A 144,179-nucleotide genomic window follows, 5' to 3' on the forward strand; every position below is an offset into this window, starting at 1 on the left:
GTAACTCACATTTAGAGCGTTATTTCTTTAATTTCTTAGAAATCTAAGTAAGTTAAACTGTACAAGTTAAAGGACAATGTTCCTTTTCCTTTTTGTTTATAATGAGCAAGGCACCTCCTTGAAGTCATCCTAGATGTTGGAGTTCATAAGAACTCTGGAACTGGAGGGCAATCTGTAGACTGATGGTGAGAACAGCTCTGATGAAGGGCACAGTAAACAATAAAGGTTTTGAGCAATGAAACTTGCCTTAAATATACAAATGAAAAAGGTACTGCTGTGAGGATTGGAGATTTTCAGCTATCTCTCATTCATGCACTAATTGCGCTTTTGGACACAACAAAATATATACCAATAATTTTGTATCTCCAAGGGCGTAATTGGTGCCTGAATAAACGATCACACAAAAGCTGCTCCTGCTTTCACGTCACTACTTCACAATATCTGTATTTTACTAATTTTGAGCCAGAAATGCTCCCGACTGTTGAGGCTAGATATGCTTCCTTGAAGCAGCTGAGAAGATGCCAAGGAAAGAAACATTTGAAGCAGCAATCGGATCTAAAATTACTTCTCTAAATTTTTACATTCGTCCAGGGATCAAATTTTTTTCTCTGAATTTCTCAAATGACCAACGTCTCATAAAGCATATGAGTCATGATTTCGACTTTCACCTCGGTATAATTGTAGGAAGGCTTTTAATCTGAAATGGAAAACTTCAAACAATGAAATATCCTCATTAGAAAGAACAATCTCCAGTTTTAATGGGATTTAATGCGAGAATTGCTCGATGCCTGAGAGCTTAATTGCAGTGGTATTAAGGAATTTATATCTAAAAGTTGAAATTGGAATAAGTGTGCTCTGGGGGAAACTTATCAAGAGGAGTTTAAATAACTTTGACTTGACAGTTATTGCTTCCGGTTTAGTACAATTCCTACCTTGAAACTAATGAATTGATATATCGGTTGAGCTGAAAATCCTCTTTTCTCTGGAATTGGAGCAGAATACAATTTTAATGGTGGTTTCTCATTAATAAGAATGAGCTTTATTGATTCCATGAAACTAAGCAACATGTATAAGATAAGTCGAAGAGAAAAAATATTGAGAACGATAGCCTCAATATTATATAAATAATAGTAAAATATAGTACTGAAATGAGCAAAAATATACAAAGTTACAACATTTCAGATAGAATAATGAAAGAAAACTGATAATTTGCTCAATATTTCATTCACACAAACTGAACTGAAAATTCAAACATAATATCCTCTTATGATCTCACCTTACCATAATTAACTGAATTGCCACATAAGGAAACTAAACTGATGAATACTCAAAATTGGCTCAATAGATAACAAATTTTCAACTCTACTGATATTGTACCTACCTATTTTTCTACAGACTCCTTTGACTTAGTGATGCCATACCAAAGAACCATCAGATTGCACTCCCAGGTAAGAGTAAAAACAATTAAATTTTATTTAATTTATTTAGAAAATCATTATGGTAACTTAAATAACAATATTTACAAAATTCTTCGATAATTATACATTACATAGGTATCAGTTCTATAATTTTCAATATGTCGATGGCATTCTCATGTCCTGAAATTTTCAGATGTCATTGATTTCCGTAAGAATGAGTATTTTGTTCGAAGAAATATATGTACAGCTTAAACTTTCTTCATCTTTGTACATTAACTCTAGTCTTCAGAAAATCACTCTCATATTTTTAACCTACGTAAGGGAATGGTGGGTATGGTGCTGGGAAGAATCCAGGAAAAGCTGCTGTTGGCTGTACTGGAACTGAAGAAGTGACATAAGTTGTTAGTACTGTTGGTACTAAAGTGGAAGAGAGGACTGTAGTGTAGGCGGTCTTCGCACCAAAAGTGATTTTGAGTACTTTACTCCTTGTTTCTAAAACACTAGTAGTTTGTACTACCGGAGAAGAAATAACAGAGAACTGTGGCTGTACTTGTGCTACCTGAGGAAACAGTGGAGCCTGCGGGAATTGAAGAGGTTGAGGTAATCCAGGACTCAACGTGCTTGTAGCAAACTCATAATCTGTTCTTGTAACCGTACCAACAATTTTCGACAGAGTAGTCGAAAATGTATGCTGACCATTCGTTATAGGAATAACGTGGGATTCATATAAAGTCTCAACTCTAAGAACTGGTTTTGATGTTGTTATCACTTGAGGTTGTTGCAAAGCTGCAGCAGGGTTGAGCAAACGTAAAAAGGCTAACTGTTGCAGTTGTTCGGGTCCTAGATTCTGTGCAGGATTCAAATCTGGGAGTAGCTGATTCTTTGCATTAGTCGAGTGAGCCTTCTTCAAACGCAAATGACCATCTGGTATTCTGTTTTTATCGACGTCAGATAAATCAAACTTGCTTCCAATATCTGATAAATCGATGTCTGGTGGAAAGACACGCTTGGGGACTCCGTCATCTTGATCGTTTTGGTCGCCGAACTCTAACTCTAAATGCAATTCGGAACCAGCCTCATCTAGATGGCTATTGAACTCCTTAAGGGTCTTACTGGGGACAAAATCGTAAGCTTCCATTGGAGGTTTCGTTTTTGTTGCTGTAACTAGTCGAGTTATCAAGTAAGTCTGAACCAAAGAGAGAGTAGCGGTATCGTTAGGACTCCGAATAATGGGCAATATATGTGTTTTCAACATCGTCTCCGTCGTGCTGAACGTCTCTGTTACCGTCTCCAAGGGCGGGGTCTCCATGTCCGATCCGAGATAAATCGGAGGTAGCGTCGCTATGCTCGAATCCAGGAAATTGTTGTCTTTGTCGTAATTGCTCGATGTTGCTAGAATATTTTCTGTCAGAGGCGCTGATGGTGTAGGCGATACTGTGGGTTCGTCAGTATTGATCAGGCTTTTTTCGAACGTTGATGTCACTGTGATAAATCTCGTGTTCTTCACGCTGCCAACCTATAAATTTATAAAGCGGTTAGAAAGTCATGGGAGACAACAATGATTTAGTGGGGGGTTTGTGGAATCCGAATCAATGGATGTTTTATGCGATTGTGGGAAAAGCTCTTTCTCGGGGAAAATTGTCGTTGAAGAAAAATAATGTGGAGTTTGCTTCTTATCTGCTGCATTATTCAGAAGGTTTGCTAGGCCACTGATAATGAAAGAGAAGATGGAATTTTTGCGATAGATGAATACGCAAGTGGATGAATGTTTTCGGTTATAAGAATAATATCTGCCTACCAACGATTAGGTAGATATTATTCTTGATTATAGTTAAGGATATATGTTCTCGAGAAAATGAAATCTAGTAAACAATGAATCTTTTATGAAACGGTATGGGTTATTCGAATGGATGCGTGATATAATTCTTTCAGATCATCAAAATACCAAAAATACAAAGAAGAATTGAATAATTTTAGAGGGAGTAAAAGACAACAATGGCTTTGGAATATTTTCTATTTATGGATAGAATCTAAGATATTTATTACAAAAATACCTCTATTTCATTTCCTGAGAATATACGTACAGTGCATCCCATTTTGGGCGAGACAGCCAGGTTTCTCGCTTGTTATTTAAGATAGAGCCTTGCGGTTTTCACGTTCCTGTCGTACTTTTTCGTGAAACTCAAGTTGGTCTAATCAGATTGTGCATAACTGTTTCCGTTCAAAAGATACAGGGTGATTTTGGAAATTGATACTTTTCGGACCCCTCCTTTATCTCCGAAATTATTAGAAATAATGCTGAGCTGAAAACTACGTCTGAATCAGAATTCTGCTTAGAATTCAGTGGCGTACTCAATATTTTTTTTCGGGGTATGGTTTTGAAGATTCAACACAAACCTATATTTTTTTTAATGGAACACCCTATATATCATTACTTCGTTGAATTCGTTATTTTTTTCCCTTCAAAATGATATATGATACTATGTAGGTAGGATGTTCAGAAATGTCAAAAAAAACACTAAAACGTCAAATAATGATGATTTTTTGTAAATGGGCTATGAATTTTCTATGTTTCAATAAGAGGATTTTTACTTTCGATTTTTAAAAGTAGTAGGTCATTGATGACACAAACATCCTTGTTGTTATTATGGCTACTATGCATTTGGGAGCATTGTTTTATCAAGTGGTCATTGGAGGGAAAAAACCAATCTGATCTAGCTGTCATCGCTATAAATTATTGATATCATTATTGATTCTTCTTTTCTATGGGAAATCCATTGCCCATTAACAAAAAATCATCATTATTTGATGTTTTAGTGTTTTTTTACCATTTCTGAACATCCTACCTACATAGTATCATATATCATTTTGAAGGGAAAAAAACGAATTCAACGAAGTAATGATATATTGGGTGTTCCATTAAAAAAATTTAGGTTTGTGTTGAATCTTCAAAACCATACCCCGAAAAAAATATTGAGTACGCCACTGGATTCTACGCAGAATTCTGATTCAGACGTAGTTTTCAGCTCAGCATTATTTCCTATAATTTCGGAGATAAAGAAGGGGTCCGAAAAATATCAATTTCCAAAATCACCCTGTATCTTTTGAACGGAAACAGTTATACAGAATCTGATTAGACCAACTTAAGTTTCAGGAAAAAGTAGGACAGGAACGTGAAAACCGCAAGGCTCTATCTTAAATAACAAGCGAGAAACCTGGCTGTCTCACCCAAAATGGGATGCACTGTACAGTGTATTTCAACTTCGCTTCTCCGATAAGATAAGTTCATTCATTTTATACCAATTATTGAAATTATTAAAGTAGTATACTTCTTCTCCCTAAATAATGAATTATTACCACAAAAAAAATCGAACATAAAATTGACAAAACAAGTGTTTTTTCGAGCGCATCATAATTATGTAACTTTTCTGTTATTATGAACAGTAATAAGGTATGATATATTTTATTGAAATTCGTGAAAATTTAATATTTGCCATAATTGAGTATTTAATATTTGATATTCACATTTCTAAATATTGGCAACGCTGATCAGAGCGAGAATACCTGTGCTGATGTATGTACTATATGGCTCAATCCCAATAGAAATATCAACGTATTGGTGCTGTAAAGCACACATATACGAATATCAGTAATGTCGGAGTTGCCACTTTTCCTCATCAACTTTTTCTATCAAGGACACAAATGCCTCATAATTTTATGACAAATTTCTCAAACTCGTATCTTGGCAACACCCCGAAGCCGAAGACTGAGGGCTGTTATACCAAGGAACGAGCTTTCGATTGTCATAAAATCATCTCGTCTATTACCAATGTCCTAGGGATATTACTACTGATAATTCAGTTTGCGACATCGATGGCATCGTAATGGCTTCTTAATTGAAGTAAGATTGTTCATAATTTAGTTGGGAACAAGCTCAAAGGCTCACAATGATAAATCTCCCGAAACGAGGAAGACTTGTTGCAAATCATTTGAAAAAATTAAATCACACCTTTAATAACAACTTTGAAATTCTCCATCTAGAAAATGAAAGCATAAGATTAACACTCGTAGAATTCCTAGAAATAAACAGATATAATATCCAAAATATTCTGTTGAACGAACAAACAAGATGTAAACTCATCCCTTTTATTGAATTTCTTCCGATAGTTTTGAAATCCCAGGCGGCAAATTGTCCAATATAACGTTGAAGTTTATGATATCCTATCGTTTATTTTTCTGTCAATGTCAAATTTTTATTCCTATACCAGTTTCCTAAAAACTCTGTACTCTTACTTATCAGTCGGAAATATATCCTGATGAGCTCACAGTATGGCGAAACAATTGTTGGTAACAATTAAATAATCCAGTGTAAATTATTTTGTTTTCCGCCAAGTAAGGACCGAATCTATTTTATATTCTGGCCAGGGCCGGCGTTAGGGGTGAAACAGTGAGGCGACTGTTTCAGGCGCCTCTTTTAGATGGGTGGCAATTTAGCAAAGTTTGTGGCCGCCCTTTCTTATTTCTGAAGAAATATAGTATTGATTCTAAAAAACAACATGAGGTTGGTCGGCTTTGCTGCGTTTATCGACATTCCCTGCAATAAAAATCTCCAAACCGTCTTCACTAAGCCGCCTGTTCGATAAATAACACATGGCAACCCTAACAATATGAGCAGCATTGCCTACTACCCCCATTGAATGAGGGTTGGAATATATTTCACAAAGACGAAAAACAACACTCCGAATTACATGGAAGTTGTTTACACATTCGACATATGGGAAATTCCTACGATTCTGAATTCGAAACTAGTTACTGTTAAATGCCAAATGCTGAATGCTTTTTTTTTAATTCCATTTAGTTTTCGAAGCTTTGCATGCCTTACCGCCCTTTGTATCTTGTGGTCTGATAGGTAATCTTTCATCGATCGTCTGTGATCGTTTGTGAATGTGAGAATAAGGCCCAGTTTCACCAAATGCTTTAATCTTGACTTAGCTCTTAAGTGAGGCCTTAGATCACGATTAATGTAATGTAGCGTTTCACCACACTCCAAAGCGCCATTTAACCGACCAATCGCGATTTAGCACTAATCGGCCATTTTTGGAGGATTACAACCTTTAAAGTTGAGATTAATAATTATTTATCAGTATGGAACTCTTGTCTATATAATTATTTTTCCGGAAATTTCTTATTTTTGGGTCAATTTTATCAAAATATATGACTATATGTATAGGCTCAATATTTCCCATTTAAAATACACGTAAACTTTGTTTTTGTGTTTTATGAAATTTATTGCAAAGAATAATTTATTGATATGTTTGATCGAAATATTATTTAAGAAGCAGTTAAACTTGTTAATAAAATAAATAAGTTAATAAAATTACTTATATAGTTTTTTTTCCAGAATGTGTGGTTTTGTGAAATGGGATAATTTCTTTTTAACTTCTGCAAGTTTCCGACATTTCGAAGCACATCACTCGACATTTACGGCAAAAATTAACTTTGTTTTTTGTTTACAAGATGACAAATGTTTTGAAATGTTATGAGTTATGAATGAATGACACCTGACACCTAGCGTCAATGGTGGTCATCACTGCTAATACGAATACAGAACACTATATAACTCTTTGTTCACAACGTTGCCAAATGGTCTGACTATTTAATCGCGATTTGGTTAATCGCGATCATTTTCGGACGGGTTGATGCATGGTGAAACAGAAAACACTGTTAAGCCTGCTTTAGTAACAAGCGGAGTTTAATCAATCTGGGATCAAGTGCTGTTTGGTGAAACTGGGCCTAAGATATATTACTTATGCATTGTTCATCGGCGTCAAAGAAATCCAGGAATTTATTGTAGGTAAAAATTTCCGCAAAAAAAAACCCAGTGTAAACGACTTTAGAGAGAAACGATTAGCAAAATCGCTAGAGAATTAAAAAATGGCGAATTATCATCGAGTGAGTAGAGGCAGGGTTTTGTTTGGGGGGGAGGGGGGTGTTTATTGATACTTTTTCTGGAGGGGCGCCAAGAAATTCTTTGTTTCAGGCTCCAAAATTGCTCGCGCCGATCCTGATTCTGTTGATTGGTACTTTGTGCCAAAACTTCCGAGAGATACGTTAACATACCGCTCTCGAAAACATTTCCGCGACGCTTACTAGCACATCTAGTGAAATCTGGCAACCTTATACGTGTGCTAGACCCTAAAATTTTCATTCCTAACAAAAAACCCTAGAGCACCCACATATTAAAGCTTTAATCGTTACCTGAAAAGTGTATGGTGACTTGATGGTGGCAATTTCGTAGTAGATATCTTTGAAGTCCGGCGGCGTGGAAATCTCCACTTTGATGGTCTCCAGGGGAAAGGAAGGCGCGTCGAGTTTGTTTTCAATAGAACTGTCGTCATCAATTATTGAGGCGACTGACTCCGATCCCTCCAAACCATCAACCTCCTCCTGTTGCCTCGATTGTGGCGTCGAGACCTCATTCGACAAGGGCGAAGAAGCGTCGCCAGCAGGATGGGACTGCGACGTTTCGTTTTTGTCATCGTCCTCCTCAGTCGTGTGATTGTTCTGCTTCCTAATTGTCACCCTGGGCTTCGGCGTGGTCTTGTACTGCCACCTTCCGGGAGAACGGTTCAGCTTGAATTTGAATAATTTGCTAGATGCGCCGCCGACTTCGACCGACGATGTTTGCACTTTCGGCTTATACGCCCTCCTGCTGAATCCACCCCCGTTGCTGTTATTAATTGCCGATTCCGAAGGGTTGGATCGATTCTGTTTGTTGCGTCTGCCGCCGTTGGATTGGTATTTTCTTGTCGTCGGGGCGCTAGACTCGTCTTCACTGTGTACAGACGATGGTGTTGTAGTGGTTGATTTTCTATTAGCCCGACCAGATTTGTTGGTTCTGTGTGTTGTGTGTTTTCTGTATTTATTTACAAGTGTTAGTGCACTGTGTAATAAGCTTATGTAAGATATGATATGGGGGTGGAATTATCGTGCTTTATCTCTCTCAGATTGTGCCGAAATTTGCAGTTCGTTCGTGATTGATTGTGATAATTTTATTGATTGATGATTGTATGAAGGACTTGATTTACGAAATGGATCAACGATAATGATGCTTGTGTGTGACTCAAGTGCTCAGTGATACATATGATTTTTGTACTTTTATATTGAATAAAAATATTCCCAAATCCCTGGTTAATTGAATAATCCACTGATCTAAATCTTTCAGTGAACAGAAAAGTTCGAGCGCTTTTTACCAGCAAATCACAAGAATTCATTATAAATCAAAATCATACTGATCAACGTTGAAATTCAGCATTGGAACTTTCATCAGACTTGTTTTTAGGGCCAGCTTGACTGATTTTTTTGTGTTAAATTTGAGAACAGCAAAATATGCATCTCAATTAAAAATTTCACCTAAAAACCTATAAAACCTTATTAGAACTGAAAGGCAATTTATGCAATGTGGAGAAATGTCAAGAAGCAGTAAAATCACAAAATCTGGGTGCTTTAAATTGACGCGTCGATCGAGTCTGGCAAGCGTTGCATTGCGTCGACTGTAGTATTTGTATGCCATAGAGTAATAATCATAGATAGAGGGAGTATGCGCAATTTTTACATGACCCCTGCATGGTTAGATTACGCTGTCGGATTGTGATATATTTTCAAATCCACAAGTTTACTATATCATTATATTATATTATATTTAATGAAATATATTTATTTGAGTGATTCCCGATTAAATATGCAAATTCGAATGTTTGGAATCCGATATTTTTCCTAATGGACTAGTTTAGTGATGTTGATAATACTATATTTGATACGATAGAATTAAAATATAGAGCAAAACTGATAAATCAGTGAAAAACTTTTGAAAATCTATCAATAAATGACTGAGAAATAGATTATTTAAATTTACGTATTTTAGCGCGGAACGTCTTTGGTCTGTGACGTCACGGCTTTTGCCTGTGATCGCTACACCATAAATTACGTTTAAATACTTAGCCGCGTCAAGGTTCTCGCGCCGTTTGTAGTTCTACAGTGTAGTTTTAACTCGAGTTTTGTTTTTATGTCACCATAATGGAAGAAGGCTTCGTGAAAGGACAAAATGACAATTTGCCTAAAATAGATATATTCGCAGTGATGGAGTTTTTTCTTCAAATCCATCTTATGTGAGTGCAGAAATAAAAGGAGTTAAACTTTTCAAGTAAGTATCTACTTTTGAGTTTGCTTCATCATGGTTCAACTTATAACGATGATGTATTTAAAAAAACGTTTCATAAACAGTTTGTAGTTGAGTACTGGTTGTTGAAGTCTATCAATGGCAAAACATATTTATGTGAGGAGTAAAAAGTAAAAAGAGAAAAAAGTAATTTATATGTATGTATATAGTAAGTTATTTCAGCCATCGTGTAACGAACAAAACACGACACGAACGGCACAAGTGATTGTACACCAATGAATAAGCACTCTGCCAATACCAGTCGTCTAGAGTGTGACGTCACGACACTTACACGTACTGTGAAATTATTCTTCCAAGCGCAACTTCAAAGTCCCATAACTTTTTCATTTCTAGAGATATTTCAATGATTCTTCCACATTTTTGTTTCATTTTACTTAAATTTTCAGAATTAATCCTTAACAAAAAAAACGAAAACTAGTCCATTGTCGAATTTATAATAAGCAGCATATACATTATTTTCTGTATCTACCTGCTGAAATGCAAAGTTTGGTAACTTTTGCTCTCCTAGTGTCATCGGTTGTTTCACGTCGTTTTGCGCGCTTGGAGTTTGTTTTCTGAATATCTAATATATTTTGAGTTGATAGTTGATTCCCATAGTGAATCAATGTTCATTGATTCACTATGAGGCATAAGTAGTGCGTACTTTGTGGAAAAACTCGCGAATTGAGTGAAATATCGTATAAGTGATATGTTTTCATTTCCGCGCGCTTGGTGTCAAATTTGATAGTTAATATTGCTGAAAATGTCATATGCTCCCTCTATCTATGTTTATTACTCTCAGGTTTATGCCTTCAGTGTATAATATGACATCGGTTCTCTCTATAGCATAAAATGTTAGCCGGCTATAATTTTGAGGTAATCAACTCCGCCATATAATTTTTGTTCATAACCCTTCAAACAATTTCATGATAATGATATCAACTATTCATAATATGCGTTTTACCGAGATTGAATCTTTCAATCGCTCGAACTTTTTTGTTCATCGTATATCTACCCATTGTTTCAATTCGAAAAGTGTTATTTTTTTATAATGTTTGCTATGTAATTAAACATTTCCATGATGTATTTCTGAAGTCTTGAAGGAATCTGAAGTATTTTTCTGCTAAAAAATATATCTGCTTCATATTCGCTTCATTATATTTCAGTGAACAAATTTGCTAAAGAATTCCCCAGAAAAATCGGAGATGTGTGTGATTCAGAAATCAACACAACAACCAATAGTTGTCATTGATTATTCGATGAGGTGTATTACCTTTAGTTGTTCTTATTATATCGAAGAACAAATATTTATATTAAGTATATTTCAAAGTCCCCTATATCGAATGTTCCTACTAGATAAGGGAAAAAATTAAGAATTGGATCATGAAATTCCATACATTATTCATTACATATGATTGGGATGTCATCAATTAATAGTAAAATATTAAATATACAATTACAAATCTCTGAAACGATACAAGCTAAATTTTGGTACAACTGAGAGAATCTCGAGAGAATAATTCCTATTCTTAACTCATGATATCGAATAGACAATTATTTCGATATGATGTTGCTCAATATTGAACAAGTGGAAACACTGAATTATTTGCAAATATTTACATGAATCCCGGCAAATTTCATTCCATACCTACTTCACATTCAATGTCTACATTCAAACAGTAATTTCGGATATACAGGGTGTCTGGTGAGGAATGGGACAACGTTTAGGTGGTGATGAGGGATGTCTCAAGGAGTGAGAAAATGCCATTTGAAATCATCTGAGGTATATGGTTCCTGATATACAGGGGATTTTAGAAAAAATGAGGAAATTTCAAATGACCATAATTTAGGAAATATGAGAGCTAATCCGATGATTTTTCGTATGAACAATGATAGAGTGAGTACGAATATGTTTGAATGAAAAATTCGAAATAAAATCAGATCCGGACTCAGAAATTTTAGTTTTTCTGAAATTAGGTAAAAACAACACCCTGTATGCGGTTTTCAATTTTTTTGACTTCAGATTCTGAGAGAGCAGGAAAAATACTTTCGAACTCAACTGTCATCCCGAATGGCACAAATTTTTCCTCCTTTCTATGACCCTTCGAATGTCAATCTTCCGATTTTCGCTCCTTACATATTATTTTCTCGACATTTCAGAAACATGAGATCTTAGATAGTTACTCATAAGTAAAAAAAAAGATCATAAACGAATCAAAACTTTCATAAAAACTATCAAAAATGCGAAAAACAGTTAACATTTGGAAAATTAATGACTAATTCTTCAAATATTGTTCGAAATGAAAACCGCCAACTTCTACACATTTATCTGCTCTTTTCATTAAGTTCAAAACTGCTTTCTTTATCACATTCGGGTTGTTTCGTATCTCGTCACATGCGTCTATTATTCGCTGAATTAATTGTTCCCTTGTATTCATTTCTCGCCCGTACACCATAGTTTTAAGGTGTCCCCAAAGGAAATAATATAATGGTGTCATGTCGGGGGACCGAGGTGGCCATGCTCTTGGACCACCACGACCTATCCATCTATTTGGATATACCTCGTTCAAATGATTTCTCACTAAAATTGAGAAATGGGTGCTCCATCATGCTGGAAGATAAGTCCTCTCTGATTAATATTCCCTAATAAATTAGGAAGAACATTCATGAGGAAATCTCTATAAATTTCTCCGGTGAGTCTTTCTTCGAAAAAATGAGGACCTATGAAATTATTATCATAAACTGCGCACCACACATTAACACTGAAACGTCTCTGTGATTGTCTTTGTACGACAGCGAAAGGATTCTGTTGATGCCAAAGATGATTATTTCGAGCATTGTTTATTCCATCGCGAGTAAATTGAGCTTCATCTGTGAATAATATTCTTTGGACATTTCTTCTACGACTTCTTATCCACCTGGAAAATTGAAGCCGTGCGATCTCATCGCCAGGTTCCAACTGCTGGACAACTTGAGGGTGATATGGGTGATATTTTTCACTCTTCAGAGTATTCCAAACGTACCATTTCGATACTTCATGAATTGAAGCCAATCGTCTGATACTTACCCCGGATCGTTTTGCACAGTTTTTAAAATATTTTCACGGATATTCTCTTCTATTGTATGTGGTCTTTCAGAAACTGTTTTGCTGGGAAAAGTACCATATTGTTTCGTATGCGCAACAAGGCGGGCAAAAATTTTGTGATTTGGAACCCGACGATTGGGAAAACGTCTACGATACTCCCTTTCAGCTGCTCTTCTGTTCATATCACATTTACCATACACCAAAAGCATGTCAACATACTCTTCATTAAAAAATGTGTGCGGCATGATTTTCAACAAATTGAAGTAAGATTGTATCAACAATTAAATCACTAGTTTGACAGATAACTAAATGCTCTATCTTTTCTCATCATAAATGATAGCACACAATAGAATTGACATAACTGGCAACTAAATTCAAGACTAATGATAGAAATATGTACATGACGAATGAAACTTTGGATATTACAGGAAAAAATAATCCAAACTCATCTGAAAGATCGACTAAGAGAAAAGAAATTGACGGTTTTCATTTTGAACAATATTTGAAGAATTAATCATTAATCTTGTTCCTACTGAATCATCAATTAGTACTTCAGAAATAGTTCGTAAATTTTCCAAATGTTAACTGTTTTCCGCTTTTTGGATAATTTTTATGAAATTTTTGATTCTTTTATGACCCTTCTTTTCTTATGAGTAACTATCTGAGATCTCATTATTCTGAAATGTCGAGAAAATAATAATATGTAAGGAGCGAAAATCGGAAGATTGACATTCGAAGGATCATAGAAAGCAGGAAAAATTTGTGCCATTCGGGATGACAGTTGAGTTCGAAAGTATTTTTCCTGCTCTCTCAGATTCTGAAGTCAAAAAAATTGAAAACCGCATACAGGGTGTTGTTTTTACCTAATTTCAGAAAAACTGAAATTTCTGAGTCCGGATCTGATTTTATTTCGAATTTTTCGTTCAAACAGATTCGTACTGACTCTATCATTGTTCATACGAAAAATCATCGGATTAGCTCTCACATTTCCTGAATTATGGTCATTTGAAATTTCCACATTTTTTCTAAAACCCCCTGTATATCAGGAACCATGTACCTCAGATGATTTCAAATGGCATTTTCTCACTCCTTGAGACATCCCTCATCACCGTCTAAACGTTGTCCCATTCCTCACCAGACACCCTGTATGTAGGTATTCAATGAGATATACAATATTGCTTCTCGATATATTGCTCGTATTTCTATTGCTGTCAGGAATTGATATGGAGATTGTATCAATTTCAGATAGGTATATGTATCGTGATGTATTCCGAATATGTTCACAAAATGTCTCAGGGAAGTAATAGAAAGAACCAAAGTACACGTGAAAGCCTCACTGAACATGAGTAGGCAAAATAATGATTGACAGAAATGAAATTTCAGTATTCTTCTACCTCCCTCTTCGTTATAGACAAACATTCTTGTCATTGTTGAAGCTCAACCAATTCACCATATTCTTTCTCATTTTATATTCAGATTCGGAATAAAAATCAGGAATATCAGTTCATCGAACAACTGGAACATCAAGGTCTCCCTCATTTTATGATGATAGTAACTATCAAGTAGTTTATAAGGTGATTGTTACTGCGATAGTTACAATCACGATAGCACTACCGTGATAGTAATAACACCGTAAAAATGAGACTTAATTCTAGGACAGAAGTACAGAACATTAATAAGGTAAAATGCGATAGAATGATTAGTTGAAAAAGCATAATTTTCTTATTCACTTCACTGATAAAAATTATTTGCCTATTCTGGCCCATCCTTCTATATCCATAAAGAAAATAAGTGTGAACAATAACATATGTCATCATTGGGTTAATTATTATCTATTAATGAGCTTTTTATTTTGTTCCAAACATTTTCATCTCGCTCTCTAAGATAATTTACATATCAAAAACAGTTGATAAATGTTCTGAAAGTTAGAGACGGCTAAAAGTTCTTGTGTCCAATATTCTTCAATCTGTTATTTTGCGTACTCATGTTTTTGGCCTTCTTTGGTTCACTGTGATCAAAAAAGATTATACTAAGAAAACAAAACTGGAAAATAGTTGATGGAATGATGGATTTACAAACATATGAGACGTTGTTTTGTACTGAATTGAATTATCCCTCATTAATTGAAGCAATTTATTCATTAATTGCTATCTTTTTACAAGACATACACTCCATTTCAATCCCTTTATTTAAATGAAGGATAATGCATGAATTGTATACAATAATTCAACAAATTTTTTATATTAGATGGATTAACATGAAATGAAATGGAAAATTCTCAGCAACCAAAGGAAAAAAAAATGAACTCACTTAGAACTCCTCGAGTTAGATTTGCTCGATGACTTCCTCTTACCACCGGATGGTCTCTCTTTATTATCATCCTTATTAATATTTACCTCCTCATTTCTATTCTTAAACCTTTTCTGACCGCTGCTTTTTTTATTAGATTTATGCCCCCCATTTTGTCTAGTATCTACAGAGGTCTCTTCGTTAATCGAAGCTGATGGTGTAGGTTCCAAATGACGGTGTTTTCCTCCTTTCTGTGAAGATGGCGCTGCAGTCTTCAATATTCTCAATGTTTGAGAGGGTGATATCTTTCCTTTCGGTGATGAGTTCACCACATGTGAACTACTTTGAAGAACCTGAGCATATTTACCAGAAATGAATGTACCTATAACGCTTGTTTCGTGTACTATTGTAGTACCATCTTTCACCAGTGTACCTCCAAGTTTAGTAACCAAACCTGTAGGATGTATTGAATTATTCTTCTTCGTAGTAGCCTTATGCTTGTGATCGTTGGTTGGTCTCGGTTTCAGGATAAATTTAGAGCTTGCCGGCTTGAAGTTTATGACTTTATAAGTTTCTTCGACGACTTCAGAAGGCTGTCTGGATAGGAATTCGTACTCAGGCTCTCCAATATTGTTACTGTATATAAGGGAAGAGTCTCCAACATCTGGAATAGATTCGGGATCTTTGTTTGCAATTATATCGATCTTCGAAGAAGCCACTGGACCACTTAAAACTTCCACTTTAGATATTATGCTGGGAGACGGCTTCACCGTGGCAGCTTCAACCACCTCCACTCTGCTGGAAATTGTCAACTGGGTTTGGACGGCGTTGTCGGATGATGCCCTAATTACATTTACTGCGGAGAATGGTGGAGGTTTCGTTATTTTATTGTCCGAGAGTTGGGAAGAGTCGGTGATTACATTAACGACTGTCACTATCTTCTCAAGGGGTTTTGTGGGTTTGTTTTCGATGGCTTTCACAATTTTAGAAGGCTTGATGTCGATCGGAGATGTCGTAATGAGATTTGGCGGCTTACTCTCGATGACTTCCTTCTTAGGAGCTGTCGGAGTTGTTGGAGGATCTGGAAATTAGAATTTTTATATATTGAGAGAGAAGAGTTGGTTCTCTAGGAAAAACTGAGGTTTTCGATAAGAAGGGGAGATTTGATGAGGACATTTCACGGGGTATATTGTTATTTATATTTTTTATTCTTTTTGTCAGAAGTTTGATTAAATCACAAGGCAAGAAAAGAAAACAGGAAAAATTGAATTCCCATCCGAAAATCGTTATATCTCCTAAATTATTTGTCACAGACCCCTCAAATGTAGACGTTTTTTGAACATCGAGTTCTGATCTAAAACATAGTGACGTTTCAAAGGCGTAGCTTACGTCAAGGACAAGGTGCAGCCTCGGGATTTGAATCCATTTTTTTTTCGAAAATTTCAGATTTGTACGTACCTATAATCGCCAAACTGCAAGCATTCTCGTGATCTACATAGTCGAATCAATAAATGAAATGGTACTATAGTCCTATGAAGGAACTTTGAATTTTTTTCAATTTTCTAAGGGTTAGGTATGGAAAATTTTACGAAAATTTTTCGACAAAAAATTTTTCAGGTGATTTCGAAATTCAGCTAATCAGGGATTGTCAATTCTGGCACTGCTCACCGATTTCGCGTAGACCTGACTGTTTTGAGGAATTTTGAACTCAAAATTAGGGAAAAAACCAAAAAAATTGAATTTCCATCCAAAAATCATTAAATCTCCTGAATTATTCGCAACAGACCACTCAAATACAAACGTTTTTTGTACATCGAGTTAATAATAATAATAATTTATTCGCACATGATAAAGTAATATATACAGAAAATACATGTACAAATAATTTGCCATCAAAAAATTTCATGGCTTGTCAAGGGCTTATTAGTCATACTTCTAGATAAAAGTTCAATATGCAAATACAACACATAAATACTCATATAAAAATACTCGAAGACTGAGAACAATTATTATGTATATGGGACATAAACAATATTAAGTAAAACAAAGGTACTTAAAGAAAAAAAACAACATATATCATCCGTCCAAAAACTCGCTCAACCTATAGATAGTTTTTTCTAGGAGGTGACATTTCACTCTCCTACTGAAAGCAGCCGAACTTAGTTTCTTAAATTCTTCAGGCAGTCTGTTGTACAATTTCAGACAAGTGTGATTGGGGCCTTGTTGGGTTTTCTTAATTCTCGATGATGGAATGGAATAGTGATTTTTGTCTCTTGTGTTGTATCCATGAAAGGAAGCGTTCTTAGGGAATTTGTTCTGGTTTTGATGAACGTAATTGACACATGCTAATATGAAAGCTCCTGTTATTGTCAAAATCCTTTCATTTTTGAAAACCTCTCTACAGCTGTCTATACTCCTCATTCCGAAAATGGCCCTCACTGCTTTCTTTTGCTGAAGAAGAACTCGACCAACATCAACACTCTGTCCCCACAGGATGACACCATAAACAGCCAAGCTATGGAAAGACGAATAATATGCTAGCTTTGCAATATTTGAATTAGAAATTATTCTCATTCGTCTGATAATGAAAATGGAAGTTGACAACCTTCTACACAAACTCGATATGTGATTCTTCCAGTTCAAACCCGAATCGAACTCCACTCCCAAATACCTAATCGACGAGTTTTCCTCCCTTTTATTGGTAAAAATGATTTTTTGTGTTTTGGATGTATTCACTTGTAGACCATTAGCCAAAAACCAATTAGTAGCACTAGCCTCACTCATTTCAGTCTTCTCTTGCAAGTTGGATCTAGAGGAAGATTTGTTCAGGAAGGAAGTGTCGTCCGCATATGTGCATACCTTATTCGATGGAGTGTTATGAAAATTATCGTTTATGAAGAGGATGAACAATATGGGACCCAAAATAGATCCCTGTGGTACACCTCTCTCTATCGTTTGACAGCCAGAAATTTCCTCTCTCCATTTTACAGCTTGTTGTCTATTGAACAAATACGATCTAAATATTGCCAGTGCACTTCCTCTTATACCATAATATTGTAATTTCTCCAAGAGCAGCCCATGATCAACACTATCGAACGCCTTGCTTAAGTCAATACATGTCATCTCCACTTCTTCACAGTTGTTGTGTGCCTCCAAGATACACTCAAGGACATCTATCATAGCCGTTATAGTAGACTTAGATTTCCGGAAACCATGTTGACCGCAGTGTAGTAAAGATTTCTTTTCCAAGAATTCCACTAAGCGGTTTTTAAGTATCGTCTCGAAAATCTTTGAGAAACTAGGTAAAATGGATATTGGTCTATAGTTAGAACAGTTCTCTGTATCTCCTTTTTTATATATAGGTGTTATTATTGCTGTTTTGAGATTTGCGGGAAATATGCCTTGATCTATGCAATCATTGAACATCTTACACAAATGTCCACTTATGTAAGGGATAACCCGTTTCAGTAAAGATGTTGTCATACCATAGAAATCTGTCGAGGTTTTATTTTTTAGGTTGTTCGTGATTGTTATTATTTCACCTTCAATTACAGGAAATATAAAAAGAGAATCTGAATTGTTTGGCTTACTGTGTTGAAGCAGTCCAATTGAAGTGTCCAGGTCCGGGTCTGCACCCTTGCCCGCCAGCGAGAAGAATCCATTCAGGTCTCCTGCTGTAATACTATTACTTCTTTCATTCCCTGTGTTGGACTTTTTTTTTCCATTTGTTTCCCTATTGATCAATCTCCACATCTCTTGTTTTTTATTGTCTGTATTGTTGATCTTGATCTCATTTCTTGTTTTTATCGAGTCAGTTATTTCTTTTTTCAATGATATTTTTAAGGCTTCGTAGATTTTCTTACTTGTTTGGTCTTTTTTGGCTTGCATGATGGTTTTTGCTGCCTCTAGTTTGTTTTTTAGGTCCTTTATTTTTCCTGTTACGGTGTAGTTTTTGCGTTCCTTGATTTTGGTTTTTACTTTAGGAAAAAAAGCATTGAATATTTCGTAAAATCTGTTGTGGAAAATATTGTATTGCTTTTCAGCGTCTTGTGCATACAGATCTTTCCAATTTTCCCCCTTTATTTTTTCAATGAAATGGATTATGTTATTTTCCCTCATGTCTCTCGTTATTCTGAAGTTATTTCCTTTTGGTCTGGAGTAGGTAGAAGGGAGCTTCAACACCTGAGCGTGATGGTCAGAAAGATGCGGATCGAGTGTCACCAAATTGCAGCTGTCTTTATTAACATTACCAAAAATGTTGTCAATACAGGTCGAGCTCGTTTTGCTTATTCTAGATGGTGCATGAAAGAGATAATTCATATTGTAGGCTTGGAAAACCTCCTCTAATTCCTCTCTTTCTTTTGAGTTTCGGCGGAAATTTACATTATAGTCTCCAGCGAATAAAACACGCTCATTGTCATATTTTTCCAAACATACATCAAGTGCCAGACCAACAACAGATAAAAATGAGGAAAAGTTCCCGCTTGGGGGACGATACAACGTTACTACAATTAAATTTTCTTTTGGAATTCTGATAGCAGTGATCTCAATTTCTCTTTCAATTGACATGTTATTGATTTCATGTACTTCCCTGAATTGAATGTCTTTTTTTATGACTGTGGCAACGCCACCATGTCGTGATGATTTTCGCGAGTATGAACTTGCCACCACATAATCACCCAAATTAATTCTCTCGAGAATGTCGTCATTCAACCAGTGTTCTGTGACACATCCCACGTCAATCTGATATTCGGTCAAATAATCTACGAATTGGTCAATCTTATTCCCAAGTGATTGTATATTCACATTCGATACTGTGAAACAAGTACGGCATTCAGATTTGGTAGGGAACATTTTTTCTCCGAAAAAACTGGAAACGACGAACGGTTACACCACTTGGCCAATTTTCGCTTTTATAAAGATCATCCATGAGGTCGAGATCTCCCCCTATCTTAAAGGACATACTATTCGTCCCTTCTTTACTTTTAAGCGTCTCCACAATGAAGGAACGGCTTGGAAAGATTTGATTAAGATGTTTTCTAATTTTGTCTTCCGTTGTATTCAATTCCACCTTACCTACATGAACCCATATTTTTGGCTTGATCCCTGCAAATGTTTGTTGATCTTCGTTATAAACTTTAGTGCCTTTTACTATTTTAACTTCTGTATTATTTTTTGTTTTTCTTACATAGTTGTTCGTTTGCTGCATCGCCAATTTATTTTTCTTGTTTGAAATAACAGCTGATTTGTCATTGTTTACATTGTTTATCGCGACTTCTGTATCATATGATAGGTCATCCTTCTCACCTGTTGTATTACTCATCGTCATCTTATCTGAGACAACATGTTCTTTATCTTTTCTAGAATTTTCTTGTCTATTTTCATTATTGGACTCCATTGATACACGACTGACTGGTTCATATCTATCTCTTTCTAACACATTGATTTTGAATAATAAAAGTTTATTCTTATCTTCCATTTCGGAGATAAGCCTTTTGAGAAGTTGATTTTCACTAGAAAGTCTATCATTTTCTCGGGTCAGTTCTGCTATAATCCTCTCACCTGATTCGTTTAGCATAGTTGCATCAATCACTGTTTCCGTAGAGCTGTTAAGATCGTCCATCTCTTTGTTTTCTAGGTTAGAATTCTCGCGAACTTCACAGCACCTAATATGCGTTTCATCAATTTTTACTATATCACTATAATATTTCAAGCAACCCGGATGCATAAGGGTTCCACAATTCACACATTGCAACCCTGAATTGGGCATATTCTTACACTTTTTGCATTTTTTTATCGGGAGTGTATTCGGTTGCGTCTTCGTGTCAGCCATGTTTAATATTAATGATCTGATCTAAAACATAGTGAGGTTTCAAGGGCGAAGCTTACGTCGAGGAGAGGTTGCAGCCTTGGGATTTGTATCCATTATTTTTTCGAAAATTGTAGATTTTCACCTATAATTTTTAAAATAAAGTACTTATCGCCAAACTGCTTTTAAGGGTTAGGTACGGAAAATTTTACAAAAATTTCTCGACGAAAAATATTCAAGGTGAGATCGAAATTCGGCTAATCAGGGATCGTCAATTCTGACACCGCTCACCGATATTGCGTAGAACTTATAGTTTTAAGGAAATGTGAACTCGATATTTGGGAAAAAAATCGAAAAAATTGAATTTCCATCCAAAAATCTTCATATCTCCTGAATTATTCGCCACAGACCCCTGAAATAAGGACATAGTGAGGTTTCAAGGGAGTAGCTCACGTCTAGGAGAAGTTCCAGCCTCGGGAATTGTATTCATGTTTTTTTTCGAAAATTTCAGATTTTTACCTATAACTTCTGAAATAACCTACTAATCGTCAAACTACAAGCATTTTCGTGATCTGCATAGTCAACTCGATCAATAAAAAGGAACAATAGTCCCATGATGAACCATGAAAATGTATGCAGAATATCGAAAAAATGTGGGCAGCACTAACGTGAAGTCTAGAGATTTTGAATTATATTCGGAAGTTTTTCATTGATGCAGAAATTTGATTTCTTTTTTCATTCATTTTTCATTTTCATTTCATTTCTGCATCAATGAAAAACTTCCGAATATAATTTTCTTCGATTTCATTCGATTTGCGAGTAAACTAAAAATAACATTTTTTCATGGATTTTCGACAGCCTATATCTTTTTAACCGAGCCTAATCGGAAAAAATGATAAAGGAATAAAGTGTTTCTTTTGACCCCAGAAATCTTCGGTTGAAATATATGTTCAACTCAAAAACTCACCCTGTATATGTTTCTAATAACGTTATATACCCGAAATTCTTAAAGATGCTAGAAAGTCTGTAATTCCCGGAATACCTCATCCAGATCGAATCTGTTATGACTGTTAGTGCTTTCCTCACTTTTTCACAATATTGCTGCGTTCTTATCTAGGTCTCCAATTTCGACTTTCCATCCCAAAACAAACAATAATAAACCTCTCCGTATACACATTATATCGGGAAATTTTCCCGTGGAATTGGCATTAAAAATTCAGTGGCGCATCATTATTCCGCCCCATAAAGTGACAGGCACGTGCGTTTGTTTATCTACACTCTATCGTCTGTACGGCTGCGAAGAAAGATCGGAGATAAAATCAATTCATTCTCCAACTTTCGCTGTCAAACACTTTTTATATAAATCCGTAGGCGCCCTCGAAATTTTAATATTATTCCTAAGTTGGGGGAACTCGAATATTGTCACGAGAGCTATGAGGACGAGATTGAAGCCGAAATATTTTGCGCTTTATAGTGGGTCTATACGAATCTTCCTTCCAAAAATTCCTGCTGGAGTTTGCTTCGATGGAAATTGAATTTTTTTTTGTATTATCACAGGTTATGTTATCGAACAATAACAATTCTTGTAGATACTTAGGATAGATAATACACTGCGCAAAAGAATTAACGCACATTATGGAAATCTCAAATTTATTCTACAACTGAAGGTGTTCTCAATGATAATTATTTTTATCAGAATTATGCATGCATATGTTATCCACTTTCAACGTTTTTCTTCAATACAGATGTTTTTTCCCAGCAGGAATAAAAAAAGATGAGATTATCAGATTTTGAATGTATTGGCTCCATTCTGAAATCAGTTGTTCTCGATCAATTCTAGTGATCAATAGTTTTTCTTTCGTTTGATTTTCTACACTCGATCGCTATGCAACGCGAAACACGGAATTTGACCCAAGAGGAATGTGCCCAAGCGGTAGTTTTGCGAGAATAAGGGTGGACATGCACAAGAATTCCAGAAAGGTTTGGAGTTTCCCATACAAGTGTGTCCAGAATGTTGCAGCGATTCAGGGAGACAGGTATGAATGTCCGAAGACCAGGACAGGGTAGACCACGGGTAACAACTGCCATTCAAGAACGTTACTTGAGAGTTTCTTCGTTGAGACAACGGTTTGCAACCGCTCGCCTCCTTCAAAATTAGCTTGAGCAAACTCATGGGGTGCAAATTAGCACTCAGACAATAAGAAATCGCCTCAGAGAATATGATTTAAGGCCTCGTGTCGCGGCAAGAGGCCAAGCTCTTACCCCAGCCCATCGAAGGGCGCGTTTGGATTTTGCGAGAGAGCATATCCATTGGGAAGAGGTTGATTGGGAAAGAGTGCATATCTTTCATGTGGACGTCTGTATACAAGAGTACGACGATCACAATGGTAGAGGCAGAATCTAGACTCATCTGTGAATGGAACTCTTTCCCAATCAGCCTCTTCCCAATGGATATGCTCTCTCGCAAAATCCAAACGCGCCATTCGATGGGCTGGGGTAAGAGCTGGGCCTCTTGTCGTGACACGAGGCCTTAAATCATATTCTCTGAGGCGATTTCGTATTGTCTGAGTGCTAATTCGCACCCCATGAGTTTGCTCAAGCTGATTTTGAAGGAGGCGAGCAGTTGCAAACCGTTGTCTCAAGGAAGAAACTCTCGAGTAACGTTCTTGAATGGCAGTTGTTACCCGTGGTCTACCCTGTCCTGGTCTTCGGACATTCATAACTGTCTCCCTGAATCGCTGCAACATTCTGGACACACTTGTATGGGAAACTCCAAACCTTTCTGCAATTCTTGTGTATGTCCACACTTCTTCACGCAAAACTACCGCTTGGGCACATTCCTCTTGGGTCAAATTGCGTGTTTCGCGTTGCATAGCGATCGAGTGTAGAAAATCAAACGAAAGAAAAACTATTGATCACTAGAAGTGATCGAGAACAACTGATTTCAGAATGGAGCCAATACATTCAAAATCTGATAATCTCATCTTTTTTTATTCCTGCTGGAAAAAACATCTGTATTGAAGAAAAACGTTGAAAGTGGATAACATATGCATGCATAATTCTGATAAAAATAATTATCATTGAGAACACTTTCAGTTGTAGAATAAATTTGAGATTTCCATAATGTGCGTTAATTCTTTTGCGCAATGTAATTCTAACTGTTCAATTTCAACCCAAAAGGGCGTATCGTCATCAGTAAAGGAATATCGGATTTGAGAGATTCAGATATTCAGTAAACAATAGATTCTGTGTTTTTAGGTCCTTGAGTAATCATGTTGTAGTTCAAAGGCCCTAACCCTGTAATTTGCATACTGGGGTTTGAGACAATGATCTTTCTCGCTTGAATATTTTCAGACCTCTACAACTTCCGGTTATACCGGAAACAAGCTACTTATTTCTCATTCAAAATGGCACATCCAGAATATTATTGCATCGTTGAATATTGCTTCGATAGATATCCTTTTCAATGATAATTTCAGCAATATGCCATAACTTGGGTATAAACTCAACAATTGATGATTTCATGAGGTTCTCAGGAGGAAACTTGATATGAAATTGAATTTCTACACGAAAACCGTAATATCACCCCAAACAACAACATTTTTTATAGATCGAGATGTGATGTAAAACATTGAGGTTTCAAGTCCGTATCTTGCCTCAAGGAGAATTGATAGCCTCGGCAATATTATTAAAATTTTCTTTGAAAATTTCGTCTTGCAGCCTATAAATCCTGAAATAATGAACTAATCGGTACTCTACAGCCTTTTTCGAGGTCTACGTCATCGTATCAATCATGAGATTGGTATAGTATATCCAAAGTCACTTGGAGGAAGCCAGAATATTTCGCTATTACAAGGGTTGTCCAAGTTTCCAGAAATTACATTGAGGCCAGTGAATTTATTGCTTAAGAATACTTTCAAATGAATCCCGGTATTTAGCGGATTGCGGTATCCACTTCAAAGGGACATCTGGCCAAGCGTTATTCTGAACTAGTTCATGTGACTTTGGATATATTATATAAACTTTCCATGTAGGAACTTTTGATTTTTCGTATTTTTTTAAATCTGCACAAAAACCCTTTTAGTTTTCATTTCTCTGGCCTGTGTTATTTGTAAGTTTTATTTCATGGTTGAGATTTTTATTTCCAGCATCGACAATCTATTTTGGTCTCTTGAAATAATTCATGCATAATAAACTTACCAATTTTTTTCACTGCTGAACTCTGAGGGGAGAAGATCATCACTGTATTCCCTATTGTCGTCGTGAAATCCAGAAATCCATAAACTGTTTGAGTGACTAAATTATTGGGCACTTGGGTAGGTTCTGCGTATCCGTAGCTCACTAGAATAAGATGTAGTTATTAAGATTGTAGCTGTTTTTAACTCATAAGAATCCAGAATTTTTGAGGTATTTCTAATGAATTCAAATTCAATTTTCAAAATCTTCCATTGTATTTGGAAGAATGAATGATCTATCGTTCTTTATGTCAATTAATATAAATTATTAGATGATTTAATGCTATGAGAGAATTCGTCGTATCAATCTATTCTTCCTTTGCAATTATACAAACACAGTAAGAGTTACCAGTGACACACTTTTCACCGAGCTTCTAACACTCAATATCATACCTATATGACTCGTAGTCACATTCATCTCAAACAGAGATCATTCATGATCAACTTCAAAGAAATAGATATCTTGGAGCGCTCATTTCCTGAACGAGTGACGTTTTTGGAATTTGGGAATTTCAAGCCCAATATATCAGCAAAAAAAAATTGTAGTGTCTCGAAAAAAAATTATGACGTTACTCTGTAAAAATTAATACCGTCATAAGTGAAATTTTGCTGCCCAAGGTGGTTAACTATAAGGTGCGCCACAAAGTTGTCAAGCTTTTCTGCTTCAATGTAGATAAATCTATGATTAAGGGTCATCGAATGCTCTCAAATACCTATGGTGAGGCCGCTATTAGGGGAAGACCGTTCCAATATTGGTTTCAACGCTTCAAAAACGGTGGTTTTGACGAAGATACAGAATTGAAGGCATCACTAGATCAAGACTAGTGCCAAACACACCATGAATTGGCTGAATCATTGAGAGTTACTCAACAAGCCACGGGAATGATTCAGAAACAAGGAAATTGGGTGCCGTACGAGTTGAAGCCGAGAGCCTTGCACGCAGATGTTCAAAAGCAAACTGCTGCTTGCAAGGCAAAGACGGAAGGGATTTCTGCATCGCATTGTGACTAGAGACGAAAAATGAGTTCATAAGGATAATTCAAAGTGTAGTAAATCATGGAGATATCCCGGCAATGCTTTCACGTCGACGGCAAAACCGAATATTCACGGTTCTAAGGTCATGCTCAGTATTTGGTGGGACCAGCTCGGCGTAGTGTTTATGGGTTGTTGAAACCGACTGAAATAATCACCAGCGATCATTATCCAACGCAATTAATGCGTTTGAGCCGAGCAGTGAAAGATAAACGGTCCCAAAACAACGAGAGACATGATGAAGTGGTTTTACAGCATGCTCGATCCCATGTTGCGAAAGTGGTCAAGACATACTTGGAAACGTGTAAATGGGAACTCCTACCCCACGCTCCGTATTCTCCAGACGACGCTCCCTCGGACTATCACTTGTTTCGATCAATAGCAAGCAGCCTGGCTGACCAGCACTTCCGATCTTCTGAAGAAGTAATAAATTGGATCGATTCAAAAGATGACCAGTTTTTTCATCGCGGGATTCGTACGCTGCCCGAAAGAAGGGAGAAAGTAGTGGCCAGCGATGGACGATACTTTGAATCATAAATGTATAACCAGTTTTTTACAATAGATCCTGGAATTTCGGAAATAAACGGCGGAAGCAAAGTTGTACGCCTAAGTAGAATTTTCAATGTTTTTTCATTTCCAATTGTCCACATATGATCCTATTGGTTATATCCAAATGATTAAACATAATGAACAACGTATCTGAATTCTGAAACAAGAGATCGACATTGAATGATAGCCATTTCCATGCCGATGGATATTCGCACATAGTTTCAATTGCAAATTTACAACAGTGGGTGCGGACATTTGTAGAACAGCTATTAAACCATTACTCCTGACCTACCGGGTTTCATCTCATTTATTACAAGGCTCAGCATGTGCGCTCTCACGTGAAATTATAACCGTACATTATTTCACATCAATGGGCAAAAACGGAATTCCACCGCACAAGGCCGCACACATGTGAATGTTTATATTATCTGTCGAATAAACATCTTTGAACTTCAATGACACGTAACTGCAACTGAACAATGTCATCGGTGTAATATTGTGGAGGCAATTTCTATCCGTTTAGAGATGACCTTTATTCAATTTTATATTGTTTTTTATGAGCATGACTATTCAAGATGTGAATGAGAAGTTTTGACACGGATTTGTTTCTTAATTAGGAACAAGTTCTATTGTTATGAGGTAATTATCAGTATTTCTCATTTGAGATGAGTTCTATTATTTTCTGAGCTTGGACGAGATGGTTAATTAAAATAGAGTTGTTAAATATGGGTCAATTGGTTATTCCTTTCATTGTAATACTAGAATTTCCTTTGTTACGGTTCGTTGGTAGAAATTCTATTCTGGAATGTATATTTTCCCCAATATTTGCATTTGGATATACGATAAGTTCATCAACATTGTTTTTCTACATTCATGCAAAAAGCAAAACTTTATTGAACTATATTTAGTGGAAAAGAAGTTCTTTATTGCACTAGTGCAATAAAGTTTTTATTGCACTCATCTGTCATTCTACTTCAACAAACTCAGTGTTGCAAAACAAATATTTCAGCCTGAAGGAAATAACGATGTACAGTTACCAAGTACTAGTACGTTTACAGCAGTAACAAATCAAGAAGTGGATTTAAAAAGTACTTCACTACGAAATATTCATATTGAAAATTGCACCAATTGTTCATTCACTTTCAACATTGAGGGTAAAAATAAAGTTTGAGTTAAATTGTTCGTAACGTATTAGTTCCTGTTTCAATGCAAATTGATATTAATAATGAAGTATTCAAGTTGCGCTTTTCATTTTCCTACACCTAGTGCCGCACCTCAATAAATCATTTTTTGCTTTTTGCATGAACGTAGAAAAAATGTTGTATGCAACTCGTGCAATAAACATTCACTTTTTGCACTTGTTGCATAAATAACTATTATCTAAAAGGAGAAAATCCAATCCTCAGAGTAATAAACATAGATAAAGGGGGCACTTTCAGTAAGCAAATTTTGTCCCCAACAAGAAATGAAAACATATCAGTGTTACGATATTTCACTCAATTCGCGAGTTTCCCCACAAAGAACGCACTTCTAATGTTCCATAGTGAATCAACGTTTCATATCAACTCAAAATACATTGAGATGAATACCTAAATATGTGAGAAATTCAGAAAACAAACTTCAAACGCGCCATACGACGTGAAACTACGGATGACACTAGGAGAGCAATAGTTGCCAAACCTTGGATTTCATCAGGTTAATACAGAAAATATTAAATATTCTGCATGCTCTAAATTCGACAATTAGGAATAATATCGGATTTCAAATATTCAAATTTGCAATATAATATACATTCATAACGGTTTAGTAAGATTGTGGATTTGAAAATATATCACAATCCGAAAACGTAATCTAACCATGTTGGGGACATGTGAATATTGTGTATACTCCCTCTATCTAAGTTTATTACTCTATGATCCAAACCAATCAGATTTGTCCTTAATTTTATAAAAACCGCTTTTTCAGCCTTCGACAAGATATTTTGTATAATAATATTATCATGTTTCTTCGGAAAGTTATATCATGCATATATGTATTCTTCAATGTGAAATTCATCTATTTTTTTCTAATTCAAAAAAATTAATGAAAAAAAACATTTCGCTACGATGAACTCTTCAAAATGGAAAATAATCAAAACCTCATATAAATTGATATAATAACACCTCTCTGAATAATGTGATTTCACACTAAAATTGTATATCAATAATATCATCAATTATACTTAGTTGAGATATCCCAAACATGCTGTTGCAGTGAAATAAACATAAGTTCCAAATTCATATTGATTTATAATGATTCACGTAACCCAGAATCTACACAAATATCCCTCATGAAATAGCATGTGAAATTTCTGTGACCCCAGTCGTAACATGTCTCTATGCTTTTACACAAGGAATTTCGACGTTCAGATGATAAATTGAATTTTACAATCGAAGTTTTATCGGTCTCGAAGATAGTATATACTCTGAGGGGGTAAAGTTTCACGAATGGATACTTCAAAGTTAGTTGAATGGACAAACTTTGAACTATCATTTCACATGAACTTTTCCCACTAATATTGGGAGTGCGCTCTAGATCGAACAATTATAGGCAGAACCGAATTGAGAAATGGGTTTTAGCACTTCACTCGATATGTCGGGTGCCTCACTAGTAAAAGCAATATTTTTTTCCTGAAAATTGGACATCGTCGTCTCAAGAATTATATACAGTGTGGTTCAACGAAAACTTAACACCTCGACGTTCCGGCTTTAGAATGAAAATGTGGAAAATCGCTCAGACCCATCAATTTCTGATTCTAGGGAGAACAACTTTTCCGCTCTTCGCATTCCCGTTACTGCAACCCCCGTTGCAGTAACTAACCCCCTGACGGGGGTTAGTATGAGGTATTTTTTTTCGAGGTATATAACTTTAAGTTGGCATTACTGTTCAAGATGGCGACCGATTTAACAGCTGTCAAGTGATTTATTCTCAGTTTGGTTTGGCAATTCATCATGAATAGACTCACGCCTGAACAACGCTTGCAAATAGTGCAATTTCATTTCGAAAATAATGGTTCTGTGCGGAATACGTATCCCGACTTTCATAAGCGAATTTTGTTTAGCGATGAAGCGCACTTCTGGTTGAATGGCTACGTCAACAAACAAAACTGCTGCATTTGGAGTGAAGCTAATCCTCAAGTGTATGTCGAAACACCGTTACATCCAGAAAAACTGACTCTTTGGTGCGCTTTATGGGCTGGTGGAATCATTGGTCCGTACTTCTTCAAAAACGATGATGGCCAGAACGTTACAGTCAATAGTGATCGGTATAGAGCCATGATTACTAACTTTTTCATTCCTGAATTGAACAACCATGATGTCCAGGAGCTGTGGTTCCAACAAGACGGCGCAAAATGTCACACAGCTCGTGCCACAATCGATTTATTGAAAGACACGTTTGGTGACCGCCTAATTTCACGTTTTGGACCTGTTAATTGGCCTCCAAGATCTTGTGATTTAACACCGCTAGACTACTTTCTGTGGGGCTATGTAAAGTCATTGGTCTATGCGAATAAGCCACAAACCCTTGACCATTTGGAAGACAACATTCGCCGTGTTATTGCCGATATACGGCCACAAATGTTGGAAAAAGTCATCGAAAATTGGACGTCCAGATTGGACTACATCCGAGCCAGCCGTGGCGGTCATATGCCAAAAATCATATTCAAAATGTAAAGCCACAAGATTATCTTGCGGATTAATAAAATTCATGTCAATCGAATAATCCATCGTTGTTTTATTGAAATTTAAAGTTCTATAGCTCTAAAAAAAACACCCTTTACTTTTAAAAGGGCAAATACAAAGAAATAGTTGTCATTCGAAAAAATTAAAGGAATAACTATGAATTTGTGTGAAAACAAGGATTTGATTGGTTTCTAATCAAACTAATATAACAATTGTAGTCAAGGCAAGATGTAACAAAAAGTAACTTATTAAGATTGATTCTAAAATATTTAAGCAATAAAGATTTTGGATGCAAACTATTGTAGGGGTTGATTTAACTATCCTTGTTTGGCATAGCGTCGAATCTTATAAATATCATTATCATTTGATGCAAAATAATACCATTTCTAAGTAGACATCTGAATGATCAATATCATGCACACCAATTTCTGCTTCGAACTATTTTCCCTTAAGTTCCCAATGAATTGCATCCCCAAACATTAGGAGTATACTCCCTGCGGGGAATACTGTAGCTTAACAATGTGCTTAATTTGAAATTCCCTACTCGGATATATTTCAAGCAGAGGCAGAGAATAATTGTCAATACGCAACTACATAGGTCTCACCACGTCGAAGTCATTTCAAGCAACATAATTTTGTCCAACTTGGACAAACACGCCATATGTCTCAAGAGCGCCCTTGCCAAGTTTCCAGTTTATGTGTCGTGGATCACTGATCCTAATGGATTGAAGGTCCAGAGAGCACATCTTACGATTCAACTCTTGTGGGTATGTCCTTGCTGGAGAGGAGTAACAATTTGCGATATGCGGATATGCTAAAGTTCCTAATCCTGAGGTCCTTGTTATGGGGGACCCTAGTCCAGTAATCCCTTTTTAAATTGCTTATTAGATGGAACTTCAACGATCTGTTAGAGTAATTGGTCGTAAAAGGACCTCCTCGGATGTATTATAATTTTATTCCCTATTGCCGAAAGATAGGACGACCTTAAAATGAGGGTTTTGTTCAGTAGGTATAAAAGGGACCAGTTCGAAGGTTGTTATGACCTTTTTATTATATCAGCGTTGAGCGTGAGTTCCCATATACGAATGATTATGTGAGAATGCGTAAAATGAGGGTGCGTTCAAGTGTTTGTTGATTCGACAGAATTGGAAATTTCCGCTCTTTTTGCCCTTGGTTAAGTCAGTTTTCTTCAGAGTTTTTAGATCTGACATAGATTTTGCAACGATTTTGCACGCTTCATTCCATGTTACGCTACTGGAATTTTTGAAGACGCGGTAACTTGTCAATTAATCGTATCATATCGTGTACTATCGGTCGGAACGCAGATGCGCGTTTCTGGAGAGAATCTTCTGAAAGATTTTCAATGATTATTGAGACTTCAGCAAGAATACGTACCTAAGATTTAGATTTCAGTCATTGATAATTTAATTTGAGACTCGGAATCTTATTTATCGGCGAGAATTGTGTCGGGATTCTCGGTAAGTGTTGAATGTGTTGAATATTTGTATTCAACAAGTAATCATCTCACCAGAATGAATCAATTTAATTTGAAACAGTAGTTTTTTTTTTAGAGTCATCCATCTTGTCGAAACGTATTTCAGGTTTGGTAGAATTCTTTTTGTGTCAAATAATGTCAGCAAAACTCCTTCTCAGGTTTATTTGATAATAAATGTAATGATTTCTTTGTAATTTCTTGGTTAGAAATCCGAGAAGGAGTTGTAAATTCACATATTCTGATATCATTTTTGTTCATTTTCTCAAAGCACCTCCCGTGGGATTAGAACGAAGAAAACCTCCCGTGGGATTGGAACAACATGAACCTCTTGGGATTGAAAGATATCAAGAACTAAATACTACCTTGAGATACAGAATTTGGGATAGTACGTATGTAAGACCACTTAAGTCCCTGAATCTGAAAGAATTCCTGCGAAATACCTGGCATTATCACACCAACTTCGTTGAATGAGGACTGGAGTACTATAGCTTCCTGATAAGAACTGGTGTTCAGAAGGCTGAAGATGAATCACAGAAGAGGTTCCATCCTAGTAGCAGAGTAACTCATTTAAAATCGTTTTAAGTTAAGTTTCTATTTTATTATTTGTTTGGAGTGAAAAGGATCGATCATTGTATATTTTAATTTTATTAAATTTGTAAAAACCTCGGTAGGAGTTTTGTTGCCAAATAAGCCAAACCGCCCCTAGAAATTAGTCCTTAGAGTCTCATGGGCAATTGTAAGGTTACAATTTTCTAGCCTTTATGTCCTTCCATTTTTACCAAATAATCTAAAGTGTAAACTGCAGAACACTTATCAAAATTAATCATTGAAGCTCCAGATCAGAAGTTGTTGATTGCAAACATACTTTTCAATTCTTGGTGCTTTCAGATGAGACTTCGTCTAAACATCAATGATGATGTAGAAGACCATTACAGGTTTCTGTTTTTTTTGTCGTGAAGAAAAAAATCACACCGTAACAGAGAAAGGTTGTTACTTCAGAGAGTGTTATTTTTATCGCCAAAACATTCTCCAAAGACCTGAAAATCTAAAGAGTCGAAGATTGTTTGTTGCATTCCGCAATGGAAAATGCGTTGATCAACATATAGGATATAGGGCACAGCTACGATACCATAAGTGGCATACCGAAAATAATTGCAGAAGATTTGAACCTAGGAAACCCTCCAAATTATACTGGACATGGCTTACGCCGATAGTCAGGAACCATATATGCATCATGAAGTTATTCTCGATTAAACATGTCAGCTTACGAGCCAAATTCTCGTCATTCTGCTTCGATATGAAGACATACGCGGCTCAGGTTCATCGAATGCTCAAATAACTATGATGAGGCCGTCATTAGTGAAACAACGGGCCGAGAATTGTTTCAACGCTTCAAGAACGGTGATTTTGACGTCGAAGACCAGCATAGCGGTGGAAGAGAGAAAGTTTTCGAAGATGCAGATATGGAGGCATTACTTGATCAAGACTCGTGACAAACGCAACAAGAATTTGTAGGATAATTGGGAGTGACGAAACAAGCCATTTCAAAACGCTTGAAACTCATTGGAATGATATCGAAACAAGGAAATTGGGCGCCGTACGAGTAGAAGCCGAGAGATGTTGAACGACGTTTGTTTGCTTGTGAAAACCTACTTGCAAGGCAAAGACGGATGGGATTTCTGCATCGCATGGTGACTGGAGAAGAATAATGGATTCATTACCATAATCCCAAGCGCAGAAAATCATGGGTTATCCGGGCCATGCTTCCACGTCGATAGCCAAACCGAATATTCTCGGTTCCAAGGTCATGCTCAGTATTTGGTGGGACCAGCTCGAAGTAGTGTATTATGAGTTGTTAAAACCAACTGAAACAACCATAGACGATTGTTATCGAACGCAATTAATGCGTTTGAACTGAGCATCGACAGACGAGTGGCCGCAATATAACGAGAGACATGATTAAGTGATTTTACAGCATGACAATGCTCGACCCCATGTTGCGAAAGTGGCCAGGACATACTTGGAAATGTTGAAAAGGGTAGTCCTACCCCAACCTCCGTATTCTCCACACGTTGCTCTCTCGGACTATCACTTGTTTTCATAAATGGCAAACGGCTTGGCTGACCAGCACTTTTGGTCTTATGAAGAAGTTGAAAATTGGATCGATTCGTGGATGGCTTTAAAAGATGACCAGTTTTTTCAACGGAGGATTCATTCGCTGCCTGAAAGGTGGGAGAAAGTAGTGGCCAGCGATGGACAATACTTTGAATTATAAAAGTTTAACCAGTTTTTCACAATAAAGCCTCGAATTTCGAAAAAAAACGGCGGAACCAAGTTTGTATGCCTATGTATTCCAATATCAAAGTATTTACATATGGTTGAGATACAATTTAAAATATCTATTACATAGGGAGAATGTATTTTTCATCATATCTGACCGAAATAATCAACCTTCAGATCCATTATTTAATTCAGAAAGATTCTCTCAGTCGTTTAGTGCACCGAGAGTGAATTAGAAAAAACTCGTGGGTTTTATTCACTTGGTATATAATCTCCCATTATCGCTTACATCAAGTTCGTACATTCAGCATATTATAATCTGATGGATCTCCATCTGTCCAAAAAAGACTGGCGAACGAACCACGAGAGGAAGTAAAACCGCTCCATTTTCAATCCTTCAATTCAGTTTTGTGCAGAAAACCGGCATGTATCATCTACTCTCAGAGAACTCTAATTACGCTTTAGAGCGGCAGCTGGAAAGACTGCCTGAAAGCCGAATCCTGAAAGAAATTTGCAGAATTTAAGTCTGAAGTGGCCATTATGCTTGGAACTGGGAGCACCATATTCCCCATATACATTATGTACTCAGCCCTTAGCATGCAAAATCCTTGTCAAGTGAGGGCCCATATTGTTCCCATGCGAATAGGAACTGTCTACTAGGCATATGCCGTTTGTCTTGCCTTTGTAATGGGACTTCGCATAACATAATAATTTCGACAAATTACTCAGTGTAATGTTCTGTAATGTCGAAATTCATTCTGATAGTATCGCTTGATAAAAATTTCAAAACGGTCAGATTGAAATGGAGAAAATTGTTATTTCCAAGCATCAATTTGAATTCGATTTAGGCTAATTCGACACTGTCACGCTAAGATTTCGAGATACCGTTGCCGAAATAAAAATTAATGATTGCTTTTTTATAGGCGAACTTATTAAAAATCAATGAAATTTCAATCAGCACCCACTTTAAGTACTTGTAAATCAATATATCATAAGCACGATTCAAACGGTAGAGGTCCCTCTAAATAACTGTATTATGAGAATGTTTCTTTATTTTTCTTTTGAAACTTTCTGCCTGAAAATTGTTACATGATAATTAAGTTGGGGTATGTGATATCATAAATGATATTAGCTAACGTGAAATGAATATATTCATGTTCATTGTTCAGATATAATTTTTTTTATGAAAAAATAAATATATTTAGTATATGAATAGTTGCGAAAAAATTTAGGGGTCATTTCTTGTCAGAAAATAGGGTGTGTCTTCCATATAATATTCACATACACCCTGTAAACCTACATTTGAGCCTCATTATATACTCATTCTGTAAATCTGATGTTAGGTAGGCTTTTAGATTTTTTTTGAAAACTACAATATTCACAATCATTAAAGAAGGTGGTTGAGAAACTGCTTGAGAAAGGTGAGTCCAAATCCTCTGCGTTCACAGATAAAAAATTGCGGATGATGATGATCATTTCTAAAAAAACCCCGAAAGAATCATAAAAGCAATGCATGGTTTATCATTTTGATGTGTTGTTAAGTTTTCGAGAAATGGACTTTTTCAAATATTTTTCATATAAGTTTTTGCTTCAAAAATGAATGAATCACTTTCTAAAGCCAGGAGGATCTATACAGTATAGAAATTAATGTTTGAAACCAATCTCACGCTAAAATCTCTTGTGATTTCCGAGAAGAGAATTTTTCCATTAGATTTTTAGATTCTTTCCATTTTAAAAGGTAATCTGTAGAAATTCCAAAGGGTATCAAAATTTATTTTTTCGGCAACCGTCCGGGAAGTGCTCACTTCCCGGACGCTTTTTCTCTGAGAAAGTAGCATTTCCCGGCCTAGTCCGGAAAGTACGATCTTCCCGGACTAGGCCGGAAAAGAATCACGTCGTTTGTATATTAGTTATGTTAGGTATATTTTTAATAAATGCAGTTGATCATTACCATAGCAACCAAGACAACGGCTGACAGTTCATATGAAATTAGTTGTTAACAATTTGTATGTTTTTTGATGGCAATTGTCATTGTGAATATGAAAATCTTGGGAGGTATATTTTTAATAAATGCAGTTGATCATTACCATAGCAACCGAGACAACGGCTGACAGTTCATATGAAATTAGTTGATAGATAGATAGATAGATAGATAGATAGACGGTTGTCAACAATATGTATGTCTTTTTATCGCAATCGTAATTAAATATGGAAAGCAGCAGCGATAGTGTTATTCTACACGGTTACCGAAAAAATATTGTACGCAACACGCCCGAAAATGGTTTTTTTGGACTCACAGACTTCCAGGACGAGCGTAAGCGATTCGTCCAAAAAAACCCTATTTTCCGGACTTGTTACGTAAATTACTATTTTCTCGATTTATTAGTTAGTTTTGGAGAAAATAATCTATAAGCTGATATGGAGTCAAGAGCTTTTGAGCGCTCGTTCATTGAAACTTCTATTGGGTCCTTATAGAAAACTGAATTTTATCTATTCATGGATTTATTATGAAGATATTTGCCTCCTATTTTTTTAATTCTGAATGAACTTTTTATGGTTCTGATGGCGAAATTATTATTCTACACACAGATATATTGTTTTCTTTTCGTTATTCTTCTTGAGTTTCATATGATTCTGATGACGCAAATAACACCTTTGATATCTGAGACATCGAGTGGTTCATGTAAATCATGAGAAATTCCAGCTTTGGCAACTCCTATCATCATCCAATACGAAATGAACGCTTTCATATCATTTTTAGCATTCTTGAGATGAAGTTGAATACTACTTACTATCCATAGAATACACGTACTAATTGTATGTCCTATTGACATTCCTGTCGGACCATAGGTAGGCTTGTCATCATACAACATATAATTTGCTTCAACATGGAAGGAACGAACGTATTGATCTCAACATCAACAAGTTTAATAATGAGGAGAAGAATGAAAATTGATATTTATAGAAGTGTATTATAGTTCAAAGAAGATGACGTAAGGTGACTCATTATTCAGTATCAACCCACGGTTGAGAAATAATAATGTGTAATTCCGTCAATGTCAAAGCAGATCTTTGAAGGTATACAAGCAAAAAGGTGTAGCTTCGCTAACATTGCGAAAAGTAACACTTCGTTGATAGGGATCATTATAACTGTATGTGTAGTGTTATAATTCCAAGGCTACTCCTGTTTATGTGCATCTAAATGTGGAAGATATATTATTCTAGGTGTAATATAAATGCAATTACAAGGTGATGATAGAGCGAGGTTTATATATGGAATTATGCATAAATTGAGACAACGCAGCAATAAAGGAAGTTCATGAGAATTTTCGGCTTCATAATTTTAGATGGTGCTTTTGGTGGAATAAGATAAGGTAAAATATACGTTTGGTACCGGAGTCTGAGAATATATTTTATGTGGGTTGAAAGGAATAATTTTTTCAACTTGATTTCATGATAAATAGATACGTATCCTACGCCATAGTGACAATGTACACATTTAAATAAATTTTTGTGGATAAAAACTTTATGTCTTGGTTCACACAGAAATTGAACAAATCAAATCATTATGATTTTTTTGCCTTGTATCAAAAATTATACTAGCTGATAAAAAAACTACAACACACAAAAGGAGCTGTTTAAATTTGAAAATTTTTAGCAAGGAGTAAATAATGAAAAAAATCGTGAAGGTTTTTTCATGTAAACTATTTCTGTTAATTAAATGATGTAGTTTTTGCTAATTTTTAAAATTTTACATCAAACCAGCTGTTCGAGGAGATCCAAAGTCGATGTTTAGTTGTTGTTAAAATGCCCAGAGAATGTGTAAACGGAATTTATCGCCAGCTATGTGAATTTGAAAGAGGTCGAATTATTGGTCTACGGGAGGTGAGGTTGTCATTGCGAGAAATCGCTAACCTAACGAACAGAAATCCAACTACTGTTATGAGATGTTGTCAAGCATGGTTTGATAATGCTCAAAATCGAAGAAGAGTAGGCACCGAACGTCGAAGAGGCACAAATAAAGATCAAGATCGACGTCTAAGACTTATGGCCATTAGAGACCTATTTGCGATAACTCAATCCTTGGCTGATGAGTGGTTAGGAGAACAAGGCTGTCCTATAACTGTCCGAACGGTTTTACTGCCGGATGAGGTTTATTGGACTGCAGCATTATTGACCCCATTTTGTGTTACCTCTGACGGTTGAGCATCGCCAGCAACGATTACAGAGATGCAGAGAACGTTAACATTGGAATGTGAAATGTCATCAGATCGTTTTTTCTGATGAATCTCGATTCTCCTTGGGTGCACATGATGGCCGAAGAATGGTTAGACGACGTCGGGGAGAAAGACGTGAACCTCAGTTTGATATTGAGTGTCATGTACACCGGACAGTAGGCGTTATGGTGTGGGGTGCAATTTCTGCATTTTTTCTGCTTCAATGAATTGATTCATTATTAATATCATAGTTAATTACATCCTCGAATACACCTTTCGTCGTCTAATATGTTGAGCCTACAAAATACCTAAGTTTAACGACGTTACCTAAATGACATTTATTCGAGAGAATCGATGCCAACTGAGATGTTAGTTTGTACTATTATGAAATAGGCTATTATGTCAATTGCAGTCAAATAACTTTGTATGTAGCTTCTAACCAGACAAAGATAGTGGAATTCGAAGTAGTCTCTATCTATCTATGTTTATAACTCTATGAAACAAATCCTTCAATAGGCCTAAAAGTTAGGTTAGTTAAGGTTAGGTTTTATCATGGAGTTTTTCCATATCAAAAACTGCGGATATTTATTCGGAATGAATTATTCAGATGTAATTAACCTAAAATATATGTTATTAGTGCTACTACTGCTTCGTATTCCACTGGAATACATGACAGATGCGCTACACCACAGCCAACAATATAATTTCGTGTGACTAGCAATGAAACAACACGTCTAAAAACCAACTGAATGGCTCATATTCGTGTTGCAAATTCGCGTTGATTGTACCCGCAAGGCTTATGAATAGTCCAAATTCACGCACAAATCTGTGAAAAGGATTGAAACTGCATAGATCTGATGAATACCACATTAATCAGACTTCAATTCAATGCTGGGTCCCGTGTAGCGAATACAGATGTGACGGATGTGCATCAGGTGGAAATTTTGGACTTTCAAATACTGCCACAAGAACGGCATGAAACTCCCTATCAAAGAAGATAATTAACTAGCTATCAGCTTAGTGCCGGGGTTAAATTTTGATTGAGTTCGGAAAGTGGAGTCTAGATAATTTAATACTTCGTCTAGATGCTGACGGTAGAAAGCACATGGTGAACTTTAATACATTGAGGTATCAGCGTTTTATGATTACATGACCGGAAAACAGAAAATAATTCAGATGATTGAATTATATTTCACTCACCGCAAACGGGGTTTGATTTATTCGAATTATATTTGATGAACTGAACAATTTTTATAACAATAATAGGTACAATAATGCTTTAATGAGTTCATTACAGGATTCAGTTATATTTTTTATTTTGTGGTTGTCTACACTGACCTCCGATTCTATCAAATTTTCAGACATTTCAATTGTCAATATAATATAATTGGGGTAAGTACGATTCAAGTTCAAATTCCGTAATCTGTCAATTTTCGTAACAGTCACACCAACTGCCAAGATACAATACAAAAGTCACTAGGATGTACAATCTGAATTTTTCATTGAATTTCGACAATATTTCACAAAACTTGACTGAAATAGAGAAAATATCGTCTGATACTTGTTACAGAAGGCAATTCCAACACTCTTGCGTTCGAAAACTCGCTCCTTCGTCGTTTTCGAATTTCACAGTCGTGTTGGAATAGAAGCGCATTCTGCAACTTGTTTTAGAATACACTATTAATTAATTTAATTGACGGATGTGCATCAGGTGGACATTTTGGACTTTCAAATACTGCCACACGAACGGCATGAAACTCCCTATCAAAGAAGATAATTAACTAGCTATCAGCTTAGTGCTGGGGTTAAATTTTGATTGAGTTCGGAAAGTGGAGTCTAGATAATTTAATACTTCACCTAGATGCTGACGGTAGAAAGCACATGGTGAGCTTTAATACATTAAGTTATCAGCGTTTTATGATCACATGACCGGAAAATAGAAAATAATTCGGATGATTGAATTATTTTTCACTCACCGCAAAGAAGGTTTGATTCATTTGAATTATATTAGATGAACTGAACAATTGTGATAACAATAATAGGTACAATAATGCTTTAATGAGTTCATTACAGGATTCAGTTATATTTTTCATTTTGTGGTTGTCTACCCTGACCTCCGATTCTATCAAATTTTCAGACATTTCAATTGTCAATATAATATAATTTGAATATAGTGAAATGATTTGCAACATTATTAGAAATTTTGTTTATTTCTTGTGTTATTAAATCGATTTCGTCAGACATAATTCACGAATTTGATGCGAATTTTTGAATTATTTCAAAATTCGAAACGTAATTAAGATTCAAATTAAAATTCCGTAATCTGTCAATTTTCGTAACAGTCACACCAACTGCCAAGATACAATACAAAAGTCACTAGGATGTACAATCTGAATTTTTCATTGAATTTCGACAATATTTCACAAAACTTGACTGAAATAGAGAAAATATCGTCTGCTACTTGTTACAGAAGGCAATTCCAACACTCCTGCGTTCGAAAACTCGCTCCTTCGTCGTTTTCGAATTTCACAGTCGTGTTGGAATAGAAGCGCATTCTGCAACTTGTTTTAGAATACACTATTAATTAATTTAATTGACGGATGTGCATCAGGTGGACATTTTGGACTTTCAAATACTGCCACACGAACGGCATGAAACTCCCTATCAAAGAAGATAATTAACTAGCTATCAGCTTAGTGCCGGGGTTAAATTTTGATTGAGTTCGGAAAGTGGAGTCTAGATAATTTAATACTTCGTCTAGATGCTGACGGTAGAAAGCACATGGTGAACTTTAATACATTGAGGTATCAGCGTTTTATGATTACATGACCGGAAAACAGAAAATAATTCAGATGATTGAATTATTTTTCACTCACCGCAAAGAAGGTTTGATTTATTTGAATTATATTTGATGAACTGAACAATTTTGATAACAATAATAGGTACAATAATGCTTTAATGAGTTCATTACAGGATTCAGTTATATTTTTCATTTTGTGGTTGTCTACATTGACCTCCAATTATATAAAATTTTCAGACATTTCAATTGTCAATATAATATAATTTGAATATAGTGAAATGATTTGCAACCTTATTAGAAATTTTTTTTATTTCTTGTGTTATTAAATCGATTTCGTCAGACATAATTCACGAATTTAATGCGAATTTTTGAATTATTTCAAAATTCGAAACGTAAGTAAGATTCAAATTAAAATTCCGTAATCTGTCAATTTTCGTAACAGTCACACCAGCTGCCAAGATACAATACAAAAGTCACTAAGATGTATAATCTGAATTTTTCATTGAATTTCGACAATATTTCACAAAACTTGACTGAAATAGAGAAAATATCGTCCGATACTCGTTGCAGAAGGCAATTCCAACACTCTTGCGTTCGAAAACTCGCTCCTTCGTCGTTTTCGAATTTCACAGCCGTGTTGGAATAGAAGCGCATTCTGCAACTTGTTTTAGAATATACTATTAATTAATTTAATGGTGAGGAATATCAGTCACAAGGAACAGTTGTATACAATTTATTCAATGGCAACGTTTCTGAGCATTTAGCTCCTTCATCAGGCTAAAAACAAAAACCAATTTATAAACAACGGCATGGATCATACAATTGGTGTAGCAATAAAGATAAAAAATACATAAAATGATGTCGCTATACAATAATAAATATGAAATATAAACTAGATGACAAATAACAATGAATATAAATATAAAGCAAAACAACATGAAACAATTAACGCCAGGTCGGCCAAGGAAACAATGAGTTTACAATAAAAAGCGATCTCACCCTATGAATAACGGTTATAAATCATTCGAATACATCGAAATCATCAAATAAATGTCCATAAAATAAAATGGCATTATCAGGATATCATAAAAAACCACATCAAATAAGACGTATAAGTATAAACTAATGTATCAGGCGAGACAGACTGCATTAAAATGTGTGAGACATACTAACACCCGATTCAAAAGGAAACACGAACTACCGCGCAATAAAACTATCTACATTTACCTAATTAATCAAGTTAAAATACACCGAACTCAAATTACCAATATCAGTGCGTGTATTCACAGAATCTTTTATTCTCTTGATAAAAACCATTTCTTTGAATGTTCGTTTAAACCAATTCTTTTCTTTATTTAAAATTTTTACATTATTAAAATCAAAGGAGTGGTCATTAATTTTTGCATGCTGTGATAATGCTGTTGCTTCACTACGATTTTTGCAATCTCTCTCATGTTGTTTCAACCTCGACCCTATATACTGTTTTGTTTGGCCTATGTAACTGCCAGCACAATCTGAACAATCTATTTTGTACACTAAATTAGAATGTCTCATCAAAGGATTGCCATCCTTTAGTCGACTGAACAATTTGCCCACAGTTTTATTATAATAAAAAACTACTTTGTTTGAGAGATTGCTCATTATTCTTGCCAATTGCTGAGAGCATCCCGGTATATAGACTAATTTACAATAATGTGTCGTTTGATCAACATCACTGGATGATCGAGAATCACCTGCACTAATAGACGAATAAAAAATTTTATATATTAAATTAATTGGATAACCATTCTTGACCAGCAGAGCAGCCTGATCACGGAAATTTTTTTCATGGAATGACTCATGAGAGAGGTTTAGAATTTTATATTTTACATTCTTTATTATAGCGATTTTTTGTGTGAGTGAATGCAAAGAATTAAAATGTAACAATCGCTCAGAAGAAACTGGCTTCGAGTACAAATCAGTTATTATCTTATTATCACGACGGATCAATAACAAATCCAAAAATGGAATTTTTTTATCATTTTCTAATTCATATGTGAAATTCAAGTCATTATGATAATTGTTGAAGGCATTCATAACGAAATCAATACTGTCTTTAGGTATGGACATAATAATATCATCAACATATACCCATACAAACGGTATATATATATTGAGTTTCGAAATAACAGACTTGATCAAATTATTCATTATAATTTCCGCCAAGATGGGGGAGGCAGGATTGCCCATCGCTGAACCTCTAATCTGCTTATAAAACCTCTCCTTATATTGACAATAACTACTATCAAATATGAAACTAACAATTTTTTTGACAACATTTTGAGGAATTTGGATTACATCTGCATAGTCACTCCAGTTATCTGATAATATCTTCTCAACTAATTCCTGAGGTATATTTGTAAATAGGGACTCAACATCAACACTTATAAGAACATAATCATCAGGAATACTAATATGTGAAAGTCGATCAATAAGATCCCTAGAATTCCTGATGGAATAAACGAAAGTATGTTTAACATTTGACAATAAATTGCATAAATATTTTGACACATTATATACAGGTGAACCACAACATGACACAACAGGTCTAAGTGGATTATTAATTTTGTGTATTTTAACCAATCCATATATTTTGGGGGATACAGCGTTATAACATTTCATTATTTTAGATTCACTATCTGCAATATAACCATCTACCCTCAAGTTTTCGATCAAAGAATTAGCGGCAGTTTGAATTCTTATAGTTGGATCAGATTTAAGGACACTATAAGTGGTGGAATCAGACAATAAATCACGCATCTTAACATCATAGTCAGTATCATTCATAACAACAGTCTTTTTACCTTTATCAGAATTAAGAACAATTAGAGATGGATTAACACTAAGAAAACGTTTAGTCTTTTGAAACAATTTCAATAAATATTTATTAAGAGGATCTGGGGTGACCATAGACTTGAATTTATTATAAAAATTAAGAACGACATTACATAACGTAGCTCTCAATCCGTTCTTCCCCTCAGTATCCAATGTCTCCTGAACTCTTACATAATTCTCTATATCAGATAAAAGATCCAACCATGGAAAATCTTTCAGTTCATATGGTAAAGAAAACTTAGACCCCAAAGATAAAATTTTTGATACAAACCACGGTAGTTCAACATTTGTGAGGTTAACTAGCCAATTAGGCTGTGTCACCACATCGGGGCGATCAGCAAGTGAAAACAAAGAATGATACTTACGAACATTGGCCGACCTAACAGAATTCAATGTTCGCTGAAAAAATTTCTCCTGTCGCATCGCAAAATCACTAATTAATCTATCAGGCACACGATTCCTCAATGAACTTCTATGGTAAACAATACTCTTACGCAACCTGGTGATCCTCCAATTGACAATTTTAATTTCAAGATTTAGAATATCTCTTTTGAGTTTATTTACCATTGTACATATTTTTCTATTATACGGATGTTTTTCTTGGAATAAAGAGTAAACACATTTGACTTCATTAACAATGTGCTTTGGGTATATACCATCATGTCTGCACCTCAACAGGAATATCCTATTGTTGATCGAGTTTGCCAGCTTCTTGTTATCTTTAGCCCATTCTTTGAAATGTACAACCAAGTTGATACCAAATACCGTCATGATGTAGTTGAAAAATCCCATGTCAACCAATTAAGAGACCAATATAATTATTTCAGATAAAATTATCGTTCCGAAGATTTAATTCGATGGTGAGGAATATCAGTCACAAGGAACAGTTGTATACAATTTATTCAATGGCAACGTTTCTGAGCATTTAGCTCCTTCATCAGGCTAAAAACAAAAACCAATTTATAAACAACGGCATGGATCATACAATTGGTGTAGCAATAAAGATAAAAAATACATAAAATGATGTCGCTATACAATAATAAATATGAAATATAAACTAGATGACAAATAACAATGAATATAAATATAAAGCAAAACAACATGAAACAATTAAATGAATTGAATTAAATTATAATGAATAATTTGATCAAGTCTGTTATTTCGAAACTCAATATATATATACCGTTTGTATGGGTATATGTTGATGATATTATTATGTCCATACCTAAAGACAGTATTGATTTCGTTATGAATGCCTTCAACAATTATCATAATGACTTGAATTTCACATATGAATTAGAAAATGATAAAAAAATTCCATTTTTGGATTTGTTATTGATCCGTCGTGATAATAAGATAATAACTGATTTGTACTCGAAGCCAGTTTCTTCTGAGCGATTGTTACATTTTAATTCTTTGCATTCACTCACACAAAAAATCGCTATAATAAAGAATGTAAAATATAAAATTCTAAACCTCTCTCATGAGTCATTCCATGAAAAAAATTTCCGTGATCAGGCTGCTCTGCTGGTCAAGAATGGTTATCCAATTAATTTAATATATAAAATTTTTTATTCGTCTATTAGTGCAGGTGATTCTCGATCATCCAGTGATGTTGATCAAACGACACATTATTGTAAATTAGTCTATATACCGGGATGCTCTCAGCAATTGGCAAGAATAATGAGCAATCTCTCAAACAAAGTAGTTTTTTATTATAATAAAACTGTGGGCAAATTGTTCAGTCGACTAAAGGATGGCAATCCTTTGATGAGACATTCTAATTTAGTGTACAAAATAGATTGTTCAGATTGTGCTGGCAGTTACATAGGCCAAACAAAACAGTATATAGGGTCGAGGTTGAAACAACATGAGAGAGATTGCAAAAATCGTAGTGAAGCAACAGCATTATCACAGCATGCAAAAATTAATGACCACTCCTTTGATTTTAATAATGTAAAAATTTTAAATAAAGAAAAGAATTGGTTTAAACGAACATTCAAAGAAATGGTTTTTATCAAGAGAATAAAAGATTCTGTGAATACACGCACTGATATTGGTAGTTTGAGTTCGGTGTATTTTAACTTGATTAATAAGGTAAATGTAGATAGTTTTATTGCGCGGTAGTTCGTGTTTCCTTTTGAATCGGGTGTTAGTATGTCTCACACATTTTAATGCAGTCTGTCTCGCCTGATACATTAGTTTATACTTATACGTCTTATTTGATGTGGTTTTTTATGATATCCTGATAATGCCATTTTATTTTATGGACATTTATTTGATGATTTCGATGTATTCGAATGATTTATAACCGTTATTCATAGGGTGAGATCGCTTTTTATTGTAAACTCATTGTTTCCTTGGCCGACCTGGCGTTAATTGTTTCATGTTGTTTTGCTTTATATTTATATTCATTGTTATTTGTCATCTAGTTTATATTTCATATTTATTATTGTATAGCGACATCATTTTATGTATTTTTTATCTTTATTGCTACACCAATTGTATGATCCATGCCGTTGTTTATAAATTGGTTTTTGTTTTTAGCCTGATGAAGGAGCTAAATGCTCAGAAACGTTGCCATTGAATAAATTGTATACAACTGTTCCTTGTGACTGATATTCCTCACCATCGAATTAAATCTTCGGAACGATAATTTTATCTGAAATTAATTAATTTAATTGACGGATGTGCTTCAGGTGGAAATTTTGGACTTTCAAATCCTGCCACACGAACAGCATGAAACTCCCTATCAAAGAAGATAATTAACTAGCCATCAGCTTAGTGCCGGGGTTAAATTTTGATTGAGTTCGGAAAGTGGAGTCTAGATAATTTAATACTTCACCTAGATGCTGACGGTAGAAAGCACATGGTGAACTTTAATACATTAAGGTATCAGCGTTTTATGATTACATGACCGGAAAATAGAAAATAATTCGGATGATTGAATTATTTTTCACTCACCGCAACCGAGGTTTGATTTATTCGAATTATATTCGATGAACTGAACAATTTTGATAACAATAATAGGTGGAATTAAAACATTTGTTGACATTATTATATGGGTTTCCACTGAAATTTATTCATACGGATAATGATTTTATTGAATACAAAAACGACAATTATTGGACTGATTAAATCAATTGAAAAATTTGAGGGTAGGATTGCCATTATTTCTAGCTGACACATTTATCCTGAATCTCCTCTGAAATTGTTTGAGTTTTCCATATGTAATACCAACGATAAAATTTTGACACAAATTGCAATGCGAAATTGGCATGAACAAACTTCAATATTGAAATCGAGGAAATTTTTCATGCTCAAATTTCAATTCGAATTGTGTGTGACATGACTATGTCCGGAGAAAATTAATCAAAAACTGATATAATAATGTATGAGAAATCCAAGGAAACAACAAATCTAGAAAAATTCCAAATTTAAATTAATTGAACTGAAACATACTTATAGCTTCAATTAATTTTTGAACTACAGCAGTTCCCTGAGATTTCGAACAAGTTTCAAAGGATATTCTGCAATCTGCATCTAGTTGTAGATATGAATTCAAAGAGTGTGTACTCGAATACTCCCGATTTCTGATCAAATCTTGAATACTAACTGCCTTTTAGGACAATGCGGAAATGATATATGCTCGATGAAAAATGGGAATGGGTCTTTATCTCGACCTTCTATATGAAGTTATGTTATGTTATGTTATTCATAAGCCAAGCTTTCGAAAATCTTCGGAGTTTTCACAAACATAACAAAATTTCATTATGAGTACATTAAACCTTTTAAATTTGTATATATTATTGAAATTTGGGTTTTTTCGATCATTTTTTCATACATTTTCTTCAAAGATGAAGAATAATGTAAGTAAACAGAATAGGTTTTTGTTCTGTTAAATATTTGTTTTGAGGATCAAGATAATGTTTGAAAATTCATCTATAGGTTGAATGTCAGGGATGTCTTGTTTTATTTGTTTATTGATCCGTTGTGGAAGAGTATTTTAATTAGGTATCACTATATCTAATTCAATTCACTAATTGATAGAGATGTTACCTACTCATGTTCAAATTTCCTATTTTGAGGATTTTGTGGATCCTTTATGAGCATCATCTTTGAAAATTGTTTTTTTCATAGTTGTCGTTGTTGTCTAGCGTTATGTCAACATTTCAGAAAACTACGAAAAAAAAAGAAATTATAAATTATATATAAATATCAATTAAACTTGAGTAACGCCTTACCTATTTACTATAAGTGAGTAAAGGACTCCATCACGACTAATCAATGAAAGATAAATATAATTGAACATCCTTGTGTGATTTCCGAACTCAAAATATATAACTCTATATCGTGTTCATTAAATGAAATCATTCAATTACCAATCGATATGGCACTGAATTTCTGTAGCGCATTCACCATTTTGCAACGATATCGACATTCAATATGAATATGCATATTTTAACTGCCGAATTCGAGGTCCAAGAGATAATTTGATTCAAGTAACTATATTTGGGTCATCTATCATCGAACACAAAAAAATCCATCATTTAACATCCTCACCCAGTGTGCTGTGCAACATTCGTGGGAATAATTTTTTTCCATTATGTATGAGAATGACGTGGAGTGGCCAATAGCTACTCCAAAACCCATTAAACATGAAGCCTAGGGTGTTCCATTAGATTATAACGAATAAAAATACGCACATTCCCGTCGGCTCTGTACGGCTGCAACATTAACTGTCCCATATGTATATATTCAATGGCAGCCATTAAGATTCGCTGGTACTTATGAGAGCATTTAATTGTCATTACATCGAATTATGTGCTGGCTCATTTACACACCATTAAAATCCGGATCTGGTGCAACAGACTACGCCCACTACGTGTTCATGTGTTTTCACGCATCCCATGGCATGGTATTTGCAGATGATTTATACATGACTCCTAATGGCAATAAATCGTGTTCAAACTCCTGTTAAATTCTTGTTCGGTACTTGTAGTTCACATTGTTAATTCAATGTTTTAATTAGAGGGAGTAAATTCATCAATCTTACATGAAGGATGTTTCGTAGAATTTGCATTCAATGATACAAACCACAATGTTACTGAATAATGAATAATTCGAATATCAATGGAAATCGAACTAGAATTATTTGATGCGCGAAACTACAAAATTGGTGACTTTATCCAAATATTCTGTGAATTCGGTATCGTCAATGATACAAACATCCTTGTTGAGCGAAGAATAAAAAGAATTGCAGAACATCTGAAGAAAGCAGGGCTGTAGCTAGGCGGTCACCTAGGGTGGCAAAATTCAAGGGCTGCATTTCAAACTTGATCAACAAAAATCACATGTGTAAAAATTTAAAGTAGATTTAATTCGGTCAGCAACAAAAAGAAGAAATAACGACACATTTGATTAACATCAAAAACCATCAATGGTGCCGCATTAAGCATTATACTCATAAATATCCAGATGTCGCGTAATCCCTTCATAGTGCTGTTTACGACTTGTTGACGCTAAAAAAAACACAAACATTCATCAGGCTTGTCGGTGTTTGCATTGCTATACGTTGCCGAATTTTATTGCCACTTGGGGCGGCTTCTGGATAATTTTTCTTTTCAACTCTCCTATCAGAAAGTCAATGCACTAGTTTAGTGATGTTGATAATACTATATTTGACACGATAGAATTAAAATATAGAGCAAAACTGATAAATGAGTGAAAAAATGTTGAAAATCCATCAATAAATGACTGAGAAATAGATTATTTAAATTTACGTATTTTAGCGCGGAACGTCTTTGGTCTGTGACGTCACGGCTCTTGTCTGTGATCGCTACACCATAAATTACGTTTAAATACTTAGTCACGCCAAGGCTCTCGCGCCGTTTGTATTTGTACAATGTAGTTTTAACTCGAGTTTTGTTTTTATGTCACCATAATGGAAGAAGGCTTCGTGAAAGGACAAAGTGACAATTTGCCTAAAATAGATATATTCGCAGTGATGGAGTTTTTTTCTTCAAATCCATCTTATGTCAGTGCAGAAATAAAAGGAGTTAAACTTTTCAAGTAAGTATCTACTTTTGAGTTTGCTACATCATGGTTCAACCTATAACGATGATTTATTTAAAAAACGTTTCATAAACAGTTTGTAGTTGAGTACTGGTTGTTGAAGTCTATCAATGGCAAAACATATTTATGTGAGGAGTAAAAAGTAAAAAGAGAAAAAAGTAATTTATATGTATGTATGTGTAACGAACAAAACACGACACAAACGGCACAAGTGATTGTACACCAATGAATTCGTAAGCACTCTTCGAATATCAGTCGTCTAGTGTGTGACGTCACGACACTTACACGTACTATGAAATTATTCTTACAAGCGCAACTTCAGAGTCCCATAACTTTTTCATTTCTAGAGATATTTCAATGATTCTTCCACATTTTTGTTTCATTTTACTTGAATTTTTAGAACTAATCCTTAACAAAAAAACTAGTCCATTCTTTTATCTACATGTTGTAAAACGAAATTGGTAACTTCATCCCAATATTCTGTGAATTCAGTACCAATTGTCAATGATACAAATATCTTTATTGAACGAAGAACCAGAAAGATAGGACAGCTAAAAACATTATCTTTTTTATACTGAATGTTCAGTTTCTGTTGATTATTAGGTCCATAATCAAATACAAATTGAAGCTAATTCTACATTTTCATTGAAATTCAATTCCTTAAATAATTTCAGTTTAATCAATGAAAAATTCGATGTTCTTCATTGGTTTTACATGTTTTGAAATCCATATCGGAAAATTCCATATATTTCAGTCACATATTTCAATTAGCCTAGTATTGAAACTGATGATTCGGTCATTCAATTGATACTTGGGATGAAAGAGAACTAAATATTATTCAGAGTTCTCTCTGATTCAATATTTTTCTGTTGATGGTGTGTAACATTGTAATATCATGTTAGCGTGAATAATCATTCTGGATATGGATTTATTTCGAAATGAGTTCGAATCGGAAATAAACCATCCTCTAGCGAATTGTCCTACAAATATTGGTGTACAAAATGTTTCCATTTCCACTGTTGCAATTCAAGCCGCAGTGTTCAATTCAGTGAAGTAGAAATGAAAATAGTTGCATCCCACACTCCTGCAGCATTAGGATAATACTGTTATTCTTCATCCAGAGTTTTCGAGAGCAAATAAATATTCATTCGATTTTCAATCAAACTCCAACAAGTCATGTTTCACAATTCATCTGTCAGATCAATAAATAGAATGACTAGAAAAACACTAAAGAGGAGACAGCAACTTTTGAATTTTTTTTTATTGAAATTGAGAAGCTGAATGGAATATAATATATTATTGTGCTTCTCCCATAATTATTATCATTCGGTTGAAGATATTTTCAATTGAATATTTCTCAAATTTTTATTTAGTGATTATTCCTGTGTGAATATTTGTGAGTGATTTTGACCGATATATACTGGTAATTTGCAAACATTTCATTTAATGATTATAAATAAGGTCCTGCATAGCCTATTTTATTGACCGGCGCATCCATCATTTTGTTAACATTATGGATACCCTCAATTAATTTCAATTTTTCTTAGCTGTGAATCGAAGCATTTCAACTCCTTTCGCTTTTCAATTATATCTGATTGAATCGATCCTGAATATTATTTTTAGCCCATTTTCAAAACCAACAAGATTCATTTTGACCAGACATCATACATTCTATTGTTCTCTACACAATCGTAACTGAGAACTATTGATTCAAACCTCTTCTGTCACAAGTTATCTTGTTTACGGAATAAAACGATCTTTTCCTTTCTACGATTCGCACTGTTCAAAATTTTCCAATGTTAAGAGTATCTTCAAGATACATTATTATATAACTCAAGATGTCATTATTTCGTTTGGCAGCCATATAAACCCGCGATTTGGGAGAACTACGAATACAAACATCCTGAAGGCTTGAGAACGATGCAGGGGGGAATAATGGATAAGGCAGTTTTCACCCTATCAGACGATTTGAACGACCATCATTCAAGTAATGAGGTGTCCTGAAGTGGCCTAAGGTCCCATTTACTCCAGAAAAAATCACGTTCATTCCCTTAGAAGTGTTGATATTCGCCAACAGAATACATCTGGATGGAAATTGTGAATAATAATGAAAAAATAGATAACAGAAACAGCCTGAGTGTACAGGTCCTCTAAGACTAAGTATTGAACTTTCTGTTCGATAGCTTTGTGATGCTTCATTGCTTATCGTTTCAGTTTGCAATTTACTTCAAATTCCCGCTTAGACTTTTGCTTTCAGTCTTAATTATTTTCCAATAATTATTTAATTACAGAAAATCAATTGGTATCCATTAATTTTCTTTGATAATACATTGATTCATTCTAAACTTTGGAAATTTTCTGCTTCTTCCAAGGTTTATCCTCTGATCCCATCTTACAATTATTGCTTTTGAATCAATCGAAAGTAGAGAGAATAATATTATTGGCCACTTTTGGGATGTAAAATAATTTTTGATTCACCTCAGAATCACCTTTGCAATTTTTAAAGTTTATGGTTCAGAATAAAATATATTTGCTTGAATGTTGGTTCTGCTAGCTTGAAACTAGCATCTTCAAATTTTTTAGGAAAAACACCGATAGCATGCTACGCCTTTGCTTTTCCGCCTCCACAGTTCTCTCTTCCCTCCAAGTATACCTACGCATCTCTTCCTCTGGCAGGTGACTTTGCGTGCCCGAGAGGTGGCGTTGCTAGCTTCTCATCACTCCCTAGCGAGGCATCAGTGGATTCATAAAGAATCTCCGAATTTGTGCAGAGTCACCTCTCCACGATGGTGTGTCATGGGCAGAGATCTCTGGATAGCCCATTTGATGAGTCCATCAGAGATCTCGGGAGGAAATATGGAAATCCTTAGAGAGAGGGCGCTCACACGTTATTTAGTTGGAGAAAGTCTCACCAAACGCCAATATTTTACCCAATTGCATAAAAACAGGTTGTACAAATTTCGAAAACTAATTTGTGATCATTTTTGATTTATCTATTTCAAAGGTTTATTATTGAAACTAATAACCATGACAAACTCTGAAAAAATAGGTCTCGTTCGCGATTATTAAATATACCCCACTTCAAAGGTGCAATCTAAATTTCAATTACCATCACGTTTTCAGGTATGAGCGAAATTCGAGTCAAATGAAAAGTACCTGGTTTGTCCCCATTCATTAACCTCCCCATGTCATTGTCGATCTAACGTCACCTGGGAGGGTTTGAATTAATTAATTTCGTTTCTTGGCAATACGCTCGAACTTGTACGTCTTAATAGAGTACCTACTGAAGTTTCAAATGGGCTATGAACTTTCTAATTAATAAAACTTTTCATCCAGATGATTCAGTTCGGCTCTGAATCTAAGTGAACATATTACTTACCTATCCTATTCTTTTTCGTTTGGAGCCCGAGTTAGCTTATTTAGAAGTTTATAAACTTCAGTAATATTCCGAAATGGATGCTCCATTATTGTTCTCGTCTAGATATGATCAGAAACTTTGGTTGAAGTAATTTGAAACAACTTTCTTGTGCAGTTTTCGAGAATTGATGGGACATTTCATTCAAATTTAGGTCTTTGTACACGTCTGACGTTTTGTTCGTTGTTAGTAACGCCTCAGATAATCCAGAACATTTTGAGGTAGAATATTCGAATATATCTTAAACTGAAGGGACGCCATAAAGTATGTTTTCACAGGATTTTTTTGACAAGTGTTGAAGTCATCAAATTGAATCATTTTTGGTTTCGTCGATTCCGTTCCGGTAATTTCGATGTCAGAGAGGCCTATTGTCGAAATATCGATAAAATCATGGACATTGTTGAGTCCGAACATCATGTAAGCACTGATGCCCAAGAGCTAAAGATTGCACAAAAACTATTTGGAGCCATTTGGATAAGACTGGTCTCAAGAAGAAGCTCGAATTGTGGGTACCACATGAGTTAAGCCTAAAAACCTCATGGACCAAATTTCCATCTTCGAACCGCTGCTGAATCGCAACAAAATCGACCCATTGTTGAAGCGTTTTTGACTGGCGATGAAAACTCGATCACTTACGACAACGTCAAGCAAAAACGGTCATCGTCGAAACACGGTGAGCCGTTGAAAACGGTGGCCAAGCTAGGATTGACGGTGTGTTTGGTGGGATTGGCAGGGAATTATCTACGATGAGATACTCCCCTATGGTACAACTGTTTACTCAGAACTTTACCGTCATTGTCAACAATTAGACCGTCTGAAAGGAGAAATCGCCCAGAAGCGTCCTGCTTTGGCCAATAGAAGAGGAATTGTGATATTTTAAAAATTCAAATACTCAACTTCATCGTGTCTTTCGTTACGGAAATGTGGTTAAATTTATTTGACATTCAGAGTGAATTTTCTTATGGTTCTAATAATGCTGTCAACACGGAATTTGGTATCAAGCTTGAACTTGAACTGAACTTTTTTATCTACAAGCTGAATCTATATTCGGTAGTATTTTTTTCTGATATTCCTGAATTTTCTCTCATTATGTTGACACAACTTGAATCAACATAAAATTTCAGATGGAACTTGAATTGAATTCTTCATGGTAGTCAAAATGACAAAACAAATTGATATTTCGGTATCCGAGTAAAATTTCGATTGAAAAGATCTGTGCAGTAATTGGACATATTATGTTTACTGCAATTTCAATATCATCTCATTGATGAAAATCATCATTACTATCATAATTTATGGAAATTGCGGAAAAGTAAAATATATGAACATATACATATATACTCCCTAATCGTTAATGGGATGATCATAAAATCGAAATTATCAGATATATTGAATAAAATATAATGATGAATCTTTTTCATAAAAAACCTAATTTATGGCTATTAAAATCGATCGAAATCATTATCTCATTAGGCATCAATTTGTTTTCCTATTGGATTCACATAAAATTAATATAGTCGCCATGAGTTTATTACCCTCTGTAATGGGCATGAGCTTAATATGATTGATATTTGGTTTGTTATTTTGATTTTATCGCTTAGTTACCAATGTTGTTATTCACTTCATTATTGCCTTGGGCATAATCTAAATTCTTTAAGGCCATTGGGCTTGAGGCAAACAGAGAAATAATATTGATATTCAGTAAATGAGTTTAATTGAAAAAAATTATAGAAATTTATGAACTTCAATAGTATTTTCATTCGAAATAATATCAAACTGGCAATAATTGAACCACCGATTTTTATGTGGTTTTCATTTCTTTGAACAATAATCGACATTGTAGACCTAAACCTAAACTTTTTTTGGTTTGTCTACTGGACTATAATTTTGATCGACTGTATCTCAATTGATATTAGGTTTACGAAAAAGTTTGCGAATACAAAATTATAGAGAATTTAACCCTGTACAACTTCAAGAAGGAACGTTTTGGTGGACAACTACTTAGCTTAGAGATAATGGGCGAAAAAACTAAAAAAACTCCGTGAATGTTGAGGTTCTTCGCCCCTCCTCGAGTTAGCACAGGGTCCTCGTGTTGGATAAATTGACAGAATCATCCCACAGTACCCTAGAACAAAGCATAGAAGTTTCAATTCCAGTTCGGAATTTTTTCAAGCAGACCCAATTTTTTTTTTGCTTTGTCTACTGGATTACGTGACCTTTTATAATAAATTTTATACTGCTTGTTTTTTTGGAATTTTATTGCGTCTCATTAAAAATTAATACAGGGTGTTTCATCATAAACTGGACAAACATATATATTCGTGTAGAGGACATCGGGAGAATCAATTTTTGCCTTATACAATATATCCCGTTTTCGACGCTTAAGCGAGATACAGGGTGTTAAACGTCAATTTTGAGCAAGATTCTTATGGGTGTGGTCAGTATTGTATAACACTCAAAGAAACGGTTTTTGGTCAAATCTCAGTATTTTTGGGTCCTCTATTCAGAAAAGTTGATGAAATCCGAAAAAAGAATTACAAAATGGCGGAAAACCTGCAACGTTCCTAATTTTTTTTTCCAGTGGTCAAATTGAATTTTAGTTCCTGAATGAACACAATTTTCTAAGAATTTCTGTGCAAAAATTTTTTCAAAAATCGAACACAAATTTTTTTTTACATGTCTACAGCGATAAAAAAATTTCACCCGAAATGAATGAAATTTTGTACAATTGTACTCCTTCAATTATCAATCACGAATATCAAAACAGAATTGTAAAATATCAAACGGTTTCGTTACTACAGCCATTCAAATGTTTCGTTCAAACCTCCAAAAAAAATTTAGAATGGCTTCTTAGAGTCAAAATTATTAAATTATTGCTATTTCCAAAAATTCCGGATGCTAAAATGTATTTATACAAAAAAATTCGGTGAAACTTAGTTGGGAGTCGAACCCTCGATTCCAACGTAAGTATTAATGAAGAAATTAAGACAGTTCTAAGGATATTAATATTCGTTGCTAAGAAACGGAAGTTCGTAGCTCATAGAATTCTACTGGTTATTTGAATTTCACTGAATATAATTTCGCAAGTATCGTGACAAGAATTTGTTTGGAAACGAAAATGAAATATTCTCTTTTGGAAAAAAATGATATTGTGCAGGCTTATTATGAAGGGAATTGCTCAGGCAGAAAAGCAAGGGAAATTTACTCCCACAGATTTCCAAGCAGAAATTTGCCAAACTTCAAAACTTTTTATGAAACAGTACGCAAATTACTTGAAGAAGGAAGTTTGCACCGGAAAAAGAAGGAAACAATAAGAACAAACGATGATCGCATCCTTAATTTAGTAGGAGATAACCCAATGATTTCAACAAGAACTCTTTCGAACCACCCTTCAGTGAATAAAAGTAAAACTACTGTTTGGAGAGTACACCAAAGGAACAGCTTCCATCCGTTCCATTTCCAACTTTGCCAAACTTTAGAAGACGTTGATTTTCATAGAAGAAAAGAATTCTGTCAGTTTATTTTGAGAAGAGTACATGGAAATAGGGATTTTCTCCATCAAATGTTATTTACGGATGAAGCTACTTTTCATAGGGATGGTTTCTTCAACAAAAAAAATAATATTTTATGCTATAGAGAAAATCCGCATGCCACGGTATCAAAAAATAGCCAGAAGAGGTTTTCAGTTAATGGGGCGGGAATAAAAGATAAATTCATTATCGGACCATACATTCTTCCTCAAACAATGACTGGAAACGGCTATTATCACTTCCTGACGGAAATTCTGCCAGATCTTCTTGAAGATATTCCGCTGAGACAGATTCAGGGCATTTGGTACCAGCATCATGGTTGCCATGCCCACACAACTCGTGATGTAAGAGGGTATCTAGATGAAGAAAATCCACTCTGATGGATTGGCCGATTAGGACCTATCGCATGGCCTCCTCGTTCGTAGGATCTCACACTACTGGATTTTCATTTCTGGGGACATCTCAAAAGTCTTGTTTATGATAAGAGAGCTCCAGTAAACTCAAAGGAAGAACTTATTCAACGAATTGAATCAGCTGCCGAGGAGATCCGGCAAAACCCCGAAATTATACGTTCAGCAGTCGATAGTGTTGCGAAAAGAGCGAGAATGTATATTCTTACAAATGGAAACATCTTCGAAAACGATTTATAAATTGATTTTTCCACTAATCTGTTTTTTTTTTTGTTTATAAAATGTACAATTATTAGTAAAAAATAAGGTTTATTCCTTGAATAATTTGTTTAATAATAAGCATGAACCATGACATTTTTTCCAAAAGAGAATATTTTATTTTCGTTTCCAAACAAATTCGTGTCACGATACTTGCGAAATTATATTCAGTGAAATTCAAATAACCAGTAGAATTCTATAAGCTACGAACTTCCGTTTCTTAGCAACGAATATTAATATCCTTAGAACTGTCTTAATTTCTTCATTAATACAATTAATACGTTGGAATCGAGGATTCGACTCCCAACTAAGTTTCACCGAATTTTTTTGTATAAATACATTTTAGCATCCGGAATTTTTGGAAATAGCAATAATTTAATAATTTTGACTCTAAGAAGCCATTCTAAATTTTTTTTGGAGGTTTGAACGAAACATTTGAATGGCTGTAGTAACGAAACCGTTTGATATTTTACAATTCTGTTTTGATATTCGTGATTGATAATTGAAGGAGTACAATTGTACAAAATTTCATTCATTTCGGGTGAAATTTTTTTATCGCTGTAGACATGTAAAAAAAAATTTGTGTTCGATTTTTGAAAAAATTTTTGCACAGAAATTCTTAGAAAATTGTGTTCATTCAGGAACTAAAATTCAATTTGACCACTGGAAAAAAAAATTAGGAACGTTGCAGGTTTTCCGCCATTTTGTAATTCTTTTTTCGGATTTCATCAACTTTTCTGAATAGAGGACCCAAAAATACTGAGATTTGACCAAAAACCGTTTCTTTGAGTGTTATACAATACTGACCACACCCATAAGAATCTTGCTCAAAATTGACGTTTAACACCCTGTATCTCGCTTAAGCGTCGAAAACGGGATATATTGTATAAGGCAAAAATTGATTCTCCCGATGTCCTCTACACGAATATATATGTTTGTCCAGTTTATGATGAAACACCCTGTATATATTCACTAAGATGAAATGACGTTATATTTTCAAATTCCAAGATGTAGTATTAATTAACTTGTTTGACATAAAAGTTTTTATGCGCCACGGTTATTAACAGATGTTGATGCTCTCGGGTGACTTCAAAAACCTTCGGGCCAGAAGTTCTCGAATTCTTAAAGGAATGCTTAGAGTCTTTCAACATGAATAATAGGAAAATTCAATTGTTTTTTCGCCGTGAATAATCAATACGATTCGAGAGTCATGAACATGCAGATATCTAACATTTTCAACCTACCGCATTCCATGATCCAACCTGAACATCCTCGAATTGATTTTCAAGGATGCAACAAATGATGTAACACCCAACTATTCGTTCTCAGACAATGGACGCGGAAAACAACGATTAATTGCCAAAAATCCCACGAACAATGGACAAATTCGATCCAGTTTCATGAATAATTCTAATGGGCTTGCTCAATGAATCAACAAAGTAATAGAATGATATAATCGATATTGCATTACCAGTATATGAACAATTAGCAATGAAACTGGCCCAACGGAAGAAGAGATCGTTGGCAGATAGAAATCTACGATGAATCGTTAAATAAATTCGGTAGTGGCAAATTGATGTTTCGAAATGGCTAGACGTGAAACGATGAAGGTTAAAATCGTTACATTTGTGAAATAGTAATGCTTATTGATTATCATCGAGTAGGAATTTTTTTGGCGTCTTCAATGTGAATACAAGGATTTGGCGCTGACTTTATTGTGATCTGGAAAAGAAATGCAAAATATGATATGCGCCAGAAAACTACAGAACTAGAAATTTCAACTCCCACCGAAAATGTCTATACCTTTTGAATTTAAAGATATATTGAATTCAATAGTCGAATAAAGAAATGTTCTCCTCCTGCCCTCCAGAGTTTTTATTAATACATATGAAGGGTGTTTTTTAGAGCTATAGAACTTTAAATTGCAATAAAACAACGATGGATTATTCGATTGACATGAATTTTATTATCCGCCAGATAATATTGTGGCATTACATTTTAAATATGATTTCTGGCATATGACCGCCACGGATGGCTCGGGTGTAGTCCAATCTGGACGTCCAATTTTCGATGACTTTTTCCAACATTTGCAGCCGTATAAGGGCAATAACACGGCGAATGTTGTCTTTCAAATGGTCAAGGGTTTGTGGCTTATCCGCATAGACCAATGACTTTACATAGACCCACAGAAAGTAGTCTAGCGGTGTTAAATCACAAGATCTTGGAGGCCAATTCACAGTTCCAAAACGTGGAATTAGGCGGTCACCGAACGTGTCTTTCAATAAATCGATTGTGGCACGAGCTGTGTGACATGTTGCGCCGTCTTGTTGGAACCACAGCTCCTGGACATCATGGTTGTTCAATTCAGGAATGAATAAGTTAGGAATCATGGCTCTATACCGATCACCATTGACTCTAACGTTCTGGCCATCATCGTTTTTGAAGAAGTACGGACCAATGATTCCACCAGCCCATAAAGCATACCAAACAGTCACTTTTTCTGAATGTAACGGTGTTTCGACATACACTTGAGGATTAGCTTCACTCCAAATGTGGCAGTTTTGTTTGTTGACGTAGCCATTCAGCCAGAAGTGCGCTTCATTGCTAATGGACGTAGTGCGCGATACGTATTCCGCACAGAACCATTATTTTCGAAATGAAATTGCACTATTTGCAAGCGTTGTTCAAGCGTGAGTCTATTTACGATGAATTGCCAAACCAAACTGAGAATAAATCACTTGACAGCTGTTAAATCGGTCGCCATTTTGAACAGAAATGCCATTTTAAAGTTATATACCTCGAAAAAAAACACCCGATACAAACAGATGTATAAAATTTCAATGTTTTCAGTCATGATTGTAATAAATTCATAATATTCCTTTACTGCAAAGTTATACTCTAATAATTTCTCAAAATTTTTGATATTACTCTTTCGATATGATCTATGTTACTGCTCAATTACTCATCCGAGATAGTAACCCAACTGACAGAACCACGTTGAAGAAAGTGGTTCGAAGCTGGGAAGAAACAAAAATCTATTTTCATTTCTTAGGGCAATTTTATACATGTATTTCAATTATAAATTTTTGAAATATCTAATAAGACTCCTATCATTCCGAGTTGACTCTATAATGTATCTCAATGAAACTCTAATCAAACTGGATAGCAAATAATTATGTACAAAATAGTAGTTTACCCGCAATTTATAGGTTCTCTGAGAACTACCAGATATTTCATATATTGGTTCAAGGAAGGTGCATATTTAAAGAGTATCGGTTCTACATTGTTTCAAATTACCATGCCACAAAAAGATAATAGCAGTAATTAATTGAAGCCTAGAAGTGCTTAGCCGAGTTTTTGAGATAATGAGAAACTCTACTTCAATTGAAAATAATGTCTGTAATGTTCGGAAATACATCCACAATTATTTCTATGTAACTGGTTTTTCATTTCGAGCATTTTGTTATTTTTGTGTGTCATGATATTAAATTATTCTTAAAGAAGGATTATACAATAAATCTTGAAAAAAATTCGTACTACATAGGCGTACAACTTTGCTTCCGCCATTTTTTCCGACATTCGAGGCTTTATTGTAAAAACTGGTTGTACATTTATGATTCAAATTATTGTCCATCGCTGGCCACTATGTTCTCCCATCTCTCTCCCGTGTTAAAAAAAAAAACTGGTCTTCTTTTGAAGCGATCCACGAATAGATTCAATATTTCACATCTTCATAAGACCAGAAAAGCTGGTCAGTCAGGTCGTAATCCATTGATCGAAACAAATGATAGTTCGAAGGAACTACATCTGGAGAATATGGCGGGTGGAGTAGGACTTCCCATTCCAACGTTTCCAAGAAAATCTTGACCACTTTCGCAACATGGAGTCGAGCATTGTCATGTTGTAAAACCACTTTATCATGTTTCGCGTTGTATTTTGGCCGTTTGTCTCTCAATGCTACACTACGCCGAGCTGGTCCCACCAAATACTGAGCATTACCTTGGATCTTGGACCTTGGAACCAAGAATATTCGGTTTGGTCGTCGACGTGGAAGCATGGCCAGGATATCCCCATGATTTTCTGCGCTGGCGAATATCGTTATAAACTCATTTTTCGTCTTCAGTCACAATGCGATGTAAAAATCTCTTCCGTCTTTGCCTTGCAAGCAAACCTCTCGGCTTCAACTACAAATTTCCCTGTTTCTGAATAATTCCCATGACTTTCAGGCATTTTGAAATGACTTGTTGCATCACTCCCAATGATCCTGCCAATTCTTGTTGCGTTTGACACGAGTCTTGATCAAGTTATGCCTTCAATTCTACATCTTCGAAAACCTTCTCTCTTTCCACCGCCATGCTGGTCTTCGACGTCAAAATCACCGTTCCTGAAGCGTTGTAACCACTCTAGGCACGTTCTTCGACTAAAAGCGGCCTCACCTTAGGTATTTGAGAGCATTCGATGAGCCTTAGCCGCAGATTTCTTTATATTGAAGCAGAAAATCAAAACCTCCCGCAAATGATGAAAATTTAGCTGCCATGTTTAATCGAGAATAACTTTATGATACAGACACAAATCGCTCCACAACTAAGACTGCTTACATAAACAATTCTAAACGAAAAACTAAGAACCTAATTTACGTTTTCCATAAATTTTCACGAAAACATCGGAGAATCTCTTTAAACTGCAAGCCTTTCAAACAATGAAGAACAAGAATTTTTTGTACAGATTACTTGAATTATCTCATAGATGATACATCTGAATCATGTGTATATTTTATAAGTATCCACCCACGGGCAGGTACATAGCAAAATTACACGTAACAACTTCATACAGAAAATGGATTTGAAATGTGATCCTCCTATATTCGTTTCATTAACGTGCAGCATACATTTCAGACCCTAACTCATGTTACAGGTATAAGATTGTTCGCATTATGTTTTCATGAAGCTTTGTTAGAGTAGTATTACCGCAACCAATTAGTTCTAGAAACTGCCAAATTGATTCACTTACCTATGAGCAAATGGAGTAGAGCGAAAAATACGACTTTAGTTTTCATGTTGAGTCTTCTAGATGTTATCAGCGGCAGAGCATAATTCATTAGTTAGTTCTCCTGCAGGGGGTTCTTATCTTGTTGGAGTCCTGAAACGAATAGAAAATTTGTTAGGTATTCATTTTTCACTGCCTCAAGATTTAGTTCTCCTAAGATAAACAATCAAGGGAATGATTAATGGCTCAAGAGCATCCATTAATTTTTTTTAGATAATGAGTTAATTTTTAATCTCTTCATGCAGACATGAATTATTACCTGAGCTTTAGGTACTGAAATTTCAATCATTTGATTGGTTCATTTTCGACTTGAAGGAAGTCCATTCCATACAAGTAATTATATATTAAATTCAAAAAAAAATATTTTAAATGAAAAATCCACCTAGAGAAACAGAGATCCCAATTTCACTTTCATATTTAACATCATAACCTTTTTGCTGAGGACAAAAAGACTGTTGAGTTCATTGGAACGGGTTTACTCCACATTCAGTGACTATAAGGATCCAAATTAATTACGAAGTTGGCCAACCTGTTCATCACAAAGTGTTTCAGATGTCGGATATCAAAACAGTTCATGATATTCTATGAAATGAAATGTTCCACTTCGAATTTCCGCTGTTGGCTAAGTTTTCCTTTCCTGAACGTAAGACTGAAAATGCACAACATCTTCAGGCAATAAAAGCCTGAGATCTTGTTTATCACTTTCCAAAGGTCATTTCTCTTCCCTTATGTCTGCACCCCTGGAGGGATCCAACTCTCCACCCACTACGTCCTTTTACGGTACAATGAACTCTGGTATGTTTGATTTTGCTCAAACGGACTGATGAATATCATTTCATAAATTTGTCTTTAGCAATCAAAACTAAATGTTTCAGCTTAAGAACTAGCGGTTCATTTCACAAACCCATTTGTCAAGAAGCTAGAATATTTTTCAATAATGCTTCATTATCCGTATATTGGACAAATGTTTTTCTGACCGGCATCTAGAGTTTGCGTCATGAAACTTTCAAATTTTTGAGCATATCAAAAATAGTTATTTTCCTTTTCAGAAAGGAAAGCTGCACTTTTTCGCAAGAGATTGCCATTTCCCGAACGACGTGGAGTGCCAAGGGTAACAGGGTTTCTTTCCGCTTGCAAATTTTGAACATTAAATTAAGTTTCTCATGAACCGATGAACCAACTAATGTCAATGAAGAGAATTAACAGTTAAGTATTTGAGTAACTCAATTTCCTTAATACCAGAAATTACTTCAAATGATGTTTCATTTTAAGTCGATTAGGATAATACTGTTCTGGAAGGAATCTAGCGGATACGTTATCCACTTTAAGGCACACAAGCAACTTTTTAGTCTCCGTGATTAAATAATTCAGTCGATTGAAAGTTGCCTGCTGCTGGAACCCAGCTCCTATTCCTAGGTGAATAGAGCGTGTTGGAATTTTTTATTTTCCGCAACTACATAATCGCCTGTGGACAGGTTATCATGAAAACATATGTGTAGAGACTCTTTGCTAGTCCAGCAAAGTCACCCATGACACTCTGAAATTGTCAGTTAAAAGCCAAAGCCAAGCAGCGTCAAGCTCGATTTGGACTTGAATGAGTGTCAGCTTAGGAACCCCGCGTGCTGTAAGCCTTAAGTTTATTTTCTTCAGACAAAGCCCTCCACTATAGAAATGGAAGTGTATTTCGCAGAGATCACTGAGTGGCAAACTGACGATTTCACCTCAGGATGAAACAACACAATCTTCTCAAAATTAGGTCGAGTACGTCTCGCCAAACATTGAATGTTTTATAACATATGTGAATAGCAACATATCTATGTGGGCTGTTAAACTTTTTTTTAAATCATCAAATATAAAATTTGAAATTTGATGACGCAAACTTTGAATGCCTGCTGGAAGACAATTTTCCTAATCAACCAATGAGAAGGCATTCATCAAAAATATTCTAGCCTTGTGTTAAATAGGTTAGTTAAATGGGCCGATCCCCTACTATTATCCCCATTAAACTTTCCGATTACTGAAACAGGAATCATTTCAGCCAATAAACTCCAATATTCATGAAAATTGTTCATCTTTCCTGTCCCTCTAAATCACTTGGGGTTAATCTATAACCGCATCAATTCGAAATGCTATTTCAGCATTTGATACGCATTAGGACAAAAACTTTATGCTTTCGGAAAGCCGCCAGCAATATAATGTCTATCAATGGGCCGACGGACTTAATGAAAAACAAAGCAATTTGCATTATTGCGTTGTTATCGTAATGGTGCATGCACACTGAACTTTGTTATTGACTCCGTTAATGCAACGGGAGTGTTCAAAACAACTAACGGTCTATCGCTAAAGGTCACCCCAGCCTTCCAACCATCGTGGAACTGATATATCTTCGGAATTCCTTCTTGGTGAAGGCGATTATACCGTTTACTCGGTGTTTTTATTGCTCTGTCCGGGCTTGAGAAGTTCCATTGTATCTCGCTGTACGGCGAATGGCAAAAAGGATGATGATCGTAGCATTTTTTTTTTATTCAGGCTAATAGCACTAATGGAACTATTCAATTTGGATTATTTCTTCATTAGGTGATATATCGATGCGATAAGTATTTTGGATTATCGTAGACAAATTTCATGTTTTGTTGTTCTCAGAAGAGATCGTTCGATAATTTCGTCACAATGTCTGTAATTTTCGATTTTTGAGCCGGGAGTGGTTACAAACGATGTGGCTCAACTCATTGATGACGAATTGGTCCTCAAATTCGGTTCTTTGTGTACGTTCGCCCGTGAAAACGATAATTCTCGATTTTGTTTATAGTACATAGGCGTAGAACTTCCGCCGTTTTTTCCAAAAGCTTTAGTGTAAAAACTGGTTAAACATTTATGATTCAAAGTATTGTCCTTCGCTGACCACTACTTTGTCCCATCTATTGGGCAGTGTACGAATACCGCAAGAAAAATACCGCGTTGAAAAAGCTGGTCATCTTTTGAAGCGATCCACGAATCGATCCAATTTTCTACTTCTTCATAAGACCGGAGGTACTGTTCAGCCTGGTCGTATACCATTGATCGACACAAGTGATAGTCCGAGGGAGGAAAGATTGGAGAATACAGCGGGTGGGGTAGGACTTCCCATTTCAATGTTTCCAAGTTTGTCTTGACCACTTTCGCAACTGGGGTTCAAGCATTGTCATGTTGTAAAATCACTTTATCATGTCTTTCATTATATTGCGGACGTTTGTCTTCCAATGGTCGACTCAAACGCATTATTTGCGTTCGATAACGATAGCCTATGATTGTTTCAGTCGGTTTTAACAACTCATAATCCACTACGCCGAGCTGGTCTCACGAAATTCGGAGAATATTTGGTTTGGCCGTCGACGTGGAAGCATAGCCGGGATATTCCTATAATTTTCTGCGCTTGGGATTATCGTAATGAACCCATTTTTCGTCTCCAGTCACAATGCGATGCAGCTTCAACTCGTATGGCTTGTGGCGTCACTCCCAATGATCCTGGCAATTGTTGTTCTTTATTTTCTTCTTTCTTGATTTTTTGTAAGCTCGTATAGAAATTTCAAAACAAAAAATGTATGTATTCATATCAATTCGTTTTGATAACAATGAAATGATTGCAAATTGAATTTGGGATCCAACTGGCTCATTCGTTACGATCTCAGAAAAAACGAAATTCGAGTGAACTTATTTGCTAACATTCGATTTAAAACTTTTCATTTTCCATCAAACTTATCTTTTCCTAGTGGGAAAACATTTCAAATAAATAATATAATTCAATGAATAAAGCCTAAATATGTTTATGACTAAATGGCGAATGCGTCGGTTTGAGATAAGTTTTCAAAGTTTAGCGGCAATTAAATGAATGATTGAGTAATGCATGAAGGCCTTACTAAGGATAATCAGGATAATCTTCAGTTTAATCAGGCAATACAATTATTACAAAATATATGAAGAGATTAATTTAAAATGGGAAAGTAATATCAAACTCAAGTTGAAACTGGAAGGTGCATAAAAATAAAAATATTTAATTCAAAAGTTCGATTGCCAAAACCATTTCATTTCAATTTCCCCGCCTGAATTCTGAATTTTGTTCTTCAGAAACGCCTAACTATTAACCTTTTATGAACAACCCTGTATACAGGGTGATGGCAAGTCAACGTTAATCTCTCTTAAAATAACTAATCTAAATTGATACTGAAAAAAGTCCCGATCATAAAAAAGGAACAAAGTTCCTCTCGATAATGAAAATAGGTAAAGTCCACAAATCCCTTCCGAAGTCTCTATCGAAAGAGGGAGCGCTCTTTTGTCGGTAACAAACGAAGTGATAGGGTTCGTGATTTTAAATAATTGCTACAGAAACCTTCGCCCTTTTCAGGTTTTCGCAATAAAAGAATCCTCTCTGTCATTTCCGCTGTTATCGGTTGAATCGAATCAGAGCGGAAATAGCTGTGACATTTAAACACGAAATCTGATCTGTTTAAGCTTGGACGTTTATCTGGGAATCGACCCATTTTCTTTCCAGGATTACTTGGACATGGAAGGAATAGATATAGAGGGTTGGGCGAAAATAAGGAACTCCTGATAGTTACTTCGAAAGTAACAATGAAATCTTGACTTAACAGGCCAATTGAAAAGTCCTCGGTCTACCATAGTAAAACATATTTTTTTGGCAAAATTCGATTTTATTATTCAACATAGTTGCCTTCGAGGGCAATACAGCGATTATAGCTATATTCCAACTTTTCGATACCATTTTTGTAGTACGATGTGTCTTTCGCTTCAAAATAGGCCTCAGTTTCGACATTGGCGCTAAATTTCTTTTCAACGAGGATTCTTTTGAGGTCTGAGAACAGGAACAGGTTGCAGAAGCAATTCGAAGCCCAATTCATGCAATTTCGCCATTGTTTTCATTAATTTGTGACACGGCGCATTGTCTTGATGTAACAGGACCTTTTTTTCTTCAAATGGGGCTGTTTTTCAACAATTTCATCCTTTAAACGATCAAATAACGCTATATACTAATCGCTGTTGATGGTCTGACTCTTTTGGAGGTAATCAATGAATATTATACCTTGCGCATCCCAGAATACTGATGCCTAAATCTTGTCAGCTGACTGTTGTGTTTTTCCTCGCTTAGGATTCGGTTCATCGTGTGCAGTACACTCAGCTGACTATCAATTGGTCTCCGGAGTGAAATGATGGAGCCATGTTTCATTCATTGTCACATATCGACGCAAAAATTCAGGTTTATTGCACTTAAACAGCTTCATACACTGCTCAGAATCAAGTTGTTGCTTTTGATCGATTGTGAGCTCGCGCGGCACCCATTTTGCACACAGCCTTCACATGTGCAGATATTCGTGAATGATATGATGAACACATTCAGATGATATCTTCACAATGTCTGCTATCTCGATCAACTTCACTTCACGGTCATTCAAAATTATTTTGCGAACTTTTCCGATTTTTTCGTAGGTGACAGCCTTTTTTTGGCGTCCACTGCGTTCGCCGTCTTCGATGCTCATTTCACCACGTTTAAACTCAGCATACCAATCAATGATGCTTGATTTTTCTGTTGCAGACCCCGGACACTCTTCATCAAGCCAAGATTTTGCTCCAACTATATTTTTTTCCTTCAAAAAGCAATATTTTATCAGCATACGAAATTCTTTTTTTCCATCTTGTTTCTAATATCAAAAGCTACACTCACAACGCAATATCTCACAAACTAATGGTCGGACTGCTTTCAAATTTTGATACGTATCGTTTGAAGGTTGGTACTAACTAAAAATCATATGAATTCAATACTAGCACCTCCATCTGTGCATCAAATTATATTTTACTTGAAATAGTTACTTTAATTTCCAATGGTATTAAAAAACGATTTACTTTTTTTAACACAGTTTGAAATTTCTTTCGTTGTGATTCTGATGATGATCAACAAGAAATTCACCATTAGGCCTGTAGGCAAAACTAAGAATCGTCTAATATCTGATATTGAAGAATCACCTCTTAAGCAACAATTACTTCAATACCATCTATAGTTATAGAGATACCTACAAACAATGACCTGTTTACGAATCGGAAAACAATTGGATTTATGGTTCAAATGAACAATGTTAAGAGCATGAGTAAGTATTACCTTCGCTTAGCATGAAATGTCAAGAACTTTTAGGCTTGGCGAAAGGAAAAGACGAAATTATTCATAGAACCATTATTCTATCTTCGGACCTAATATCCATCTAGATAACGATGAAGAACTCTCTATCCGCTGGACTCGACTATTGAATACACAATGATGACTGTCCTATTTCCTAAAGACTTAAATGAATTCAAGAATCTAATCAATAACCCTAGGGAAAGAATATTTACTCGTATTACCCAATTATACAATTGAGAAAATACATCTCAAGAGATTTCGTAAGACATACAGACATATTTTTCACTAGAATTAAAAACTAGAATGTAATAAATGTTTTCAAATGTTTTGCTGAAATAAATATTTCTTGTATAAGAGCTTACAAATTCTTGAAACATTGAAGAAAAATCAATTATATTGATCATATGGCCAGATTATATGTGAACAACAACCTCAGATATTCATATAATGATATATCGTAGAAAAATTTCATTATTCACAAAATTTCCATGTCATAACAATCATTCATGTATGACTAATAAACTTTTAATGAGGTGAAATGAGAATTGCTTTATAGTTCACATATAATAAACAATAAAGAATTTAATAGTAATTTCGTTGCTAAAAATGCTTATTTTTAAAATCTTGTCTCCATGGGTTTAGAAGTGAGAGGTGAGTATTTTTATTTCTGTCATGAAATTAACCTGAATTCACTTCAACTCATAAATTGCTAGAAATCTTGGATGATCACAGCACTGCATTAGATCTATGGGATGTCAGATTTTTACTTTTAAATGAGAATATTATTTTTCCAGGAAAACCGCAGTTGATTCAATATTTACATACAATTGACGACTATTGAATATATTGGATATAGTGGTTTTGTGTTACAAATAGTTACTAACGAGTTACAAACAAATCAAAAAAAAAATTCTTGATTTTTGAAAAAGTGGGTGCTAACTTCATGGACACTCAAACTGAGGTTCACGTCTTTCTCCTTGACGTCGTCTAATCCTTCTTCGGCCATCATGTACACCCAAGGAAAATCGAGATTCATCAGAAAAGACGATCTGATGCCATTCCATATTCAAATGTTGACGTTCCCTGCACCACTGTAATCGTTGCCGGCACTGCTCAACCGTCAGAGGTAACACAATAAGGGATCGATAATGCTGCAGTCCAAACTTTCGGACAGTTACAGAATGGCCTTTTCCTCCTAACTAATCATCAGCCGAAGATCGAGTTGTCGCAAATCGGTCTCTAATGGCCATAAGAGTTTTGATTGCCAGATGGATCGCCAACCTTCGTTAGGAGACGGCGTACTAAGAAGAAGAAGAATGGCCATAAGTCTTAGACGTCGATTTTAAACTTCATTTGTGCCTCTTCGACGTCCGGTGCCTACTCTTCTTCGATTTTGGGCTTTATCAAACCACGCTTGATAACATCTCATAACAGTAGTCGGATTTCTGTTTGTACAGTTAGCGATTTCTCGAAATGACAACCCCGTTTCCTGTAGACCAATAATTCGACCTCTTTCGAATTCACTTAGCTGGCGATTAACTCCGTGTACACGTGCTCTAGGCATTTTAACAATTAACAAAACATCGATTTTGGATCTCCTCGAACAGCCAGCTTGTTGTGAAATTCAGAAGACTTGCAAAAAACGACTACAATATTTAAGCAACAAAAATTGTTTACATGAGAAACCCTTCACGATTTTTTCTACAAATTCAATTATTTACTCCTTACTAAAGGGTGTTTTTTTTTAGAGCTATAGAACTTTAAATTGCATTCACAGGTCCAAAACGTGAAATTAGGCGGTCACCAAACGTGTCTTTCAATAAATCGATTGTGGAACGAGCTGTGTGACATATTGAGCCGTCTTGTTGGAACCACAGCTCCTGGACATCATGGTTGTTCAATTCAGGGATGAAAAAGTTAGTAATCATGGCTCTATACCGATCACCCTTGACTGTTACGTTCTCGCCATCATCGTTTTTGAAGAAGTTCGGACCAATGATTCCACCAGCCCATAAAGCGCACCAAACAGTCAGTTTTTCTGGATGTAACGGTGTTTCGACATACACTTGAAGATTAGCTTCACTCCGAATGTGTCAGTTTTGTTTGTTGACGTAGCCATTCAACCAGAAGTGCGCTTCATCGCTAAATAAAATAAAATGGACGTATTGCGCGATACGTATTCCGCACAGAACCATTATTTTTGAAATAAAATTGCACTATTTGCAAGCGTTGTTCAGGAGTGAGTCCATTTATAATGAATTGTCAAACCAAACTGAGAATAAATCACTTGACAGCTGTCAAATCGGTCACCATCTTGAACAGTAACGCCAACTTAAAGTTATATACCTCGAAAAAAAACACCCGTTATATATGTTTTACCAAAAAAAAAATCAAACAGCTCCTTCTGGGTGTTGCAGTTTCTCTGTCAGTTAGTATACATAAGGATGTGTAGACAGACCGAATCTGAAAAACTTGTGTACACCTACCTGAAGAACTTATCATTCATCGAGCACCACTGGCGATTTCCTCGGATACGTTTTCCCGTGTGAGCAAGTGTTTCTTTCCTTTTTCGTCCATAACAATTTCATTTCATATTTATTAGGGCTCCATTCTTTTTTATTGACATCCAGTTTAAAATATCAATTCAATAATCCTGAGCACGTAGGAATTTTAGTAGCAGTTCTCGATTCACAATGCCCGAAGTGGAAGGAGGTATGAAATATGGCTTTAGGCCCCGGAGGGTAAAAACTTCCTTATTTATTGGATTCATTATATTTCTTGTCAAGTCGTATTTTGAAGTTGCAATTTCTTTTCGTTGCCGTTGGCGTCGTACGAAAAACCACGAACGCCGATGTTTTTTATTCCAGATAAGGAAAAAAGGGTGCTTTCATCGCGAGAATAATATTTCATGAATTCCACATTTACTTGCGTGTGTATCGAAAAAAAGAAGTAACGGCTGCGACGTTATATGGGTTTAAATTATCATTCCTTGGTGTTCTGGTTTTTGTGTTAGGTCAGGATAAAGTTGGACAGAAGTTCATAATCATTTTGAATATGAGAATATTGTCTTCATATGTAGTGATTTTAGAGGGAGTTTTTAACCTTTTTCGGGGTGGTTTTGAAATTTTCTCTAGGAGATACGTCTGGAATGCATTTTTAGGAGAGGCTCTTTGAAATTGAATACCAATTATTTTTTTCCACTCACAAAATGCTCTTCAAAATACAAATACAAATTTGGTTTTATTTCGGTCTGTCATTCTGTATCGCAATTCTTTTTTATAGCCTCAGTTTCTATTTCCATTCCTTATCCAATTTTGATGTGAAAGCTATGCTTGGGCAGTTCATATTTCGATAATTATCCAAGGTTTTTCTAATGCAGAATGTGCATTGAGCATGCCTTAACGTAAAATTCCCGGGACCTCAATATTTCCCACTTTACTAGTCAAATTTTATTAAATTGGCTCATGTTATTCAAAGATCATTGTATAGCATTCCTTAAAAATTCTGATGTTTCAGATATTTTGTTTCATTACTCTCTCTTTGTCTTTCATACATGATTTTCTTCTCGAAATCAGAAATTTTGAAGTATAGATAATGAAATGATAAAATTCAAAAACTTCATTCCTAGAAAGTCATCATCAGAAAGTATGTAGGTACTTACTCAGTATCTTCATACATTTCTTATTTCCGGATTCAGATTTTTTTCTTTTGAGTAAATAAATTGATCACACAGCCGTTGATGACCATTGTGGTTAATGCAGATAGAAAAAGAAAAATTTGATCATACAATCTCCAGCTATGAATTCTTGTTATGAATTTTATGTAAAAGGCTCTTATTTTGTTATTTGATTTATCAATTCTACACTTTCCTAACTGAATTTTGAAGCTAGTTCATTTATTTATTAATAATATCAATTTTTTTGGAGATAATATAATTTCATTATTGGGACAAATAGACCAACAATCTAAAGTTCCATCATTTCTCTATATAGTCGAATATCTTTTTCGGCCCCCATTTCAATTCGATTGGTTAGCAACCCAAAAAATGTGGGGTTCATGTAATCCGATTATCCGACTGGGTTAAAATTAGCATGCTTCCGAATTCCAGATATTCGGTATAAAAAAAAACACAACTCCAAAAGTACACTCGTTTATTTAGTTAGGATTCTGTTGATCAAGATTACCAGAAAAACTTTATTCCGCACGCCACAAAAATTCTATAATAATATGATTCAATTAAAGCTTAGATATTCATCAGAATTGAATGGATAACTTTGATTTTATAACTCACGTTTCGATGAACCACTTGAATCCGTAAATTCCCCAAAGCTACGGCGTATTGATAAGTGAATATACACCTTGCGATGTGGTATAATCGTTTTGGTGTTTCGTCTTCTGCCATATTGTGAGCATTTCCATAGTATCGTTCTTGGACGTTTGCCAAAAAAAATTAAAAGTCGCAAACTCAGTGAAGTGTCATTGAAATTTTCTAAATCCTCCATTAAACGGTCCTCCTACTGGAGGATTGGACTTTTAATGACGGCATTGAATTTTAATGAACGTTCCTGCAACTCGGTTTTGTTTCTTAAGTTCCGATTGAAATATTTTATTCCGTTCTATTTCAGAGCAAAGAGTGAAAAATATAGTTATTTGTTCTCAAATTTCGATATTTATATTTTGGTAAGTAAGTAAATGTGGAGCTATCTTCATTCTATCTTTTTCATTGAAATATTGTCAGGAATAGCCTCCTGAGATTTTTGTACGTTTATCTGGAACAGCCAGTATATAATGGGTATATCACCTACTGCAAGCGTCTGAATCGAGTTTCAAACATAGTTACTGAATATTTTCAACACTATACATACTACAACGTTTTCACGAAATGATAGAACTACCTACTTTTTCTTGATTTTTTCAAATAGGAAATGTAATTGAAAACAACATTGACTCGGGCTACGAAATTATTGTTATTTGGATATTGAGTTATTCTATTTTCCATCATCAAATATATTGTAATCCGATCCTATAATATTCTGCAAACTGTCCTTGAGGATCCAAGAGTATAGAATGGGTTTGGTTCAATATACGCTTGGATAATGGTTAAGTGAACTGATTATTATCTTTATTCCTTATTTCATTATGACCCTTAAAAGTCAGATCTAATGACTCATAATTTCAATATGGGACGTGACTCCAATGCAATTGTTTCTTCGTGACTTTGGAACAATTAACTCCGATCTCCGAAACTATTCACCAATTTCAGCCAATACGTTCGTGAGAATATTCACTAGAACTGATCGATAATCAGATATCTGATAAGAGGACATGATAGCCTTTTCGAATGGTTTTGAATGGGTACCTAGATCTTGTTCCTCTTCTGAATAGGATCGATTTGTGTCCCTGACTTTTAGCAAACTGATCTATGAGTAGTTTCAAGTTATCGTGTGATTTATATACTAACTGACAAAGAAACTGCAACACCCAGAAGTAGCTGTTTGAATTTAAAATGAAATATAGATAGTATAGGAAGGAGTTAATAATTGAAAGGACCCCGCACGTTTAGTATGGGAAATGGCTTTCCGTGAATTTGGCTGAATTTTTGATATGTTGTAGTTCTTGATAAACTGATCAGGAGTGTCGATAGCCACAAAGCACAAAAATGGACAGTTTTCGAGATATGGAGCTTTGAAAATGGATTTTTTGCAATTTTCGGGGTTTTTGCTCATCAATCGGGGAGCTCTCATTTCTCGTTGGGATGGAATTTGGATGTTCGGCGGCCAGAACCCGACTGAGAAATGATCTTCCTTGGTTATATTAGGCACCGCCATCGATAATTTTTTATATACTGCTCCACATAGGCTATGAAATGAGATACAAAATCCAAGATCTTCCATACATCTTTTCATGCCACAAGATGACGTCAGAATAATTCACATGACCGAGAAACGACATATTGTGAGATTTTTTCAAGAGAGACCATAATAACTGAATCCTCATATATCTGATGTCCAATAATATCAAATATGTTAGCCGAAATGTTCATAACCAGGCATCGCGAGCTCTAATGGGGGAAAATGGGAAAATCATAATCATATATCCTCAGGGATAACAATTGTGATCACTATTGATGTCATTTACATATGATGTGTGATTTGTTTCTCACAAATCTAGATAATCTGACAATGGGGTGCCAAGACATTTTCCTCAGAATGTCTCGAAATTGATGATAGCATCTCACAGACAAACGAATCCGTGAAAATGTCTGCAGTTTTGATGCAATATAGTACTATACGGGTAGAATATAGAAGTGCAAGTATTGGAAGCTAACTATGAATGGAACTTCCGATATTAACCCACGAATTCTTGAGAATAATTTTTTTTTTCTATGAACTTTTTGAATTTCACACATACGAATGAATACTATCTAATAATATGATCATTGGCAAAATCTCATTTCATAGCCAATGTGGAGCAGTGTATAAAAAATTATCGATGGCGGTGCCTAATATAACCAAGGAAGATCATTTCCCAGTCGGGTTCTGGCCACCGAACATCCAAATTCCATACCAACCAGAAATGAGAGCTCCCCGATTGATGAGCAAAAACCCCGAAAATTGCAAAAAATCCATTTTCAAAGCTCCATATCTCGAAAACTGTCCATTTTTGAGCTTTGTGGCTAAGAACTTTTCTGATCAGTTCATCAAGAACTACAACATATCAAAAATTCAGCCAAATTCACGGAAAGCCATTTCCCATACTAAACGTGCGGGGTCCTTTGGAGAATTGGTTCTTCTAACCACTCATTTTCGAATTTGGATTGTTAACAAAACACTGATCAATTGCTCAATGTCATGTAGGATCAATGAGGAAACGTTCTACTTCAGTTTTCATAGGGTATTGTCTTGTTCCATTATTGCTTATAATAAACATCTGGAAAACAAATTTTCCTGAAGTTTTCAAAGATTAGGTTTTAGGATTCAGACAACCCAAAAATCAAATGACATAGCACTACAAATTTCACACTATGCTTCATTAAATCCTTTTCCATCTCATGAAATATCCAAACAAAGCTTCATGAGTAACATTAATGATCTGAAATTTAAAATCATATCCCCTCACTCCAAAAATGTACTAATTAAATACTTCACTTCTCTTATAATACATGGCTCCCACATGAGCTTATCACAACTGTCAAATTAAGAGGTCTTTATTGGTTTATGTTAGGAAGATAACCAAGAGTAATTATGTTTAGCTAGTGTTGCCATAACTGTCACTGTTGGAGGGCACGAAACGAGGATATCAATTTCATTACATGATGAATTGAAAGCTATGGATTCCAATGAGATGTAGTATCACAATGTGGGCCTGAATCAGCCATTGATGACTTTAGCGATAAACTACGATATCAAAAAAACAATGAGGAAAGCACTGAAGTGAAAGACTGGAGCTTTTTAAAATTTTTTCATTCAAGCATCAATTGTGCCCTTGGAAACGACAGACCTGTATACAGGGTAATTCACCACGATTGTCTATTCCCTCTCAGTGATACAGTCTCTCTGGGAACATCCGTCTGAAAACAGCTAATGAAGATCGGGCTGTGTGGGCTGTAGCGCCATCCTGCTGGAACAATATGCCACCCAGATCTTGTTATTCAGCAAGTTCTTCCAATTCAGTCTGTAGATAGGTTTTCAACATTGACACATAACGCTGGGAAGTTACTGTGTCGGTATTATTTTCCTCCTCGAAAAACTAAGGGCCTATCACTCCGAACTGTGACTTTGAGTGAGTGAAGTGGTCTTTTATGGAGTTGAAGAGGCATACATGTAGGCTTGATTAATCGATCCTCTAGAGGTATGATTCGATTACCTGACCTTTCGTCTTTTTCTCCGTGAATTTGTTGGATTTGTAATAATTAAACTCTCTTGAATTATTTACATCTATTTACAAAGTCACAATTATACAGTACAAACTCAGTATTGAGAAAATCCTAATAACGTCCTAATAACAAGTTTCTCAATACGGTACTGAATTTCGTCTTTAGCTCGAGTGTTTATTACTCGAGTCGTCTTCGATATTTCACGTCTTTGTCTTAATGCAAGTTTCGGTCGTCTCGTCTCTGATTTGTTCGCGACTCGTCTTAATCTAATCCGCGAACCGTCTTTTCGTCTTACGTCTTAAGTTTCAACCGACAGAACTTACTCTTACTTCGACTTAGAACGAACTTAAACTTTACTCGTCTTCGACTTAACTTGAACTGACTCTCGACTCGAACTTACTTCGTCCCCTGATCGCAACTTACCTCGTCCACTCTGAATATTCTTCCCTCCTTCCGGCTTGACCATACCCTTAGGGAAAGTACCATCCCCTAGTCCAATAAGAGTTTTGCCGTACCGCCCACAAAGATCTTCGTGGATTCCTGGAAATCGAATATTCTCGAAGGACTAGAACCTGATACACAGATGTGACACATCTGGTACAACCGTCTTGTTCTCGAACTTTCCCAACCCCAGTAAGTCTCTTAAGATTTACAACCGACATGACAAATCTTCGACACCCCGAAGAATGACACATCCTTTTTACATACAATAACAATTCGTTCCCTGTAAAATCATTGAAACTGTCATGCCCTCGACACTTGAAGAAACTAATAGGTCTTCAAGCATCCTGTTGACCATCTCAGTTATTTACAGGGAACATTAACTGGATCCTACATACATACAGCCCTGCAGCAAAAATTTTGCCGAAATGCCCGCTGGGTCGCGATCACAAAACGGTCTTTTTCGTAAAACGTGCTAACGTCAAAGCCTCGATGCACTCCAGTCCAAATCATGGTGCTGATTAAAAACTGCTGACTCTAAGGAACACAAAGACCCATTCCGCACTTATCTGCCCCCACCTGATCTCGAGCAATGACCTGTCAAAACTCGTCAATCGGCTCTGCCGCACCCTGTATGATATTTTTTTTTCCAAATGAAATACAGAAATTCGTACCATCGAAAACACGGAGATAAAAATTCCAAAGCGAATTAATATGCCCTATTTCCATTATATACTTACGGAGAAAAGTATTCCGGATCATACACTGATAAAAACGACCTAAACAACTGAATATTGAAGCGAATGATTATCCAATTTGTCCCCCTTTGTTTTCCATTCGACCTGTCTGTTGCTTGAGGGTTGATTTCGCAAATACAGTCACTGATACGTATATTCCCAATGTTAATGCAACAAAATAAATGGCTTGTGATTTCGGGAGACCGAATTCATGAATATGTAACAACAGCAACAACAACATCGAAATAATTCGCCAAATTTGGGAGCATTCAAGTGGTGCAACGAAAACGATTGCTATCAATATTTGGAATCATCCCGTTGAGACAACGAGTTCAAGTTCCATTAGGACCCAATCGGTATTCAATTTATTTATGTATGTGTATTCTATATAAACATCATACATTATTCATAACTGATAAATGGAATGCCATAAATTATGATAAATTTGTCTGAATCAGTTTAACCCAATTATACGTTACGCATTACTCGCGAGTTGTTGTATTCAATTTTTTAGGTTATAGGTAGTTTTCGAATAAAAAGTAGAAGTTGGAACAGACGTGAGAACATTTTGTATTTACACTGCCATCTCACCAATATTTCAGAGGTTCAATCAATACTAGGGAGATCCATAATCATATAAAGGATGTCACCGATTTATTTGCATTTAGTTTTCTCGAATAAATCTGCGGCTGAGGATCATCGAATGCTCTCAAATACCTATGGTGAGGCCGCTTTTACGGAAGAACTTGCAGAGAGTGGTTTCAACGCTTTAAGAGCGGTGATTTTGACGTCAAAGACCAACATGGCGATGGAGAAGTTTTCGAAGATGCAGAATTGGAGGCATTACTTTATCAAGAATCGTGACAAACGCAACAAGAATTTGCAGGATCATAGGAAATGATGCAACAATCCATTTCAAAACACCTGAAAGTCATGGGAATGATTCAGAAACAAGGATATTGAGTGCCGTACGAGTTGAAGCCGAGAGATGTTGAACGGCGTTTGTTTGCTTGTGAACAGGTACTTGCAAGGCAAAGACGGAAGAGATTTCTGCATCGCATTGTGACAGAAGACGAAAAATGGGTTCATTACGATAATCCCAAGAGCAGAATATCATGGGGATATCCCAGCAATTCTTCCTCGTCGCCGGCCAAACCGAATATTCACGGTTCCAAAGTCATTCTCAGTATTTGGTGTGACCAGCTCACCAGTAGTGTATCATGAGTTATTAAAACCGACTTAAAAATCAGGGACGATCGTTATCGAACGCAATTAATGCATTTGAGCCAAGCATTAAAAGACAAACGGCTCAATACAACGAGAGACATGATAAAGTGATTTTACAGCATGACAATGCTCGACCCCATGTAGTGAAAGTGGTCAAGACATACTTGGAAACGTTGAAATGAAAAGTTCTGCCTCACCCGCCGTATTATCCAGACGTAGCTACTTCGGACTATCACTTGTTTGGGAGCAAGTAGTGTCCAGCGATGGACAATAATTTGAATCATAAATGTATCACCAGTTTTTCGAAATAGAGCCTCTAATTTTGGAAAAGAGCAAAAGTTAACGTCTATGTAACTTCAAAAATGGCAGCTGTTCAGATAGCTGGCTAATCAAGAAGAACCTCTGAGTGAAAAAACCCTGCCTATATCTTCATTTTGGAATCAGATATCCATTATGCTGCTCTTCTTATTACCACAAGACCAAAATAAATTGTTTATACTCACAACAAAATTTTCCCTTAACCAATTCAATTCCAGCATCATTTTTCAACATCACCCTTCTCCCTATACCTCATTAAATTGATCTCGGAAATACCAACCCTCCACAGAAATTAGCACCTGCGTCTGGTATAGAATAACACTTTACAAAAAGATATCCAATTTTCTTATTATCCATGTAAACAACCCTAATAGAATTATCAACTCTGAAGTCTCGATTCCACCGCAGCGTTGCCGTTGGTAAGGATTGGAATTGTGGAGGAGACTAATTTATCATCCACTCCCTCATAATTGTTATCTTTCGTTGCCCCAGGTAAGAACAAAGAAAAACCATTTAAAAAGGGAAGGGAGCTACTTGATCTAGATCGCTCGGTTGAGGTTAACGAATAGGGAATTCAGGGCAACGTTATTCATTACATGATGGTTTAATCTAACGTGCAGGTTCCATGAGTCATGACAGGTCGTTCTCAACACAGGCAGCCTTTCATTGATAAACATGGGCGATATAACAGGATATTTTTAGGACCTCGTTCGAATGAAAAATCAATTTACAACTTTTCTTCGATATTCAGAATATCCAACATGAATAAAAATGTAATGTAATGTAATGTATTCAGTATAACATAAATGTAGGCTTGGTTAATCGATCGTCTAGAGGTATGATTCGATTACCTGGCCTTTCGTCTTTTTTCCGTGACTTTGTTGGATTTGTAATAATGAAACTCTTTTGAATTATTCACATCTATTTACAAAGCCACAATTATACAGTGAAAACTCAGTATTGAGAAGATCCCAATAACGTCCTAATAACAAGTTTCTTACTACTATACGGTACTGAATTCAGTCTTTAACTCTCGTTTAATTAATTACTCGAAACGTCTTCGTCGTACTTCAAGTTTTCGGTAGTCTCGTCTTTAACTTGTTCGCGACTCGTCTTAATCTAGTCCGCGAACCGTCTTTTCGTTTACGTCTTAAGTTGACCGACCGAACTTGTCTCGTCTTTGATTTGAGTTGAACTGTACCGTCTGTACCCGTCTTCGGTTCAATCTGAACTGTCTCCGTCTTCGGCTTAATTTCAACTGTGCTCTCTGTCGATTCGAACTACCCTGTCTCGGTTTGACCACACCCTTAGGGGAAGGTACTATCCCCCTAGTCCAATAAGATTTTCGCCGTACCGCCCCCAAATATCTTCGAGGATTCCTGGAATCGAATATTCTAGAAGAACTAGGGCCTGAGAAAAAAGATGAAACACATGTGGCATAATCGTCTTGTTCCGAAACTTTTCCCAACCCCATAAATCCCTTAAGTTTTACAATCGACGTATGACATTCTTCGACATCCCGAAGAATAGCACATCCTTTTTACATTATGTACAATTCGTTCCCTGTAAATCTATTGAAACTGTCATGCCCTCGACATTAAAAGAAACTAATAGGGCTCCACGCATCCGGTTGACCATCTCAATTATTTACAGGGAACAATAAACTGGATCCTACATAAATGATAAAGGAATATACTAAGGTGAGGTCAAAACGTCAACATTTGAATGTGGAATGGCTTTTCTGATGAATCTCAATTCTCCTTGGGTGCACATGTTGGCCGAAGAAGGGTTAAACGATGTCGGGGAGAAAGACGTGAACCTCAGTTTGATGTTGAGCGTCATGTACATTAGACAGTGGGCGTTATGGTATGGGGTGCTATTGCACATGCAAGTAGGTCATCTTTTATCTTTATTCGAGCTAACATGATAGCGCTGCGTTACCTTCAAGAAATAGTATCTCCAAATGTTCTCCCTATCCTTAACCGGCTCGAGAATCCAATATTTCATCAAAATAATGCCCGACATCATGTTTCCAATCTCCTGTTTCCTGAGTAAGTTTGAACTTTTTCGAAGCAATGATTCTATAATCTACTACAGAACTGTATTTCCATTGAATCTGCAGTTTTCATATCACCAGGAAAATAAAAAATATTTACTGAACCCCTAGTCAGATTTGGCCCATTGAGAGAGAACACCACCACGTGACTGCTCAGTTCCAAACGAAATTAGAGATATTATTTCTTCAAAATCACCTATTTTCATGGGGTTTTCTCATAATTTCTTGAAACAAGTGCTTCTTCTTCTTCTTCATCAACAATAGTGTGAGTTGTTGTATTTCAATATTTTTAATTTTTGGATAAAAAAATTATGATTTTGTTAACTTTTCGTTTTTCGCGAAAGAATTGGTGATATAGTATCCGTAGTATAGTAGCTCTGATATGTTTTCAAAATATTCGTAAAAAATAATATAACACATAATTTTAGAAGAAGACAATACCATTTTTTTGAAAAACTATACGGCAAGACTGAATCGAATTTGAAACTGGATTTGTCATCAGAGAATCGAACCTATGTATCCAAACTATTTCCGGCTCCCAATTCGAAAATTGCAGACTTTGTGACGAAATAATAGCGTGGTACGGTGAACAAGGGCTCTAAAATTGCTGACAATTCAATAAAAAAACTGCTAGGTTTAAATTAGATTTAAATGTTGAACTTCGCAGTTGGGTCCTAAAATAGGAGAGGTCAATGGTACTTCAGGGCTGCTATGAAATTAAACGTAGCTGCAGGGTTCAAAACATGCTCTCAGAGCATAAAATAATATAAGAGGGTATTGTTCATAGACCATTTTCTAGACTGTATATTAATGACGGTCTTACAGAAAGAATAGATTCATTCAAGCGAATATTTTCGGGACAATCCATGTTCATTAAATGCTTATTCAAGTCTCATTTCCGCGAACAGTTTAATTCCTTCCAAACATCTTGGAGGTGAACAAGACCCCTCGTTGTTATGCTTTTTTTCTATTTGAGGAAGTACCCACGTTGATTTCCAAATTTAATGGTCGACAGAGTGGGTAGGGTATTGTTTTTAATTACATTGTATTTTCTCTAGAATTATTTACGTACACCTTCGCAAAATCTTAATGGATTTTTTTTATATTCGTCTCATCTGACGATGATGCATCAAACTTTCCGAACTCGATGCTAAAGAGTGAATTATAGTTTAAATAACTCATGATTGAAACTCACGATGAGTTAATATAATCGGAGGATGGGCTAAATGAAGGATATGATCTTTGAATATAATTTTCTACAAGATACTCTTCTTAAGTAAAAACTTCCATTTTAAATGAGAGTTGCTCTCACTTGACTGCTATCTCGATATGAAATTGGGTAAACAAATTGGTTTTCAATTTTTAAAGTCATGTAAATGTGGTTGTTCCTAAACAAGATCAGACAATGAAACCATTTATATAAATGATAATGAACAATCAATCAACTATCATGGAGTTATTATTGACTGCTCAAAGAATTGAAAATTGAATCATCAAAAAAAAATTGACTAGATGCAATAATGAAATATCCCAGTCTACTACTATCTTTGTATTGAATGAAATGTATTCAACTCAAGATTCTAGTTCAATTAGTTTATGAATTTTTCAGTATTCCTCTGCGAAAATAACAATATATTTGGTCGCAATTCTTCCGCGAAAAAATAATTTCGCGAGGAAATAACGCCAGTTAAGATACCCCCTGAGTAATTGCTGTTTTGTGTTCTTGCTTCGAGCCGGAGTTCAGTTGGTTATTGTCCATGCTTCAAGGTATCTGGCTCTTTGAGATCCCCTTAGTGTAAACATGAGTTGAGTGAGGGATGAACTAAGAGAAATTGGTGCAGCTCATCGAGGTTAACAAAACTCCAGAATTCTTGTGGAATCCAAAAAACTAACTTTATTTTGATCGAAATAAAAAAGAGGATGCGAGGAAGAATATTGGTTCAATTCGTACAGTGAAAGGAAAGGCTTGAGGACTTGTCCTACTGCCGCAATTTTTCGAGCTGAATTGCGCTCTGTTTTGAGCGGTGCGAAATTTCACTCGATGCGAGTTTCGCTAATGTAAACACAACTTTACACAAAATGTTTCACCTATATGCCTACAAACTGAAAGGTTTATGAATACACTACTTGTTTTTTCGATGAATAATATTTCGATTTGGAAATATTTTTCTTGCAAAAGAAAGGGTTTATTTTTGAAAAAAATCATTGAAAACCTCTCCACCACTCCAACACCAAGCATCAAAAGATCTCGCCCATCGAGATTCGCTTAGTGTAAACATGGTCACCATAGTTGCGCGAAGGATGTACCTTCTGAGAAGAGGGCTTGAATCTCATCGAGGTTCATTCGAGAATTCTTGTAGAATCCAAAATACCAACATTATTTTGATCGAAATGAAAGAAAAAATGCGAAGAAGAATATTAGTCCTGAACTTAGCCTTCCTACTTGTACAGTGAAAGGAAAGGCTAGAGGGTTTGTCCTACTCCTGCAAATTAACTCTAAATTGCGCTCTATTTTGAGTAGAGCAAAATTTCACTCGAAGTGAGTGAGTTTTGCCCGAGTAACTTTCGCGAGCGAGTTTCGCTATTGATTCGCAGTTGATCTACCGATATCATGACCCAGAATCGAATCCGAAGAAAATGAAGGTTTTACAATTCATTATTTGCTTTTTCAATGAATAATAAAGGGTATAGAAACTATAGAGCTATAGAACTTTAAATTCCAATTAAACAACGATGGATTATTCGATTGACATGAATTTTATTTATCCGCAAGATAATCTTGTGGTATTACATTTTAAATATGATTTCTGGCATATGATCGCCACGGCTGGTTTGGATGTAGTTCAATCTGGACGTCCAATTTTCGATGACTTTTTACAACATTTGTTGCCGTATATTGGCAATAACACGGCCACAAGAATGTTGTCTTCCAAATGGTCAAGGGTTTGTGGCTTATCCGCATAGACCAATGACTTAACACATAGCCTCACAGAAAGTAGTCTAGCGCTGTTAAATCACAAGATCTTGGAGGCCAATTCACAGGTCCAAAACGTGAAATTAGGCGGTCTCTAAACGTGTCATTCAATAAATCGATTGTGGCACGAGTTGTGTGACATGTTGTGCCGTCTTGTTGGAACCACAGCTCCTGGACATCATAGTTGTTCAATACCGGAATGAAAAAGTTAGTTATCATGGCTCTATACTGATCACCATTGACTGTAACGTTCTGGCCATTATCGTTTTTGGAAGAAGTACGGACCAATGATTCCACCAGCCCATAAAGCGCACCAAACAGTCAGTTTTTCTAAATGTAACGGTGTTTCGACATACACTTGAGGATTAGCTTCACTCCAAATGCGGCAGTTTCGTTTGTTGACGTAGCCATTCAACCAGAAGGGCGCTTCATCGCTAAACAAAATAAAATGGACGTAGTGTGCGATTCGTATTCCGCACAGAACCATTATTTTCGAAATAAAATTGCACTATTTGTGAGCGTTGTTCAGGCGTGAGTCTATTAATGATGAATTGCCAAACCAAACTGAGAATAAATCACTTGACAGGTGTTAAATCGGTCCCCATCTTGAACAGTAATGCCAACTTAAAGTTATATACCTCGAAAAAAAACACCCATTATTTGGATTTGGAAAATTTTCTCTAGCAAAAAAAGGGTTTATTGTTGAAAATAAACCCCTCCACCAATCCAATACCACACAACAACAACAAAAATCATTAATTGGCCCAAAAATTCCGCATCCAATTCGTTCCGATGAACACTCATAAATACGCCAACCATTTGAAAAATTTCGGGCACACACGCTATTCTCCTGTTCCACTGGGAGGCATCAATGGAATCATCGCCAAAGTGAACGCAACGCAATTCGCAATGTGGCCTAAGCTAGCCATGGGAATGCAGAGATAAACCTATCTATGTATGGTATGGTTCAATGGCCATTTTATTAACCTATATCAGGAGTATTTGGGATCCACCTGATTATCCATTACTCATTATAATCTGATTCATGCATCCAGATAATTCGATAGCAGTAGGGATTTGCATAGTATTGTTTCCTATTTATGACCGTAATTCGAAGTGAAATTGGATTAATTAATTGATGATTCCAGCTCAGAAAATTCCAGCATAATTCGTTTTTTATACCTTATATGAAGTACTGTGATCTTCAAGGGTGCAATTGCCGCATGACTAAACGTTAATGTGGCCTTATTCGATCCAGACTATGCCTTCAATCGAGTTAAAATCATCCATTACTTTATTCTTGGTGAACTTTTGGGAGCTTACATGTAAAACTTACTGTTGTAAGTCTCCTTTTTGCAGATAAAATTATAGGATATATTATATATATCATTTTTTTTTATTGTTTGGTTATTTTCTTTTGTATATTATCTGAAAATAAAGTTTATTATTATTATTATATACTGGCATCACTGCTAGGGATTCATCAAGTCAAGTAGCTTGACATTTTAACCAACTACTTGACTTGAAAATCAAGCTCGTGAAAAATTACATACTTGAGCTTGACTTGACTTGATTTTAGATATTTATTGCTTGACTTGACTGCTTGGTATTACTTGAGCTTGATATTCAAGCGTCGCACGGCATATATTTCTGCAATCTCGTGCGCGGGGATTCCTCGAGCGCCGAGAGACTGAAGCATTCGCCAGTGTGACTTTAGTAGTCGTTTTCTCACATTTCTATGAAATCTATTGGCAGATTTTGGTTGTTTCAGAAATATCTTCCCAAACTTGGCCAAAATGACCAAGGAATTTTCTTCAACGCCAGCATCTTCAGCTCCTGTTGAAAAACAATTTTCCATAGCTGTTCTTACAGTAACAATAACCTGCAGTAGGTTAGGAAACAAATCTATAACATGCCTCATGTGTCTAAGATCCTAGATGAAAAATTATGAAATCAAACAGAGCCTGGAGGTTTCTCAATATTGAGTTACTTTGTTTTTTATTTTGTAATGATTTATAGTGATTTAATTTATTATATTTTAGGTTCTTTTATAGAATAAGTTCAATAAATAAGAGTGTTTTTTTCAATATTCCTTCTCATTCCATCATTTTTTTATTGATGTGACACTACACAAAAAAACTGCTAAAAATCAGGTAGCTTAATATGAGTACTTGATAAATAAATACTTGACTTGAGATTGACTTGAAATCAAGTCAAGCTCAAGCCAATTAGCTTGAAAATCAAGCTAAGCCGTGAATCCCTAATTCCGATATTCCTCTTGAATTTTCTATAGTTTTGGCTAGACGATCACCATGAAATTCTGCATTTTCAAGCATTCATATTTACGGAAGCAGTATTCGAGATCCAAAAATACTCTAAAAATTCCAAGTTCCAAGGTCTTTCTGCTCGTGAGTTTTCCGGACAGAATCTTCTTCGGTCAGTTCTTGGATGAAAATTTCCTTCACGCATAGATTGGAAAAAGGGGGCATATTGAGTGGCCACCCACATCACCTGATCTGGCTCCTGTAGAATTTTTTCTATGGGGTCACCTGAAATCCAAGATTTACGCTACCCAGCCTGAGTCACTGGATGATTTGCAAACAAATGACTTCAAATTACACCAGAAATCTTTAGTACATCACTGGATGGAAGTGAATGGTGCTAATTTCTAGCATTTAATAAACTAATTACAATTTCACTATTTTATCTGCCATTTTGTCAACGATGAAAATTTTGAATTTCAGGATCAGATAGTACTCGTTAAGATCTTCAAAACAGTTATCGCAACACCCCTTATCTCTATTCAAAATGGAGGTACTGTACTCACCCCCATTAGAAGGTTACAGTTACGAGGATACAAAGAGAGAAAAAAACAGAAATTGTTCGAGCGATTTTCCACATTTTCATACTAAAGCCTAAAAATGGAAGTATTAAATTTTCGTTCGACCACACTATATGTACGAATAAATCATGATGAAATCTTTGAATTGGAAAATCAAAAAAATCTTTCTTGCATTGGTGTATTCCATATTTATTTTTATGATATGCTGCAGATAAGTATGATTCCCAAATAACAGGAAGTCTGAACTTCAATACAGCGGAAATCGAATTCATGGCTAGTTGAATATTCTCCTCCGTAGAATCACAAGATTTTCTTCGAGCGGTATTCCTTTGTGTAGGATTGGTGGAAACCGGTATAAAGGAGACATTTCTACGTATCAAACAGATTATCCTCCTCCGAAGTCCTTATTGGTCCATTTCTAGGCTGAGTAGGCAGCCGTAATTTTATGCAAAGGTGATTCTATTCCATAGCCTGCACCAGCATTCCCGATGTGAAATGTGCTGAAAAGAAATCGAGAGCTTTCATTTTGCGGCATAGAATTACCCTAATCTGCCTTTCCAATATAGGAGAACATTGGCCTGTAACCGAGCACGTATCAAGTCCAATGGAACTGTTCGGAAAATTCGGTAAAATCGAAATTCAAATCTCTTTAAGTCGGGAAAAGTATATCTACCTAATAAGAATTTATTCGAGTTGCAACGAAAACCTTTTATTGGAGTCAGGACATCTCCCTTTCGTCTCCCTGGAACCCGTTAAAATGCAAATTCCATCGGGTTCCTAAAGGAATATGTAGTAAACTCCGGTTAATGTAATAGATGATATCTCCTCTACCGTTGGAAGCTATTGGTAAGATTGAAATTGAAATAGTTGCTGTGGTGGCTCTTTCCAGGGGATCGAGGTATATTTCTGGTAGAATTAATCTGTGATTGGATCTGGTTTCTCTTCGTTCGTCATTTGATTCAGTCACTTTTGGAGTTTCCATTTCGATCAATCTGACTTGGATTAGTCATTCGATGTCTGGGAATTGGATGTATCAAGATTAGGTCTATTCCAGATATTAGTGATTAATATTTTTGTGATGGCTTTGGTATTTGTGTAGGCAGTTCGATTTCATTCAATAATTCTAGCTGAAATCACCATTATTGATTTTATTCCTTCTCAAACAATTATCGTGAAGTGTATTTTTGATGATGATAATAAGTTTATTTATCATTATTGCTACATTTCCTTTTTCTTGACTATTCATTTGCAATGCTATGGGTATGATGAAATTGTTGTGCATCTAAAGGGTGTTTTTTTTAGAGCTATAGAACTTTAAATTGCAATAAAACAACGATGGACTATTGGATTGACATAAATTTTATTTATCCACAAGATAATCTTGTGGCATTACATTTTAAATATGATTTCTGGTATATGACCGCCACGGCTGGCTCGGATGTAGTCCAATCTGGACGTCCAATTTTCGATGACTTTTTCCAACATTTGTGGTCGTATATCAGCAATAACACGGCGAATGTTGTCTTCCAAATGCTCAAGGGTTTGTGGCTTATCCGCATAGACCAATGACTTTACATAGCCCCACAGAAAGTAGTCTAACGGTGTTAAATCACAAGAACTTGGAGGCCAATTCACAGTTCCTAAACGTGAAATTAGGCGGTCACCAAACGTGTCTTTCAATAAATCGATTGTGGCACGAGCTGTGTGTCATGTTGCGCCGTCTTGTTGGCACCACAGCTCCTGGACATCATGGTTGTTCAATTCAGGAATGAAAAAGTTAGTAATCATGGCTCTATACCGATCACCATTGACTGTAACGTTCTGGCCATCATCGTTTTTGAAGAAGTACGGACCAATGATTCCACCAGCCCATAAAGCCCACCAAACAGTCAGTTTTTCTGGATGTAACGGTGTTTCGACATACACTTGAGGATTAGCTTCACTCCAAATGCGGCAGTTTTGTTTGTTGACGTAGCCATTCAACCTGAAGTGCGCTTCATCGCTAAACAAAATAAAATGGACCTAGTGCGCGATACGTATTCCGCACAGAACCATTATTTTCGAAATAAAATTGCACTATTTGCAAGCGTTGTTCAGGCGTGAATCTATGCATGATAAATTGCCAAACCAAACTAAAAATAAATCACTCAACAGCTGTTAAATCGGTCACCATCTCGAACAGTAATGCCAACTTAAAGTTATATACCTCGAAAAAAAACACCCGTTAAATTTACGAACATCGAAAAAGTTATACATCTGATAGTTCACTTTCAACATATGCGAATCATTCGAAAGATTAGGAAAATACTTGATGAGTAATTATTTCAGAATTCCCAATATCAAGATTAAGAGCACAAGAGTAACACTCTCAAAATCCCTTGAAATAATCAGGTATAATTCATGAGAGATTCTGTTGAATGAACCAAGATATTATTGATTTTTTCAGATAGATTGGAAAACCAAGGCGAAAATTGTCCAATATAACTGTAAATTTATTGAGTCCTATGCAATATTCGCATTTTTTCTGTGAAGGTTTTCACGCCAACTAAACAAGGTGATCCATTATATCACCAACAAACTGTGTTAGATTGAAAGGTCATGTAATTTTAACAAACATTAACAAACAAGAACATTATATGATCATAATATGTCTAATTTCAATTATTTAAAAAAGTAATGCTATATCCATATTGTTCTTATTTCATAACATAAGAAAAATGATAATTTACAAAATATTAATATCAATAAAGAGGTAAAAGCAGGAGTTGTGAATGAATCGAAATTCTTCTAATAAACTTTGTTCATTCGCAAACCTTCCAAAAAATAATCTATTACCATCGTTGTTTTTCTTTCTGTGCGTCTTATTTATTTTTTATCTGAAGTGAATAATAACATGGAGACTCTAAAATCAGGGTTCCACCAGATATTCTACCCGAATCTCTCTCTGTTGGAAGCATAGAATACATCATTAATATCGTTGTGACATTCAATCCCTTAGAGTTCTTTCAGATTCTGGTATTGATCAGTCAGGGGTCATGTCATAAGCCATAATGGTTGGATTCAGAGTAGGGTTACCAAGTTGCAGCAGCATTTTAGAACTTTAATAAATAATAATATGTATTCATGGTAGGAATAATTCATGTCAAATATTAAAGATTGAAAATTTCAGGTCAGCTGATACTCTGGACATTGAATATTATAAATTGTGTATTATTTGATATAGTTTTAAATTGTTTACATTAATTTATTGAACAATGATAGAGCAAATAATGAGATTTCCGCTTTGAAAATTATCACTAACATATCAAATATTATCAGAACATGGTACTTGTGTCGAAGGGTTGATATGATAATTTTTTCCTCGAACAATTCTAAATGTGTATCAAATGAATAATTGATCGTCTAATATAAACATTTTTACGATAAACAGATACCTAACGGGTTATTCGCTGTTGGTAAAATAACAGCAATTATTGAAATTTTTGTTGTGAATAATTTGTATTATTAAATCATCAAAATTTCGAGTTAATTACTCATTCTATTCAGTAATTTTCGGTAAATAAACCCTTGTTTCTCATTTCAATCCAACTTGGCGAGAAGAGCTCTCCAAATTGATGAAATTAATCTTCCCAATCTACTGATTGATTCAATCCTTTGGCATCAAAGGAATCTAATGTAGGTAGAATGTTTTGTGGTTTTCCCTTGTGAGATAATAAAGCAGGGTTCGAAATTCCTCAAAGGATCGTATTTTTCGAGTATGCTATTAGGTAGAGACGTGATTCCCAGCATTTCTGCTGGAAGCCATATCAAGCCCTTAGTGTGGCCACCTCTACCTACACTGACGTAGTTATGTCAGGTGTATGAGTCTACAGGTTCCTGTAGTATTAACTCAAATTGTACTTCACTGAATGAAAAAAGGTATTATCACTTTTTTGTCCCGTTCTACATTATAAATTTTATGGTTTATAGGATATTTGTCCAATCCTCAAAATACACTGCGCAAAAAAATTAACGCACATTCTGAAAATCTCAATTTTAATGAAAGTTAACTCGACATTGACTCTATAACTTATTTTTTATGTTCTCTCGGGAAGGTTTTGAACGAAACAAGACACATTAAATGGAAGAAAAATTCAGGATTTCACCGAATCTTATGTGAAAGAATAGAAATAAACAATTTTCAAAATACTGGAATGCTGATAGGTGATTTAATACTTGGTATTTTCACCCCTTGCGTTAATTACAGCTCGGCAACGACGGTTTATACTCAAAATGAGTGATCTTAAAATGTTCTGATCTAATCCTTCCCAGATTTCTCTGAGTTGGAGTCCTAAGTCATTAAGAGTAGCTGGATGATTTTCTGAACTTCTCAGCCTTCTATTGAGGTTGTCCCAAACCTGCTCAATCGGATTGAGATCTGGACTTCTTGCTGGCCATTCCAACTTCGACTCTTCAAGGTACTCCTGAACGATGCGCGCACGATGGGGTCTGGCATTATCGTCCATAAAAATGAAATTTTCACCAATGTATGGGGCAAATGGCACTACATGCTCTTCAAGAATGTTATTTATATACCTAGCAGCATTCATAGCTCCATTATCAACGACCACTAGGTCTGTGCGAGCAGTCAAAGATATTCCACCCCATACCATAATCGATCCTCCCCCGAAACCAGTAGTATTCAGGAAATTGCACTGAGCATATCTTTCATGTGGACGTCTGTATACAAGGGAACGTCTATCACAATGGTAGAGGCAGAATCTAGACTCATCTGACACATCTAGACACCTCTTTCCCAATCAGCCTCTTCCCAATGGATATGCTCTCTCGCAAAATCCAAACGCGCCCTTCGATGGCCTGGGATAAGAGCTGGGTCTCTTGCAGCGATACGAGGCCTTAAATCATATTCTCTGAGGCGGTTTCTTATTGTCTGAGTGCTAATTTGCCCCCCATGAGTTTGCTCAAGCTGATTTTGAAGGAGGCGAGAGGTTGCAAACCGTTGTCTCAACGAAGAAACTCTCAAGTAACGTTCTTGAATGACAGTTGTTACCCGTGGTCTACCCTGTCCTGGTCTTCGGACATTCATACATGTCTCCCTGAATCACTGCAACATTCTGGACACACTTGTATGGGAAACTCCAAACCTTTCTGCAATTCTTGTGTATGTCCACCCTTCTTCTCGCAAAACTACCGCTTGGGCACATTCCTCTTGGGTCAAATTGCGTGTGTCGTGTTGCATAGCGATCGAGTGTAGAAAATCAAACGAAAGAAAAACTATTGATCACTAGAATTGATCGAGAACAACTGATTTCAGAATGGAGCCAATACATTCAAAATCTGATAATCTCATCTTTTTTTATTCCGGCTGGAAAAAACATCTGTATTGAAGAAAAACGTTGAAATTGGATAACATATGCATGCATAATTCTGATAAAAATAATTATCATTGAAAACACCTTCAGTTGTTGAATAAATTTTAGATTTCCATAATGTGCGTTAATTTTTTAGCGCAGTGTTATTGCTCATTTTCTCAATCAAATTTTCAAAATGCATATTGAAGAAGTACAGTATATCTAACTATCTGATTGGCTGAATGATCACTAATCAAGAGATCTATTAAAAGCAAATAAAAACCATATGGATTTTTTCAATGTACTTTGTACAAAATGTTTTTATGAATTCGTTCTATTTTAGATTTCGTAAGATCTCTTAAGATTCTTCCCAAAAGAGGCTGAAGCTAAGACTTATTTTTAAAGAGCACTACGTAACTTAAAGACCTTATGACTAAACATCAAAAGTGACGTTAGCATAGTGAACTAGGTCATTCTCCTAAGAATAAACGTACTCAGATCATTTTCAAATTCACCGCAAATTTTTGTTTGCAGTAACTTGAAAAATTAATTAACAACAGAAGACCTAGTCGATGCCTTCAATATTCAAGTATAAAGCTAGCAAAATCTGAGTAAAAAGCTGTGTTAAAAATTGGTTCAAAAGCATGAAAAAGTGTATTACCTAATCTTTATGAAGAATATTTTGGAAGATGAACATTCATTGAAATCATATCAATATTGTGTTTTCCTTTCCATTCCTAAAACATAAGCAACCCTCGTGTAACCCTAATAAGTTTTTAAACTTTTTAAAAACAGGTGAAGTTATGTTAGGTTAGGACTCTTCAATAATATTTCTGGTAACGGTAATCACTCTCGGGCCTTTTGATTGATGTTAGCAAGATTAAATTGAACTCTTGTATTTTGCATGAGCCCCTATTGAGACGTATCATACTTTATCCATCGTTTTCTCTATATGATGAGCTATTTCATAAAAGTAATTAGCGAATTCAATATTTCCCAAATAGGATTAGTTTGACACATTCCTATGTATTCAATAATTATATACAGCGAAATAAGCCCATGTATAAACGCAATATATATCAAGTTTAGAACAATGGATGATGTTTATCCTGTGACAGGTCCGTGATGTTGTATATTCCTTATAGAAGGGATGTGTTGTCGTATTTGAGAAAGCTTTTAGGTGCGCTTACACTCAACCCCTTCTGAGAGGACTTATTCAGTTCTGAGTTATTTCATTATACCATTTCTCCTACTATATTCCTCCAGCAGGCCGCTAGTAGGGGTTATGTTATTAACGTGTTGAGTTGCAATTCATGTCATAAATATGAATGTGGGAATAAATGTCATGGTTGTCTTGTATTAAGGATTAAAACTGGTATTAGATGCAATACGGGCATTAAACATTCAAGGAAGGGAATTATTCAACCGCAGAAAGGAATTTTGGTGTTTTCCAAAATGTTCAACTACCGTTTGAAATGTATAATATACAATGGACTTCATCTCAGCAAAAATCTGGACCAATTAATTATATCCCCAATATTATGTTTCAACAGGGATCATTCTCGTCTTTTTCATCCATAGATTATTATGTGAAATTGCCTGTGTAGTGGTGACTCTTTCTACTCCCGTGTGATGGCGTCATACGCTGCACAATGCAAGAATATTAAGGCGATTCGTAGTCAACAATTTCCTCAACTGATGAAATCATCATCAGTTAGGCTATTCATCCTGATGTAGTCCTACGATGAGACACCACAATTGCTAACAGAGAGACTGGATCGTGCACATCCCACTTAAATTTGCTGAACAGGATACTTCACATTCTTAGTAAAACTTAGTAAATCGCTTGGACAAAAAGTCCTCCATGTGGTATACCGATGGATCATAATCAGAAAAAGGCACAGGTATTGGGGTATATGGGCCTAAGACGAGGATCTCTAGATTACTGGGAATTGAGCCCTCTATCTTGCAAACCGAGAAACTAGCTCTCTACATTGTGCTCAAGGATGTCTCAAAAGAAACATCGAAGGTGTCGTATTCAAATCACTGCCGACAGCCAGGCCACACTGAGGTTCCTGAAATGATATAGCTATGGTACTCTACTGACATAGGTATGCCGTAATACCATGAAGTAACTGGCCAGAGGCAATAAAGTAACTCTATTATGAGTAACGAGGCATTGTGGTATTGAAGGAAATGAAAAAGCCAATGAACTTGCAAAAAGGGAATCAAGGTTAACACCTGTTGGTCCTGAGTCCTTCAGTGGATTTGAAAAATACCAATACAAGACAGCCGTTCAAGAATGGAAGGGGGACAATAGAAAAACCCCCTGAAGGAATACTTCGGGTCCTGCTCAGGCAAAGAAATGTGTGATGCTTTCACCGACCTATACCAGAAAGCTCCTGAAGCTACCATGAGCTGAGCTTCAGGTAATGGTGGGTCTGCTGACAGGACCCCGTTCGGGCAAATACCTGTTGTACCACATGGGTAGGTCAGCAGATGAGATCTCCAGGATCTGTGGAAAGGAAGAAGAAATAGCCACATGGCGTGCAAATGACCGGTGCTGGCCTGCTTAAGAACCACTCATATGGGAAAATCAGTTCTGGATACTCACGATGTAATAGCCGAGGCTTCTAAGGATGTCGTCGGTTTCATTTCAACAGTATCGACTGCCTCCATGGGTTCGTATATATAGATAGGATTATAATCAAAAGATCAACTTGGTCGCAGTTCCCGGCAGGCTAACAGATCCGTAACGACTCCGATTCAGTGAAATAATAATAATAATAGTTCCCAGTCCTCCGCACGTTGCAGTGTCCGATTTAGATTTAATTTAGGAGGTTACATTTCACTGCGACCTAATGGTCTATTGTGCCCCCCATCAGAGCTATTCTCTCCCTAACGGGATTTACAGCTCGCCTTCCAGTTCCAGAGTTCTGGTGAACTCCATTATCTGGGATGGCTTCAAGAAGGCTAAATCCTCACTTCTATTAGTTTCGTGTCCAAGGCAGGTTTTGCGTTATCTAGCGATGGCGAGGCATTCCGTCACCAGGTGATCCGGAGTTTCTTCCTCATCCCCACAGAATCTGCACTCGTCATTTTCTGTTAGACCCATTCTCATGAGGTGTTTTCTAAGGTGGCAATGCCCTGTGAGGAATCCAGTGGAGAGGTGTAGCATATTCTTACTGAGATCCAGATACTTCTTGGATCCAGACTTGGGTAATTCCGCCAGAGTTTTTCTCTTTCGGTTACCTCCTTTTCCTGAAACTCTTTCTTGTAGGTTCATTTGTCTACACCACAGAAAGGTTCCGGGCAGATGAAAGGAGTTTGTGCTCTTTTTCCGGCAAGTTTTTTGGCCTCCTCATTCCCTCTGATTCCCAAGTGGCCGGGAACCCAGACTAAAAAGACCCTGTTATTCTTACCCATTTCATTAAGTTTTCTTCGGCACTCCAATGCCATCTTAGACTCGATGGTATGTGAGCTGCTTTAATTGCAGCCTGACTATCGGAAAGTATCGTTATGTAACATTTCCGATAGTTTCTTGGACGTTGCAGAGTCACTGCACAGCTCGGAGCGCAAACCAAGCCATAATGGCTCTGTTTCCGCCAACCACAGCTTGCTTGTGCTATTCTCATTTACCTATCTGTACCCCTGATTTTCGATTACTACTAGAGAACAGAGGGCATGCCTCAAAGATGGACATATGCCAAAATTATTGCCCAAGAATAATTCGCGAAAATGTAAACCAAACATTTCAACTTCAGGGCTTCGAATATATTTGTTGTAGTTGTTCTACTTCTTTAATTTTCAAGAGAATTTCCATTATATGCTGAATATTAATGTTAACTGAATGATAAATGAGATATTGAAGTGTATCACAACAAAATTAAAGATTAATGGATACTCACAATTCACACCGATGAGGAAGATCCAATATTTTCTTGAATCCTAAAAAAAAAATAGTTTTAGTTGTTAAGGTTTATACATAAACTGGATACATTGTTGAATTCACTCCAAATAAAACATTTATTACGCTAAATTAATAACAAAATCTCTTTAGTTATGGCCAATCAGAATTGAAGCAGTTTAAATTATATATATATATTCTTTTGAGAAAGAGCAATACAAAATATTAATTTCAAACAATCAAGCATATGTGTCGATGAATCTCAGTATTAGCAGAGGAAATGTAACGGGGCATCATACATTTCAACGTATGATACAAGAGAACAGATAAAAACCTCAGCAAAAACTCTGTCTCCCCGTATTGGTGTAGTGACTGGTTTGTGTAAACGTTTACAGAATAAGCTGACATAATTTATATTGAAGGACTTCTTCCTCTTCAACCAAAACAAAATTTCCTTTATCCTCTCTTTTCGGTTGACGACTCTATAATTTCCAATTGGATCCTAAAACAAAAAGAAAAGAAGCAGAAAGGAGTACTAAATATTAGTTTTCATTATATCGATTTGAAGTTAACTACCCATTCTAAAAAAAAATCTGAAACTGAATGGATAGCTTGGAAACCATCATGAAATTTATAAATCGGACAATCATTCACCAAGTGGTCAATGGTCTCTTCTACACCACACTCACATAGTGGGCTATCAATAGAACGCCATTTGAAGAGGGTACTATTACAACGACCATGACCAGTTCTAAGTCTATTCAAAATACACCAAATTTTCCTAGGAAGATTGAAACCTAGAACTTTTTCTGAGGGATCAACAATAAGACTTTTGTTGAAAACGTTAGAAGAAGTCCATCCCGAACGCCAAATTTCCTTGTCGCTTTCATTGAATTCAAGGAAGGTGTTAGTCCATAAAGGTTTGCGTGATTTCAATCTAGCAGTTCTAGAATCTGGGAAATAGGATAAAATAGGAAATGAGTTCGGATAGAAATGAAATTTATCCCAAGATTTCTTGACTGCAACCTGTCTACGAATTAAATTATTAAATTATTCAACATCGATGAAAATCTCCCGAATTGTCTTACATCAAATATTCAACAAAATCAAATTCCTGCGAAGCAAGTTTCGTCAGGCATGCCAACTTTTTTCCTTAATGTTTTTCCACTCAATATCGCTCTCTACAAATACTCGGGTAACGTAATTGAATTTCCGATTTTTCATCTCAATCGAGATATTCACAAAGGCAAATCGAAATTGTGAGACACAAATCAGCTCCATCCCATTCAGGAGGGAATGTCCTCTACCGTTATTACCCATTCAGGAATGAAATATGGGTAATCTAATTTCGAACCTTTTCCGCTGACTGCATCCCTTCCGATATGATTATGTGACAAGGAGTGCTGAACCCCTATAAAGTAATACGGTAATCTGAATCAGAAAGGTCATCATCAACTCGGAAGCAACGAATTGAATTTTGACCCTTCATCGTCCGTCTAAAAGCTTTCCATCTCGTATATAGCAATTTTCATGAGGGGGAAACGCAACATGATTTGACTCATGCCTGACCGAATATTTTCCTTATGTTTGTAGGGGTATTTTTCAAGGTTTCGGTCCGGTGCTGACACATCTAACTCATATCAGCAAGTTTCGGTTTGTATATTTGGTAGGTTTTTCGACCATGAGGTTCGGAAAACTTGAATCAAAATTTCAAAACGTACGACGGATTTCAATTTATGTATAAATTCATTTTTATAATAATAATAATAATAATAAATGTATTTGTGGCCATTGACCTGAGGCCTTCAGCCAATAATAAGTTTGATTACATTATGAAATCACAAAAAAAAAGAGTTATATAATATAAACTTAAGTAACATTCAAGGCGTTCAGTTCTTGCCATAGTGTGCATATGGAAAATTTTCTTTGTGGATGTGGGGGCGGATCACATTGCACCATATCAAGTACATCTTCCAAGTCTTGTAGTCTCTTCATGAATTTCTTATTTAGTTTTTCCATACGTTGTTTGATCGGTTGTACTTTGGTTAATTCATATAAGAGATCATTAGGAGGGTTGTGTAGTCGGTTCCTGGGATGTTTTTATAATAATTTTTGTGATTTTTGAAATTTCTACAATACTTTCAATATTTCTTTTAACAAATAATCTTTCCAGAGAACATTAAATAATAACACTGATTGATAATTTCATGGCCAGGGCTGGAGTTAGAGGTGAAACAGTGAAGCAACTGTTTTAGGCGCCTCTTTTCGATGGGCGGCAATTTAGCCCAGTTTGTGGCCGCGCTTTCATTTTTCTGAAAAAATGTAGTCTTGATTCTTAAAAACAACATGAGGTTGGACCGCTTTGCTGCGTTTATCAAAATTCCCTGCAATAAAAATCTCCAAACCGTCTTTACTAAGCCGCCTTTTCAATAAATAATACATGCCAACCCAACCAATATAAGTAGCATCTCCATTTACCCTTATTGAATGAGGGATGGAAATGTATTTCACAAAGACGAAAAACAACACTTCGAATTACGTGGAAGTTGTTTACACATTCAACATATGGAAAATTCCTACGATTCTGAATTCGAAAATAGTTACTGATAAATGCTAAATGTTTTCAGCGGAACATATGTTTTGAATCCCATTTTTTTTTCGAAGCTTTGCATGCCTTACCGCCCTTTGTATCTTGTGGTGTGATAGGTAATCTTTTATCGATCGTATGTGATCGATTGTGAATGTGAGAATCAGATATATTACTTACGCATTGTTCATCGGCGTCGAAGAAATCCAGGAATTTATTGTAGGTAAAAATGCCCGAGCAAAAAGAAACCCAGTGGAAATGACTTTAGCAAAATCGATAGAGAAAGCAAAAATAGCGAATTGTTTATTGATACTTTTTCTACAGGGGTGCCGAAAAATTCTTCGCTTCAGGCTCCAAAATTGCTCGTGCCGGCCCTGTTCATGGCATTAATTTTTTGAATGTGATTTCTGGTATATGTCCACCGCAGCTACGAGTTATAGTTAGTTAGTTAGTCCAATTTTCCACCACTTCTTCCAAGGAATCTGGCTTTTCATCAATGGAGGCTATTATTATTATTGGACAATTTTCCACCTGAGACTTCCAAACTATCGGAAGAAATTCAATAAAGAGGATAAGTTTTCATCTGTTTGTTCGTTCAACAGAATATTTTGGTTATTATACCTGTTTATTTCTAGGTATTCTAAGAGTGTTAATCTTATGCTCTTATTTTCTGAATGGAGAATTTCAAAGTTGTTATTAAAGGTGTGATCTGATTCTTTTGAATGATTTGCATAAGTGGTGTCTACGAGTTAACCTGTAATGATTGCCCTATGATTTATATTGGACCGACAGGAAGATTCAAGAAAAGGAAAAACGAACACCAAAAGAGTTATACATCTAATAGTTCGTTTTCAACTTATGCAAATCATTTAAAAGAATTTGATCCTTTCATAACAACTTTGAAATTCTCTACTTGGAAAATAAGGTTAACACTCTTAAAATCCCTAGAAATAAACAGGTATAATACCCAAAATATTCTGTTGAACGAAGAAACAGATGTAAACTCATCCCCTTTATTGAATTACTTCCGATAGTTCGGAAAGCCCTGGCGGAAAATTGTCCAATATAAAGTTGAAGGTTATGATATTCTATCACATATTTTTCTGCCAATGTCGAATTTTTGTTCCTATAAGTTACCGTAAAACTCTGTGATCTTATCAATCAGAAACGTAGCCTGATGAAGCCACAGTGTGGCGAAACAATTGTTGCTAACAATTGAATAATGTAGTGGAAATAATTTTGTTTTATTTTATTTGCAAAGTTGTAATCCTAATGCATTGTTTTTTTTAAGATTCACTTGAATGTTCCATAAAAATCGTTTAGTAATTTTTTAATTAAGAAATGAATCACGAATTTGACAGATAATAGATATATCCGTGACATGAGATTTCCGAGTACCAACATATAATAGTGAACGATGAACTCTGTGTGGAACTGAGATATTCCCGCACGATTTTTCTCTGCGAAGTATGGCAGAATGAATGGATTTGCCACAAAATTAGATAAATAATCTACTTCCCCTTTCTGACATCGAAAATGCGGATTGATTGTTTACTTCTGATCGAATGACAGTGTCATTGGTAATTGGTATGAACGCCGGTTGAAGGTTCAGTGAATTATCACAAGCGTGCTCTGCAAACCATACGGATCCAATTGTTAAGGTCACTGGCCGTTACGAGATGAATTTATTAGTGATTAATTATGACAATATAAATTGCCAACGACAATTAATCGTACCAACCTCTATAATGTTTTGACATTCGAATATTAATACTTTGATCACCGGACCTCACTCTGAATTAGTTTTGGCTGACATTCAATTGATGCCCTAAATGAAGTGTTTTCGGGACGTTTGGTGCAAGGTTTTGAAATTTAGTTTTAATTATCATCCCTTCTCTGAATTGGCTTCATCCCATAATGAACAATTGTAATGTCTGATAGCTGAAACAATTTGATCGTGAAATTTTTGAATTCTAATTTTCAAATTCGATATCATTTGTTTTAGTGTCATGTGAATTTTCTTCTTAATGTTATTTGTGAGCTCTTGGAACCAGTTTGCATCAGCTAGGACAGCCAATGACACTATTCACTTTATGAATGAGAAAAAATGAGGAATCAGGAGCTTTGAGCTCTCGTTCTTTAATGCGTCAATTTCACTTTTGCATAAACCTATTAATGGTTCTGTAGCCTCCACATGAGTTATGAGACACTTGTTTCGGACTTCACTTTAGTGCTTTCCTTATTTTTTTGCTGATATTCTGCTTAATTTTCTCGAATGGCACGGCACGATTGAGCATAAAGGCCAAAAATGTTATTTCCTTTTCATTGCAAGATATCAATACTTTGGGATCTCTTTTCTCTCAAATATAAGGTTTTTTCGATATCCTGCATAATTTTGAATGACCGTGAAGTGAAGTTAATCGAGATAACAGACATTGTGAAGATATCATCTGAAGGTGTACATCAAACCATTCACAAATATTTGTACATAAGAAGGCTGTGTGCAAAATGGGTGCCGCGCGAGCTCACAATCGATCAAAAGCAACAACGTTCTAATGTTTATGAGCAGTGTTTGAAGCTGTTTAAATGCAATAAAACTGAATTTTTGCGTCGATATGTGACAATGGATGAAACATGGCTCCATCATTTCACTCCGGAGTCCAATCGACAGTCAGCTGATTGGACTGCATACAATGAAAAACACAATAGTCAGCTGGCAAGGTTATGGCATCAGTATTCTGGGAAGCGCAAGGTATAATATTCATTGAATACCTCCAAAAGGCCAGACCATCAACAGCGATTATTATGTAGCGTTATTGGTTCGTTTTAAGGATGAAATCGTTAAAAACGGCCCCATTTGAAGAAAAAAAATCTGTTGTTTCATCAAAACAATACGCTGTGTCACAAATCAATGAAAACAATGGCAAAATTGCATGAATTGGGCTTCGAATTGCTTCAGCATCCACCGTATTCGCTAGATCCGACCCCCAGCGACTTTTTCCTGTTCTCAGACCTCAAAAGAATGCTCGCTGAAAAGAAATTAAGAGCCAATGAAGAAGTAATCACCGAAACTGAGGCCTATTTTGAAGCGAAAGACAAATAGTACTACAAAAATGGTATCGCAAAGTTGGAAGTTCGTTATAATCGCTCACTTTGGAAGGCAACAATGTTGCATAATAAAATCGAATTTTGCCAAAAAAATGTGTTTCACTATGGTAGACCGGGGATTTCTCAATAGGCCTGTTGACGCTCTGGTACACGAAGCTTGAATTCAACATACAGTCAGTTTTGAATTCAACTAGCAACAAATTTCGACGTCCATATTATATTTACGGAAACCCTAGTCAGATTTTACGCTTAACGAGCTCAACCGCGGCATTCAAGATTCAATTCCCTACAAATTTTAAGTTTAAGTGTAGGTCTTAACCTTCGTATGATATCTTTTTAATATAACTCCAAAAATTGTCAAAAATACGACGAAAAGTGATTGAATTAGTTAACTGAACAATGTCATCTATGAATTCTTCTCAAATTTTTCTTGCCATCACAACCATATCAAATTGTACCTTTTCCATTCGAAAATCTTGTATAATGCAAAACTCTGAATCCTAAAAATTATCCTACACCTAAAATCGAGCCTAAAATCTACGTCAACTTCTTGAAAAGTATGTGTAGAAATTCAAGATGAATTTATTGTGGTAGTTCAAATAAGACAAGTCACGAATTAATTACAGCAAACCTCAATAATTACTCCAGAAACTCCAAACATTTTCCAATAATCTGGAAACCGCCACCCACCGATTTCAAGGACCACCAAACACATGAATATCGCAATAATCGCGTAGATATCCATGGATATTAATATCCTTTGACATAGTATCCAATTAGTATCGCCTGAGATGCTAATTGGAACGACGTGAAACACCCCATCAGATATGCCTCTGAGGTCTAATCGATATGTGATCATAAAGATAGTTCTCCAATTTCCGACGTCAGGCTAGAATTCGAATACGCCCACGCTTCTGTCATCTGTAATTGAAGTATCATCATATCAAATCAGTGAGTGACGATTCCACAAGGGTTGATCATCGATATATGCTGAATAATATAGTGTAACGTTTTTCGGTTGATTAAATCGGTACTTTTTACTAAACACTATTTTATTTCATTACACAACTATAAACAACTATTTACAGATGATTCATTTCAACTACTACATTAGTTCATTTCCACAACTCATATCTACTTGAGTGTACGGCACTGACTGCCGTTTACGTTGACACTGCTCTTCTCTGCGGCTTCCATTGGTTATATACCGATGGCATCTCTCTCTAGAACGGACTTACAATAGATACCTAAGCACGCAGTAAAAATTATTAATTTTTTTCATATTCTACATCAAAAATTACACAATCATGATAAAATTACCAATCTTATGACTATCTAGTGATATGACAATATTTTCCTTGAGGAAGAGGGACAAGAATAATGTGCGGTGTTGTAAGAATGATTGAACGATTATTAAAAGTTAGCAATATTACAATAGTTCCAACTTTCATCGAAAGTTAGTGCTTTACTAGTCCTTTCGAAAAATCTCACAAAACAGTTTTGCTTCTCTTGTGATGATTTTTATAGGATTTTTTTCACGCTTATTTTCGAAATACATCAGTGTTTTGGAGGAATGTAATATCATCAATTCTTTTGGGAAAAACGAAAAGTTACCAAAATTATTATTTCTTTTTTCATTCACTCATCAAAATTATTGAAAAACTACAATGCAAGTTATTGTTTCAAGGAATTATGTGAAAATTCCATAAAAATCGATGATTTATAAGAACAAATATCTCTAATTTCGTATTGATGACTGAGCAGTGTTCCCTCCTAAGATTGTTGGCTTTGGGTGATTTTTTATCTACAACCAGGGTAACTGAAAACCAGTGGCTTAAAGAACAACCGAAAATGCGAGTTCGAATGACATTATAAATGTCAAAAAATATAACAAAATATTTCCATTTCAACCATTTTCAATTGACTCATGCCTATTGGAAAACCCTATACTATTATCAGATTCTTCACAAAAAATCAAGATATGAATATCAGAATGTAACCAGGACAGTGAACATGATCTTATTATGATTTGAGTTCATGTAATATTCATGTTTCAAAAAAATTTGAAGGAATTTGAGAAATTACTCCTCCTGTATAAAACACAGTCGCTGAGTAAAGTTTACTCCATTGAGAGATAAATAGTAAGCATAAGAAGTTCATAACATTATTTCCATCAGAATACATTACTCAAGTAGATACTTTAATATAGAGTTTCAATATTCGTACAATATTTGAGAAATTATATCACTCCATTAGCCAATGAGATATTTCTTTGAACTTTAAAATCACATTTCATCTAGATCATAGACGTAATGACTCAGTTGCGATATATTAATTCGCATCTACTCAAAAGCAGCATTCTGAAAAACTTGAGGCGTTTAAATTAATCTTGATATACGTTATACATTTTTTATTTTATCCATATTGATATTGGCTGAGAAAAATCAATAACCGAATTACACAATTCAATTTTCGTACATTATACACTTTGCGCTAGATAACTTAAGATCTTTATGTGCAATAAAGAATTGATATCACATTAGCCACGGTATTGACGGTATTTAATGAATAATTACTTTTAACGATGTGGTCCAGATGAGATATTTATGAAGTGATTTTTTGAATTACATAATAGCCAATGAAGTATTACTCATGGAGTTGTGATGCTGATTTACTATCTTGTCTATGATTTGTTCCAGCTATACCAAACTTGTGAATAGGAATTTTCTCACGTCTCTAAATTATGAAACCTAATTGGGTTTTTATTGAAATCGGATACCATTTGGAATTGATTTATTGGACTCATTTGAATTTCTTTCCAGATTTATTCGCAGATTGTCGAATAATTAAAATCATTAAGTGGATTTTAAACTTATGAAAACATTACATATTTAAAAACTATTCACAAAAACAGTGAATTCTATGTTCGGCATATTCTCTTCGTTATATCTTTTTGATATTTACTGTTTTGTCTGAAAAGACAATTCTAAGCTGTTTAAATCAACCAAAAAAATATGTCTTCATGTTCAATTCGTATAGTTTTAGATGATTTATTTTTCTTTTGGTTGATTCTGATATTCGTTAATTTATAATAGTATAATATTTCTAGACAAAATAAGTATCTGAGAGATATCTCAAGTAGTGAAGGTTTTTGCACAGTGATCATATCAATTGCCTCATCAAGTAGACTCAATCAATCTTTATAATTAAGAATTTGAAGTAATAATGTATGGATTAGGGTTAAAATCAACCAAAAAGTACAATCTTCATCTCTAAAATTATTATTTCAATTGTAAACGTTGATTTGCATACTTTTTTCAGAGAAGAGTAAGAGAAAAGATATATGACTATCTGTTGAAATTGCTTTCTGGAAATCTGTACCGGAAAAACAGTTTCTTTCAGTTCTACGAGTTCTAGGACACTGATGCGGAAAAATTTTAATGAAAAACACAAAATTTCCAAACGGAAGGGAATAATAACTCAGGTAGCGCTGGATATTACAAAATGATTTTTTTCCACGACTCTACTTATTTTGAATTTAATCATTCGTATTCCATCACTACCACACCCCTGATTTCGTTTTTGAGTGAGCAGCCACGCGATGATGTTCCCTCTCAATAAAATAAACGTATTCTTCCTTATTTTACTTCAACAATCGTGGGGAATGTATATTTCGAATTTAAAATTGCAAAAATAAGAATCTATCAAATAAAATTGGCGAATTATTCCTCAGGATCGGATGAAACCAAAGAGCGTCCCCATTCTCATTCCTTCGCAATACCTGCAGCAGTGATACGAGTATTATCGTCGTCTAACAGTCGAGATGGATATCGATTTTCATCACTCAGACAGCAAACAGGATTCCCGATAATGTGCGCAGGTGGATCTAGAGTGCATCTCGTTAGTCTGCGAAATTTCCAAATAATTGGGATCGTAACTTCAACCGAACCCACGTAGCTCTGGAAACTGTTAATTGAGTTATAATCAGCATTAGGGGATGATTACTTATGGGGCCAGTATTCTGCAAATTGAATCAGAATTGAGTTAGACCAAACAGTGACCTTTGACGAGAAAGCTGAATCCTATCGAATTCCTGTTGAATTGCTTTGCAACATTTGTTCAAGTTGATCTTCAGAATTCCATTGTGTAAGGATCTAATGTTGATATTCTGTCAGAATCTCTAACTTGTGGAAAATTTTCATCTCTCTTGCGAGAACATAACACAATTCAAACTTCTTCTGAATCAAGTTTCAATATCCCATAAATAGGTATCGTATGGTTTTCTTAATTTTTTTCAACATTTATTATACCTCAGAGGCCTAGAAGATTTTTTTTGCATTATGCTTCGTATGAGGAATAACATCTGCATTTTCTATCTTCAATAGGACTTTTTCCTGTGTCTTCTTCTTTCTTCCTGTTATTGTTCTCTCTCCTGTGACATCGAGCTCAAGCTCTTTTGCCATCTCTTTGGGGAGCTGTATTTCAGACCCCATTTGGCTAGTCTATCTGCTGGCATCCTACCAAGAACCTCTTGAGTGCTCTGACATCTGCTCTACTCCATCTGACCACATTCTGCGCCTCTAGTATCTCCCTTATGTCTGAGCTCCTCACATGGTCTCTTCCTTTGATAAATCTCATTTTATTTGGTTGTCGATGTTTTTGCGATGGTTTTGGCGGAGTAAGTGAGCACTAGTCTCACATTTTCGGCCTTTCGGTTTGTGGCTCATGATTTTGATGATCCAGATTTGCATTTTATTTTGGTTAATTGTTTTGAGCGACATCTTAGTGAAAATATGCTACACCTCTTCACTAGATTCCTCACATGGCATTGTCGCCTTAGGAAACCTCATGAGAATGGTTCTAATAAAAATGACGATTGCAGATTCTGTGGAGAGGGGGAAGAAACTCCGGATCACCTGGTGACGGAATGCCTCGCCATCACTAGCCATCACTAACCTGATTCGGACACGAAACTTGTAGAAGTGAGGAATTAGCCTCCTTGAAGCCATCCCTGATACTGAAGTTCATTAGAACTCTGGAACTGGAAGGCGAGCTGTAGTTCACGTTATGGAGAGAATAGGATGAGGGGCACAATAGACCATTAGGTCGTAGTGAAATGGAAGCTCCTCAATTGAATTTCTATAGATACGGTTGCAGCACCCTATCCTTCTCATGAAATTTTCAATGACCCATTAGCATATTTGTGGCTGTACTCGTATGTCCTCGATAACTTCACAAATTCCATCTTCAAAGGTCTCGAATAGATTTTGTATTGACATAGACCTTATCTTTCACGTGGTTTTAAATATAAAAGTCTGAAGGTGTTAAATCACAAGATCTCGATGGCCAATTGTGATCACCTCTTCGAGAAATACCACAGCCAGGAAAAATTTCTTGCAAAATTGTGATTGGTTCGTTGCTTGTATGGCACCTAGCGTCTTCTTCTTGAAAATAAACGTCGTCCACGTCATTATCTTCGAATTTCAACCATTAAAAACCATTCATCATAGCTCGTTAGCTCAATTCATTCACCGTAATAGTTGCACCAGCTACATTTTCGAACCTGTATCAAACTTTGAAGATAGAGAGGCTTTTCAACCATTATTCCTAGAGCCAACCGCGAAAAATCTGTTCATCAACGTAGCCTCCAAGGTGAAAATTGACCTCATCGCTGAAGATGATTTCTTGATGAAAATCATTTTGTATTTCATGAAACCAAGCAACAAATATACAACGCTGCTGGTGATCGACCAGCTTGAGTTCTTGTGTTAACTGAACTTTGAAAGCCTTAAGACCTAAGTCTTCATGCAATATTGTCGTTTGTGGAATGACTAATTCCCAAAATCGACCAGGAATAAACCTGTTCTCAGTTGTTCTTGAGCGACGCACAGGATTTTAATTCTTCACATCACTTAATTGTCCCAAGAGCTCAAATTTTTCCAATAGTTCCACTAGTAAGTAGTGATCAGGAGAACAAAATTCCGAAATGTCATATTTATGGAAAATATTGTCGGATTTTGCTCATTTTCATATTCAACCGTGGCCTTCGAGATCCGAATGTACCTTGAAAATTACAAGTTTATAGATCTTTTCGTTTGAGAGTTGTTCCCGGCTCCAAATTCGAAAAATGTACAGACTTTGAAGCACTCTTTTCTTGCTCATTAAAGCAAAAAAAGGACATGAAAAATTCCGTGAAAAAATTAAATTAAAACGAATTCGAACAAGCGCACTTAAACTCCTGACTTTGCATTGGAACTTTATTGCATTTTTTTTAATTCGCATTTAATTTAAAAGTCAAGCGTTGAAAATGCGATTCAGCGATCAATCAACATTCTAGCCAATCCAAAATTATTCCTATCAAACGATTCACCAACCATTATCACATATATCCACCCTCCAATTCGATCAGATAGATTGCAGACCAGGCTTGAACCTTTTCAGGTATGGAATTAATCCCCAAATGTCCTCCACCGAAACATACCGGTGGACCGAATCAGTCACAGTTCATCCGGAACACGAGGGAGCTTTGAGGACAAATCTCAATTCGAGGCTAAGTTCGATCCTCCCCGGTTCCAAATGAATAAAAATGCGTTTTGGAACTGATCGGATCGCACCGGGGCCAATTCCTGCAATCAGTTGTGAAACTTGATACAGGATTCAGGCAGAATGATCCACATACCAATTCCTCGATGCATTGTATCCGTGACACGCTTTATGCATGTAAATTTCACGTTTGAACGCCATTAAATGCGTTCGATTGAGTTATATGTGACGAAATGCGCGATTTTGGATGAAGCTGTAATTTGGAATTTCGTTTTCAGCGCTTGTATCGATGGTGGAGCGTTTTTCACGATGAGATTTATTTATTTATTCATTAATTCATGGAGGTCTGAAAGGGATACAAACGGTCAGGTACTTAATTCACAGGTTGAACGTTTTCCACGTATAAATGTAGGATCCAGTTATTGTTCCCTGTAAATAATTGAGATGGTCAACCGGATGTTTGGAGACCTATTAGTTTCAAGTGTCAAGGGCATGACAGTTTCAATGAATTTACAGGGAACGAATTGTTATTGTACATAATGTAAAAAGGATGTGTAATTCTTCGGGGTGTCGAAGATGTGTCATGTCGGTTGTAAAACTTAAGAGATTTACTGGGGTTGGGAAAGTTCGAGAACAAGACGTTTATACCAGATGTGTTACATCTGTGTATCAGGTACTAGTCCTTCTAGAATATTCGATTTCCAGGAATCCGCGAAGATATTTGTGGGCGGTACGGCCAAATTCTTATTGGACTAGGGGATGGTACTTTTCCTAAGGGTGTGGTCAATCCGAAAGAAGGGGGGTCGATATTCGAGACAGGGCAAGTTCCAATCGGCAGAGCGCACAGTTCAAATTAAGCCGAAGACAGGTAAAGTTGAAGTTAAGTCTAAGACGGGAGACAGAACAAGTTCGGTCGGTCAACTTAAGACGTACGACGTAAAGACGGTTCGCGGACTAGATTAAGACGAGTCGCGAACAAATCAAAGACGAGACGACAGAAAACTTGAAGTACGACGAAGACGTGATAAACGAAGACGTTCATTACGAAGACATTCATTACCGTAGTGAGAAACTTGTAATTAAGACGTAATTAGGATCTTCTCAATACTGAGTTTGTACTGTATAAGTGTGGCTTTGTAATTAGATTTAAATAATTGAAAAGAATTTAATTATTACAAATCCAACAAAGTCACGGAGAAAAAGACGAAAGGCCAGGTAATCGAATCATACCTCTAGACGATCGATTAACCAAGCCTACATAAATACAGAGTGGGGCACTCCACCATCCTTCATTTGAAAGGGTTATGAAAAATGAATGCAATACTGAATTTTTCTGCCAAATTAGAAAGTGACACCATCTCTAGGAAAGCACAGTCACTACACACTCTCCTGCCAGTGCCTACGACGCCTCAGAAGAGGAGGAACGAATGTATATTGGCGGAGAGAGGGAGAGTGCAAGCAAATTGTGAGGGTGGAAAAGCAAGGTCGTGCCCTTCGCTGAAATTTGATATTGCGGTGAAAATCTTTATGCGCAGAAATCACCAACCTGATAACATAAGCGTGTATGAACACATTCATAAAACTTACATAGGCGTACAACTTTGCTTCCGCTGTTTTTTCCGAAATCCGAGGCTTTATTGTAAAAAACTAATTATACATATATTATTCAAAATATAGTCCATCGCTGGCCTCTACATTCTTCCATCTTTCGGGAAGCCTATGAATCCCCCATTGACAAAACTGGTCATCTTCTGAAACGATCCACGAATCGATCCAATTTTTTACTTCTTCATGAGACCGAAAATGCTAGTCAGCCAGGTCGTGTGCCATTGATCAAAATGAATGAGAATCCGAGGGCGCAACGTCTGGAGAATACGGCAGGTGGGATAGAACATCCCATTTTAGAGTTTCCCAGTATGTCTTGACCAATTACGCAACATGAGGTCGAGCATTGTCATGTTGTAAAATCACTTTATCATGTCTCTCGTTGTATTACGGCCGTTTATCTTTCAATTCTCGGCTCTAACGCATTAATTGCGTTTGAATACAATCGCCTGTGATTGTTTCAGTCGGTTTTAGCAACTGATGATACACTACTCCGAACTGGTCCCACCAAATTCTGGCCGTCGACGTGGAAGCATGTCTGGGATATCCTCACGATTTTCTCCGCTTGGGATTATCGTAATGAACCCATTTTTAGTCTACAATCTCAATGAGATGCAGAAATCCCTTCCGTCTTTGTAGTGCAAGCAGCTGTTCACAAGCAAACAATCGCTGTTCAACATCTATCGGCTTCAACTTGTACGGCAATCAATTTCCTTGTTTCTGAATTATTCCCATGACTTTCAGGCTTTTTTAAAATGGCCTGTTGCGTCACTAACAATAATCCTGCCTTGTTGCGTTGGACACGAGTCTTGATCAAGCAATGCCTCCGATTTTGCATCTTCGAAAACTTTTTCTCTTCCACTATGGTGCTTGTCGACGTCAAAATAACCGTTCTCGAAGCATCGAAACCACTCTCGGCTCGTTCTTTCACTAATAGCGGCCTCATCTTAGGTATTTGAGAGCATTCGATGAGCCTCAGTCACAGATTCTTTCATATTAGAGCAGAAAATATAATCCTCCCGGAAATAACGAGAATTTGGATCTCAAACTGACATGTTTTTCGAGAATAATTTTATGATGCAGACACAAATCGACTAATATTTAGATGGCGTTATATCTACAAATACCTAAGCTTATTATTTATAACATCTACGATCTATTTTTTTCGACTACTATTTACAGGTACAGCCATCTATTGCAAAACAACGGAAGCAAAGTTGTACAACTAATAGAATTCACTAGTTTCCCAATGTGATAATTGAGTTCCATTACTGACTTATAATATTCAATGATATCACTCTATTTTTTTATCCTGTTCAAAGAATGGACAGTGTGTACCAGTGTTAATGCATTTGCAAAAGACGATAATGATTATAATTGAAAACAATCATAGACTGATATTCAAAAATAACGTATTACTTGCTCATGAAAACATAGATGAAGATAATGCTCCTAAAATCGTCATATCATAATATTTTCCACCAGATCATACTACATATCATGTAATTAATGAACTCAATTCCAGATCCCCTTTTCTACTTGAAACATAGAGGAAAATATTTGCAGCTTGAATATTCCATCGAATATCCCTTTGTGTACCTGATGTTCAATCAGCAGCTACTAATTGAATATAAATATTAATCAAGATCCCCAGGCTTGCCAAAGTTCGCTGACCTGTCGCGAAATTACAATCTTCCGAATCTCAAAGGAATGTAGCCGCCAGAAACAACGAGAAATTCAAGACTCTCCTGAAAATATACCGGCACGATAATATTTCCGCAATTTGATAGAAGACGCAGCTTGCTTAAAAACAGGGTATATTCTGATTCCATCCGAAATAAACAAATTTGAATACATAATGCTGATCTTTAAACTGATTTGATGCTGATTTATTATGGCATATATCGAAAGGGAAAAAATTGAGCTTTTCTAGTATGCATTTATTATTGAGCGCTCATTCTCTACATAAATCGTTATATATCTTCGTCAGAATGTATGAATTTTTTTAATTTCAAACTGGAAATGGTCTGAAATGTTGAGGTTCAACTCACTGATTACTATTCCATCCTCAAATTCGATAACTATCGAAAGGAAAGATATAAAAACTTTGAATCTCGAGTCCCACGTTAGAGTTTGATATAGATAGATTGTAATGAAATATAGCATTTCGATGTAAAATAACAATTCAGATTTTAAATGTATATACATTAGGTGTACAGGGTGGGCAAATAAGCGAGGTAAGCGGCTATATCTCAGGAACCACTCATCGTAGAGACTTGCGGTAAAAAATTTTACCACTAAAGTAAACAAAAGAAAACACTGGAAATTATTTTGGACTTCATACCTCTACCGCTAGGGGGCGTAATAGCTATCGTCGAGTAGAAAAATGCATTTTACTCGAAAAATTTTCATATTAAGTTGAAAAAAAAATATCATCACTGTAAACCTTGGAAAATTCTCTATCTGTTTGAATTGTCACTTTCGATTTTGCGACATCGAATAAGGGTGGGGGAAAGATAGAAATCTGACTGATTGAAATGTCTGTAACTTCAGTTTGGCTCAACATTTTTGAGCAAATTAGATCTTATTTGAGAGACAACATCTTGTTGATTAAGGAAAAAATATACTCATGATGAATTTGATTCAGCTGCTTCCGATAGGGAGCGCTTAGTAAGAAGTTCATTGTTCTCTTCATTTTTCTCTGAAATTTCAAATGTAATGATAGGATTTTCTCAACAGAAACAAAAATTTCATTGAATTTGCATGAAAAAACCTTAAGGTCGCAAAGCGATAATTTCAGGCGTTCTGAAGTTATGGCCGAAAGAAGATATTCTTCAACTGATGCACTGCGAAAAACCAAATTGAGTCTTCAAGTTCTAACAGAAACAGAAATCCCATCAAATTTGTATGAAAAAACCAAAAGGTCGCAAAGCGATAGCTTCAGGGGTTCTGGAGTTATGGACGAAAAAAGATATTCTTCAACTGATGCACTGAAAAACTAAATTGTGTCTTCTTTCGGCCATAACTCCAGAACGCCTGAAGCTATCGCTTTGCGACCTTTTGGTTTTTTCATACAAATTTGATGGGATTTCTGTTTCTGTTAGAACTTGAAGACTCAATTTGGTTTTTCGCAGTGCATCAGTTGAAGAATATCTTCTTTCGGCCATAACTTCAGAACGCCTGAAATTATCGCTTTGCGACCTTAAGGTTTTTTCATGCGAATTCAATGAGATTTTTGTTTCTGTTAAGAAAATCCTATCATTACATTTGAAATTTCAGAGAAAAATGAACAAAACAATGAACTCCTGACTTAGCGCTCCCTATCGGAAGCAGCTGAATCAAATTCATCATGAGTATATTTTTTCCTTAATCAACAAGATGTTGTCTCTCAAATAAGATCTAATTTGCTCAAAAATTTTGAGCCAAACTGAAGTTACAGACATTTCAATCAGTCAGATTTCTATCTTTTCCCCACCCTTATTTGATGTCGCAAAATCGAAAGTGACAATTCAAACAGATAGAGAATTTTCCAAGGTTTACAGTGATGATATTTATATGATAACTTAATATGAAAATTTTTCGAGTAAAATGCATTTTTCTACTCGACGATAGCTATTACGCCCCCTAGCGGTGGAGGTATGAACTTCAAAACAATTTCCAGTGTTTTCTTTTGTTTACTTTAGTGGTAAAATTTTTTACCGCAAGTCTCTACGATAAGTGGATCCTGAGATATAGCCGCTTACCTCGCTTATTTGCCCACCCGTACAACGTTGCTTCCTCCGTTTTGCAATAGATGGCTGTAGCAGTAGTCGGAATAAATAGATCGTAGATGTCATAAGATAAGCTTAGGTATTTATAAACATAACTCCATCGAAATATTAGTCGATTTGTGTCTGCATCATAATGTTATTCTAGAATAAACATGTCAGCTTACGAGCCAAATTATCTTCATTTGCGAGAGGTTTAAATTTTCGGCTTTAATATTGATAAATCTGCGACTGAGGCTCATCGAATGCTCTCAAATACCTATGGCGACGTCGATATTAGTGAAAGAACGTTCCGAGAGTGGTTTCAACGCTTCAAGAACGGTGATTTTGATGTCGGAGACCAGCATAGCGGTGGAAGAGAGAAGATGTTCGAAGATGCAGAATTGAAGGCATTATTCGATCAAAACTCGTATCAAACGAAACAAGAATTGGCAGAATCATTGGGGGTGACACAACAAGCTATTTCAAAACGCCTGAAAGTCATGGAAATGTTTCAGAAACAAGTAAATTGGGTGCTGTACGAGTTGAAGCCAAGAGATGTTGAATGACATTTGTTTGCTTGTGCTGCTTGCAAGGCGAATATGGAAGGGATTTTTGCATCGCATTGTAACTGAAGACGAAACATGGTTTCAGTACGATAATTCTAAGCGCAGAAAATCATAGGGATATCCCGGCTATGCTTGCACGTCAAACATACCGAATATTCACAGTTCTAGTGTCATGCTCAGTATTGGTTGGGACCAGCTCGGCGTAGTGTGTATTGAGTTGTTAAGACCGATTAAAACACTCACAGGTGATTGTTGTCGAATGCAATGAATGCGTCTGAACCTAGTTTTGAAAGACAAACGGCCGCAATACAACGAGAGACATGATAAAGTGATTTTACAGCATGATTTCGGAAAAAAAACGGCAAAAAAGAAAAGTTGTACGCCTATGTACAATTAGAACTTCAAGCTTTACGCAACATCTGAAACTGATCATATCATCGAAACGGTATAGGATTCAAGAAGAATATTTGAAAATAAATATATACCAAACAGAGTTCCATCCATGACAACAGATCCGATCAGGTTGAGATTTATTCTACATATAAGGTATAGCAATATCATGCTTCATGGGGTAAATCATGGTCGATATAAGCACTATCCCATTCTGAATATCATCGTGTAAAGTTACCAAAAGTTCCTCCATCTTCAAGAAGGGTGCTACGAGTATCATGTTACCAAGCAACTAACTATGCAATAAAAACAAAAAAAAACGAATGTCGCGTCGGAGATCACTTCGGAAACGATAGCAGTTTCTCTCAGAATTGGCGAAATGCAAGTAAACCTATTTTTCCTTTTCTGAACGTCTACAAGAAAGCGTCACGAAGATATTTTATGCATCAAATTTGTTCGCCGGAAATCTCGAGTGGGTGAACAGGAAAAGAGCGAAAGCATATCAGTGTGGAGACATGCAGATCCTCTAAAAATATCCACAATTCTACCATCTCAGAGGTGATATGACAATGAAACTCGCTTCGATAGGATGCATGCTTGGAGAAAATAGCGTTCTTAGGAATAGCCAAGTGATGCTGACGAAGGATTGTTTCAGAGAGGATAGAAACCGTAGCTCTTATATTCATCGAACATTCCTCTTCACAAAAATCCCAAATTATTATTGTCATGTCAGGTTGTGATGGATTGGGTCCTCATTTGATGGAAATTCATTGTGTATGAAAAGAACTTATCTTCATTTCCTCAAAATTGTAATATTAATATTTATCACGTAGGTTCATTTCAACTGATAAATTAGAAATTGCAACTAGACTTCCATAGGTACGCACACAAGAATAAAGATACACAGAGAAAACGTTGGTAAGGGGAATCATTATCGAAGCTATTTTTAGATATATTCAAAAGAGAAGATGAGTTAACAAATCTTTGTTCTTGTGAAGAATATTTCGAGAATTATCACTCCAATCAATAGGTTGCAGACCCAACACATTTTTCTTGAAAATTCGTCAACATAATCACCTTCAAAATTGATATATGTGCTCAAATGCTCCCTGAACTCTTCTGTAAAAAAGTTCGTCTTTGCTTTCGAAGTTAGCTTCAAACTCGGCGATCACTATTCATTGGAGCCAAATTCTTTTCTCTGGAGCACTTTTTGAAGAATATTATCGATGGAGATTTGAAAAACTCGTTTCCATCAGTTTTTCGAACAAAAACAAAGTCGTCACTTAACTTCCAATTACTCAATCCTAAACCTTAACTCTTGGTTACAAAATATTGACACGTGTGTTACTTTTACAGTTTCATCTTCAGAATGGAGGATATCAAAATTAGCATTGAAATTCTCTTGAATAATTTGCACATGTAGAATCCTCTGTGATCTAAGTTCCACTGTAACAAAGCCTACATACGCTTCCAACTGGCTGAGGCTCTGAGAGCCATAAAATTAAAATACGAACCAACCTTTAATTTCACTTTGATGCAAAAAAAAATTTAATTTGGACCATTTTTGGTAGGTGCAGATAAGGACTGTTATTCGAATTTCTATTCTCTACAGATGACTACCCATTCAATGAATCCCCTTTAATCAACGTTCTGTTAGTTACATCAGTCAGATTTTCCCGTTGAAATCAGTTTTGATTGACATTTCATTTTACCACGCAGGAACCGGAAATATGATTCGGCTCGATCTGGAAATGTTGCATCAGCACTTTAATGAACTTTTCGAATACTTATGCCATATTCAGAACCAATTTAATTTCATTTTTTACACTGTTGCAATTACCTTGTGCTTTATCCCGTTATTGAAATCATCAAATCATTTCTGTTATGAGGCAAATTGATTAAATTCATTACTATCAAGACTAAAGTTATCATACTGTTTGCAAATGCATTGACAACAACCCCACTCCTAAAAGTTCATTTTGATGATGTGAACTAATAATTTCTGAGAGTGAATTCACTTCAACCTATAATTGAAGCGCCTAAGCCACCGCAAGTTATAGCCATCTTCTTTGAGGTCTTCAAACACTACGTTTTGTTTGCCTGAGTCGCCTGTGTTCCAGTTCAATCGTCCATATTTTGAGATCTTAATGCGCCACGTATCCTACCCATGGCCATTTCAGATCTGACAATATCTACAAGTTTTGTATCAACATTTAAATTGAGAATATAAAGGGCTTATGCCACATGAAACGTTTCGCTTGCCGATCTTGTTGGTGAGTGTGGTTTCAAGCCGGCCCATCTGAGTAAGACACAGACACAAATGGTACACAGATGGTTCTAAAACCACAACAGAGACTGTGAGTATTGAGGACTGTCACCAAATGCTCATTAACGTTAGGCCACTGTCAAAGTGTCTTTCAGACAGATATACTTGCAATAGAAAGATGTGTGGAAATTAATCTAGTAAGAAACTCACTGAAATAGGCAAGAATAACAAGGTCTTTTTAGTTTGGGTTCTTGGAAATTCGGGAATCAGATGAAATGAAGAGTCCAACACACTTGCCAGAAAAAGAGCACAAGCTCCTTTCATTGGCCTGGAATTTTTCTGTGGTGTAGACAAATAAACCTAGAGGAAAGAGTATCAGAAGAAGAAAAAAACGAAAGAGAAACACTCTGGTGGAATCACCTTGGATTGGATCATTCTGAAAAGTTTCTTCGAAAGTTTGACAATGCGAGATCCAAGAAGTATATGGATCTTAGCAAAAAAATACTACACTTCTTCACTGGATTCCTCACAGGGTATTGTCCCATCAGAAAACACCTCATGAGAATAGGTCTAGCAGAAAACGACAAGTGCAGATTATGTGTGGAGGAGGAAGAAACTCCAGATTACCTGTTGATAGAATACCTCGCCATCACAAGCCTACGTGAAGTCTTCTTTGGACAAGAAACTTTTAGAAGTGAGGAAGTAGCCTCATCAGAGCTATACTAGATATTGGAGTTCGTAAGAACTCCGGAACGAAATTCAATATAATATCTTATTTAATTTTCTCGGTACCCACCATATCTAGTAGGCGTTCTCCTATCCGCCACTTTGGTAGGTATCCATTGGGTCATTTCCAACATTCTGAGCTCTAGATTCTAAATACACGTTAAAACGGCTCTCAAAATAACTTTGCCTTACAGGTTGGTTTATAAAGCTACATCAAAATTCTCAGCATGCTCATTACTCGAAATTTCGAACACATGGCTAACCTTATTCATCAACTCAGGGAACGAGTCTGAACTAACCCTAACCGACTCCCACGTAACGATCCAAGGCGGCTCAACTTTGATGTTCAATCCAGCTAAACTGCGCGCATGAGCCTCTATAAATTAAGGTATCTGTACACAGAAGTGTTAACTTCACTGTTGAAGATGAACAAAGCGGTATGCAACACAGGAGTCGACCGCTGTAACATCTCTTTAATTGGAATGTTGACATGCCAGGGTGTTCTAGCACAATTACAGCGATGTCGCCCCGGTCGGGAAATGCAGGGGAAAATGTAAGAGTAATGTTGGTTCATACGACTGTAAAACGACGTCCGTAATTCGTAATTCCAGAGATGTAATTAATTGTGTTTTTTGTCCTCCGGGTTTGTCCTCATTATTCGAGTAAATTGAACTCGTTCTCTTCCTCCTCCTTTTCTTAATGTCTTTTCTCGATTACACAAGACATTGTGAGGGCGTTAGTTTTTGCTATTTTTTATTGCCGAAACATTGCTCATGCGGAAAATGATTTCTCTGGATTGTGATGGAGTCCAGTGCAGACCAAAATATACACACGTCAAAAAGAAATGAAGAATGAAATTCACTTGAGGAAAACAACCTGTAATCTCATAAATTAGGTTTTTCGCTCAAGTTCATATATTGTACTTAAGAGTATAAACTTTTTTTTTGGTTTGATAATGGCGAATACGCAGAAACATGTAACCAGCTGATTCAATATACAAGGTTCCAACAAAAAAAGTGTTGTATAGTCTTTTCCTTCAACTTTAAACACCCTATATTATCGAACATATTTGTTATACAGGGTGTTTCATTGGAAAACGGAAAAACTTCACAGGTGCATAGGTGACAGCAAGGCGGTTCTGGAGATACCCCATTTATTGGGTCTTACTGTCTTCGTAGCCGAGATACAGTGTGTTTTATGAAATTTGCCCGTTTCTTTCAGAGGCCATATCAAACGAACCACCAGGTATTTTCCTTCATATTTGGCAAATATGTTCCTAATTCAGAGCCCAATCGTATCATGTAATGACCGCCTTGAAAATTCAGGTCCGGGTTAACAAAAAATTATGAATCGTTTGAATCCTCTTTAAGCCACTTTCAGGTATCCAAGTTCTAAAAAACTTCACTTTTACGTTGAAAATTTGTGCAGTAAAAATTAGGAACATTGGAACATATTTGCCAAATATGATGAAAATATACCGGGTGGTTCGTTTGATATGGCCTCAGAAAGAAACGGACAAAATTCATAAAACACTCTGTATCTCGGCTACGAAGACAGTAAGACCCAATAAATGGGGTATCTCCAGAACCGCCTTGGTGCCACCTATGCACCTGTGAAGTATTTCCGTTTTCCAATGAAACACCCTGTATATCAAATATTGAACAAATAACAAATCCTTTAACTACACAGACCAATCAGTTCAATGGGTGAATATACTAAGAAAGAGTTCAATTGTGCTAGAAAGCCTGCGAATTCGTCAGCACTCTCCCAAACTACCCGAAAAATGTCGATTCAGTGAGGCAGTTATTTTTACATTCTCCGAGACATTCGGCCTGCACACATAATGCATCTTCAGGAATTCCGACCTCTCTGTGAGACTGGTTCTTCACTCTGACCTTGAATTTCATCCCAACAAATTGGTCGTGGTGCAGAAACTTTTTCCACGCGATTTTATAGCTGGTCTGAAGGCATATGAAGAGTTAATTGAAAACGTGCCTCTAAATGCACGTGATGCAGTTCACTTCTACATTTCTGTTTGCTATAAAGTCCGATGATTTGATATTCAGGGTGTTCCTCAACTAGAAGTACAAACAAAACTCACAGATTCCTCGGATCGTTAAAAAAAAAGAGTTCTATAAACAAGGGCCGTAAACGATTTATTTTCGAGAAACAGAGTGTTGAAATTTGATTTTTTTTTCAAGTTTTTTCTTATAGCACCTTCTGTTCACAAGATATTTGATTTAAATTTGGCATAGATATTCTAATTTGAAGATTTCATCATAGGATATGCTAATTTTGAATCTACAGTGTGTTATTTCTTCTGGAACGGTGACCGCCTCTTTCTTCCGGAAAGTTGAATAGTTTAAAAATTTTAAAATAGAATTTCTATTTGGTTTCTTGTAGTTTTGTTCTCTCTCTCTGCTTCCCATTTTGAGAAAAGAAAATATAATAATAATATAATATAATAATATAATATTTATTTGAACATAATAATAATACATTTAATTACATTATAGAAAGGAATGTCCAATTCAAATAAACAATCAAGAACAGAGGCTCATCCAAAACAGAATATTGCCTGTGTGTTCTATTCGAAATTAAATTTAATTTTTGTATGCCCTTATAAAAATTAAAAAGTATTCATGTCGGGAGATAATTGACAATTTTTGTGTCCAAATCGGTGTATGCCTGTCTTATATCGGTGTATGCCTGTCCTATTCCGGTGAAATGCGTCTTGTGTCGGTGGTAATAGTTTTTCATGTTCATAATCTATTATTAATTAGGTCATGAAATCTATCTCGCCCTTCCTCGCATATCCATCTCCTCAAGTGTGTCCGAAATCTTTTCGGATTTCTCATCTTTGTGAATCAAATAATTCTCTAGTAGTCCTCAGAAATATCCAAATTATTATGAAGATTCTATTAGTGAGCTGTGATGAATAAGTTGATTATAACTTTTGGTACTTATTTATCCAACCTGTAGCGTAGAATAATAAAGATTCGATAAATTGATATAATTTCATACACGATTCCTCTACTATAGGTTTTTACGATCTGATTTTCAAACTAGGTAAATCTGTGCGGTATCATTACTGATTTTTATATCTTGGAATTGAACATTGAAATGCATAAACTTTGAACAGCAGTACAGAAACTTTTCCTTCGAACCATTTCACCGATTTATAATCTGAAATTTTTGTGAATATTGAATAGTTACATTCACTTGAATCTGAGTAAAAAATATATTTTGACATGTATGATAGATACTAAATATTAAATAGTTTCCATCTTTGGAATTAGAATTTTTGATGTTTGAACAGATGATACATATTTGAAAAGTAGTAAGACCTCCAGATAACTAGAAGAACAGAATTTAAGGATATTATAGCAAAAACGAATGGATCAAGAATGATCTGAGTAACAGCAGATAACGACAGTTTGAAACTTTATTTAGGTATCAGTCTTTTACAGTATTGGGTATTCATAAAGGATTGTAACAACATTTTCACTCATACTAGCCAAGTTTCTAGGTTCATGAGAAAATTTCAAAATTGAGAACCATAGAGGCCCCAATGAAGTTACAATCATGAGACTGTAACTTACCACAAATGAATATCTATACAAATTGGCGGAGGCGCAAGTTCGATAAGACCTCGTTAACTATATCAGGTTTTTCATCTACTAAATTTTATTATGGCATCCAATCCATTTCATGTAGTCGAATCGAATACCCTTAATGGATAACATGTAGACAGAAACAAAATTCTAATGCAATTCTAATGTAGGTACCGATACCTACCTACATATGTGTTGCTTTAAACTATGAGCAACACAACAATGCCCTTATCAACTGCATTGTCGCTGGATATAGGTAGGGAGGCATAATCTACTTTACGGACACGTCGGAAATGTCTATTATGGTTTTGAATAGATGAACACTCAGTGAAAATATTCAGTAGCAAAAGCATTATATTCAAATTACCGTTACCATCATGATAATGGATAATATATGTGTCTATATTTGGAGGAAAGTGGGAAAATAGAAAAAGCACTGGCGTCAAGTAAAGGGCTTTTGTGTATTTGTTCAAATTTCTATTCAAGTAATTTTTTTAGCGATATTTGGCAGTAATTTTCAAATCGTTATTTTACCAAATTTCATATGGATATGAAACCATCTAAGTGATTTTGATCCACTTTGATCGCAGATTCTATATTACTGAGCTGATCTCATCACTTGGGACTTCTCTAAACCTTATTCAGAACCGGCTATTCCTTTAGAAAAAACACGCAAAAAATTTGCTACTCAATTATACATTCTTCATTCCCCATTTTAGATAATATTCTTGTTTTTCATCTATGAAATTGTTTCAAACTCATCTGTAAGTCAATACTATTTTTGATCGAGAAAATAATGCAACTAAAGACATTATATAGCTCTATATCTTTTGTTGAAGGCGCAAAAAGATATCAATATCTCTAGGAGAAGAATTCCGATATTTTTTATTTCTATCCGAATCTTCAAGTTGTATAGATTTCTACTTCAACAAGAAAATGATTAATATTCATTCTGTAAATTGGGAAAAAGGCGAACGAATTCAAGTGAATTCAATATCCAACTCTAATTTCTGTCTAGAACTCTATTACCTAAACTCTGTTCAAATATTAGACGTCTGGGCTAACATTGCATGGAGTTCTCTACCCAATTTCGGTCTGATTTCAAACATCTCTTTTCAATTCACCTCAACTGAAGTAGATAGATTACTCATCTTACCTAATGTTTACCTTCCATAGAAATTACTTTAGATTTTCAGATTAAACCGCAACAAACAAGCCGCTTTCATTACATTCAAGTCAAATTGAGGTATATCACGAAATATTTTTAGATCGAGATCAAATGTCAATCTTCAACGAAATTAGATAGATATGGAATTGTGCTGAAGAGATTTTTGGGTCATGTTTTGAGAAAGAGAACGTTTATCGGACCTTTCATTTCCTCAAATTGCTACTTGAATTTCAAACAATCAACAAAAGTTGAATAAATATAACAAAAAATAATAAATATTTCAGACACATACCAGCGAATTGAAATTAAACTTGTAATGGGTGTTTTTGTTCGAGGTATATAACTTTAAGTTGGCATTACTGTTCAAGATGGCGACCAATTTAACAGCTGTCAAGTGATTTATTCTCAGTTTGGTTTGGCAATTCATCATGAATAGACTCACGCTTGAACAATGCTTGCAAATAGTACAATTTTATTTCGAAAATAATGGTTCTGTGCGGAATACGTATCGCGCACTACGTCCATTTTATTCTGTTTAGCGATGAAGCGCACTTCTGGTTGAATGGCTACGTCAACAAACAAAACTACCGCATTTGGAGTGAAGCTAATCCTCAAGTGTATGTCGAAACACAGTTACATCCAGAAAAACTGACTGTTTGGTGCGCTTTATGGGCTGGTGGAATCATTGGTCCGTACTTCTTCAAAAACGATGATGGCCAGAACGTTACAATCAATGATGATCGGTATAGAGCCATGATTACTAACTTTTTCATTCCTGAATTGAACAACCATGATGTCCAGGAGCTGTGGTTCCAACAAGACGGCGCAACATGTCACTCGTGCCACAATCGATTTATTGAAAGACACGTTTGGTGACCGCCTAATTGCACGTTTTGGACCTGTGAATTGGCCTCCATGATCTTGTGATTTAACACCGCTTGACTACTTTCTGTGGGGCTATGTGAAGTCATTGGTCTATGAGGATAAGACACAAACCCTTGACCATTTGGAAGACAACAGTCGTCGTGTTATTGCCGATATACGGCCACAAATGTTGAAAAAGGTCATCGAAAAAATTAGACGTCCAGATTGGACTACAACCGAGCCAGCCGTGGCGGTCATATGCCAGAAATCATATTTAAAATGTAATGCCACAAGATTATCTTGCGGATAAATAAAATTCATGTCAATCGAATAATCCATCGTTGTTTTATTGCAATTTAAAGTTCTATAGCTCTAAAAAAAACACCCTTTAGATGCACAACAATTTCATCATACCCATAGCATTGCAAATGAATAGTCAAGAAAAAGGAAATGTAGCAATAATGATAAATAGACTTATTATCATCTTCAGAATATGGTTCAGATTACTCCGAAAATTACAGAATCATTATCGACTTGAATGCTTGAATGTGTCTCCATACCTCAATAATTCAAGCACTCTCGGATAGAATTGATATTTCAACACGGTTTATTGTATCCTCCAAAAACCTATAACAAGCCTTATACTCGTAGTTTATGTTATCAATGTGATTTTATAGCGACAGTTTTCTCAGTTTTTTATACACAACGCGACAATAAAGCTTTACTAGAACCGATTCATCTTTGAGTTCGTTATCGCCTTCCAAAAAAGGTAATATATCTCAGTATCTACATCAATTGTGCTCGTGGTGATATAATGTTAACATAACTCGGTGGATCCTCTATGGCAATTTTATATACGTACATGTATTATTCATGATTTCCTCTCTCCGTTTCGAAATGTAACGTGATGAGTGATGCGAAAAGTTCGATGTTCATGTTCACATGCAATTATCAAGTTTTCCTCATCATTGTCTTTCTCTTCGTTGATATAGTTAATCCAATATTGAGTTCATATACTCGTCTATTGTTCGAATACGCAATCTAATATTGAAGCGAATTTTCAGTTGGATTAGTTGCATAACTCCTTTATTGTAAACTGTACCATTGGTTGAAGTACGGTGGTATACAGGGTGGTTCAAATTTGTTGTCGAATGATGGGATCGATCGCAGTAGTTTGAAAAAAATAAAGTACATTTTCGAGCTCTCTTTTTGTGGAGCTGAAAACTGATGTCGATAGTTCATTCCCTTTTCTATAAAAGCATCATAACATTATTGAAGTGGAATATTCCATAGAATCTGACGGTGACAATGACAAAAATCAGTTTTTTGCGAATTTTCGAGTTGTAATGAAAAATTCTAAACAAGATATTTCCATTAGAAATAAAAAGGAAACATTGTATATCCGAGATCCAAAGTCGATGTTTAGTTGTTGTTAAAATGCCTAGAGCACGTGTACGCCAGCTATGTGAATTTGAAAGGAAAATCGAAGAAGAGTAGGCACCGGACGTCGAATGGGCACAAATGAAGTTCAAGATCGACATCTAAGACTTATGGCCATTAGAGACCGATTTGCGACAACTCGATTTTTGGCTGATGAGTGGTTAGGAGAACAAGGCCATCCTGTCACTATCCGAACTGTTTACAGCCGGATAAGGTCTTTTGGACGGCAGCATTATCGACCTCATCTTGTGTTACCTCTGACGGTTGAGCATCGCCGGCAACGATTACAGTGGTCCAGAGAACGTCAACATTGGAATGTGGAATGGCATCAGGTCGTCTTTTCTGATGAATCTCGATTCTCCTTGGGTGAACATGATGGCCGAAAAAGGCTTAGACTATGTCGAGGAGAAAGACGTGAACCTCAATTTGATGTCGAGCATCATGTACACCGGACATTGAAGGCGTTATGGAATGGGGTGCTATTTCACATGCAAGTAGGCCACCTTAAGGTTACTGGATCAACTAAGTACATAAATTAATGAGAAATGTCTCCAAATGCAAAAAAATAAAATTTTATTCCACCAAATCGATATAAGCCTTGGTCAAATTGAACGAATTGAGCTTCCAATTGCTTGACCCTCAGCAATTATTGGCATTTCGGAGACTTCGAAAGAATCTCCCAGGAAAAGAAATTTAGCTCAAATGAAGAAGTGATTGCCGAGATTCAAGCTTATTCAATAGCCAACCCAAATCTTTCTACAGAAAAGGTAGAAGGTGATAACGTTGACAAAAAAAGCCAAATTACTGAGAAAAACTGTATTTTCTTCACTGGTTAGGTCGAAGACCTCTTGAATGAAGTGTTATATTAACATTATTATGCTATATCGTCGTAGTGATCTCAACAAATCAAACATACCTGAAGTGTGTCTACGGTAGTTACTTAAGGAATTTAAATTCTGATCACATTTCCATTTTAATGTCATCACTTCTCTTCTTGAGGCAATGTCAGTGAACTTGTCCCTGGTTGTTTACAGAAAGTTTGTTGAACCTATCACAATATGAAACTGGGATACCTTTTTTATATGAAGATCATAAATTTGATACTTTAAAAATGATGAAATCACTTTATTAACAGCAGGAGGACATTTTTGAATGTGACCTGCTTCTCAGCCTCCCTAAGAATCGATTCATTGACAACAAATTCTGGTGATGAAATTATTAATTTATTATCATCAAGAAATGATCCAGTTGATCATCCTCCCAAATCTTCTGAAATAGGGCGATTTTTTAGAACTTTAGAACTTTAAATTGCAATAAAACAACGATGGATTATTGGATTGACATGAATTTTATTTATCCGCAAGATAATCTTGTGACATTACATTTTAAATATGATTTCTGGCATATGACCGCCACGGCTGGCTCGGATGTAGTCCAATCTGTACGTCCAATTTTCGATGACTTTTTCCAACATTTGGGGCCGTATATCGGCAATAACACGGCGAATGTTGTCTTCCAAATGGTCAAGGGTTTGTGGCTTATCCGCATAGATCAATGACATCACATAGCCCCACAGAAAGTAGTCTAGCGGTGTTGAATCACAAGATGTTGGATGTCAATTAACAGGTCCAAAACGTGAAATTAGGCGGTCACCAAACGTGTCTTTCAATAAATCGATTGTGGCACGAGCTGTGTGACATTTTGCGCCGTCTTGTTGGAACCACAGCTCCTGGACGTCATGGTTGTTCAATTCAGGAATGAACAAGTTAGTAATCATGGCTCTATACCGATCACCATTGACTGTAACGTTCTGGCCATCATCGTTTTTGAAGAAGTACGGACCAATGATTCCACAAGCCCATAAAGCGCACCAAACAGTCAGTTTTCCTGGATGTAACGGTGTTTCGACATACACTTGAGGATTAGCTTCACTCCAAATGCGGCAGTTTTGTTTGTTGACGTAGCCATTCAACCAGAAGTGATAAAAGATAAAATGGACGTAGTGCTCGATACTTATTCCGCACAGAACCATTATTTTCGAAATGATATTGCACTATTTTCAAGCGTTGTTCAGTATTGAATCCATTTATGATGCCAAACCAAACTGAGAATAAAATACTTGACAGCTGTTGAATCGGTCGCTATCTTGAACAGTAATGCCAACTTAAAGTTATATACCTCGAAAAAAAACACCCAATATAATACCTTGTGATTTATTTCTTTAGGGATATGTTGAGTCCCAAATTAAAGCTGATAATCCAAAAACAACAGAGCAATAAAAATATAAACCGAAATTCATTTCTTACTATCTTTATTAAAAAATTGAAATTCAGGTGAACAAATGATGAAAAATTATTAACACTTCAAATTGAAAAAATTGATCTCGATGAGTAAATTATATCTCTGTTCTGATATTTTTTATAGTATCAAACTATTATATAATAACATTCCTGATAAATCACCTTGTATAAACGGTAAATACGAAATTCATACTTCTCAAGGGAATTCTGATAAGATTAAAATATGGTCGACGATTCAATTTCTATAAAGCTCAACCTTGTCATCGAAATACAGCAAAGGGATAAGGTTTTCCTCAAAAGCAGAGAGATTCTCCAGGAAAATTCTTCAAAAGATGCGACAAAGTGAGATCTGATCTCTATCGATGTAAATGAGATCCATTTTCCAATGAATTTTGCATGATGCAGAATATTTAAGTAGGGAGGAATCGTTACCTGGCTTCATCGTTTTTCTTCGGATAGGAATTACGATTAAGCGTTATGGAGATGCCGAGGGTCATAGCAATAAAATTCGACTAAACTTACCGGATTTGAGACGTAGCAGTTTATAATGATCTCTCACGGGTGTTCGATAGAGTTAACAGAAAAGAGAGAAATCCTTTTGTTTTCACATTTCATCGACTGTTCGATGAACAAAGCCTTCTCCGATCCCATTTCTGATTCATTATACTTGGAGAAAAACAATCAATGCCGCCCTAGGCAGTGACCGAATTTGCGCCCTGACTGAAGTCAACTCTACAGAATGCAAAATAAATGGTGTCTTTTTAGAGCTATAGAACTTTAAATTGCAATGAAACAACGATGGATTATTCGATTGACAAGAATTTTATTTATCCGCAAGATAATCTTGTGGCATTACATTTTAAATATGATTTCTCTCATATGACCGCCACTGCTGGCTCGGATGTAGCCCAATCTGGACGTCCAATTTTCGATTACTTTTTCCAACATTTGTGGCCGTATATCGGCAATAACACGGCGAATTTTGTCTTCAAAATGGTCAAGGGTTTGTGGCTTATCCGCATAGACCAATGAGTTTACATAGCCCCACAGAAAGTAGTCTAGCAGTGTTAAATCACAAGATCTTGCAGGCCAATTCACAGGTTCAAATCGTGAAATTAGGCGGTCACCAAATGTGTTTCAATAAATCGATTGTGGCACGAGCTGTGTGACATTTTACGCCGTCTTGTTGGAACCATAGCTCCTGGACATCATGGTTGTTCAATTCAGGAATGAAAAAGTTAGTAATCATGGCTTTATACCGATCACCATTGACTGTAACGTTCTGGCCATCATCGTTTTTGAAGAAGTGCGGACCAGTGATTCCACCAGCCCATAAAGCGCACCAAACAGTCAGTTTTTCTGGATGTAACGTTGTTTCGACATACACTTGAGATTTAGCTTCACTCCAAATGCGACAGTTTTGTTTGTTGACGTAGCCATTCAACCAGAAGTGCGCTTCATCGCTAAACAAAATTAAATGGACGTAGTGCGCGATACGTATTCCGCACAGAACCATCATTTTCGAAATAAAATTGCACTATTTTCAAGCGTTGTTCAGTATTGAGTCCATTTATGATGCCAAACCAAACTGAGAATAAATCACTTGACAGCTGTTAAATCGGTCGTCATCTTGAACAGTAATGCCAACTTAAAGTTATATACCTCGAAAAAAAAACACCCTATATAAAAATAAATGGAAATGCTGAAATGTCATTTTTTAACCGATAATTTTCAAAAGAATAAGCTTACTCAACTCTATTCAATCTCTCTCTCTTAATCTAACCCTCGTAAGGGTGTAGTGACATCATGTCGCGACTCTTTCAATACCTATTAATAATATCAATTGAAGTTAAGCCAAATCAAAATAATGAGGAACATTCATATTGAAAAATGAAATGGATACCACGTGAGATAACAGGAATATAGTTTGAATTCTGAATTTTCAGAATATTTAATTTATGAATGGTTGAAGTTCCACACTGAAATCATTCCATACAACATAAAACCTCCGATTCAGAATGACCTGTTGCATCCCAATCAAGTAAGAGTGAAGAGTGCTTACTATTCTACAAACCTGACATGCTGATGCTAGAAAAGTTGAAGAACGACACAGATACTGTTTCATTTTCTTTATGTTCCAAGCCTATAATACGTCACGCATGACCTGAGTTTCAACAGATACATAGTGACATTTCTCATATACTATTCAATTGCGAATTCAAATGCGAGACCTTCATGAGTTGCTCTCGTTTATTGAAGGTTCTTGGCGCAATAGACGTACAATGGAGATTCCTCAGCTTGAGGGCATCGTGTCTTCTTCGAACATAGAATCGTGTTCGTGAATTCTTTCGCAGATCACTTCAATCGATATTCGAACAGACTTGTTTGTTCAACAACAGAAGCAAGTCCATCGCATTCGAATTGTTGAGCAATATTGGAACGATCGCTTAGTGCTTCTAGATTTGAAATTTTTAGATAATCACTTCATCATGTCATGTTGCGGTTTTGTACAACAATAATGGATTGATTGATGGATGTTCGTTAACTGTACGTGTTTCTTCATTGATCCATTGATTACTTGACGTTATTGTTCCTTAAGGGGGATAGAGTTGTTTTGAATATTGTTTCCATGTGATTATGTACTCTATTTTCATTGATATTCTCAATGAGATTAGAAATGTTACTTCAGAGGAGGGAGACAAATTTTTTCTATAGGTAGAATGTATCCAGTTTTAACGTTAATTTCGTCTGTACATGCAGTTCAAAGATGTCATGACTTATCCGAAAATTCAACTATTACACGAAAAAAAATATCAGGATTTTTATCTGATAACTCTCTGATAAGATCAACTTATTCAAAGAAAATCAAGAATTCATTTCGAAAATAATAATTCTTCAGGAATTTGGAGGTATAACATGAACCAAATCCATGGAATCATTTCAGAGTCTTAGACATTTGAAATTTCATTTTCCCGATATTACAATGACCACTTATGAGATCGAGTTGATATTTCGTTATAAGGTGAATAAAGACGTATTCAAGAATCAAGCTTCATACAAAATTTTGTCCCTCACCCAGAACTGCTGCAGCGTAATAGGATAAAAACCCAATAAAGCTTTTAGATACGAATCAAAAAGGAGCAAAAGCAAATCAGTTAATCAGTCTACATACAGTCCATCTTCAGCATCCACCAAAAGTGATAAATTTCACACAAGTTGATTAAGACAGCTACAATTTAGGTTCATTTGCCGATCTAGGAATCAACAGAGTAGTGGAGTATTTTCGAAGTGGAACGAACAGGTGTCGCTGAGAGAGAATTAACTCTCCCAGCATCGCAACTGTTAACTACATTAGCATTATACAGTTTGGACTTTCAAATAAACATCCGTTGCATCGCAAATCAAGCGAGCCATCTAATCTGGAACCTCGCCTATTGGTGGATTTTTCCAACGGGATTGATTCCCTAGCGAACTTAATAATTAGTTTCTAATTACAGCCGATTATTGCAACTCATTTTCACACTCAACTTCATCCATCAATCAATAAATGAACAATGAAATGGAAGTTCTTATCATCGACGAAAGTATGAATTCACTGAAAATTAATGGCAACAATATTAATTGGTGAATGTTGAATTGATGGAAGCATTTTATTTCTTCAAAGCAGATTCTTCATTCTAAAACTAATCCAGATAATCATAACAGCTTAAAACATTGTGTGATGAAAAAATGAGGAAACTGCTATAGTGACATCTGGAGCTTCACACCCTTAGTATTCATCCAGTTTTTCTGCTAAATTTTCAAAAGCATTAGCTTCACGATTTCATATCTTTACTCAGTAAAAAATGCAACAATAGAAGGCTTCCAAGTTTCTCGAGCAACTTGGTGAAAATCTTTTACTAGTTAAAGGTTGTAATTGATTAAAAATTTGAAGAAATTAGCGATTATATAGAATTCCACTAGGTATTACCATCCAGACAATCTGTAATTTATGACGAAGAGCTTCTAATGTTTATGGTTGATTGGCTAATTGCTTCAGTCTCCTACTCGTCAGATCCCACACATATTCCTTAGGCCAAAGGGAGATTTAGATAGCCACGGTAATATGTATATCAAGGTAAGCCTTTGGGTTAGTCTCTGCATCGCGATTCATAGAATGCCTTGCAAAGTTGAAACAATGTTTCTTCCAACTTTGAAGGACTGAGATGACATGAAGATCCACCATTTCATTAACATAACGGGTGTTTTTTTTTCCAGGTTCCTATACAACTTTAAGTTGGCATTACTGTTCAAGATGGCGACTGATTCAACAGCTGTCAAGTTATTTATTCTCAGTTTGGTTTTGCAATTCATCATGAATAGACTCACGTCTGAACAACGCTTGCAAATAGTGAAAAAATGAGATTGCCGTTGTTCCCGATTTTCATAAGCGAATTTTTTTTAGCGATGAAGCGCACTTCTGATTGAATGGCTACGTCAACAAACAAAACTGCCGCATTTGGAGTGAAGCTAATCCTCAAGTGTATGTTGAAACACAGTTACATCCAGAAAAACTGACTGTTTGGTGCGCTTTATGGGCTAGTGGAATCATTGGTCCGTACTTCTTCAAAAACGATGATGGCCAGAACGTTACAATCAATGATGATCGGTATAGAGCCATGATTACTAACTTTTTCATTCCTGAATTGAACAACCATGATGTCCAGGAGCTGTGGTTCCAACAAGACGGCGCAACATGTCACACAGCTTTTGCCACAATTGATTTATTGAAAGACACGTTTGGTGACCGCCTAATTTCACGTTTTGGACCTGTGAATTGACCTCCTAGATCTTGTGATTTAACACCGCTAGACTACTTTCTGTGGGGCTCTGTAAAGTCATTGGTCTATGCGGATAAGCCACAAACCCTTGACCATTTGGAAGACAACATTCGCCGTGTTATTGCCGATATACGGCCACAAATGTTGGAAAAAGTCATCGAAAATTAGACGTCCAGATGGGACTACATCCGAGCCAGCCGTGGAGGTCATATGCCAGAAATCGTATTTAAAATGAAATGCCACAATATTATCTTGCGGATACATAAAATTCATGTCAATCGAATAATCCATCGTTGTTTTATTGCAATTGAAAGTTCTATAGCTCTAAAAAAACACCCTTTACATCTTGCCTCAAGGAGAGTTGGCAGCGTCGAGAAAACTGCAATAACGAAAAATATTATAAATTTCCTTACGGCAAAGAGGGGTACCTCCCCGAGTGAAATTCGCAGCTATTTACAATTCATCCTTGAACAAAAACCGATACCAAAACAAACAACAAGATTTGGAAGTTCGTAAAGTCGGACACTTAACACTTTCTCTGAATCGAGTAGACATTACCCTAAGGCAATGCACTCCACGACTGGTTTTGCACCGGCCTTAACCGTGACCTCAGTCGGTAGATATGCGAGAACCAGCGTTTTAATTCCAGGACGAATCTGCTCATCCGAAAGGTTACTTTCGTTATAAGAACGATTAATACACGAGAAGGAAGCTGGGTTAAATTTCCGGTGATTTTTTCCGACATTTTGAAATGGACTAATCAGAGAACTCATTATCGAATGAATTTTGTAGAAATAAGAGGAAAAATCTGAAGAACTGTCTTATCGCATGTAAAAGAACAAGAGCTTTTCGTACAGGATGAAATTGTATTTTAAAAAAATTTCACGAGTTTAAATTGAGATCGATCTCAAAAATTTGGAAAGCTCTGGAGTCAGGAGCACTCATTCAAATTGATATCTCCAACGGCGCAATCAGCCTATGAATGACGAGCACACAGAAATCCCTGAATTGAATATTATAAAGGATGTTTTTTTTTAGAGCTATAGAACTTTAAATTGCAATAAAACAACGATGGATTATTCGATTGACATGAATTTTATTTATCCGCAAGATAATCTTGTGGCATTACATTTTGAATATGATTTCTGGCATACGACCGCCACGGCTGGCTCGGATGTAGTCCAATCTGGACGTCCAATTTTCGATGACTTTTTCCAACATTTGTGGCCGTATATCGGCAATAACTCGGCGAATGTTGTCTTCCAAATGGTCAAGGGTTTGTGGCTTATCCGCATAGACCAATGACTTTACATAGCTCCACAGAAAGTAGTCTAGCGGTGTTAAATCACAAGATCTTGGAGGCCAATTCACAGGTCCAAAACGTGAAATTGGGCGGTCACCAAACGTGTCTTTCAATAAATCGATTGTGGCACGAGCTGTATGACATGTTGCGCCGTCTTGTTGGAATCACAGCTCCTGGACATCATGGTTGTTCAATTCAGGAATGAAAAAGTTAGTAATCATGGCTCTATACCGATCACCATTGACTGTAACGTTCTGGCCATCGTTTTTGAAGAAGTACGGACCAATGCTTCCACCAGCCCATATAGCGCACCAAACAGTCAGTTTTTCTGGATGTAACGGTGTTTCGACATACACTTGAGGATTAGCTTCACTCCAAATGCGGCAGTTTTGTTTGTTGACGTAGCCATTCAACCTGAAATGCGCTTCATCGCTAAACAAAATAAAATGGACGTAGTGCGCGATACGTATTTCGCACAGAACCATTATTTTCGAAATAATTACACTATTTTCAAGCATTGTTCAGGCGTGTGTCTATTCATAATGAATTGCCAAACCAAACTGAGAATAAATCACTTGAAAGCTGTTAAATCGGTTGCCATCTTGACTGTAATGCCAACTTAAAGTTATTTACCTCGAAAAAAAACACCTTTTAGTTTTAGAAACATCGGAGCTACAAACTAAAATTGAGAGACTTCTTGAGAGATTTCTCGGATAATTTTCAGACCTAAAAGTTTTTGAAACATGGGCTCGCAAAAGTTTGATTTTTTCACTTTTTCTCTCTTAGTATCCCCACTTTGCAGGATATTCAACTGAAGGTTGGCATTTTATTTCAATTTAGAGTTTACCTACATCACGGTATATGCCGAATTCGATTGCAAATCTACAATGATATTTTTTCTGGAACTGTGCGCACTTTTCCCCTCTAAAACTTTGTTTCGGTGTTTAAAAGAGTTTAAAAGAATGTGAGAAGTAACTTTGATTTAATACTAAATCTTTCTGTCTCTTGGAGTTATTTTATATCTGCTACCGATTTTCAGAAAAAATTTCAAACTCTTCTTTCAAAATCCTCAGGAATATCGAAATTAAAATAAAGGTTTAGTTACTACTATGAACAAAAATAATTTATTAATTTTGGTGCTGTGTATCAATGATTCATGAAATGTCGATGAATTCGTGGAAGCACAAAAAAAGTAGGACTTAAAGAAACATTCTGTATCTCCACAGCAAACCGTATGCAGGCCCATGTTTATAGGACTTTTTATCCAAGAAATATCTCATTTTCATTTCTACCACAAATTTAGAAAGAGCCTGTAAGGTTAAAAAAAGGATTACGTTCAAATGTTTATTCAATCAATTGTTATCATAATCTAGTTACCGACATAATTATTTTTTATTAATTTATTATAACATTTGTAATGAATTCTTTAAGGAACTATTGAATCATTCCAGAAAGATTTCAAATTTAAAATGCTATTAGAACTTCCATCAAGTAGGTAAACCCCCAGAACAATAATCAAGTATATCTTTTTCGGGTAGTAAGATATGCCCCTCCTAATTCATAAAAAGAATGTACACGCTCTTTTAACTCTCGAACTATGAAGTGAAACATAATGGTTAGAAAGAAATATGTTATGTGGTTCTTGAAATATTGGAGATCGTCGGTGGCAACTAATTCAGCTATGGAAGATGGAACCATTCATTCTCCATGTCTTACAGCAGGTAAAAAAATATATATTTCACGTTTTTCTGTCTTATGCAGGATATAAAATTCGTGTATTCCTTTTATATTCAAGCTGAGGAAGTAGATTCTCATATTAACAAAAAGAAAGTCACTGAAATGAAGACAGCAGCTTTCAAGTGCTAATGAATTCATGCGTCCTTGGAGACCACAGTAGTGTATGAACCAACGTTCAAATATTCAAATCAGTACTTTTCTCATTATTTTTTGTTAGTTTGCTTGAATTTTTTATGTTTCTGACGACACTTTTTCGCACGAAGCTTGAAATGGTTATTATACTCATCCACGTGAAATATCAACTCATATAAAGAAAAGGTTTATAACCACGGCCCGCAAACATTTTGTTTTCATGATACAAGGTATTAAAGATTGATTTTTCTCTTAAGTTTATTCTATGTCCCATAGCCCCCCACCATCTCAGGAATTCAACCTAAATTTGGCATAAATATTCCAAGATTTCATCATGTGATATGCTAATTTTGAATGCAAATCTACAGAAAAATCCAAATTATTATAAAAATTCAGTTAGAGAGCTGTGAAGAAAAAAATAAATTCGAGTTTTGGTATTTATTCACCCAATCTGTAGATCAATAACAATTCGATAAACTGATATAATCATCACCAAAAAAAAGGCTGAAGAATTTCGAAAAAAAAGCGTTTGTGAGGCCATCTTCATAGGAAGGTGCATAAACCACCAAATAACATAATTTCGAAATAATTGCCATTATTGCCACATTCCATTGAAGGAACTGATTTCCACAGATGAGTGTACTACTCGATAAATAGAAGAACCTTTTCAACGAAATCACGATTGGAAATTTCACGATTTAGTAGTCCAATCATTATCATTAGTTATCATAGTAGGTGTTGGGAATCATGGGAGGTAATGACAATATAATTACTTGAACTTAAGGCGAAATATTTCCGCGAGAGTGCTGAATTGTTTCCTCATGCTGGAGCTACAATTCTGTCCTATAATTAAATATATTCTTCTTTGTTTAATAGGAGATTGTACTGCAATTTACGTGGTCAAAGTTCGTGGGATTTCAAGTAGGCGGACATTTCTAGATATAAACTTTCAGAAAAATTATCGACTCATTATTCCGAATGAGATGGAGTCATGAAAAGAATAAGCTTTCACCACTGAACAATCCTCGCAGCCATTTGTTGTGCCAAGTAATAGGATTTTAAAAATAGCCCTCAATTTTTTATGGAAAAATTCAAATTGTTAAATGGAGTTACATAGGCGTACAACTTTGCTTTCGCAGTTTTTTCCGAAATCACAGGCTCTATTGTGAAAACTGGTTATACATTAATGATTCAAAGAATTGTCCATCCTCGGCCACTGCTTTTTCCTATCTTTGGGCAGCCTACGAAAAAACTGGTCATCTTTTGAAGCGATCCACGAATCGAAGCAATTTTTTACTTCTTCATAAGACCGGACGGAAGATCTGGTCTGCCAGGACGTGTGCCATTGATCGGAACAAGTGATAGTTCGAAGGCAACGTCTGGAAAGTACGGCGGGTGGAATAGGACTTCCCATTTCAACGTTTCCAAGTATGTCTTGATCACTTTCGCAACATGAGGTTGAGCATTGTCATGCTGATAAATCACTTCATCATGTATCTTGTTGTATTGCAGCCGTTTGTCGTTCAATGCTCGGCTCAAATGCATTAATTGCATTCGATACCCATCGCCTGTGTTAGTTTCAGTTGGTTTTAACAACTCATAATACAATACGCCGAGCTGGTCCTACCAAATACTGAGCATGACTTTGGAACCGTGAATATTCGGTTTGGCCGTCGACGTCGAAGTATGGCCGAGATATCTCTATGATTTTCTGCGCTTGGGATTATCGTAGTAAATCCATTTTTCGCGTCCAGTCACAATGTGATGAGAAATCCCTTTCGTCTTTGCCTTGCAAGCAGCTGTTCACAAGCAAACAAAACCGTTCAACATCTCTCGGCATCAACTCCTATGGCACCTAATTTCCTTGTTTCTGAATCATTTCCATAACTTTCAGGAGTTTTGAAATGGTTTGTTGCGTCACTCCCAATGATTCTGCCAATTCTTGTTGCGTTTAACACGAATCTTGGTCAAGTAATGCCTCTAATCTCCTCTGATTTAAATGTTGTAGTATTGAAACATAGAAATTTGCTCACCCTGTACATATTTGATGGATGTTAATAAAAATAACAGCACAAAACGTCCTGACTCAACGTCAGTCATAATGTTCTATTTTTTCATATGAGCAATCGTTATCCCTTAAATTTCACATTTCAGATTTAAGTAGGGTCAACTTCTGCAAGAATTTTTTAAATTATATTCATCTTCATCTAATTCAAATGGTTCACTATATATGAAATCCATGCGAAGACATCATTCGGATAGTCCTTTTGAAGTGTACTCTCAAATCAAGTTCGAATATAATGGGATTTCATTTGACATTTGTATAACTCAATGCCACTTTGAAATCTTATAGAAATAATCTAGGAAAAATGTAGGCAGTGCGCAGTTTGAAACTTTTCACCCTTAAATTATATAGCGAAATATTGAATTCAAGGATTGTTTTACAGAGTTCGAAAATTTTCCAACTGTTGTATATGGTTTATTACTGAAAATAATTAATGGATATGTATTAACATATGGGGAGCATTAACAGCAAACTTGTGTAAAGTATCAAACAAAAGCATACGAGCTAAATTTCCACGGATATCGAAGTAAACGGCAACAAAGAGGTTGTGGTTGGATAATTAGAAAAGGTTATTAAATTTCCTTGAAACTCTGGATGGCCATACTAAAGTATTTCCACATTAATTATAACAAATAGGGGGAACATAAAGACAGCAAATGGTGCACGAAGTTGGAGGTCACCTACGCAAGATCTTAATGACATGGGATAATTCATAGTGTCAACATATAAAATGACACGTGAACTTTGTCGGTATAACGAACGAGATCTCATAATCAATAAAGGGTTAACTGAGCTGAGAAATAATTGCACCCCCTGACAGGCACTTTATTTATGACTTAGCTAGTCTTTGAGTGCGTGTCGCTTTCATTATAAATAGATTGGGGGGTCACGAAGAGCTGTCGTGAAGTTATGTGCTCGAGAATGAAAAATTACATTGGGTTAGTTTACATATAATTAGATTCGGAGCAGATAACATGGACCTTAGCCTCATTCGAATCCAAATCGTTTTCGCTTGCAAATAAGATTTTTTAATGCCGATTTGTGGATGTGAAAAACTTGGGTGCATATTTTTTCATCAACCCACCGTTAGAATGACTCTCCTTTCTCTGCATTCTAATGTAAGAGATCTTTCTAAATGAATATAAGAGGACTATTGATAAGTCCCCGTTCTACGAAAGTAAAATACATTTTTTTGGTAAAATTCGATTCTAACAATCAGAGTTCTGTCCAAATATGTGAATCACGAAACATTAAAAACCATGTACCATGCTAACTTTGAATCTCACTTAAGATATGGAATTATATTCTATGGAAGCAGTAGCGAAACAAAGCACCTTTTCATTACTCAAAAAAGAACCTTGAGACTACTTGCCAGGATCAACTCTAGACAATCTTGTAGGGGTAAATTCAAAGAAAACAAGATCTTGACTGTGTATGGAGTATATATTCAGGAGTGTGTTCTCTTTCTATACAAAAATAGACATTTGTTTGAAGCATACCTTCCTCAAACAGTTAGAAACACCAGAAGGCTGGATTATAATTTCCCCAAGCACAGACTAACGCTGACAGAAAAGGGAGCATTTTATAGTGCTATAAAATTCTACAATAAATTACCCAGGTCTGCTAAACTTAGCCAAAATTTGAGAGAATTCAAGAAAAATGTTTTCAATTTTTTATTAGAACTTGAACCATATAATATCAAAGAATTTTTAGGTTAACTATTCCAAATTGACGTTTGTTGTGTTTAATGTTACTGAAATGTAATATTCACATAATAAAAATACATTATTATTATTATTATTATTATTCTACATAGTTGCCTTCGACGGCGATACAGCGATTATAGCGATCTTCCTACTTTTCGATACCATTTTTGTAGTACGATTTCTCTTTCGCTTCAAAATAGGCCTCAGTTTCGGCGATTACTTCTTCATTGCCGCTAAATTTTTTTCCAGCGAGCCTTTTTTTGAGGTCTGAGGACGGAAAAAAGTCACTGGGGGCCAGATCTGGCGAATACGGTGGAAGCAGAAGCAATTCCTAGCCCAATTTATGCAATTTTGCCATTGTTTCCATTGATTTGTGACACGGCGCATTGTCTTGATGAAACAGCACCTTTTTTTCTTCGAATGGGGCTATTTTTTAACGATTTCATCCTTTAAACGATCCAATAACGCTATATTATAATCACTGTTGATGGTCTAGGTCTTTTGGAGGTGATCAATGAATATTATATCTTGTGCATCCCAGAATACTGATGCCATAACCTTGCCAGCTGACTGTTGTGTTTTTTCTCGCTTTGGATTCGGTTCATCGTGTGCAGTCCACTCAGCTGACTGTCGATTGGACTCCGGAGTGAAATTATCGAGCAATGTTTCATCCATTGTCACATATATACGCAAACATTCAGGTTTATTGCACGTAAACAGCTTCAAACACTGCTCAGAATCATTAACACGTTTATGCTTTTATCGATTGTGAGCTCGCGCGGCACCCATTTTGCATACAGCTTCCTCATGTACGTGAATGATATGATGTACACGTTCAGATGATATCTTCACAGTGTCTGCTATTTCGATCAACTTCATTTTACGGTCATTCAACATTATTTTGTGTTTGATGGGAGAAGGTAGTGGCCAGCGATGGACCATACTTTGAATCATGAATGTATGACCAGTTTCTTAGAAAAAAGCCTCGAATTTCGGTAAAAAACGGCGAAAGCAAAGTTGTACGCCTATGTAGAATAAAATATTTGTGGCACTTTTCATGGTGAGCCATGAAAAATCATTTCTACTTGGAATGAAATATGATATTTTTTTTGAGTTTCAAAATTCTCAAAAATCTGGAGATCTAAATAAATTTTGACAGATGTACAGGGTGGGCAAATAAGCGAGGTAAGCGGCTATATCTCAGGATCCACTCATCGTAGAGACTTGCGGTAAAAAATTTTACCACTTAAGTAAACAAAAGAAAACACTGGAAATTGTTTTGAAGTTCATACCTCTACCGCTAGGGGGCGTAATAGCTATCGTCGAATAGAAAAATTGATTTTACTCGAAAAATTTTCATATTAAGTTGGAAAAAAAATATCATCATTGTAAACCTTGGAAAATTCTCTATCTGTTTGAATTGTCACTTTCGATTTTGCGACATCAAATAAGGGTGGGGGAAAGATAAAAATCTGACTGATTGAAATGTCTGTAACTTCAGTTTGGCTCAACATTTTTGAGCAAATTAGATCTTATTTGAGAGACAACATCTTGTTGATTAAGGAAAAAATATACTCATGATGAATTTGATTCAGCTGCTTCCGATAGGGAGCGCTAAGTCAGAAGTTCATTGTTTTGTTCATTTTTCTCTGAAATTTCAAATGTAATGATAGGATTTTCTTAACAGAAACAAAAATTTCATTGAATTTGCATGAAAAAACCTGAAGGTCGCAAAGCGATAATTTCAGGCGTTCTGAAGTTATGGCTGAAAGAAGATATTCTTCAACTGATGCACGATGCAATGCGAAAAACCAAATTGAGTCTTCAAGTTCTAACAGAAACAGAAATCCCATCAAATTTGTATGAAAAAACCAAAAGGTCGCAAAGCGATAGCTTCAGGCGTTCTGGAGTTATTGCCGAAAGAAGACACAATTTAGTTTTTCAGTGCATCAGTTGAAGAATATCTTTTTTCGTCCATAACTACAGAACCTCTGAAGCTATCGCTTTGCGACCTTTGGTTTTTTCATACAAATTTGATGGGATTTCTGTTTCTGTTAGAACTTGAAGACTCAATTTGGTTTTTCGCAGTGCATCAGTTGAAGAATATCTATTTTCGGCCATAACTTCAGAACGCCTGAAATTATCGCTTTGCGACCTCCAGGTTTTTTCATGCAAATTTAATGAAATTTTTGTTTCTGTTAAGAAAATTCTATCATTACATTTGAAATTTCAGAGAAAAATGAACAAAACAATGAACTTCTGACTTAGCGCTCCCTATCGGAAGCAGCTGAATCAAATTCATCATGAGTATATTTTTTCCTTAATCAACAACATGTTGTCTCTCAAATAAGATCTAATTTGCTCAAAAATGTTGAGCCAAACTGAAGTTACAGACATTTCAATCAGTCAGATTTCTATCTTTCCCCCACCCTTATTTGATCTCGCAAAATCGAAAGTGACAATTCAAACAGATAGAGAATTTTCCAAGGTTTACAGTGATGATATTTTTTTTCCAACTTAATATGAAAATTTTTCGAGTAAAATGCATTTTTCTACTCGACGATAGTTATTACGCCCCCTAGAGGTAGAGGTATGAACTTCAAAACAATTTCCAGTGTTTTCTTTTATTTACTTTAGTGGTAAAATTTTTTACCGCAAGTCTCTACGATGAGTGGTTCCTGAGATATAGCCGCTTACCTCGCTTATTTGCCCACCCTGTACAATACTTGATAGTTATCACTGCTAGCTACACTTGTCTTTTCCTTCCGTCGGAATAAAAGAAGAACTTTTCGATGATCCTGTCACTCAAAATATGAAGTTATTTTCCGTTGAAAAAAAAATTGACACAATTCGTATAATTTTCTTTGATCTTTATTCACAACGGTTTCAATCCCTTCATTCAAATTCATGCAAATATGATCTCCATCCAGACGTATCACGTCTTCCTGATACGTCATTCAAAATAAACCGACTATAATGAAATTGGCTTTCTGGCGGCAGAGAATTGAAACTCCCATGAAGTTCCAATCCGCGGCTTTGCCATCCGAAAGTATGCCAATATCGTGAATTCGAACCGTCAGCTGAACCCGATGACGCCCAAAACTCAACGAGATTTGCGTACCTAACCAACGTTCGTTCAGTTGAACTTCCATCGAGGTTTCCGAAAACGAATCCCGGCTAGTAAGTTTTAGTCATTTGGAAAATTCCTTCATGCGCAAATTGAATACCGATCGTCCATCGTTGAAAATTTTCGCGTTGTCAGCAGACCCCTCTGCAATGGATCTTTCATATCCAACGATGTCGATTAGGTTTTTTATGTGCCGCTTATGCTGATTTTTGACTTTTTAGGTATTCGTTTAGGTTTAGGTCATATACAGGGTGTATCAGTATCTCGATCCCTAAGACAGATACAGGATGTTGAAGTTTACAAGAAAAAATCATTTTTATGCAATAGCTTCCATAAAATTGCTTGAATTCAAACGAAATCTGCATGCCTACCCTACTCCCTAAGGGCTATTTTATGAAGATATTTTCGATTTTCGAGGAACACCAGTGGCGTGCAATTCGGTCGCATCTCAAGTATTTCGAAGAAAAAAGTATACCGCTGTTTTTTTGAAGGAATGAACGAAGCGATATCGAACTGCTCGTTCAAATTGGATTATAATTTGCTTCTACAGAACAAAATTTGAAATTCCAGATCCAGAGATGATTAGCTTTTTCGAAAGACGTGCTAACTCGAAATTGGCTACAAATTCATAATTAAGTCAGCCACGAATTGAATTCGGTAATATCTCGGATATCTTTAGCATTAAACGTACAAACAATCAAATCTATTGTCTCAAGATATCTCTCCGAGATATTACCGAATGGACTAGTTTAGTGATGTTGATAATACTATATTTGACACGATAGAATTAAAATATAGAGCAAAACTCATAAATCAGTGAAAAAATTTTGAAAATCCATCAATAAATGACTGAGAAATAGATTATTTAAATTTACGTATTTTACCGCGGATTGCTTTGGTCTCCGACATGTCTGTGACGTCACGGCACTGGCTTGTGATCGCTACACCATAAATAACGTTTAAATACTTAGCCGCGCCAAGGCTCTCGCGCTGTTTGTAGTTGTACAGTGTAGTTTTAACTCGAGTTTTGTTTTTATGTCACCATAATGGAAGAAGGCTTCGTGAAAGGACAAAGTGACAATTTGCCTAAAATAGATATATTTGCAGTGATGGAGTTTTTTTCTTCAAATCCATCTTATGTCAGTGCTGAAATAAAAGGAGTTAAACTTTTCAAGTAAGTATCTACTTTTGAGTTTGCTTCATCATGGTTCAACTTATAACGATGATTTATTTGAAAAACGTTTCATAAACAGTTTGTAGTTGAGTACTGGTTGTTGAAGTCTATCAATGGCAAAACATATTTATGTGAGGAGTAAAAAGTAAAAAGAGAAAAAAGTAATTTATATGTATGTATATAGTAAGTTATTTCAGCCATCGTGTAACGAACAAAACACGACACGAACGGCACAAGTGATTGTACACCAATGAATTCGTAAGCACTCTGCGAATACCAGTCGTCTAGTGTGTGACGTCACGACACTTACATGTACTATGAAATGATTCTTCCAAGCGCAACTTCATAGTCCCATAACTTTTTCATTTCTAGAGATATTAAAATGATTTTTCCACATTTTTGTTTTATTTTACTTAAATTTTTAGAATTAATCCTTAACAAAAAAATGAAAACTAGTCCATTCAATTCTTGGCTAACTAAATTATGAAATTGTAACTAATTTGGAGTTGGCACGCCTTTCGAAAAAACTCATCATCT

The 144,179-nt window shown here is 35.8% G+C and overlaps 1 protein-coding gene across 2 annotated transcripts; it reads right to left on the reverse strand.

Annotated features, from left to right (window-relative positions):
* Positions 1-1,464: 1,464 nt before the first annotated feature.
* On the reverse strand, positions 1,465-96,700 carry LOC123684108 (mucin-5AC). Of its 2 annotated transcripts, none has more exons than XM_045623236.1 (6): positions 96,654-96,700; positions 62,722-62,850; positions 25,020-25,160; positions 15,032-16,091; positions 7,677-8,253; positions 1,465-2,934 (listed from the first exon to the last, which is right to left on the reverse strand). In XM_045623236.1, exons 2-6 carry the CDS (start codon positions 62,807-62,809, stop codon positions 1,726-1,728), a joined length of 3,075 nt encoding a protein of 1,024 aa, XP_045479192.1. In that variant the 5' UTR covers positions 62,810-62,850; positions 96,654-96,700; the 3' UTR covers positions 1,465-1,725. The 2 variants fall into 2 exon arrangements, with proteins under 2 accessions (XP_045479192.1, XP_045479191.1); XM_045623235.1 differs by having other exon boundaries at positions 7,677-8,334.
* Between the last annotated feature and the right edge of the window lie 47,479 nt (positions 96,701-144,179).

This window comes from Harmonia axyridis, chromosome 7 (genome assembly GCF_914767665.1).
Source record: "Harmonia axyridis chromosome 7, icHarAxyr1.1, whole genome shotgun sequence".
In the NCBI taxonomy this organism is placed as follows: Eukaryota; Metazoa; Arthropoda; class Insecta; order Coleoptera; family Coccinellidae; genus Harmonia; species Harmonia axyridis.

Excerpts from the sequence above, each read along its gene's own strand:
- LOC123684108 (XM_045623235.1), bottom strand. The coding sequence starts at position 62,809 with ATGAATTATGCTCTGCCGCTGATAACATCTAGAAGACTCAACATGAAA. Across the intron at positions 25,161-62,721 it reads TCTACTCCATTTGCTCATAG|TGAGCTACGGATACGCAGAA; the intron begins GTAAGTGAATCA and ends ATCTTATTCTAG. Across the intron at positions 8,335-15,031 it reads TCTAACTCGAGGAGTTCTAA|AAAACACACAACACACAGAA; the intron begins GTGAGTTCATTT and ends AAATAAATACAG.